We start from the raw sequence: 144179 nt of genomic DNA, 5'->3' as shown, positions 1-144179 counted from the left end.
AGGTCTCAGCTTTGCTGGGATCGTCGAGCAGCATCAGAGATGTCTGGAAGTCCATGCCCTGTGTCACAGAGTCTTCGGGATCCGGCAGGAACCTCAACAATGCAGACCCGCAAAGAACCTTGAAGTGAGTACCAAACAAGTCTGACCTCAGCTTCTTCAGTGTCCAAACCACAGCAAAGGCCTCCCTCTCAATAGCTGACCAACGTTTCTCTGTAGGGGTCAGCCTTCTGCTAACAAAAGCTACTGGCTGGTCTTGACCATCTTTATTCAATTGTGAAAGCACAGCCCCCACTCCCAACTCAGAAGCATCTGTTTGAACAATGAATTCTTTGGAATAGTCTGGACTTTGCAGAATTGGTGCAGTGCACATGGCCTGCTTCAGGTCATCAAATGCCTTTTGACAGCTGACTGTCCACTGAACCTTCTTATGCATTTTCTTGGAAGTTAAGTCATTAAGGTGTGTCAAATTTCCTGTAGTACCCAGACAGGCCCAATAAAGCTCTGACCTGAGTCTGGATGGTTAGAGCAGTCCAGTCCATTATGGTCTGGACCTTGCTCTGCAATGGTTGAACCTGGCCTCCACCTACAAGGTGGCCCAGGTATACAACCTGACTCTGCCCTATCTGGCACTTAGTAGCCTTGATAGTTAGGCCTGCCTTTTGCAGGGCCTCCAAAACATTGGTGGATCAGGTGATCTTCCCAAGTGGAGCTAAATACAGCAATATCATCAAGATAAGCTGCACAGCAGTCATCTAGGCTTGAGAGGACTTGGTTCACCAACCTTTGAAATGTGACAGGTGCATTTTTCAGACCAAATGGGCATTACCACAAACTGATATGGTCCACCAGGGGTTGAAAATGCTGTCTTTGGCTTTGCATCATCAGCTGGTCTGATCTGCCAGTAGCCAGCTGTCAGGTCAAATGTGCTCAAAAACTTGGCAGATGCCAATCTGTCAATGAGTTCATCTGCCCTAGGTATTGGATGGGCATCTGTCCTAGTGACAGCATTGATACCTCTGTAGTCCACGCAAAACCTCATCTCTCTCTTATCATCTTGGGTGTGAGGTTTAGGCACAAGGACTACTGGACTGGCCCAAGCGCTCTCTGATGGTTCAATGACTCCCAACTCCAACATATTTTGGACCTCTGTCCTGATACAGTCCCTGACATGATCAGGTTGCCTGTAGATCTTACTTTTAACAGGCAGACTGTCCTCAGTGTCCACTTCATGAGTGCACCAGGTAGTCTGACTTGGAGTCAGAGAAAACGTATGTCTGTAGGTCTGCAGAACTTGTCTGCAGTCATTCTGCTTTTGGTCAGTGAGGCTGCCTGCCAAGGCTACACCATCAACTGAACCATCATCAGGGGTTTGAGAAAGCAGGTCTGGGAGAGGGTCACTGTTGGACTTGGCCCTCTTGGCAGGGTCATCCCTGAACTTTTTGCCTTCCTCCAATATTCTCTCTGACCTGTTTTTGTTGGTTTAATGACTATGGGCACTTCACCACTGCTGACCAGTGCTAAAGGGCATATGCTCTCCCAATATAAAGTGTACCTGTAATTGATTTCCATGATTGGCTCATTTGTCCTACTGTCAGTACCCAGTAAAGTGCACCAGGAGTGCCAGGGTTTGTAAATACAAATACTGCTAGTGGGCCTGCAGCGCTGGTTGCACCACCCACAGAAGCAGCCTTTTAAAATGTGTCTAAGGTCTGCCATTGCAGAACCGGCGTGCAGTCTGGTACTGTCATGCTGGCGGGGCAAGTGCACACACTTGCCAGCCTCTAAACCTTCCCTTTACTTCATGTGAGTCACCCCAATGGTAGGCCCTAGGGCAGGGTGCATTGTAAGCATAAGGTAGGACCATCCCTGATGTGTGTGGCATGTCCTAATAGTGAATTACAGCCATTTTCGTTTTTTAACTATTGAAGGCTATCTACTCTCCATAGGCCAGAATGGGCTGCTGGAATTATTACACTATATAATCCCAACAGACTCAGGGAGCATGGTGGAAAGTCAAGTTTAGTTACCTGAACTCAGAATATTAAAATACTTCTTTTAGTAAAGTTTATTTTAATATCCTGTGTTTGCAAATGCTACTTTTAGAGAGTTAGCCTTTGCTTGCCTAACCATTTCAGCCCGCCTCTGCCAGGATGTGTATCTGCTGTCTGGGTTGTGTGAGTGACAGGGCTGGGGATGACAGGTGGGGAATGGAGGGATTACACCAGAGTGGGTGGTGGGAGTGCCCCTTGACTCTGAATAGGGCTGTGCTTTGCCACCACAATGCTGGCTCCACCTCCTGGGGAGCGACTGATGACTGCCCGACACCTGGCCCAGGAAGAGGGGGGACTGTCAACAGAGTGCTCCTGACTGTACTTGTCATTTCAATGCTGGCTTCCCCTCCTGCGGAGCGTCTGCTGTCCCTGCCCCTCACACTGAAAGGCGAAGCCAGGAACAGCAAAACAGAGTGCTCCAAAACTGAAAAGGACAATGCAAAGGCCCCCCTGGCCTGAAAGAACAAAAGAAACTGACTATAAATGTAGGAGCCCAGCTCCTAACAAATCAGATCCTGTTTTCCCACAACGAACCTCTGCCCAACTAGAAGGACCAAAGAAGAAGCTGAAGGACTGGCCTGCAGTTTGCCTTGCTGAGGAAGGAGAGGAGAAGACCTAAGAGGACTTTGCTTTATTGTGCTCTAACCTATCTCCAAGGGCTTGACTGAGCTTGCCCCCTGAACGGAACCCCAGGACCAGTGGGTTCCTTGTGTCTTCGCTCGTCTTGTGAATTGAGCCGCGTGTTCCTCCCGCTAAAGCTGAGACTGCGCCCCTCGCCCCCTCCTAGGGCCGTGGTACTCTGTAGCTTGCCTGCCTTTCTGCCCGTTGAGAGCCGCGCTCGTGTAGTGCCGCTCTCTGTCCCTCGGGTCAGGCTGCCTGCTCCTCTGCAACCCCGCGCGCTATTGGAGCGCGCCAAATTGCTCTCTCGCCCCTCCCGCCGGAATTCCCCTTTGGAGAGCGATCTACGCCTAGACGGCTGCCCATATGCCTGAACGTACCCGGCCCCCCCGCTTTGCCTCCCAAATCACGATACAGGTCGCGCCGCCCTCCTGAGGTGACCCCCAGTACCGTCCGTACTGGAGGTCGTGGTCCGCGCCTGCCTGTGAGAATACACCCGCTGATTGAAAGAGACCCGGAGATACGCTAGTGCCACGAAGCGCACTAACAGCGTACGACTCGTCCCCTACCCAGGAGGATGACTGAAGACTGTGAGCTGGGCCCTCAAGGTACCGCACTGTATCAACTTGCAGCAATGGGCTCGGGCCCTCAACGTTCTGATTCCCCTGTGAATCTTGTGCACCTTCATTGGTGTCAATACGCTTTCGCCTGACCGGCCCAGTACGCCACACGTACTCTTGAGATTACTACGGCAACATTTTTGCTTCCAGTGTCCTCCTTCTCCAAGGTGATGACAGCTTATCAGTGGCCAGTGGAAAAACAAACTTGTGTTTCCCTTTTTAAGAGCTTGCAGATCTGGGACTTTTTCAAGGCTGTTTAGAGTTACTATGTATGTATGTAGGTGTGTATCTATGCATGCATGTATCAATCAATCAATCAAACATTTATAGAGCGCAGCCAATCACTCATGATGGTCTCGAGGTGCTTGAGCTGTTGGCTGCTGTGCGGTGAGTTGTTCATTCACACATCCAGGTCCCTTCTGAATTGCTGGAGCGATGGAGCGGTCCTGAGGTGCAGGGGGAGGTTGTTCCAAGTCTTGGCCGCCAGGTGTAAGAGGAAGCGCCCTCCGCGGTTGGGAAGGTTGTTGCAAGCCTTGGCCGCCAGGTGTGAGAAGGAGCGCCCTCAGTGGTTGGGGGAGGTTGTTCCAAGTCTTGGCCGCCAGGTGTAAGAAGGAGCGCCCTCCGCAGTTGGGGGAGGGTTTTTCCAAGTCTTGGCCGCCAGGAGTGAGAAGGAGCGCCCTCCGCGGTTGGGGGATGTTGTTCCAAGCCTTGGCCGCCAGGTGTAAGAAGGAGCGCCTTCTAAGCCTTGGCCGCCAGGTGTGAGAAGGAGCGCCCTCCGCGGTTGAGGGAGGGTTGTTCCAAGTCTTGGCCGCCAGGTGTGAGAAGGAGCGCCCTCCGCGGTTGGGGGAGGTTGTTCCAAGTCTTGGCCGCCAGGTGTAAGAAGGAGCCCCCTCCGTGGTTGGGGGAGATTGTTCCAAGCCTTGGCCGCCAGGTGTAAGAAGGAGCGCCCTCCGCAGTTGGGGGAGGTTGTTCCAAGTCTTGGCCGCCAGGTGTAAGAAGGAGCGCCCTCCGCGGTTGGGGGAGGTTGTTCCAAGTCTTGGCCGCCAGGTGTAAGAAGGAGCCCCCTCCGTGGTTGGGGGAGATTGTTCCAAGCCTTGGCCGCCAGGTGTAAGAAGGAGCGCCCTCCGCAGTTGGGGGAGGTTGTTCCAAGTCTTGGCCGCCAGGTGTGAGAAGGAGCACCCTCCGTGGTTGGGGGAGGTTGTTCCAAGCCTTGGCCGCCAGGTGTGAGAAGAAGCGCCCTCCGCGGTTGGTGGAGGTTGTTCCAAGCCTTGGCCGCCAGGTGTGAGAAGGAGCGCCCTCCGTGGTTGGGGGAGGTTGTTCCAAGTCTTGGCCGCCAGGTGTGAGAAGGAGCGCCCTCCGCGGTTGAGGGAGGGTTGTTCCAAGTCTTGGCCGCCAGGTGTAAGAAGGAGCCCCCTCCGTGGTTGGGGGAGATTGTTCCAAGCCTTGGCCGCCAGGTGTAAGAAGGAGCGCCCTCCGCAGTTGGGGGAGGTTGTTCCAAGTCTTGGCCGCCAGGTGTGAGAAGGAGCACCCTCCGTGGTTGGGGGAGGTTGTTCCAAGCCTTGGCCGCCAGGTGTGAGAAGGAGCTCCCTCTGCGGTTGGGGAGGGTTGTTCCAAGTCTTGGCCGCCAGGTGTGAGAAGAAGCGCCCTCCGTGGTTGGGGGAGGTTGTTCCAAGTCTTGGCCGCCAGGTGTAAGAAGGAGCACCCTCCGTGGTTGGGGGAGGTTGTTCCAAGCCTTGGCCGCCAGGTGTAAGAAGGAGCACCCTCCGTGGTTGGGGGAGGTTGCTCCAAGCCTTGGCCGCCAGGTGTAAGAAGGAGCACCCTCCGCGGTTGGTGGAGGTTGTTCCAAGCCTTGGCCACCAGGTGTGAGAAGGAGCGCCCTCCGTGGTTGGGGGAGGTTGTTCCAAGTCTTGGCCGCCAGGTGTAAGAAGGAGTGCCCTCCGCGGTTGGGGGAGGTTGTTCCAAGCCTTGGCCACCAGGTGTGAGAAGGAGCACCCTCCGTGGTTGGGGGAGGTTGTTCCTAGTCTTGGCCGCCAGGTGTGAGAAGGAGCGCCCTCCGTGGTTGGGGGAGGTTGTTCCAAGTCTTGGCCGCCAGGTGTAAGAAGGAACGCCCTCCGCGGTTGTGGGAGGACCGTTCCAAGTCTTGGCCGCCAGGTGTGAGAAGGAGCGCCCTCCGTGGTTGGGGGAGGTTGTTCCAAGTCTTGGCCGCCAGGTGTAAGAAGGAACGCCCTCCGCGGTTGTGGGAGGACCGTTCCAAGTCTTGGCCGCCAGGTGTAAGAAGGAGCGCCCTCCGTGGTTGGGGGAGGTTGTTCCAAGCCTTGGCCACCAGGTGTGAGAAGGAGCACCCTCCGTGGTTGGGGGAGGTTGTTCCTAGTCTTGGCCGCCAGGTGTGAGAAGGAGCGCCCTCCGTGGTTGGGGGAGGTTGTTCCAAGTCTTGGCCGCCAGGTGTAAGAAGGAACGCCCTCCGCGGTTGTGGGAGGACCGTTCCAAGTCTTGGCCGCCAGGTGTGAGAAGGAGCGCCCTCCGTGGTTGGGGGAGGTTGTTCCAAGTCTTGGCCGCCAGGTGTAAGAAGGAACGCCCTCCGCGGTTGTGGGAGGACCGTTCCAAGTCTTGGCCGCCAGGTGTAAGAAGGAACGCCCTCCGCGGTTGTGGGAGGACCGTTCCAAGTCTTGGCCGCCAGGTGTGAGAAGGAGCGCCCTCCGTGGTTGGGGGAGGTTGTTCCAAGTCTTGGCCGCCAGGTGTGAGAAGGAGCGCCCTCCGTGGTTGGGGGAGGTTGTTCCAAGTCTTGGCCGCCAGGTGTAAGAAGGAACGCCCTCCGCGGTTGTGGGAGGACCGTTCCAAGTCTTGGCCGCCAGGTGTAAGAAGGAGCGCCCTCCGCGGTTGGTGGAGGTTGTTCCAAGCCTTGGCCGCCAGGTGTAAGAAGGAGTGCCCTCCGCGGTTGGGGGAGGTTGTTCCAAGCCTTGGCCACCAGGTGTGAGAAGGAGGGCCCTCTGCGGTTGGCTTGGCGGACCCGCGGGTTGTATGTATGTACAGACATATGTATAAGCCACCACTAAGAGATGCCCCAGCAGCTTCAACCTGTTGATTCACAGTTCAATGGCGGGACTGGTCCGACCTCAGGGGATGGGCAGGGACCGCACGTGCATGGATGCGGGGTATAAAGGCCGCATCCATGGGGGTGGGGTCTCTGCCCAACCTATGGCATCAGGCCAGGCCCCTCCATTGAAATGTGAACCCACAGTTTGAGATGCTGGCTCATCCTCCAGTACTGGCCTGTGCACCTATTGCCGGCATGAGTCTGTGCCTTCGCCAGGCACGCAACACCCATTGGGGTCATGGGCTTCAGCCCCCCCCCCCCCCACCCTAAATGAGGCTTTTGTTGTGTTTTCATCCCTTTTTACAGCCGCTCTGGTTACGGCTGGAAGAATTAGCCCCTCCAAGTCTTTTTCAGCCCCCCCCGAAATTTGGCTCTAGTTGCCCGCCTGGCCTGCGCTGTGGACAGCACCGCGCAGTGAGCGCGACAGGTTCAGCCAACTACGGTGCAGCGGGCCCGTGCGCACTATTCATGTAATAAGGTCTCGCGCCGCGGGGGTACTTTTGTCTCTTTTTGTCCAGAAACAAAGATGTCCGAGCCAGGAGGAGTACCGGTGCTCCCTGCCCCGCAGCCTCTTCCCACCCGAGGTCCAGCCTTCCTGGGAGGCTCCTGGGCAGGTGACCCTCACCGCAACCGCTGCTCAAAGGATGCTTTGACGTGACGTCATGCTCAGGTATCAGCTGCTCAGAGGATGCTTTGACGTGACGTCATGTACAGGTATCAGCTGCTGAAAGGATGCTTTGACGTGACGTCATGCACAGGTATCAGCTGCTGAAAGGATGCCTTGACGTGACGTCATGCACAGGTATCAGCTGCTCAGAGGATGCTTTGACATGACGTCATGTACAGGTATCAGCTGCTGAAAGGATGCTTTGACGTGACGTCATGCACAGGTGCGACAGGAGGCCACCTGACCTTCAGATGGTTCGCGCCTACACCTCTCTGAAAGCTGCCTGGCCTGTGGTCTGGAAGGAATGAATGGTAAGCCTCAAGACCCCTCGTTCTTCCCGCCCTCAGAGGACGCCAACAATCACTGACTAAAGAGACCTCGGTGGGACCAGCCGAGCCCCGCGAGGAGCTGGAATTGGTTTTGAAATGAAAATTAAATTGCAGCCACTTGTGGTCTGACCTTTCAATCTTTACGTCAGTTCTTATTTTTTTCAGGGAAAATCGTTACAGGGGTATAATTAAAGATTTGAACTCATTGAAAAATCCAGCAGGGCCAGGAAAGGATCGAAAGAACTGAACGTTACGGTAAATTGATGAATTCCCTGCGACCTCTTAAATCTGCGCCTCCGGTGTGAGGATGAAAAGGTCACCCACCCCCGAGTGACCCCCCCTCCTGTCGGCACTGCCCTCCTCACAATGACCCCCTGCGCCTCCAGTGTGAGGATGAACAGGGTACCCACCCCCGCGACACCCCCCTCCTCACGACGCCCCTCGTTCCACCAGGAGCAGACGTCACTACCAACTAGTTCATCGTAAAATAACACCGACCGCGCCCAGTGTGAAACCAGCTCGAAACCAGCGTCAAAGAGCGCGCCTCGAGACCCCCACGGTGATTTTACGCGCTTTACAAATCCGGATTGATTGATGGAGCGCTGAAACAAAGCATGCATGTGCAGTGCTTAATTTGAGCAGGTGCTTTCAGGTGCTTAGCAACGGCACTTCTTTCACAGGGCCGGGGCTACGATTTCTGGTCCTGCAGGTTGTGGTCTCAATATTATTTGCCCAATTTAAAATGAAAGAACCACATACCTATCATGGTGACAGGCTGGTATGTTTTTATAAGCAGGCATACATCTGTTCAGGCAGGCACGATTGTGTACCATTACTTTAGTGATGATGTCGTCACGCCTGTCATGAATCCAAGAAGTCATCAACAAACTATGTCTTGCATTCTATTCCCCGTATCTGCTGCACCATGCCACTGCCTAGCCTAAGCCTCCCTTTGGATAATTGTAGTGGGGGCCTGCTGCCCTCCATTGCTATTATCCTCAACGTGCTTGATGTGGCTGTGGCCCACTCCAACATTTGTGCGCTATGGAGTCACCTGCAGTTTCCGTGCGCTGCCTCCAAGTATGCTAATTGCTGAGTGTGCTTGAGCCCAGTAGGTGCAACAGCCATACTCACATCTCACAGGCATTGCAGCATTGCGGCTGGGGGCAATGCTTGTGCTGTGGCAGGCAGGGTCACAGCAAGCTGAGCAGTGGATGCCTATGCCGTCATCATAACTGAACTAAAATACTTACGGGCAGCACTAGCAGTGACATGACCTGCTGTGCTCAAGCAGCCTCATGACCTGCAACAAACCCAGTCAGACTGCACTGATTAAAATGTTCAAAAAAAGCATTTTCATTTGGTGTACATTTTGTTTTCGCACTCATCTGTCGGTGTAGGTAAAGGAGTAAAAGGAATGTCTTAGGGGACAAACAGCAGAGCATGGTTATAGGATAGAGACTATGTGGGTGTTGAAAGTTAGGCACACCGGAGGTAGAAGTAGTCTGTAGCCTCCTTGGCAGCATTTTCAGCCCAGCACTTAATTTTTTACAAATTAAGCACTGCGCATGCGCCAGGTGCCCCAAGACCAAACATCTGATGCGGACCAAGAACCCTAGGAAAGACACCCACCACACACACAAGCGCTTTAGAGACATCCAATGACCGCCGTGAATGACGCCTGTGAGAAACTGGATTATTAACTGGGAACAGCAACGTGTTAGCTCCCTTCATAGCTAAGTAATTAAGCACTAGAAGTAACAAGCATTTGAAATGCAATCAGTCTCGCATATGTAAGAGTTAGAGCTATCGCCATTAAGAATAACAATGGGGCATATTATCAAGGAACAGCGTTATAATTATCGCTGCTTTAGCGGCAGAAAACTGCTGCTAAAGCGGCGATAATGGGCTTGATAATAAGCCCTTGTGAATTCACATAGAAGCCCATGTTCTGGTGTGAACATGGGCTTCTATGGGAATTCTCTACGGCATATTATGAAGCCCATTATCGCCGCTTTAGCTGCAGTTTTGTGCCGCTAAAGCGGCGATAATTATAACGCCATGCTTGATAATATGCCCCAATGTTTTTTACATTTTTTTGCATGCAGTGGAGTGATGATATTTGCATAGCGCTATTGCCATTCGTATGACTTTGCAGCGCTGTAGAACCAGAGCTTGGAATCTACGTTGTGAGGGAGGGGAGACCAGAGTAATATTCTGGCTGAACAAAAAATTAGTAACATTCTAGAAATAGCAAACACTCACAGGGAATACAAGAGTAAGGAAAGCATGGGAAATGTTAGCAGGAACAACATGGTTAACCTAATGTATTCACAGTTATTATTCAGAAATCATTGTTTTTTTGCCTAAAAAGTTAAGCACATGACTACAGGGCCGGAAGGGACCAGTTTCAATGTCCATTGCTTAAATTCATACAAAACTTAAACAGTATGGATTCAAAAACCACATCCCTGAATACAGAGCTCTGGTACACATTTTATAAACTAAAATCAGGAAAACAGATGATAAGGATCACATTAAATGTTTTCCACTTTGCCCATCAACCAGGTATTGCTGTACCTCCAGGATTTGAAGAGAGGATGAAGCCTAACGGCTTGAGCAGTCAACCTCAAACCTGGGGAACCTGGTTCGAGTCTCAACAATGACACTCTGCATTTTGTGATTCTGGGCAAATCACGTATTCTCCCCGTGCCTAATAAAAACGAATGTGTGTTCATGTAACGCAACTGGTGGTCATGTAAAACGCCCGGACACACTGATTTGGGTCAAGTTCTCACTACATAAAACTTCAGAAAAAAAACTTGTGCACCCCACCTGGGGAAGGAATGTTGTTCAAAGAAAGAGGTGAAAACGAAAGTAGTGCTTCACTGGAAAACTTTGTAAAATGGTGCTAATGTGTGCGGTTGTGAATAAACCCAATCTGCCTATTTTGCGACCACTTTGTCTTGCTTTATTTATGTTTTTTTGTTTCGTACTTTGAACCTATTTTTTCGTCCATCCTGAGGCTGCTTTTTGGAATAAAAAATTTCAGAAAAAGACATTTGCAGCCAAGGTGTTTCTTTCTTTTTAAAATACATTTCACAGGGGAACACATAAAGGAAAGGAGAGGAGAGGAAAAAGAGGGTAAGAGCTATTTGTTGAAGTCATGGTGTTTTGCAAGAGAGGGGAGCGAGATAGAGACAGAAAGAGGGACTAAGAAGAGGAAGAGAGAGAGAGAGGGAGAGAGGGGGGGGGTAGCTGCCAGCATCCAAGCAGAAGTGAACACTGTAGGAAGGTGGGCAGTGTGAGATGAGAATGGTGAGGGGAGGGGGAAGGTGAGGGGCTCATCATATTTAGAAAGGGGACCCTACACTGTTGTTAAGCAGATACATCCATGCAATTGGTTGGTTTTACTGCGATGAGCAGAGGAGCAAACTTCTCACGGTATTACAGTACCTCCAGAAATGGTGCACTTCCCCACCCAGGAAAAACAATTTTGTTCAAAGAAAGACGAGAAAACGAAAGTAGCGCTGCACTGGCAAACTCTGTAAAGTGGTGCTAATGTGTTTGGTTAGGAATAAAACCAAGCAAACACAAGATGATGGACGGAGCGCTGAAACTTTTCAGACACTCACCCCCAGTCACAGATCTGGGTTGAATCCATCATCGTTTTTTAGCTCACTTCGCCACCCCAGTTCAGACACAGCTTTTTGCAAATCAGTTGTGGTGTCTTGCTAATCTCCTGGAATCTGGAATACGTTCCGTGTTCCAGATTGTACTGCAGGCGGTTTGGCCCAGGCTTGTTAGATGAAGCTGACCTCTTTCTCTCCTTAATGAATAAACCCACTTACCTTCATTCCTGAGTGCTGTGATCCTTTGGAGTGAACAACTTTACACTGGCAACGACTGGAAAATGAACCTTCACGCCTGGAACCCTGTGGTTAGCAGATCCTGAGTCCGTTCACCGTCAGAAGCGACGGAGCCTCTCCTGAATCGGTCTGGTGAAGACTTTGTGGGTCATTCTTCACATTTCAGAAAATCGCTTCAAAATGGAAGTTTGTGGTGATATTCCTCTCATTTTTATGCACTTTTCCCTTTTCCTCTACATCTCATACTTCAACTGTGGTTCTCGTGAAGCCTGCATGTGCTGTCTTTACGCGTGCATTGTTTCACGAACATGTGGAACCTACATGCGCTGTCTCTTGAACTTGCTAAACTTTCCCTCGCGGTCAACGTAAAGCCGGCACGCTCTGACTCTTGTGCATTGTCACAAACACGCTAACCTTTGCGCGTGTCATGGAGCCGTTAACTTGGAAGGTGTATTCTCCTGCCAAACTTTGGAAGTCTTATCGAATGCGCATATGTTCATAGCTCAATAGAGACTAGTGTGCTGACTTCCTTTTGGATATAGACGCTTTGTGAAATTGTGAATCAGCGTGAAGACTAGAGTGCTGGCCTCTTCAATTATTGTGGTCCAGTGTGTTGCTTCGTTTAGGCGACACGCACGCCAAAGATACTTTCTATCACTTTAAGCAAGCGTGCTGTCATCTCAGTACCTCGACGACACGCACACCTGTAATTGATGAAATGTCTAATTAAACACTCTTCTCTAGTGTTGTGCCATTCTCATACTTTGCCTCACAATTTCTTCATCATCACAAGTTATGACCTTATTTCCAATTAATTTTCATTACAGACATGTTCTGTTCATAGTTATTTTGAACCCATTCTAGAGTGGAAACAATGGAAAGAAGGTTTAGAGGCATACATTGAAGCCATTGGTGTGATGATTATATGCACAAGAAGAAACTGCTATCTTAAAACATTGTCTAGGTGCAGAAGGCAGGCGTATTTTAAGTCATGTACCTCCAAGGACTGTGCATCATGCATCGTCATCAGATGACAATATTGATGTACTCGGTGAGGCTATTAAACAATTAGACAAGCTGTATGTTAAAAAAAATCAACAAGGTTGTTGCACGTCACAAATTTCTTAGCAGATGTCAATTAGTAAATGAATCCATAGGCGTTTTTGTCAATGATTTGAGAATCTTGGCATCGAAATGTAATTACTCTACATTTCATGACCTGGTGATACGTGACCAACTGGTACACAAAGTTGCTGATGTCGAGCTACAAGAAAAGTTATTAGCTGCTGAAGATCTTATGTTAAACAAAGCCATTGACATTGCTCATCTCTTCGAGGATATGAAACTTGCCTCGAAGGAACTTGCTGAACAGAAGGTGTCCGAGGTTCAGTTAGTTAAAAAGTCTAATGCTGATGGGGGCACTTCTAACAAATCCAAGTCTAAAACTCATCTCAACCAAGAAAGAAAAGTATATGTTTGTTTCAAGTGTGGCATTCCCGGTCATTTGGCCAATGACAAAAGGATTCCTGCTATTGGTCAAGTATGCAGATATTGTAAATTAAAGGGGCATTACACTAGGATGTGTAGGAATGAAACAAATTCATGAATACAATTATTGACTATAAGAACCAACTTGCTGAGCAAGTGAAAGAGGTTGACTGTGATATGGAAGATGAAGAATTCCTTGTAGCTAGTTATGGAATTAACAGTAATGCGATAGATGCTCCTTTTTGCACTATTGTAATTGGAGATAAAGATGTAAGAGTCATGGCAGACTCTGAGGCTAGACATACTCTTATTGTGCATGAATGGTTAAAGGAGTTTCCTAATATATGTTTATCTCTTCCAGACATCAAACTAGTTGGTTACGGGAGAAAACCCATAGATGTATTGGGATTTTTCACAACTACTATTAATTTCAAAGGGAAGACCATTTCTTCAAAATTATATGTTGCAAGGGAGGGTTCATGCCTTTTAGGTTGGCCTCAGCAAAGAGACCTTATGATCACTCTTGACCCCAACCATCCTGATCAGGTACTTGGGTACTCGGATTTGATTTTTCATGTTGGGATTTGTCCTGCATCCGAGTGGGGAAAACGGTTTCCCAGTGTATTCTCCTCTTCTCAATTAGATCTCCTTAAAAATGTTGTCCACAAAATAATACTGAAACATGATGCCGTACCCAGAGTACACAAGGTTAGAAATGTACCATTACATTTAAGGTAAGCTGTCAAGAAAGAACTAGTGAGACTATGTCATCTCAATCGATGTTATTGAGGAGATCAAATCTTCAGAGCGGTTGTCACCCGTTGTTGTCACACACAAACCTAATGGCCAAGTCAGATTGTGTGTTGACTTAAGAGATCTCAACAACAGTGTATAGGTGGACAGGCATCCCCTGCCCAATATTGGTGAGATGTTTGCTAAAGTCAAAGGTGCCTCAATATTTTCAACCTTGATTTGTCTAAAGCCTATCATCAGATAGCCCTCCATGATGATAGCAAACATCTCACCTCATTTATCACATCTGAGGATGATTTTAGATACAAGAGAATGCCTTTTGGGTTAATATCTGTATCCTCCATTTTTCAAAGGTTAATGCATAAGTTGTTAACAGACATCAATAATGTATTATACTTTCAAGACGATATTCTAGTTTTTGCTTGTAATTCTCATGAACATACAGATACTCCACAAAGTTTTGTGTATTTTACAGGACAATGGTTTAACTTTAACAAAGGACAAATGTAAGTTTGGAGTGACATCTGTCGATTATTTGGGTCATTCCATAAACAAGCATGGCATTTCTCCCAAGCAAAACCTCATCAGAGCTATTGAACAAGCACCATAACCTCAGAATAAGGACCAACTTAGATATTTTCATGGTCTTGCAGAGTATTACGCTAAGTTTATTTTGTGTTTTCTGACAAAACTGTACATATGCAAACACTGATGAAGAACCAGTCATTTTTGTGCCAGTAAATTTTAACAATTGAAGAAATGTATCTCATCTGCACCTACTTTAGCCACTTCCAATACTGCTTATTACTCGGTAATTGTCTCTGATGTCAGCAATAATGGTTTAGGTGCTGTCCTTATGCAGAATCAAAATGGTCATTTAGTGACAGTTGCCCTTGCATCCAGACCGTTAAGATGTGCTGAATGCAAATACTCCACTCTAGAAAAGGAAACTCTTGCATGTTGGTGGGGTATTGAGTATTTTCGAAAGTATGTTTATGGTACTGTTTGCAATGTGAGGACTGACCACCGTCCTCTTGTGGATTATTTACAACAAAAGGTTGTGGTAGTGCCACATCTTGAGTAGCCAGATGGCAATACAAGTTACAGGATTTTCATTTCAAAGTTGAGTATATTCCTTGGGTAAAAAACATTCATGCAGATTGTTTATCAAGACTACCTGTGGCTGACGACAATGTGGTTAAAGAGGATGATGATTTAGAGAATGTTATTTTGATATGTGAGGTATCCAAGGGATGTATACAAGAGAATCAGTGGAGCGAGGTGTGTGACAAGGATGTGGTTCTAAAAGAGGTTATAAGTTACATCAATTCTTCATGGCCTAGGAAGGCTGACATTTCAGAAAGTCTTCTTGCTTTCTTTCTTGTAGCCCATGAATTATCATTGCAAAATTACGTTTTACCGAGAGGTTTACAACTTGTTGTGCTGTAGACTTACAAAAAAACATTCTTGATATGGTGCATGAAGGGCATCCCGGTATGACCAGTATAAAAAGAAGGATTAGAAGCGAGTTTTGGTGGCCAGCAATGGATAAGTGCGTGGAGCACAAGGTCAGATGTTGTATTGAATGCTGCATTAGTGATAAATCTAAAAAAACTGTTTCTTATGAGCGCCTTCCTATCTCTTGACCGTCTCGTGTATGGCAATGTGTATCTCTTGATATTGCGGGTCCAATGAGTTTTGGCCATAATCCTGTGTATGCCATAGTTCTTATTGATCAGCTATCTCAGTGGCCTGATATTAGATTGGTTCCCAATATTACCCTGAAAGTTGTGATTCAATTTTTAAATGATATATTTGAAAGAGAAGGGTTTCCTGAACCGCTTCATACCGACAATGTGGTGAAATTAACATCCACCAAGATTAAAGGTTTTCTTGACAGTCATGGAATTGTTCATAAACGCTCATCTGTTTATTATCCCCAGAGCAAAAGCATTGTGGACAGGTGGATCGGGGTGTTCAAGGAAGGGTTACAACTGTCCGTTTCTAATGGAAAAAATTGTACTCAAGCTATCTAAGAAATACTTTGGGGTTACAGAAATACTCCTAGATGTAACAGGGATGCATCTCCTTTTGAAAAAATGAGGGGAAGAAAGAGTGTGTGTAACATGAGTCAGGCATGGGTGAGAAATGTATTATCTAGGAAAAACGACAAGGTGGGTCTGATCGAGATCAGCATGGTGGAGATGTAATTTCTCCTGTGAAGATAAATGATTGGGTACGTGTGAAGAAAGGTAGAAATATTAAATCTGGTGAGTCCTGGTTTTCTCTCCCTTTGAAAGTGGTAAGAGTGGATCGCCAAGTTGTAGAACTCTCTAATGGGAATGTTTGGAGACTGCTGATTCCACTGTTGCATTATCTCCCAAGCTCTCATGAAATAGAATAACAATCTGGTGTTCCAGATAGGTATTGTGTGCAAAGACAATGTCATCATCCAGTCTGGTGAAAAGATTATCATTTGGATAAATGAAATTTCATTACATTTTATTATTATTGATATGTTATTCTGATATTGTCATTCTTGTATATGTTATACTGTTTTCTTTCTGCATCTTCTTTCGTTTAACTCTTTTGTTCTTGCTCTGATAACGAAGGAGGATGTGTGGTGTCTTGCTGATCTCCTGAAATCTGGAATACGTTCCGTGTTCCAGATTCCTCAGCAGACGGTTTGTCCAAAGCTTGTTAGGTTTTGCTGACCCATTTCTCTCCTCGATGAATAAACCCACTTACCTTAATTCCTGAGTGCTGGGATCCTTTGAAGTGAACAACTTTACATCAGTCTTGACCCTGTGCCTCAAGGAACAGTCCAGCTCGAACTGCCAAGCCATGTCTTCCATGGACCGGAAACGAGCATCCTGGGACCGGGTTCGGGCTAACAGCCCTCATCAGTTAGGCTAACTTGAATCCAGTGACAAAGTGAGCAAGGGACCAGCGTCTGGGCATACCCTGCCAACTTAGAGCAAACAAAGCAAACACAAGGAGATGATGGACGGAGCACTGAAACTTTTCAGACACTCACTCCCAGTCACAGATCTGGGTTGAATCCTTCATTGTTTTTAGCTCACTTTGCCACCCCAATTCAGACAAAGCTATATGCAAATCAGTCTTGACCCTGTGCCTCATGGGAACAGTCCAGCCCGAACTGCCAAGCCAGGTCCTCCCTGGACCGGAAACAAGCTTCCTAGCACCATTTTCGGGGTAACACCCCTCATCAGCCAGGCTACCTTGAATCCAGTAGCAAAGTGAGCAAGTGAGCAAGGGACCCACAACTGGGCATACCCTGTCAACTTAGGGCAAACATACCAAACACAAGGAGATGATGGACGGAGCACTGAAACTTTACAGACATTCCCCCCAGTCTCAGATCTGGATTGAATCAATTATCGTTCTTTGGCTCATTTCGCCACTCCAGTTCAGACCCAGCCATATGCAAGTCAGTCTTGACCCTGTGAATAAAATCAATCTGACCACTTTGTGACCACTCTGTCTTTCTTCATTAAGTGTTTAAGTTTTATTTTTCGTATTTTGAACCTTCTTTGTTCCCTCCATTCCGAGGCTGCACTTCGAATAGAAAAATGTATGACAAAGACATTTGCAGCAAAAGTGTTCTTTTTTGTTTTCTTTGGATCCATTTCATAGGGGAACAAATAAAGGAAAGGAGAGGAAAGAGAGGGCAAAAGCCATTTGTTGAAGTCATTGCTTTCAGCAAGTGAGGAGAGTGAGACAGAGACAGAAAGAGAGGAAATAAGAGGAAGAGGAAGAAAGAGAGAGGTGGGAGGGGCAGTGGCAGAGCAGGAGCAGTGAACACTGTTGTTCAAAGACAGAAGAGAAAACAAAAGTAGTGCTTCTCTGGCATTCTTTGTAAAGCGGCGCTAATGTGTTTGGTTTTGAATGACTTTTATGACTTTATTCAAATCAAAAAAAAATATCCTCCTGACTATGACATCTGTAGTGGTTACTTTGAAGACAAACCAGATAGTGAAAATGACAGAAAAATAAAGATGATTGCAACATTATAACAGTAACTTAGATTTGTTATGCATTGATTCTCAAACCCTCCATCCCATTCTCTAACTAAGCTCTTCTTAGACCCAGAACGAGCCTCTGCTAACCTCTTAGATGGACTTGTCTCACCCCCATACCTCAGTGGAACGACAGAAGAATTCTGTAAGAAGATAGCGGTGGTTTGTGGCTGGTCAGCCTGTCTGAGGACTCCATAAGCCTCCTTTAGCTTTCAGAAAGGGAAAGGTGCTTGCAGCTTTCACCTGTACATCTCTCAGCTTGTATTCCTTTGGAAATAAAGATTCCTTTCTCCCATGATGCTCTAATCTAGCTTGTAATCACTTATGTTCTCATGAAATGTTGTTTACTGTTTAGAAAAAAAACGAAAATCAAGATATCAAATTATGCAGAAACAAACATTAAAACAATATATTCGACTAAGCTAATTTACCACGCTGCAATGAAAAACTAGTTAAATGATACTGATCATTGTAAATGTATCTTGAACAAAGCATACATTTGAATAAATTAATATATCAAATGCAATAGGGGGTACCTAAGAAAGAAAAGTATGAAGTTTATATCCGAACCACACCGAGGGATCTAATTTCTCGCTCCAAGTAATCACTGCTCATCAAACTCCAGCTTAACCCCTTGTCCGGGGCGCAAATTTTGCCACGGCGTGGAGGGTTGGGGGGGCGGACACGGCGCTTCGGTGCTCGTGACTGAACCATGCTGTCATGAGCCACGGGCGGCGTGTGCTCATGACGGTGTGGTTCCGTCATGGCCCCGCCCGCTCAATAATTCGCCCGCGCACCCAGGGAATTAATGCCGCATGGGTGGAGCGGCCACAACATGACAGAACCACGCCGTCATGAGCACACGCCGCCTGTGGCTCATGAAAGCGTGCTTCCATCATAAGCAGGTAAGGGGTTTCTACGCCTAGATCATTGTGAGGAGGGGTTTCTGACTCATTTACCGCCCTCCGACCCCCCAACCCGTTGTTTTCATGTAGACTTCATTTAAAGGAGTGTTGCCCGCTGTAAGCTTCCTTCAAAGTGGTTTTGAGCTGTAACAAGGTTTGCTGCTGCACCGCTGGGGTGCGATTCTCTGCACTAGTTACAAGCAAACATGAGCACACACTACCCCTGGGCGGAATGTAAATGATGCTGGTGTTAGACGCGTAATTTCCCAGACTTCATGTTACAATTGTTCTGTGATATTCCTGAAATTACGCCATTACACCACTTTGCGTAATTTAGCACCAATCACTGTAAAAGTCTACCACGAAGCGCTCTGTTTGCTCTAATAATTTACCACAAATGCCCACAAACAACAGAACATGAGTGCCTGTTGTACAGAGTGCTTTTAATTTTTTTTGTGACAGGATTACTCGCATTTTAACACACTTTAAGGGTTCTTCCTAATCATTTTTAGATCACACTTCTCGCCAATCTACATACATTACACCCTCTCCCTTTGCATCTTCTGTTTAAAGATCTCCAGCACAGAGTCCCGTTGGGCATTGCAGCGCCGGCCCAACGAGGAGGTGCCCGATGATGAAGCATGACATCCCTCAGGGTGTGTGGGATCTTCCTTCCGTTCATTCGTATCCCCCGATCCGAATAGATCAGCCCTTTCCGACTGACAGCCTCCCCTTCCTTACCTCTATAGGACCTGCATACCTTCTGTGTAACTTTGCCCTCCTTGTTTTGTTTCCCTTCTGGAGGGGGCCTCGTCTTTTCCCATGCGGAGCGGGGTCCTACTAATTTGCATAAGGAGGGCATTTGTCTAGAGTGGCGCAGTGGGTGAAAACCAATGAGTTGAAATGCCACTCCAAGCAATTGTGTGATTTGTGTTGTGGGTACAGAAATGCAGAGAATTATCAGTGCACAATGGAAAATCCAAATGATATCTCTTGAGAACCCCAGTCATTGCGTTCATGTACTCCGAGGTAGGCAATATGGTAGATTTCTGGGTGACTCTGCACCCCCGGAGGGCTCTAAACAGGGAGAAACTCGTTTCGCCAGGTGAATCCTGTTTCCAGGAAGCCTGCCCTCATCCCTAACTCACTGACACAGAGCCTTGGGTTGTATGTCAGTACAACGCATGCTTTTACCCCGCATGCCATTACAACGCTTGGATTACAACGCAAGTCGTTACAACAACTTGCGTTGGGGGCGCTGGATAGTGGAATAGTTTAATTTTCTATTCCAACTCCAGTCCCAGTGGATAGTAGGGATGGTGTTGGATAGAAAATTAAACTATTCCCTATCCAACAGCGCCCTCCAGCGAAAGTCGTTGTAACGACTTTCGTAGTAATCCCCGCGTTGTAATGGTAGAACGGGGTAATAGTTGCGTCGTAAAGGATGTTCCCCGCCCCTTGTCACCCCAAAAAGATGCTCTCTTTGCTGCCTGTTTTGCCTCCTTGGTAATAGGCCCTAAGTGCTGCTAAGGGTGCTCTGTCACCCCCACCTCCCCCTCCAGCTGTTGCCACCCTGGACCTGCCCTGAAGTACCCCAGCCAGAGCTTATGAAAGGGTGTCTGGCTGCAGAACCATCTCTGTGCCATAATGAGGTGGAATTGATTCTGAAATGGAGATTAAATTAAAGCACCTCGTGGGCTGACCCCTCTTTCTTTACAAGTGTTTTGTCCTTCAAGGGAAAAGCATTACAGGGACTGTAATTAATGAGTTGACCTCAATGAGGAAACCAGTGGGGCTGGGGAAGCAGGAAACCCCACCAGAGGCAGGAAAATTAAAGTACCCAGGAAAGGCTATTTAATTACATCTTAAACCACTGAACCAGAGAGCAGCAGACGGAGGCGCCAGGAGTGAGGGCTCCTACAGAGGGGGAGCCCTGGTCACTGGAGGAATAAAATAGAAATAAATTGGCAGATCCTTAAATAGATAAATATCAGTCCAGTGGCAGAACTTCAAAGGGAGGATCCTGTGTCTTCCTGTTTTGGGAGGCAGCTCGAGGCCGGGTGGTATTTCCTGGGAGTTGTATTTCTCTTCTCAGAAAGTGAGATAATGTGGTAACATTGCAAGTTTATCCTTTTTGAGGCACTGAACTCTCAAGATGGCATTTCTCCTGCTCTTATTCTATTCTATTCTATTCTATTCACACGTCTTATAGAGTGCATGGCTCACCAAAATAGGCTTCCAGAGTTAATCTATTAGATTTTGCTTGATGAAATTTTAGCTCTGAGAACATTATGAAGGTGTGAGAAATGCTTGTGTGCTCAAAGTTAAAACTGTGGGGGCGACAAAATGCTGGACAATGGGCCTCCCACAGTGTCTGTGAATGGTCTCCTTGCAAGGGGCCACTTATCTACATTAGAGGGGCCTCGCACATTCCCTTTCAGACCAGGGCCTCGTAAATCCTAGAACCGGCCCTGACCGGAACTTATCCTATTACAAATTAAGCACTGTTTGTGAGGTCATCATCAGGAATACGGTCAATCTGCGCCCAAGTAGTGAAGAATAGCAGCGTCATGTAGCAACGATAATGATGCTGGAGCGTCTAGAAGCAGAAGGTGGGCGCTAGACTGAAATGGGTGAGTCTTTGGAAACACAGATACTGCAATGGCGGTGAAGCCAGGGAATCAGTATTCACTCAGTGGGGTTTGGGCCTAGGTTTTTTTTTTTTTTTTGCAGTTTTAAATAGTGTGAACTCGACCGGAGGTATTGGAGCACCGGTTACATTACACAATGACATTAATTTTCGGCTTCTCTTTGACCCCGACGTTGTGGGTAGGTGTAAAGGCGCGATCCGTCCTACGGACAGGGTACCAACTACTGGTGCCAGATTTACCAGACAAGACCGGAGATGCCATTGTCGGTCTCAATAGGGTCCCATTTGGACTGAGCAGGACCATCAGGCCTGTAGTCCCACTTCCAGAGGAAGGTAATATTCCTCTTCTCAACCGTGTAGAACTCATTTCTATTTTTAAATGTAGGTCCTGACGAATTGCTTCATTAGCATGAAACATGTCCATGTCGACCTTTAGGTAAGATAGACACCACTGGATCTTCGCACCAGCGTGCTCTGTCACCTCACTGTTTTTATCAAGGTAGTGTACCACACCAATAAAATTGTCGTGGACTCACCAACCTTTTTTAATTTTTCACTACTTCACGTCTACACTCCACCTAAAGCCCTCATACCCACATACACCAACTGGCAGGAACAAAAGATCTCCGATAAAGAGCCCCTTCGCGGGTGCCCGTCAGACATTGCAGCGCCAGTCTGACGAGGAGCAGAACCCAGATGATGAAGCATGACACCTAGCTTGCTGGGTGTGTGAGGCTTTTAGTTCCGAAAGGGGGATTTCCCCCCTTCTTTTTCTTCTCCGCTTGGTTACGCCGATTTCTTGTCCTTTCTGGGGAACAGTGTATCTTTTTTGTTTGTAATTAATTTTTGGTAGTCACAGGGAGATTAAGTGATCTGCCCAGAATCACTGGATGTTGAGCCACCGCTGAGACTCGAAACTGGTTCCTCAGCTCCAAAGTCAGCAGCTCGGGCCCTTACCCAGGGCTTTGAGTGGGCCGTGTCTCACCGGTGCTGAGCACCGGCAGTTTTTTAAAGGGGCATCCAAAGGGGTCTCTACTGGGCTTTGTTTTGTGCCCCGTCCCAGGCGGCCCGTTTTTTTCTGACTGCAGTAACAGCAGACAGATCGATGTGTACTGCTCACACTGCTCACTTCTCACAAGTGGAGAAGTTACGGCATGACGTCACGCCAAGTGAGCCTTGTAGGGGAAGGGAAATCCTCTAAAGTGAGTCCTTTCCTCTCTGGATTTCCCTTCTCTTTTTGAAACTCAGGAGCAGCAGCATTGTCCTGGTGTCACCAGGGCTTTAAGTGGAAGCTTTGTCAATATTATATACCACGAGCCATAGTTGCTGCTTATTTATCTTATACAACTAACAACCATTGACAAAGCCAATAGTCCTGACTTGTTGTAGGTATGCTGTTACTTGCTGTATCATATATCTGGAAGCAATGACAGAAACAGCAACACACAAGGCGGGTGGCATACTATGCTAAGCACAGATTTTTAGTTTACATGTTTTTAAGCCACACCCTTAAGTAAATTGGTCACGCCCCTTTATGAGACCCCCATTTTTTGATTCCACTAAAAGCCCTGCCCTTACCCCACATCCTCTCTCTAAGTTAAATCCTGCCAGAGCCAATGATTTCTGGAGACGCTGCCGCTCCATTTCCTGAGAGCCGGCGTCTGTCATCACCACACAGGCACAGAACAACGGATCCCATCTCTGTCGCTGCAACGGACCCCATTATGGGTCTCCTAGCTCCACTTTCTATGACATGTTATTGTAATAACGTTAGCATCCAATTCTGTGAAGGCCCCTTATCTGTAAATTGTGTTTCACAAGCTTTTCTTTAAGGATCACAAAGATGTGGATTTCCCTTTTTTCAATTTCCCCTCGTCCTAAAGCCCCCCCCCCCCCCCCCCCCAGCACCTCGACGCCTGCTGCAGAGTTCACACCTGTTGTTTTTATTTCTCTTCTTTAGGTGAGCGAGCCTTCTAATCCCTGCCTTGTTTCCACCCCTTTTCTACCTCCTCTACTCCTTATACCCTCCTCTCCTCCCCTCCATATTTTTTCCTCTTCTTTTGTATTTATTTAGGGGATGTACCCACCTCTACACCACCACCCACTAAGCGATATGTTCTTTTTCTTTCCATATACCCTAGTGATTACCCATGTTTATCTCACGTTCTCTATTTTGCTAAACTAAAAGAAACTCCTTACCCCAAAATGTACTTGTTGTTGTCTTCTTTCCACACTCCCCTGACACTTTTTTCCCTGCCCACTGTTCCTGGCATCTCTTTGCATTTTTTTTTCTTTTTCTGGGGCTTGGCATACGTGCTCCCTCTGTGTTCAGAGCTCTGGCACAAATTGGAAAAGGACTGCCTCCACCCTACACTATTTGCATATGTTTTTTGTAATTATTTCATTGTTTTCAAGTGCACAGTCTTACAATGCCCTCTCATATTTATTTTTTGTAGACATTTTTTGGACCTTTCCTATGCGTTTTTACAAAATGTCATCATCTTCCAGACTTGGGATTTGATACAGAGTGCATTTATTATTTTTGGACGTTCTTATAAATTCTTCAGAGTATTTTGTGATGTATTAGATGCGAATATTTTGTAGTCTTACAATTGTTTTTTTTTTGCCGCTTACAGCAATCTCTTCTATCGCAAACACAGCATAGTAGTGCCATATCATGGACGTCTTACATATGGTCTGGACAATGGAATTGTGCGGCAGGGGAGGACAAAATTATGCTGCAGACTGCGACTTCGTTATGCGGCTGGCTTGACTACACTGCCGAGAGCATGGTGCGAGTACCCTTCTGTCAGACCTGGTTAGAATGATCGAACCCCATACCTCGGTGTAATGTCTCAGGAAGCCGGCCGCAGTGCATTAACAAATGCAATCCATCTCGGTATGCAGGCCTGCGCGCCTCTACCAGAGCAGCTATCGTCCTTGTTAGGATGTATGTCGGGCCTGCAGACCAGCATCTCATTCCCAGTTCTCCGCAGCATCCGTGATAACTCGGGCGTAAAGCGCCTCTCCGCTGAATTCAAAATGGGCGCTGTTTAAATAATAAAACACCGGCCTTATCTCATTCTGCAAGAGACACAGAAAAACAGCTTTACTTCAGCTGTGGAAAAGAGTTGTCCCCTATCAGCAAAAAAACAAAGCAAGGACACCGCGTTCTAGTTTGTGTCCCTGAAACCAACAGCGCAGACTGCAGCGCAACAATGTCTTACTGTAGTAAAAGCGTGCGCGGCGCTTTGTCTTGTGAGCAAAAACATATGTTCAAACCACCATCTTGGAAAGATGCAAATTGTAAAGGTAAACTAAAATGAAAACAAATTGTAATCCCTATTGCAAGTTGGAATAATATATGACTCGGCGTCTTCTCTTCTTTTCAGGGCGCTGCTTTGAAATACATTCCCTCGGTGCTGGAAGACATGTCCGGGCTGTTTGACCGAGTCCTGCTCAGGTGAGGACATGATTCACTCATGTAATACTGAGTGAGGCGTTAGTCATTAATCATATTTACTGAGTGAGTGATATAGCAGTAACTTATTGTGAAGGTAAATGAACAAACAAGCAATTATTCACATGCTGGTGAGTGTTCAAGCTAGCGCCTACCCGGATGATAGTGAATGTGAGAGCTTAGAAAGATTTTCAGCTTCTTAATAATTGCAGCTCACGTTCATCAATGATTAAAAGGGATTCCTTTATTTACGTATTTTATAACTCACATTTTCAATTAATATTGAAGTTGATGTTATTGTCTATATGGTATTGGGTAACTCACATATTCCCCCAGATTTCTGATTATTTTGAGAATCATCTTTGTTTCTACCGCAATGCATATCAGCCATTAGGGCTTTCTTCAGCGATCACTGCTATGCTGGTGAGAGAGCAAGCTATCGATTACTCATAAGGTAGAAAGCGAGCTCCTGGGCAATCCATGGTGGTGAATGAAGAAACTAAGATTTGCACAAATATCGGAGTTACAAAGATTTAAATCTATGAAGACTAGATGTATATGCTAGGGGTGGGCGGAATTTGCGTAGTCGCGCTATGCAAAGCTCCGCAAAACGGTAAAAAATCTTTGCGAGCACACAGAGTTCTGCGAACATGCGGAATTGCTTGTTCCACCCATTTGCAATGCCTTTTTCCTGTTCGCGAACGCTGTTTGCGTGCTCGGGGGGAAATATCTCATGAACACGCATTTTGAAAATGCGAACAAGCAAAACATTCTGCGAAGCCGTGGATCGTGGACTTTTTGCCAATTCTGCATTCTTTGCGGAACACAAAATTACCCAAATTCCGCTAGCGGAACAGAAATTACCGCCCAGGCCTAGTATATGCAGACTCCTACTTGACACTTGTGTAGATCACAAAGTTGAAACTAGATCTGCTGTGAAACCGACTCAATGCGTTACCAGGTTTATCCTGTATTTTAGAATTAGTTGAATATTAATGAGCAATAGGATGCTGGCCAGCTGGAGGATCTTCCCCCAGGGGTTTCTTTGAAATGCTGTGATTGGTGGGCCTCGATTTGTCTACCCATAATGCTCTCCTCGTTCCTCTTCCAGTAAGCTGATGCGAGAGTTCATTGGAAACCTCCCACCGCAGCGCCTCCTGAAGCAAAAGCTTCACTCTATGATCGCCATCGTCGACACAAAGTTCTTCAAGATCCACGGTAAGCGGTGGGGTGGGAGGGTGTGTAACTCATGGACCTCTACAGAGATGTGCCTTAAGCAAAGACAGGGTGCAGTCATCAATTACACCGGATACAACTTCAGTGAAATATGTCTTCACAAAATGTGTTCATGTAGGTGGCCTCAGATGGACACAAAACCCCAGAGTCAGACATAAAGCGATGGCCCGTTGTGTACTTTTTCATTCATCTCCAACCAGAACCCTTCAATCTCATCAAATGTAATCATTACACAAGCTAATATCTAAATCCTAGGGCCTCTGTTACGCGTTCAGTAATAAAAATGGACCCGATAAATAAAGATTGACTCTGGATCATCATTTAAGGCCTGTGATACATAACGCCACTTACTAACTGCTATGTGCAAAGGCTGAATTGTTGCTCACCGCACCAGAATGCGCATGTTTTGATATTCAGGTTGCCTTCGTCACCTGATATATTTCAGCTGCTTTTACCTCTGGAGGGTGGGTTGGTTAATCTGACATTTGTTTTTCAAAGACACAAATTTCGGACACCCATGCTAAAAGGGGCTTCCAAGGGAGTCATAATTTAATGAGGCACACCTAATCAAGGTCCAAATAGTATATTATAGACAGAAATGTAAACAAGAATTAGGAAGCTAGCAATACTAAGTGTTCCCAAAGCACCTAGTAGTTGTCAGTGGGCGTGGCCATAACAGGCCAAACAGGACATGCTCTTATCTATGGTTAGACATTGGCCTGAATTAGAAGTCAGTGGAGGGGATTACTCCATCCTAAACATGACGGATATTACTATCCCATTATATCCTATGGAGATCGTAAAACAGCGGACGGGGTATCCATCACGTTTGTGACGAAGTATTACATCTTCCGCGATCTAAATAAGGCCAATAGTTTCAAACTTTTCCCATTTGTATTTGTACAGTACATTATGGCAAATATGCAGTTAGAAATGTTTTGAGAAAAGAAACCTTTTCTCATATGTTGTGTCTGGATTAAGGAGGCAGACATTTCGTCTGAAAACCTTCTCGCACTTTCTTAGTATAAGAATCTGTGATTGGTTGCATGGCGATGCCCATATACAACTCTTTGGACTCCCCCCTCATATGAAGTAGCTCAAAGCGCTATTTTACATTATGCCAGGGCTGCTTTCCAGCGCAAATCAAGATTCAACAATATGCAGTTCATTCACAAATGTACGTGAAAGGCTTCTCTGCTTCAGACATCCAATGTCTCAAACACTGCTGGCACATCGCCCAGTCCGGGATGTCCAGCACCTCCCTGAACCTCAGACATGATTCCTGGTATTTATCATCTGTATTTGTGTGCTGCATATGGTGTGTGTGTGTTTTTTGTGTGCTGCATATGGCGTGTTTGTGTTTTTTGTGTGCTGCATAGGGTGTGTTAGTGTTTTTGTGTGTGTGTGTGTGCATGTGTGGGTGTGTGTCAGACTCAGTCGTGGGTGACCACCTCACCAGTCTGTCAGTCTCCTCCTCTCTCTTCCAAGATCCATGGGGCCACATGATGGACGAGCCATCACTGGAATAAACAGTGGTCCCTCAGTAGTCTGATACTGTATGTCGGCATGCTGAATACAAAAGCTGTGTAGGTTTAAATAGAGGAGAAGGAACTTGTGCAGTTTTGTTTTGCGGTATTCCGTGGAATTACAGAAAAACTCTGCGAGATTCAGTGGAATTCCACCAGCGGGTGGAAAATATGCAGCTTGCGCTGCAATTCAGTACCAGCAGCATGAGCAGCGCTGAAAATCAGCAGGACCGGCACCATGCATTGCACAAGAGCGTGCAACCATTTGAATTTATTTTCCTGCAACTCGAGTACAGAATATACTCAGGTGACAGCAAATCTACTCAAACATCAGCCCTCTGACTGCTCGCGAGCCGCGGTGACTGCCCGCGTTATTAAATTGTGCTCGAGGATGTCAAATCTCCTCACACTTGCTAGTTTGCACATTTTGGAGCCTCACGGGATAAAAATTCTGCAGAATTTGCAGGATTTCAACAGAACTCCACGCTAAAGAGTAACACACAGTGGACACAATTTTGCCAATTCCGCAGGCGTAATGTCTTATTACTTACCGGTAATCTTCATTACCCTGATTAGGGTCCTCCAGTCCCAGTCCTCTTCCCACCCTTCCTCCCGCTGTGTTTGTGTCGGAGTCTTGTTGATAACAGGCATGGCGGAAGGTGGGCGGGGCTTAAGTAGCTTGGAAATAGTGGCGTTGTGATTGGCTGAGTGCAGGCAGGCCCGCTTCACGTAGTGAGGACTGGGACGGGGAGGACCCATGAGGGGGTAATGAAACATTCTGCCCACCCCTGGTTTTAAATTCACCCGGTGCCTCATTATTCCACTTCCAGCCACTTCCCCTCCTTCATCCCACTCTGGCAGGTTCCTGCTTTCTCCCGTTGTGATCTTTTTTCCGTGTTTCTCTCCCACATCCTTTCCTTTTGTGTGTTTGTCTCTCTTGTTCTTCTAAAACACCTGATGAGGAAGAATAAGTGCCGGTCCCCAAAAAGGAGTGCCGGTGGCGCTAGATGTCAGAATATCATCTACAGAAACGCCATCTAACAAAAATATTGTGTCTTCATTCTCAAAAGTGATCGTGCGATTGTGTGTAGATTTTCTGTCATTAACTGCCAGGGAGTGATTTTCTGTAGACAATATTTAGGACATGATGTTCCTGCCAGACAAGTTCTCTGCCAAAGATGATGCTTTGGTGCCACAACGTTCCAGCCTATACAATGTATACCTTGCTCTTCTTCCCTGGCCTCACCCCCCCCCCTAGGTGCGTGGTCTTGAGGTCCAGTTTCGGGTCTCTCCTTTATGCAGTTCTGGTTTGTCTCCATGGTTACCCTCGCCCCAAACTAAACACGGTGGTAGTTAGCGCTGTGGTTGGCCGGATATGCAGGTAGGCGCTGCCTGAGCCCCTTGTATGTGTCTCTGGTCCTAGTGAAACTGGACCCATCAGCTTGGGGAGCGAGGCCCAGCTCACGCTGTGTGATGTCACGCACGAGTGCACAGGTCTGCTCGTGAGATGGGGACACATGTCCGTGTCAGAGGCCGAGGCGCGCGCTCAATCACACGAAATAATGATGTGTTTGCATGTTGGAGGCCGCTCGAGCCAGAGGACGCACCTAGGCCGGCTGGAGGAATACATGCGGCTGAAGGGGAGTCACAGCAGAGCACCCAACTCACCCTACAGGATAGACAGCACAAGGAGCCTTTCTCCCCACACCTACCTTACAGGATAAACTCTGTGTGCAGAAACATTAACAGAACATACCCATTTGTAAAGCGCACGTTTATCCAGAAGGGTATCTTATTGCTGAATAGCATATGTTTATTGTTATCCAATGTACTCATTTTATCGACCTTAGAAGGATGAAAGGCTGAGTGGGCCCACTGGCATTTGAACCTGTGTCTAAGAGGTCAAACACAGCCCCCTGCAGTGGATGCATTAGTCCACTGAGCCACCAGACCGGGCATGTACATTGGGAGTACAGGTAGTCCAAATCCTCCGAAAAATATGTTACAATCTAGGGCAAATTTTTCAAATGTCTGCACATGAAAAAAGGTCGAATCTGTAGTGAAGACCAGAGAAATCTACAGAAACGACCTGAACATATTTATCCATGTTTTTTAATTTACAGTTAAAATATCAACCTGCACCCGGCTGTCGCTCTCCTCCCCGTCATTCTGCAGCACATACAACATGTATTATTGGCACCAGGTGACACCCTCGCTGGCATGTCTGCCATTTAACCCGCAGCGCTGCCGCGTAGCTCACGCATTGCCCCCTCTCGCTCAGTTCATGGGACAAGCTGGACGGTGCTCTCCATGTGACCGTAAGAGCACAGGAGAGAGTGATCAGGGATGAGTGATACAGATGAAGGGAGGTCCCAACTACAAACCCTAGAGCACATCATAAGGGTCCTAACCTCCTCTCCTTTCTGATAGAAACTTCTAGCTGCAGATTCCTCACCCTTTGAATATTCTCCAGGCATCAGACTGGATCTGGAAACTTTTTTCGTAGTACCTCAAACGCGTAGCCGGGGCCGGCTGCCTCGATCATGCTTTCGACTTTGGCTGAATTTGGAGCCGATTTTGCAGCTGGTTCTGGCACAACCCTGGTTTCTGGGGCCTTCACCATGCCACGCCAGCTTTAAGAGTTCTTTGCAGCTATGCCCCAGCAGTTCGGATCCCTACCGACTCCCTCTGGGTGCCTCCGGGCCCCAAAGAGCAGAGAGACCTTCGAGCTGGGAGACCGCCAGCGGGTTCGCCCTCGGCGACAGTTGCTCCCTCTGAGCAAATCTTGGTCTGCCTCCCCCAGTGCCTAAAACCACACCAGACTTGGGTACATCACTGGCGATGACGACCTCTCCACCCGAAGATGTGGCTGATTGTCTTCTCTGATGCAGATTCGATTCCAGTCCGACTACAACCAACATCATGCCGGAATCCATCCGATGCATCCATTCCTGCGCTCGACTTACTACAGGGCAGGCAACATTCTTTCTGCTCCTTTTTTGGTACTGAGGAGATAACAATTATGGCCCCGGTGATCAATTTTCTCAGCCTTTTCAGGAAGACGACTGGTATGGGGACTTGCAGGAGGCCTGTAAGCTAGACACCTCCCAAGAGACAGCTCTTTTATCTCCTCCCGGCTAAGCTATAGATAAATCTGCCTCCTTAACATGGTCAAGCGGAGGGTGGCTGTTAGAATTGGGGGTCTCTGGTTGGCACAGATAGGCACTTGTGACAGGCAGTAACCCTCTCTTCTAGTCAGGGCAAGGGAATTACTCTCTTAAAATAACCCCTGCTCACCCTCTAGGCGGCGTGGCGTGAGCAGTTAAGGCTAATTCAGAGGTGATGTAAGTTAAGCATTTGTGACCACATACAGTAGCCCAATGACAACACTACAAATGGACACCACACAAGGTTTTATCACAAATAGTTAGTTTTTATATAAAGGCTTAGCACAAGATCAAATAACGCTACAAAAGAATCCACAATCCACAATACTGTTAGCAATTAAGAGTTCTTGTTAAAAGTGTATCCTTAAAGTTCTGTGCGATTCGTATTCCTTGGTTCGGCTCTCCCAGTGATGACAATACCCAAAAGAGTCTAACAAGCGCAGCGGATGCTCCGGTCTGATGCGCGCAAAAATGCACTGTGAGCCGTACACAGTACCTCAGCTTGATATGTCCGGCACGGACGGGGCGATGAAAAAGAAAGCGTTGTACGCGGCGATGTCCTCCTGTCACGGTGCGAGCTACGGCTCGTTGACTTCATTGCTACGAGTCGCTGGGCACAGAGTCGCATTGTTTGAGGCGGACGGCTTGGCACGGGGCTTCCCAGAGTACGGGAACAGTGCTTGATGCGGTGCGATCTATTTATGTTGCGGCGTACGAGCCGCACCCTGGGAGCTGGCACCTTTCAGTCTTTAAGCGTGGTGCGAGGCGGGCAGTACGACGCGGATGTGCGAAGGCGCAATTGCAGACTTGACACTGGCGGCAGTGTGCGCGTTGATCAGTGCGGCTTGAAGGGGGTGAAGCGATGTGCGGTGCATGGTCCCCCTGTCACGGTGTGAGCTTTGGCTCGTTGACTTCGTTGCTACAAGTCATTGGGTGCAGAGTCGCATTGTTTGAGTGGGCAGCTTGGCACGGGGCTTGCCAGAGTACGAGTTGATCCTACGAGGCGCACACAGCTCCCTGCTTCGGTGCTACTGGAAAAACAGCGTTTCCAGAAGCTCTCCTCAAGGCGAGTGAAGTCCACTGATCCGGGGAGTTCGTTCAGAGGGCAAGCTCACTCACAAGCCGTTGGAGATCTTTTGGCACAAGTTGAAAATAAAGTCTTTTTAGTCTCTCTCCTCTCCTTTAGCAGCAAGGCAACCACTGCAGGCCAATCCACCAGGTCAGGTCAGGGACAGTATTCCTCCTTCAGCTTTCCCAGTTCCTTCTCGTCGAGCAGAGGTTTCTTCTTGTCAAAACAGGATCTAATTTCTCGGGAGCAGGGTCCCAATACTTATACCCCTAAATCCTTTGTTTCTCTGGGATAGAGGGGCCTTTGAGGGGCCTTTGCCCAGCCAAAACCAGTTCTTGAGCACTTTGTTGATATGACTCTGACTTCAGGGATCAGACTAGAGACATCAGACACTCCACAGGAGGTGGAGCCAGTATTGTGGTGGAGAGGCACGGTGCTATTCAGAGCCCAGGTGCACTCCTCCCACCCATCTGGATGTAAATCTCTCTATTCACCACCAGCTACCTAGCCCTGCCCCCTGGAATTCCCCAGCCCTGTCACTCACAGAAACCAGACAGCAGATACACATCCTAGCAGAGGCGGGCTGAAATGGTTAGGCAAGCAAATACCTACTTTCTAAAAGTTGTATTTGCAAACACAGAATATTAATAACCTTTACTAAAAGATGTATTTTAATATTCTGAGTTCAGGCATACTAAACTCGAATTTCTACCATGTTCCCTGAGTCTGTTAGGATTATAGAATGTAACAATTCTAACAGCCCATTCTGGCCTATGAGAACAGGTAGCATTGCAACAGTGAAAAACAAAAATGGCTGTAATTCACTATTAGGACATGCCACACACATCAGGGCTTGTCCTACCTTATACGGACAATGCACCCTGCCCTTGGGCCTACCATAGGGGTGACTAATATGAAGTTAAGGGAAGGTTTAGGGACTGGCAAGTGGGTGCACTTGCCCAGTCAGCATGACAGTACCAGACTACACACAGACTCTGCAATGGCAGACCTTAAGCATATTTTACAAGGCTGCTTTTGTGGGTGGCACAACCAGTGCTGCAAGCCCACTAGCAGCATTTGGAGTTACAAGCCCTGGGCACTCCTGGTGCACTGTACTAGGGGCTGACAGTAAACCAAATAAGCCAATCATGGAATTCAATCAATATATACATTTTCTACAGGGAGCACTTGCACTGTGGCGCTGATTGGCAGTGGCACAGTGCTCTGAGCTGCTAACAGCAGCGAAAACATATGAGGCACAGCAACAAAAAGTGGAAGGGAGACCCACGCCAAGGTGCCAGGTCTAACAGTGGACAAAGTCCTTGGCCTCCAGCTTCTCACCCTCGAGGTGAAAACTAATGTTCTTGCTGAGGTCCTGCAGTTGGGCCAGACTTCCTCTGAGCCCCTCCTGCCGTCCAATGAGGCCACCTTTTGGGTAGCTGGACCAAGTCTTGCTCTAGTCCAACAGTCAATCGACAGATCACCAAGTGCCTTCGCCCTCCTATCAGCACGGCTTCCCTGTCACACACCCTTCACCAGAAATTCTTGTGGTGTAAGCCTCTACAAGTCATTCCAGTCTGAACACTTTTCCTACGACTCCCCCTGATCGGGAGTCGAAGAGAGAGGGAACATTTGTAAAATACCTTTTCATCCACAAGGTTGGCTCTGCGCTCTGCTAGCACCTGTTAGTTGGCCCGTTACACTCACGCCCTTTGGGATTAGGTGGCACAAGTCATCCCTGGTGTGCTGGAGGTCCTTCGCTCTTTACTCTCTCAGTTGATTCAAGATAGTCCTGATGAGGTCAAGTTTATTATTCGTTATGGCTTGGTCACCATTGACTCCTTCGGGCGGGCCACAGTAGCCAGCATTAGCATTCACCATCATGTGTGGTTGCGCTCAGCTGGGTACTTTGTCAATGTCCAGTCTTTCCAATTAGACAAGTCCTTTGTTGGGACTGACCTGTTTATCAGGACAAGACTGACTCGGTTCTCAATTATTTCAAAGAGAGTAGGGCTACCACTCCCTCTTTGGACCTTTACGTCCCATCAACTGCAATGTTTCCATCGCTCCTCGTGTGACATAGGCAGATGCATCCCTTACTGTAAACCTATCCAGCCCCAACAAGAACCCAGTAGTTTGGCCAGAGAAGCTGAGGTACCCACTACCCGAGTGGCCAAGGTCAGCATGCAGCCCAGTCCACTGCCCCCCACCCTACAGCTCTGGCAAACCTCTTTAGTGCACTCTTAAAGAGCACAGCCACCCAGTGAGAGGTAGAAACCCCCAGATCTCAGATGCTCCCCTTCATCAGAGTCATTCTGGGCATGGTTCGGGTTTGTGCCTTTCCCCCGAGGCAGAGAGTCCAGGACACTCAAACTATAATCTCGATCTTTCAGTTTTGGTCCGGGATTTCAGTGAGGTCACCTTTGAGCCTGCTGGACTAATGGCCTCCTGCATCCTGCTAGCCGAGCGGGCCTGGTGGCATATGAAGGCTCTGCAATGGGATCTCAAGCGCTGATGGGCTCAAGATGAAGGAAACCTCTCCAACCTGGTCCTGATGTTGGAGGAGATTGCAAACGATCTGAAGTGGTGGTTACTGAATGGCAAGTGGGTTCGCAGCAGACTCTTGTCCATTCCCCATCCACAGCTGACTGTAGTGACTGATGATTGACTTTTAAGCTGGGGCCATCAACTTGGAAAGGTGGAGATCAGGAGCCTCTGGTCACCGACAGTCTCGGCTCCATATCAGCCTTCTGGAGCTGACGGTCGTCTGCTTGAAGCTGAAGGTTTTCTGACATCCATCAAGGTGAGGCTGGCACATGTGCTCTCAGACAACACCACTGCTATGTAGTACTGCAACAAACAGGTTGGGGTGAAGTCACTGACCCTGTGCCTGGAGACCTTGCACCCCAGGAACTGGCTGGGCTGCCAAGGAATCTTCCTGGTGATGAACCACCAAGCAGGCTCATTGAATGCCAGGAAATAAGAACTCTGTTGTCAGCGCCTCGTGGATCCTGAGTGTCAGCTACACCCAGAGGTGGAGAAAGGCCTCTTCTGTGAATGGGGAGAACCTTGGCTTGATCTATTAGCTATGAGAATGCACAACATCAGCACATCTGCACGTTTGAGTTTCAAGGGTCCTCACTCATGAGACGTGTTCCATCTGGAGTGGAACGAGAGACTACTGTATGTCTTTCCATTGAGACGAGTTCTGCCCTGAGTTCTCAAGAAGATCAGGAGTGACTGGACCCAAGTCATCTTAGTGGCTTGATTGAGCACGGAAAGTATGGTATACAGAACTCCTGGGCAGGAGGATCTGTCCTCCGATGAGGCTGCACCTGTCAGAGGATCTGCTGTCACGTCAGTAGGGTTGCTTTCTTCACCCAGGCCTTCTCATTATACGCCTTCATGCATGAAGCCTGAGCAGTGACAGCTGAACACCTTCAACCTTCCTCTGGAGGTGGTTGACGTCATCTTGGCATCCAGGCATCCCTTGAGGAAAACTATATATGCTTGCCGGAAAAAGTTTGTGGTGTAGTGTGGCACCCACCAGATTGTTTTCCTCCAGGCCAAACTGTTTGGGGTCTTGTTTGTTTTATCGCTTGCTCGGCAAGGTCTTGCATTGGGAATGGTTAAGAATTATCTTTCAGCCCTTTCGACCTATGTATGGTTGCCTGATCATCCCTCATTGTTTTAGTCAGCAGTTGTGATGGAATTTTTTAAAGGGCTACAGCGTCTGTTTCCCCCTTTTCCTGTTGTGATTCCCCAATGGGACCACATCTTCATCCCTACTTATCTGACATGCGCACTTCATTTGAGCCAATACAGATCTGCTCCTTATGGCTCCACGCCATTGAGAATGTGCTCTTTGTTGCCATTATCTTGGCACAGCATGTGGTGGAGTTAGAGGCTCCGTGTGGTAATCCACATTACAAAATGTCTTCCCCATCAAGATGGTCCTAGGGCATCCTTCCTGCTGAAGGTTGTGATGCTGTTCCACGTCGGTCAGTCTATCATTCTGCTGGTGTTCTATGCTCCGTCTCATCCCTCTAAAGAGGAGCAGAGGCATCACCGCTTTCACCGTAGGAGGGCTGAGTTCCTACATAGATTGTACTGAAGAACACTGGGCGGATAAGCACCTCTTTATGGGGTTTGCTGGAGCTAAAAAGGCACAGCTGTGCAGATGTGCAGCATCTCCTACTGGACTGGGCTCTGCCTCAAGATCTGCTCTGCACTGGCGAAGTAGCAGCCTTCAAAAGGACTGCGGGCCATTCTACCAGGGCCAGAGCTGCTGCCACTACATCAGCATGTGCAGTCCCTGTCCTAGACCTATGCCAGGAAGCCACCTGGGCGTCCCTCCATTAGATGATGAAGCACTTTTGTCTGGATAGCCAGGTTAATTGAGAGGGACACTTTGCCCACTCATTCTTGCAGGACATGGTTGGAGTCCATTCAGAAGACAATATACAAAACGTGAGGAACCTGCGGCTAAAGAGTTTCTTCTGGAAATAGCGTCACAAAAGGTGAGTAATTTATTCTTCAACTTCAACCGTATCCTAAGGATTAAAAAACTGAGAGAGGGAGCACACTGCCCGGTATACTGGCGCACAGATCGCCAAGATACATGGAGGTAGAGGCAGTGCATGACAACACTCACTTCAGTTGAAAGTCTTCGGTATCGACAAATACTCGTCGTGATGCGTCATCCTTAACCCTAAGGAGAGCTGGGTGGAATGATGCTTCTACTGAGGGAGTAAGTGATAGAGCGCGCAGGTCACTTAGTCAGTTTTACCGTACTCACCTCAGCCCATAAACAATACTCACTTTAACCAGGTAACCATCACTCTAACGATTAAAATGAGAATATGCAAAAATGTTATTAGTCTGTCTTAAAGCATTTGACAATAGGAAGGGTAGAAAAAGGGAAACAAAACAATGACATACCCACACGGAATTATAATTACCTAGAATGGTGTGAAGACCAACCCTGGCCACGGGTCAGTTAAAGGACAGAACCCCGGGCCATGGGTCAGTTAAAGGACAGAACCCCGAAAGTGCAGGTGCCAGCAAGACAACAGGTGCAGACCAGAAAAAAGCCAGCGCTACAACCCCCTCTGCAGCTAACAGCCAAACCCCGATTGGGTTATCAAATACGCCGACAGAGTGCTCCGCCAGCACCCTTGCTCCCGAATCCCACTTGGGTTTTTCAAATCTTCTGACAGAGGACTCCGCCAGCACCTCTGTTCTCGATCATCTATTGAGTGCTTTGGGTCAGTGATAGGTCAGTTATTCGGACAAGTCGGACAAATTAACTAGCTAACCCTACTCTTGTTATACCATTTTCCAGGGCAGTGTACTACCCCCCAATGTTGCAAGTCTAAGAATCCCCAATTTTGATTGAACAAAAAGACGGGGAGAGGTCATCACTGTCAGGTTCCGCTGTGATGTATCCCCAGGATTGTACCAATGCTATAAAGGGGCCCACCTCTGGATCATCCCAAGTCTGACACTATTAGTACACAGACTGTTGGGCTGCTGGAACCGGAAATCTGAAATGTACAAAGCACGGAATAAGTGGTGTTGGGCTTACTAGATTGAACAATAACTAACCATGTTACTCTTTCCTCACCTGTATTTATCATTCAGGAGTGTTGATATAAGAGGTAAGGAAATGGACAACTCCTCATCCCCCAAGGTTACTGTAAGGAGAAATAACAACCTCTATGTAACTAGATTCCCCCACAACAAGTATCACTTCTTGGTATTGTCTAAACAAGAAAATACACCTACCCCTTAAGGGATAAAGAATACCCAACGATCCTCTGGAAACCGAAGACCACCAATTCTATACCTCTAGACTCCTTAAGTATTGATTATTATGAAATAGAGCGTGCATTAACTCATGCACAAAGTAGTGTCATATAGGTGTACATAACTCTGTCACCTAGCGTTTCACTATCGCACTTGGTTCCCTCAACAAAGAAAATGAGAACGTAAGTTCTAACAAACAAATAATATCAGCAGCTCAGGAAAAAGGAAGATCCAAAAGTATTGTTTTTTCCCAAAAACAACGATCCACAATAGTCAGGGAAATCAATCTGATAAGTAGTCACTACTAGCGTTCAATACTTTCACAGATCCACAAAGTAATTATGATTCAAAAGTGTGCAGGGAACGAACAGGACACCGGAACCCTGAACCAAGTATGCACCACCTTGAACCCAGAAAAAGAAGACCTGAAAACTGTTGGCGTACGATGTAGGCGCTTCCTAAGCCCCAGCCATTAATCCAGGGGACTCCAGACTCTCACACCCTCGAAGCAAGCCCCACCTGTACCTGTAGATAGGCGCTTCCTAAGCCTCCGCCAAAATATCCAAAGTGGAGCGTACCCACACTCGGGAACGTTCCTTCCAGCCAATCCAGGTAGGCGCTTCCTAAGCCTCTGCCAAGTAATCCACACCACAACGTGATTTGGAAATCACCGATCCTCCAGACAAGTACGAACTCCGCAATAACAAATAATCGGCAGCGCGTTCTGCCTGAATGCACGCTAAATGCTCTTTTCCCTGGCGCAACGCGTCATTACAGCGCACCGCCCCAAGGATCATGGGATTTGTAGTTTCTAGTCCCTTGAGCGAGTCTTAGTGCAGGCAGTGTCTACCAGCGGTCGGGGAAGCGTGACAATCACACCATATCAAAATGAAACTTTTCTCTTTAATATTGAAATTAGCGTTCCTGCCCATCAATTTTATTTTCCCATGCATCTTTATTCCACCAAACAATGGATGTTTTAATACCAAATACAATGTATAACATTTGTACAGGTGGTCTTTCTCTTGAGAGGTTGAAGGGTGAGTTTCCCAGGTGCGTCTTCTAATAAGTCAAGACTTGGCTTCCATTCAATGTCATGAGACGAAGGTTTTTGTACTTTTGTGCGTAGGTGCGGTGAGGGTTTCAAAATGGAGTTACAGATACATCTCAGGCCCAAACATGAGCTAATAGCTAAGTAGAAGAGAAACAGTTTTAGAACAAAGAATAAATGAATGCACTGTATACCACTTATCTCTACTCTATTCCCATTTCTTTATTTTAACTATTGCATTAGAGATTAGGCAGAAGGAACAGCTTAGCAAAAGCAGCGATGCAAGCTTCTTGCACGTTAGGACACAGAACAGCCATCTTAGTTCTTGTGCGCAGAAGCAAATGTTTTCCCTCCAAGCGAAAGGTACGTCATGTCACGTAAGTGTGACAGACGCATGCGGAGTAGAAAATCCAGCGTTGCAGCAGCCATTTTAATGCAAGCGGATTACGGTTAGTAAAAGCACATAGTCAAGCTTCCCCTAGATGTTCTTAATGGCGTGTGATGCATTATTAGTAAAACAAAACAAGTTAGTTAATACATTAACTATTATTTGAGAGGGTTGAGTACAAGCAAGTCACTTTACATGCGAAACCTTGCTCCATCATAAGGATCAATGTGAAATGAAAATCCTGCCTAGAGCCAGCAATAAGTCAACAGTGCGACTTCTAATACATACTACTCTCACTTCAGTGAAACAATTTATTCTAGGCACTAAACGTTCACTCGCTTGTCTCCTCCATCACTTCAGTGATACTTTGTATTATACACTCTAAAGCACCACTGCCCTCTCTCCTCCATCACTTCTGGGACACATTGTGGTGTTCGCAGTAAAGGTGCGCTTCCCTCTCTCCTCCGTCACTGCAGCGATGCATTGTATTGTACCCACTAAAGATGCACTGCCCTCTCTCCTCCATCACTTCAGTGATACGTTGCATTGTATGCACTAAAAATGCACTCCCCTCTCTCCTCCGTCACTTCAGTGATACGTTGCGTTGTATGCACTAAGTGGCACTTTTTTCTGTATAGCAGATGCTGGTGGTGATGTAATCAGCTCCAGAGTGTGGACAAAGTGAAATATTCCATTGGTGCCGCCGGCTGTGCTAGAGTCAGTGCTTGTTTTAAGACCTTGTTGCGCTCTTGCGCCCTCTTGTGGTGATGTTGTAATCTAACTGCCACAGTGAGCGCACAATAGGTAACACTGACCTTTAACACAGTCACTGCTGATGGTAGTGCATTGATTTACTCTCAGTGGTAACCCAGAATAGATTTTGCTGATGATCGATATTTCTTCCTTCAGTAGCAGTCTGTCACTACTAAGGGCCCAATTCACAGAACTAACTTAAGACAAAATCCTAAACTTACCACCATTTTGGTATTCACAGACGGCACTTACTCATTTTGATATTCACAGAAGGCATTTAGGAGTCCTAACTTCTGTGAATACTGAAATGAGTAAGTGCCTTCTGTGAATACCAAAATGAGTAAGTGCCTTCTGTGAATACCAAAATGGTAGTAAGTTTAGGATTTTGTCTTAAGTTAGTTCTGTGAATCGGGCCCTAAGTACTTAGAGGCTGATTACGATGGTGGTGAACCTGCCATCGTGCATCCATTTTCCACCTACCAGATTGTGATGGCGGGTGGTGTGCTGGTGGGCGGAAATCATTCCGATTGCCTGAAAAACTGCCCCACCTAGCAGGCAGTGCCCGCCTGATTTGGATGCAGTATCCCCACCAGCCTTTCCATGGCAGTTCAACCACCATGGAAAGTCTGACGGGGATGGACTTGGGGGACCATAGTGGGCTCCCCTTGCCCCGGGCACATTGAATTTCCACTTCCCCCTACATTTTCTTGTACCATGTGACAGGCACTGCATGGTGTCTGCCACGTAGTGCAGGGAAATGTACCAGGTGCATTTTTCACATTGCGGTGGGTGCTGCCCGCCACAATGTTAAATATTGCAGATGTGATCGCAGTGGTGGCGGACACATTTTAATTCTATGTGTGGGACTGCTGCCTCATAGGCTAGCGGTCCCCATCCCCAACACAATGGTGGATGGACTGAAGTCCGTCCGCCATTGTAATGAGCCCCATAGTACTGAGTAAGACAACTGATTCCACATGTAGCCTTCCTACCGCCTCTCCATAGAAACATCATTTATAATTTAAAACGAAAAGGAATTAGGCAGTGGTCAGTGTCCAGCAGTTACTGACCTTTCCTCCATATCTAGGAGTTACTGTGTTGATTCTGGCCTGTGGTTGCCCCTAGCTGACATCATCCTCCCAGCATCCTTCAGAACGGCTCTACGCGCACCCGCCTTTGGAAGGTAGGTGAGAGCAGCAGCCGCTATGCCTGCCCAGGAGATTGCCTGGGAGTGTACTCATTAAATGCATTGCCACAGCATCTGTTTCTCGGCTCACGGTCTGGCAGCAGACAGAAGGAGCAGACCCTTTGCCGCCTTGGTTTCTAGTTCACGGAATGTTATTGCGCGGAATACTAAACGGTCTGCCTGGAACAGGTCCCAAGCAATTAGCCTTGCTCTCCCTAACCTGGAGCACAGGCAGCCTCTCTGTATTGTGTCTGCTGTGGGGTACCTCAGGTAATGGATGGGCTGGCTACCTCTTGAAGATCAGAGGAGTGGAAGCAACACTGTACTTTTCACACCCAGACCCAAACGCCTATCTTGTCCCTGGGCTTTGAGTCCACGGTTTGCTTGCTGGTCAGACCTTCAGAGCAGTCTAGCTGAGTCATCTTTTTCACCAGAGCCATGATCGGTTGACGTGCAAAGGAGACTAGCTGAATCATCTTTTTCACCAACGCCATGATCGTTTGAGCCATGATGATTTGACTCACAGTGGACTCTAGCTGAGTCTTTTTTTTCACCAGAGCCATGATCGTTTGACCTGCAAAGGAGTCTAGCTGAGTCATCTTTTCATGAGAAAAGAGAGGTCTGGTCAGTCATCAGGCTGCCAGGAATATGGAGCAAGGAGATAAATGGGTTTTTGTTTGTACACAGTCACTCCGATTGAGTAGGAAAGCCCTCACACACCGACCTGGTCAGTGTCATGCTTCATCATCGGGCCCCACCGAAGAGACCGAGTGCCTCTTCGGTGTGCTACGACGCCAGAAAGACTGCGGAGCTGGTCGTGTGGGGAGGACGTGATGTGAAAATTAGAAAATTAAAAGTCCCTAACAGGGTATCAAAAAAACTTTTTTAATGAGTGATCCCTAAGACACGTGTGGGTGGTTTTATGTGTCTGAATTTACGTGCCAAGGTTATTACGAGTTGGGATAAATTCAGCTAAATACCACGCATTTAAAATTAATCAGTCAACATGTTTCTGCCGTACTTGTGGTATGTATTCACCAAGGCATTCTTCAGGACTATACCCCGGCGGTATGGACACTCTAATAGTCCACCCTGACCTGGGGGCGTGAAAGTGAAAAAGAAAAAGGGGTGAAAAAGTGCTTAAAAATTAGAAGAGCAATTGCTCATTCTAAAAAAGCCCCAAATTCAGGGGTGTGTCAGCACTTTAAAATGGAGCGCTACTAGCACCATGGGTCTTCATCGTCGGGGTCCGGTTTAGAGGCTTCTTGCAGGTTTAGAAGCGGATTGCGAACGCTGAGGGCGATGTGCCAGGCGCGCTCCAATCCTCCTCCCGAGACCCATGGTGCTAGTAGCGCCCCATTTTAAAGTGCTGACACACCCCTGAATTTGGGGCTTTTTTAGAATGAGCAATTGCTCTTCTAATTTTTAAGCACTTTTTCACCCCTTTTTCTTTTTCACTTTCACGCCCCCAGGTCAGGGTGGACTATTAGAGTGTCCATACCGCCGGGGTATAGTCCTGAAGAATGCCTTGGTGAATACATACCACAAGTACGGCAGAAACATGTTGACTGATTAATTTTAAATGCGTGGTATTTAGCTGAATTTATCCCAACTCGTAATAACCTTGGCACGTAAATTCAGACACATAAAACCACCCACACGTGTCTTAGGGATCACTCATTAAAAAAGTTTTTTTGATACCCTGTTAGGCACTTTTAATTTTCTAATTTTCACATCACGTCCTCCCCACACGACCAGCTCCGCAGTCTTTCTGGCGTCGTAGCACACCGAAGAGGCACTCGGTCTCTTCGGTGGGGCCCGATGATGAAGCATGACACTGACCAGGTCGGTGTGTGAGGGCTTTCCTACTCAATCGGAGTGACTGTGTACAAACAAAAACCCACTTATCTCCTTGCTCCATATTCCTGGCAGCCTGATGACTGACCAGACCTCTCTTTTCTTGTTGTTTGATACTTAACCGGGGACTAAGAGAGTGTCCTTGATTTCCCTACCTCTCTCTTTGTTGACATATATTTTTTCATGAGAGCCATGACAGTTTGACCCGCAGAGGAGTCTCGCTGAGTCATCTTTTCACCAGAACCATGATGGTTTGAACCACACAAGAGTCTAGCTGAGTCATCTTTTCACCAGAGCCATGACAGTTTGACCTGCAGAGGAATCTAGCTGAGTCATCTTTTCACCAGAGCCATGAAGGTTTGACTTGCAGAGGAGTCTAGCTGAGTGATGGTTTTCACCAGAGACATGATGGTCTAACCTGCAGATGAGTCTAGCTGAGTCAACTTTTTCACCAGTGCCATGATGGTCTAGCCTGCAGACGAGTCTTGCTGAGTCATGCTTATTACCAGAAACTACAATGGCCTGACCAACTTATTTTTTATTATTATATATTGATCTAAAAGGTCAGCTCAGATCAAATACTGCAAACACAGAACTGCAAAAACAGATCCCTAAAAGTATTAATTCTGTAAAAATATAGGACAAAACTAGTTCTTGAACTGTAATGTTTAGATCCTCCCTAAAGGCAAATAGGATATTTTTATACATATATTTAGAAAGGAACAGATCTTTCGACCTATTACGGGAAATCGTCAGAATCCCTTCCATCGACCTTCATTCTATGGACGCTGTTAGGCATGTCAGCCTTAGGGGGATTTTCCCATACATGTTTTGCCTTAATCTTCCAGTTTTTTGCCGTTATTAGTTCACTTTACCACTGGTGACAAGTTCTAAAGTGCATGTGCTCACACCCTGAAACATGGTATAGTTGGCTTAAACGCAATTACACATTTAATTTGCTTGTAAGTCCCTAGTAAAGTGGTACTACCTGCACCCAGAGCCTGTAAATTAAATGCTACTAGTGGGCCTGCAGCAATGATTCTACAACCCACTTAAGTAGCCCTTTAAACATGTCTCAGACTTGCCACTGCACCCTGAGTGTGCATTTTTAAATTGCCATTTCAACTTGCCATTTCAACTTGCAAAATAGGATTTTGCAAGGCCTAAACTTTCTTTTCATTATTTATAAGTCCACCCTAGGATAGGTCATACACAGCCCATAGGGAAGGGTACAATGTAGTAAAAATATTGGGCAACTGCATTCAAGTTTTACATGTCCTGGCAGTGAAAACTCTTAAATTACTTTTCACTTCATCAAGGCCTACCTCACCCATAGGATAACATTGTATTACCTTATTACATTTAATAAGTGATAACTTACAATTGGGAGAAGGTAGGAATGTCCAGTTTGATGTCCAAATTATTATAATTCAAAACCCTCTTTAATGGTAAAGTTGGATTTTAAGTCACAACTTTTACAAGGTTTTAAATGAAACTGTGGGTAGTGATCTTGTTAGGGAAATAGACGGTGGGATCCATACAAATTAACAATACAGTGAGAAACATCTACACCAAAAATTATTCAATAGTTTCAAAGGCCACATAATTACTCTGAGCCTACACTTTCAAAAACTCATTTGGTATTCTTTAAAGATTTATTTTGATTTTATTAAAACACCTGTACAAGGAACAGAAATGTACTGAAGATATTCATGTGTAGACCAAACAAATTGACAAATTAGAAACAAAAACATTATGAACATTTATAGGTAAAATATATTACTTAGACTTGTTTTTAGGCCTACAGCAAATGCACACAATACTTAATCCTGACATATTATCACAAAATGACTTTTTTTGATCACAGAATGGTTATAATGCTTTCACATAAAATACTCAAAATAGTCAGGAAAAAAGAACATTTAACATGAATCTGCAAAACTTACATGTATGTTATAAGCATATACCGAGGTAACAAAAATAAGTGTCCAACACAAATTGCATCAGCATCGGAGATACACGCTTGGCCTCCTGACGTTTGTCACAAGTCCAGAAAGTGCTCCCTGGGGCACAATGTTCCACCTTTAGCCGCAAATTTAAGAGGCTTCAATTGTCATAAATCCAGTCCTCTGGCATCTATTAGCCTTTATGTGCTTTTGCCCTCGACCTCACTGAATTACACCAACTTGTTTCGACCTTCTGTTGCCCCAGCAATTATTTATGAAGTTGCTTTAAAACCAAAAGGAAATACGCAGTGGTCCGTGTCCAGCAGTTACTGACCTTTCCTCCATATCTAGGAGTTACTGTGTTGATTCTGGCCTGTGGTTGCCCCTAGCTGATAGCTTCCTCCCAGCATCCTTCAGGACGGTTCTACGCGAACCCGCCTTTGGAAGGTAGGTGAGAGCAGCAGCCGCTATGCCTGCCCAGGAGATTGCCTGGGAGTGTACTCATTAAATGCATTGCCACAGCATCTGTTTCTCGGCTCACGGTCTGGCAGCAGACAGAAGGAGCAGACCCTTTGCCGCCTTGGTTTCCAGTTCACGGAATGTTATTGCGCGAAATACTAAATGGTCTGCCTGGAACAGGTCCCAAGCAATCAGCCTTACTCTCCTCAACCTGGAGCACAGGCAGCCTTTCTGTATTGTATCTGCTGTGATGGACACCCCAGGCAAAGCATGGGCTGGCTACCTCTTGAAGATCAGAGGAGTGGAAGCAACACTGTACTTTTCACACTCAGACCCAAACGCCTATCTGGTACCCTGGTCTTTGAGTCCGCTGTTTGCACGCTGGTCTGACCAGCAGAGCAGTCTATCTGAGTCGTCTTTTTCACTAGAGCCATGATCGGTTGACGTGCAGAGGAGTTTAGCTGAGTCATCTTTTTCACCAAAGCCATGATCATTTCAGCCATGATGGTTTGACCCACAGAGGAGTCTAGCTGAGTCTTCTTTTTCACCAGAACCATGATCGTTTGACCTGCAGAGGAGTCTAGCTGAGTCATCTTTTCATTAGAGCCATGATAGTTTGACCCGCAGAGGAGTCTCGCTGAGTCCTCTTTTCACCAGAGCCATGATGGATTGAACCACACAAGAGTCTAGCTGAGTCATCTTTTCACCAGAGCCATGACAGTTTGACCTGCAGAGAAATCTAGCTGAGTCATCTTTTCACCAGAGCCACGATGGTCTAACCTGCAGATGAGTTTAGCTGAGTCAACATTTTACCCAGTGCCATGATGGTCTAGCCTGCAGAGTAGTCTTGCTGAGTCATGCTTATTACCAGAAACCACAATGGTCTGACCTACTTATTATCTATTTATCTGAAAGGTGCCCACCACAATGTTATCTCTGGTAGACCATTCAGATATAATACTGCAAACACAGAACTGCAAAAACAGATCCCTAAAAGTATTAATTGTGTAAAAGTATAAAGCAAAACTAGTTCTTGAACTGTAATTTTTAGATTCTCCCTAAAGGCTAATAGGGTATTTTAATACATATATTTAGAAAGGAACAGATCTTTTGACCTATTATGGCAAATCTTCCGAATCCCTTGCATCGACCTTCATTCTATGGACAATGTTAGATATGTTAGCCTTAGAGTAGTTTTCCCATATACGTTTTGCCTTACTCCTCCAGTTTTTTGCTGTTATTGTTTTTGTTAGCCCTAGGACCCGGTGCACTATACCACTGCTGACCAGTTCTAAAGTGCATGTGCTCACACCCTGAAACGTGGCATAGTTGGCTTAAACCCAATTGCACATTTAATTTGCTTGTAAGTCCCTAGTAAAGTGGTACTACCTGCACCCAGAACCCGTAATAAATGCTACTAGTGGGCCTGCAGGACTGATTCTGCCACCCACTTAAGTAACCCTTTAAACATGTCTCAGACCTGCCACTGCATCCTGAGTGTGCAGTTTTAAATTGCCATTTCAACTTACAAAATAGACTGTTGCCAGGCCCAAATTTTTTTTTTTATTATGTATGAGTCCACCCTAGGATAAGTCATACACAGCCCATAGGGAAGGGTGCAATGTAGTTAAAATATTGGGCAACTGCTTCCAAGTTTTACAATTCCTGGCAGTGAAAAACTCTTACGTTACTTTTCACTTCAGCAAGGCCTACCTCACCCATAGGATAACATTGTATTACCTTATTACATTTAATAAATGATAACTTACAATTGGGAGCAGTTAAGAATATTAAGTTTGGTGTCTAAATAATTATAATTTGAAACCTTCTTTAATGGTAACGTTGGATTTTAAGTCACAACTTTTAGACGGTTTTAAATGAAAATGAGTAGTGATCCTGTTAGGGAAATAGAGGGTGGGGTCCATACAAATTAACAATACAGTGAGAAACCCCCTCCACCATAAATTCTTCAATAGTTTCAAAGGCCACATAATTACTCCGAGCCTACACTTTCAAAAACTCATTTGGTATTCTTTAAAGATTTATTTTGATTTTATTAAACACCTGTACAAGGAACAGAAATGTACTGAAGATATTCATTTGTGGACCAAACAAATTGACAAATTAGAAAAAAAACCATTATGAACAACTATAGGTAAAATACATTACTTAGACTTGTTTTCAGGCCTACAGCAAATGCACACAATTCTTAATCCTGGAATATTATCACAAAAGGACTTTTTTTTATCACAGAATGGTTATAATGCTTTCCCATAAAATACTTAACATAGTCATGTAAAAAGAACATTCAACATGAATCCGCAAAACTTACATGTATATTATAAACATATACCGAGGTAACAAAAATAAGTGTCCAACATGAATTGCATCAGCATCGGAGATACAAGCTTGGCCTCCTTACCTTTTTCACAAGTCCAGAAAGTGGTCCCTGGGGCACAATGTTCCACCTTTAGCCGCAACTTTAAGAGGCTTAAATTGTCATAAATCCAGTCCTCTGGATTCTATTAGCCTTTATGTGGTTTTGCCCTTGACCTCACTGAAATGCACCAACGTGTTTCGACCTTCTGTGGGCCCAGCAATTATTCATGAAGGTGCTTGTCAGGGCTCTCAACATTGCATAGGGGACAACGTGTAAACAAAAATAAAACTGTATGTCATATTTCCTGAGGACAAGCCTCATTGTTTAAAACATTCAATGAAGTCAGGAGGAGCCCTACAATCCTTGGATTTTACATTGCGGTTCCTCCCTTGTGTAAAGGGTGTGCGCCGCGAGGTAATTGTTGAAGTGTGGCAACTGATTGGTCTCTTCCCATGATGGTGTGTTCAGCCTGAAGTGATAATCATAGGTCAATTCAACATGGCACTTCCAAGCACAACATGTAAATCAGTTTTTCAGGTAGTCCAATTGCTGAAGTTTCACAAAGAGGTTCTCAGCATTCCTGAAATAGTTTTACGTCTTCCTGCAATTTCTTCTTATGCGGAGCAACTGAGTATATGTTATATTATCCCTCAGGCTCCTCTGGTGGAAGCTGGAGTTGTGTAAAAAAGTTTTTCTCAATCATTGGTATGCAACAAGGTTACACTCTGTTATTTTCATGGTGTATTGTGATATCCAGGGTTTGGTTCTCCTTCTTATTAGAAGCAATTGAGAAATGTGCATCTGGACTTCTTGAGTTTAGCCCATTCACAAAGTTTGTGATCTCAGTATTCAGACAAAATATCTAAACCAAAATATTGTCATACCAAATATATTTTCTAAAACATCTTGATATAGAAATATCATTTGCAAGAATATCGCTGTCAAGAATATCGATATTAAATTCAGTAATATCGATTTTGAAACTATCAAAATCATCAATATTTTTTACAAAAATGCTGTTGTGTATAATATTGTTTTTCAATTATTGTTGTGTATTTTAGTTTAACAGGAAACTTAACAATAAGTCTGCAGTCCGCCCCGCCTGACCTTAAAATGGCGGCCAATGCGGACATTTAACATGGATCAAATATTTTTGAGGATCTGGCACAAATATCCACACGTGTGTGAAAAGCGGAATCTCTACAAGGTCACAGCAATATGACTAACTAAAGGAGAGCCAGGGAAGCGGGACCAATCGACGACTGAAGCTGGACTGGAGTAAGAAGGGGAAAGAGAGAAAGGTCTCACTGCCTGTATAAAAACGAATACAACGGCAGCCATCTTTCAAGGTTCTTACTAGGATTAGCTTTTACACCCAACACAGAGCAGAGCAAAGGTCAGCCGGCTAATAATTAATTAATTATTAAGCACTCTGAAACTACAACTACCAGAGGTAAATGTGGAATAATCATGGAATAAGAGAAGCTATATCCAGTACTACCCAGCAAAGCTATAACCACACACTTCTAGATCGGGGAATAAATCCAGCAACAAATAACACCAGCAGTGGAGCTACCTGGAATAAAACGGAGCAAGAATCACCATAATACGTGCAGTTCGGAGCAAAAATGACTGAAAGATACCTTGAGTCTGCTGGCTTAAGTGTTCAGAGTATAAAATACCCCCATAATTTATCTAAAAATGCAGCTAAGAAGTTTAAACATGACTCCCTGAGAAAAAACCCGGACATACTTTTCGCAGACCTATACTTCAATATAACTAATGGTACGAAAATGAATTACCTCATATTCTACACATACAGAACAGCCAAATGGCACAATGCCTTCTCTAGGATGCTTACCATAAAAACCACGAAAAACATCCCTCATGGCTTAAAAATGTCAACCTCACCGTCAGAAAGATGCAGAGCCGAACTTCGCATCACGATATATAAATCGGGAATGGTGCTGATACAAGCAGCAAATCGAGATCTAGAGAGATTTGCCAAGATTTTCCAATCGGTAAAAGACTCAATGGACGACCTGAGTAATCTACGTCTCCTAACCCCACCAGTAGACACTCCAGATATTCACGATGTCACCTTCAGAGGCGCAAATAGAATCCTAACCCCACCAGTAGACACTCTAGATATTCACGATGTCACCATCAGAGGCGCAAATAGAACTAGGAACGATCGTGCGCAAAGAGACTACTGGTCTAGTAATGCCAGTACCGGAGAACACGACTGTAAGAACTGAGAAGTCTACCTATCAGACAAACAAAGAACACTACCAGTGCCAAAGAGAAGAGTCGCCCCTACTCCTGAACCACGAGACCCCTCTCGTAGAGCATACACTGGTTGAGACAGAAGTCACCAGCCTTCCTACATCCCACACCCTCTCCAGCACAATTCCAACGTCGTTCACACCTCCACCATCAAACGAACTACCAACTACACAGGATTTATCTAACTACATCAACCTCCCGATACCGCTCGCTATTACAACACCAGCGACATGCAGACCTTCACCCACAAACATGCCCCTAGTAACTCGGAACATATCCAGCACCAATCCAGCACCAACGTCACACCTCATAGAATTGGAACCGACAATCAAAAAGAGGAGATAAAGGAAATAGCAGCACAACTAAGAACCGAGCCAAAAAGGAGAAGAGTAGAAGGGAGGTACAGATCGGCCGCCCTTAAGAAATCTCATCAGAACAAGCTTCAGAAACTAGTGAGTAAGCTAGCAAAAGCCACTATTAATACCGTGCAGACGATTGAAAAAATTGGAGAGATGACGGTGAACATTCATTCTAAAGTCACGGATATCCAAAACCTTGCTCATTCTTCACTTAGAGAGCGTAACGAGGCGGACATGCGTTTAAAACAGAGAGACAACAGACCATACAGGACTAAACCACTATCTAAAGAGGAAACGCTGACCTTAATCCGAACATATGATCGATCGGACCACATCGAAGGGGAGAGAATCAAAACATTACCACCTGATGCTAACAGAACATTGAGAAAAAACAATAGAACATCCAAACCCCACAACTTACAGCACATACAGATAACTCCAAACGAAGCCGAAAATGTGAACACTAGTACAAAGGAAAAACATCTGACCTGTCTACTACTCAACTGTCGATCAGCAACCAAACATGCATCGGACATAGCGGACCTCATCCTCAACAAGGACATTGACCTGGCAATCCTTACTGAAACATGGCTTACGGAATCTTCATCCCCAACCATGGATCTGTTAGTACCACCGCAATTCAACATTTTGAGACTTGATACACCCATAAAGCTAGGGGGAGGGATAGCCTGTATTCATCGATCTGACATAGAGGTTAAACAAATTCAGGCCGACCCGCTAGAATCCTGTGAGTATCTTGGTCTTAACATAAGATCAACCAACATTCAACAATGCAACTTGCATATATTTTTCCACCCACCAGGAGATAACGAAAAGTTTATAGTAGAGTTAATGGAGATCATAACAGCCAACTCTAACAACGCTGCCAATAACATATTTCTAGGCGACTTCAATCTTCACTGGGAGAACTGCAATGACAAACTGGTCAACATGCTGAAAGGCTTCCTCACTGAACTAAACCTCACTCAAGCGTGCACACAACCCACACACTCTAAAGGAGCGATGTTAGACTGGATTATCTCAAGAAACAAAGATGCAACAATCCACTCCATAACACCATGTGACTGGTCTGATCATCATGCCATAACTTTCATGATACCCACATTGAGAAAAGGTAGGACCAGGCAACCTTTCAAAGCCAAAAAATGGACCCGGGACACAAAAGAAGCAAATATGAAACTACTGGTCGAAAGCTGCGAAAGAGACTTAAAGCCACCCAACAACCTGGAAAAAGTTAACGAGCTGACGGATCACTACATAGCAGCTGTTGAAAATATCGTTAATAACACCATGCCATTAAAATTGAAAATAATCTCAGAGAAGACAAAAAACCCATGGTTTAACGAAGCACTAAACGAAGATAGACGCAAATTGAGAATGGCCGAAAGAAAATGGAGGCAACACCCATCATCTCCTGAACTGGAAGCCCTCAGAAAAATAAGGAACCAATATAACAAAAAGATCATCAACTCAAAAAAGGAATTTATAAGAGCAGAACTGGATAATGCCAAAAACAGACCACGAAAACTATTTGAAATCCTAAAGGAGCAATCAAACAAACTAGCCAAATCAGTGCTAGAAAATTCAAAAACACCTCTAAACTGTGATGAATTTTCCACATTTTCACGGAAAAGGCCAAAACACTCGAAGTAGAGCTTAGAAACTCGGCGTCGAACCTTCCCAACGAACCTCCGTTTACTAACGATGCTGACTCTACAACGGATTGCACAACGAATTGCACCATCGCAAAAAACAAGGCGAGCTGGGAATCATTCGAACTATATGACCAACACACGATTGCTAAGACGCTCGCAGGAATCAAACCTAACAACCACTACCAAGACCCTCTGCCTGCAAAATGCGTAAAAGAAATTAATCACATCCTGATTCCAATATGGACCGAAATAATAAATGCGTCACTTTCACAAGGGATCCTTCCCGACTGCCTAAAAACAGGTCAAGTCGTTCCCATAATCAAAAAACCCACAGCGGATGCATCAGATCCAAATAACTTTCGCCCAGTGACCAACATCCCTCTACTGGCCAAGCTGACTGAGAAATGTGTGCAGAACCAACTGAGCCAACACATCACCAAATTCTCCTTGCTAGACGAATGTCAATCGGGATTCAGAGCAGGGCACAGCACGGAAACAGCGATTCTCCATATTATTGATAACGCGCTGCAGGCCCTTGACCAAAATCAAGCATGCTTACTGATTCTCCTAGACCTGTCATCGGCATTTGATACGGTAAATCATGAGGCATTACTGGCCAGGCTACGGGACAGGATGGGACTATCGGGAATTGTGCTGAACTGGTTTGAGTCCTTTTTATAGAACAGAACGCAACGCTTCCTGGATAACCAATCAACTTCACCTCCGTGCCCTATCTCAATTGGAGTCCCGCAAGGTTCGACATTATCCCCTGATCTGTTTAACCTATACGTTGAACCACTCACAGAAATTCTCCAAAAATCTCAAATATCTTATCACATGTATGCTGACGACACGCAAATATACTTAAAGATCGCATCCCTAAAAGATTTGGAATTAATGAATGAGACACTAAAAATGGCACTTCAATGGTTAACCACAAACCACCTGAAGCTGAATGCACATAAAACAGAGTTCTTACTAATTTCCCCACCAAGGAGCCATACAGAAATAAAGGATTGGACGAAAGTCGTGACTGCGCTAAACTGCACCCCAACCCTTGTCAACTCAGCTAAATCTCTAGGAATCACCCTAGACGAGAATCTAGACATGAAAGCCCATATTAATTCAATGGCGAAAAGTGCCCGCTTTCACTTGAACTACTTAAGAAAATTGAAACCATACATCACAGAGTCTGACCTCAAAGTGGCAATCCAATCCTTAGTTATCTCGAGGATTGAATATGGTTGCACTACCTTGGCTGGATTACCAAAAACGTCCACAGCACCATTGAAAGCCTGCCTTAACGCTGCGGCAAGACTTATCACCGGAACCAGGAAATATGATCATATATCCCCGCACCTGAAAGTATTGAACTGGCTACCGTATGAAGCAAGAATCCAAATGAAGATAGCATGCATCACACACAAAGCATTACACGAGAACACCCCAAGATATCTAGCCAAGAAAATTCAGTTGTCCGGTGGCAACAGACCAGCTAGGAGTGCTAAGGAGTTGCTTCTACGGCCAGCCTTCTTCCGAAAGAAAAAAACCTATGACAGAGCGTTCTCAGGAGCTGCCCCCAGAATCTGGAACTCACTCCCTCCAAACATCAGGAAGATCCAGAATCTGGTAACATTCAAGCGTGAAGTGAAGAGCCTGCTGATGAATAGATACATTACTTAGTACACTGTTCTTGGTTCGGATTTACTACTGCCCAGTACTGATTTGTACGCCATTAGAAAGGGAGACATAGGTAATTCTATAATGGAATACGTATCCTATGATATGAGAACAACCGAAAGGCCATTAGTAATGGCTACTTTGAGTGAACTGGAGAACAGCATCTTGCATGAACATATACCGAGCTACCTCATATCTGTTATATACACATGCTTTTGTTAGTAATTTTGTCATATCTGTTATATATACATGCCTTTGTTAGTAATTTTGTCATAGCATATTTATGTACGCTAACGTCCACAGGTGTTACGAATATATATATCATCTACCTCACAGCGGTTGCTTGCTAACTGTTTATATATATGTTTACACTTTTTCTCTCTCATGTTAAGCGCTCTGATACCCACGGGTCTTGTTCGCGCTATACAAAACTTTATAATAAATAAATAAATAAATAAATTAAATACTGCATCTTTTAATATTTATGTTAACAGAGTAATAAAAGAAAATCAGACTTTTAAATTTCAGGTGCAGGTTGTGGGTTCTGTAGGGGTGTAGGGTGAGAATTAAATTAATTTAAATGTAAGTAATATTTAATTCTAAATTAATTTTAAGTAAGTAATTGATTATTAATAATGCTAATTGCGTTATACATTTTTATGAATGTTACATTTTAGGTGCAGGTTATATGTTTTGTAGGGGCATAGGGATTCCGTGGAGTAGGAATAGTAAATTATTCCCCTTCGCTATCCAACACTTTCCCTATTGTTGCACTGACTGGAGTGGGAACAGTACATTTTATCCCTCGCCAATCCAACACTTTCCCTACTGTTTCACTGACTGGAGTGGGAATAGTAATTGTTACCCCTACACTACCCAACACTTTCCCTAGTGTTGCACTCACTGTAGTGGGAATAGTAATTGTTACCCCTACACTATCCAACACTTTCCCTACTGTTGCACTGACTGGAGTATGAATAGTAAGCGTTACCTCTTGCAATCCATACTTTCCTTACTGTTGTATTGACTGGAGTGGGAATAGTACATTTCACCCCTCCACAATCTATCACTTTCCCTACTGTTGCACCTGCTGAATAGTAAAGTTTTTCGCTGAGCAATCCAACACTTTCCCTACGGTTGCACTCATTAAGTGGGAAAAGTACATTTTACCCCTCCGCTTTTCAACACTTTCCCTAATGTTATATTGACTTGAGTGGGAACAGTACATTTTACCCCTACGTAAACCAACACTTTCCTCACTGTTGCTTAGACTGTAGTGGGAATAGGAAATGTTACCCTTACTGTTGTATAAATTGTAGTGGGGATAGTCTGTGTATTATTTATAGAATGCTATTGTTTAGTTTACTTTATTTAAAATTAAATTATTATGTTTTGTGTATGTTAAAATATAATATTTACCATTAATAATACGTTTTATATTTATTATTATTATTACTAATAATAATAATATTAGTTACTTGTAATAGTTTGATAGTTGTTATGTTTACTTTGTTTAATCATAATTACATTGGTATTTGTTTAATGTATTATGTCATTGGTATATGCAAAAAGAATTGTTTATTTATTAAATTATTAAATTTAAAATATTTTGTAAATTAAAATATATATTGAAAATATTAGTTTAATAATATTTTCATTTATATATATCTAACTAAATATATAGATTAACATATAAGTGTGTTTTTTAATATAATAGTTATCTTTTTTCAAAATACATTAAATATTTTTTATTTGTATTATATTAGTGTTACTTTTATTATATTTAATGTTTAATATTTAAATTTATATCTTTTTTTAACTCTATTTTGTACAATGGTATTAATGACAATGATATTTTAATTCGATTTGTTTGTCATAAAATTATAAATACAGGATGATGATATTTTTGACAACGATATTTATGTGATGATATTTTGGGATGGCGATATTTCCAGAGGCGATATTTTGTCAGTGAACTATGATCTGTTCTTCGGGACCCTCCCGTATCATTAATATATTGTTGATATATCGCTTCCACACGGTGATCTGCTGTCTGAATGGGCTGTTGTTCAGAATCCATGTCTCTTCAACTATAGCCATGAACGTAATGGCCATTTCATGCCCGAAGAGACAGCCCAGGGCTGTCCCTCTGGTTTGTAGGTAATATAACTTGTTAAAATGAAAGAAAATGTATTTCAGGCATATCTTGGCAAATTCCAGTATGTAATTCATGGGAACCTCATGGGGCCTATGCTGTTTGCATTGAAAATATTCCAGAGCCGCTAACACTCAATCTTGTTGTATGTTAGTATATAAACCAACAATGTCTAAAGTGACAAAGGCATCGTGGATTTAATCAAATTCCATCCCCTCTTCAGTATTAATGGTATCCATGGTATCCATGGTATCCATCAGGTAGCTGGGGATGTCAACAAAGAAAGTTTCAGAAATACATCCACATATTTGGCAGGGTTCAAGTTTTGAATTCCCCCCTGATTAACCGGGTGACCTGGGGGAGGGGGGGGGGGTCATGGGATCTTTGTGGATTTTTGGCATGGTGTCTATTTGTGCGGCCATTTTAGGTTGAGTGAATATCCTTCTATTTTTTACAGCCACCCTTTGTTCCTGCCTTTGTTGATTAGTTCAATGATCTTCCTTATGATCATACAGATGGGGGTCATCCAACATTTTTTTATAATGATCCTCATGGTGGAGTTGCCGCAATATTTCCTTCTTGTATGTTAGTCTATCATCCATAACAATTGCACCGCCTTTATCAGCTGGCTTGATGATTATTACCTGGCTTGATTTTTAATCTGAGTTGAGCATTGTGTTCCTCTTTGGATATATAATTTTTTATGTGTTTGCCCGTTTGTTAGATGGAATCTATGTCCCTTAGTGCAGTTTTCTCAAGGTTTTTGCAAATCTATGGGCATATTTAGGGTCAGTGGATAGAAAATGGATGATCTCTTCAGCCCAGAAAAAGTTCTCTCTGGCTGTGTAGTTGGAATGAAGGACAATCTTGCTCAAATGGCTGGTTTCTTCATGGCCCAGTGATCTTTATTCATAGATTATATTTATGGGTTAATTCTGGTACCCCCCATCTGAAGGTTTGTCTTGATGTAGGGATTTCCCATGTGTTTTTGTTCGGGTTGAACGATTGACTTCCTCGGTTTCTTCCATGCCCCGTTCCACAGCCTTGGACTAAGAAAGTACCCAATTGGTTTGAGGCAGCACTCGTAGATGGTTTTCAGTCACTCGAACTGTCAGAGTAGGCTGAGGTGTCTGAAAAAGTGATGAAAATAATTTTACTCCGACCTTGAAACTGGTTCCCTCGCACCTAAGACCGCCGTTCGAGCGAGTCAAAAGGCTGCTGATACCAGGAAGGCACGAGAGCCAGTGAGCTCTTTCAAGACGTTAATCTGTGTAACATTCCCTTATGGTCATTTTATCAGTGTATTTGATTACCGTACATTAGAGACTGCCAACACACAGCAGTGGAAATATTTCAAAGCCACAAACTGAATCAATAAATGAGCGCATATATGAGCTAATACACAAGGAGGCTACTTAATGTGTATAGATGGTGTTGAGTTAACCCATGATTATCACTTCAGGTTGAACACAACATTCTGGGGACAGACCAAGCAGTACCACATTACAATAATTACCACACTGCTCACACAATCTACACCACAGCAAGACTGATATGTAAATCCAAGGTTTTAAGGGCTTCTCTTGACTCCATTAAGCGTTTTAAATTACGAGGCTTGTCCTCAGAAATGTGACATATAGGGGCCGATTCTGATTTGGGTTGGAAAGCACTCCGACTGAGCCGGATCCAGGGTGTTTTCCGACCAATCTGGACTCCTGCAGTCCGACCGAGCGAGTACGATGCGGTCGTATGCTGTCGGACTCGGTTCGGTCGGACTCCCATAGAAGTCAATGGGAGCCGGTCGTACAACGCGCACATGGGCTCCCATTGACTGAATGGGCACGTCGCAGACAAGTGCGCCCCCTACCGTGTGTACGCGTCGGTGCCATCTGCACCATACATGCCTGTGTTGGGGAGACCCATGGGTCTCCCCCTGTGTCCGAGTCGTAAGGCTACGTGTAACTGGGGGTCCGGCGCGGACACCCAAAGTTCTCCTCTGGGAGAATTTGCGAGCCACACGCTCTGACTCAATCCGGCTGTCCGAATCAAGGATCGTACTGGCTCGGTCGTGAAACGTCTCCATTTTGTGCCACGGTTAGCTTACGGCCGAGATGTATGGAGCGGTTCGTACCCGGAAACGATTCGGACTGAGATTCTGCGTTTCTTCGCATCGTACTTCGTAGTTCGGACCCGTGTATGAACCGAACGGAAATTCAGCCTCCGAATCAGATCCGCTGATGCCGAACCCGATTCAGTGCCCTGCCGACCGAGATCGGAATCGGCCCCATAATATATTCTTTATTTACACGTAATTTTCACTTTGTCAACTTGAAAGCCTAGAGGGAGACCTTCATAAATAATTGCTAGGCCCACAGAAAGTCGAAACGCATCGGTGAGGTCGAGGATACACCACATAAATTTTCACTTTGTCAACTTGAAAGCCTAGAGGGAGACCTTCATAAATAATTGCTAGGCCCACAGAAAGTCGAAACGCTTCAGTGAGGTCGAGGATACACACACATAAAGGCTAATAGAAGCTAGAGGACTGAATTTATGGAAATGTAAGCCTCTTAAAGTCACAGCTAAAGAAGGAACAGTATCCCGCAACCACACAGGGCCACTTTTTGGACTTACGACATGGGGCAGTAGTGCATATATCTTACTCGAACCAGTCTCCTGCGACTATCTCATGTAGATTTTGAACATGAACTGTGCCCTGCAAGCACTTTTCATGCAACATGCCAAGACGCTTTCTACTTCTCCCCAGCAAAACCCACCAGGTCCCCCAAACCACTTCCCAGGGACATGTTCGCCTCCATGGAAGCTTTCCTGCCTGGGCTTCCTTTATTCCTTGACAGATCTTGGGGTGATCCGTACCCTTCATTCCTCCTTCTTTGCAGGAGCTCTAGCCAACTGCCCATGTATCTTTCCTAGAAGGAATAGTCACTGATTTTATGGATATTTTACCAGCCACCTGTAAGATGACTGTGGCCTGAAGCAGCCATCAGGGACTGGATGTATGCTCGGCTGAGCCTGCCTCTGGTACAGTTATCCCACCTGGCTAACTACTCTTTCTATGGTCACTCAAGTTCTTCTCTTTTTTAGAGGAAGTGAAATGTAGACACCAACTTTTACTTTGAAAATTTATTTTTGAGGCTATTGAGCCCAACCACAGCTCTCCCAGCCTTCTATTCCTGCCTCTGGTGCAGTTACCCCAGCTGGCTACCTACTCTCTCTATGTTCATTCAAGTACTACTCTTTGTAAGAGGAAGTTCAATACTGGCAACAACTTATACTTTAAAGATTGATTTTCAAGGTTCTTACACCCATGGATTTTGATGATGTCCCAGAATTACAAAATCGTGTAAACTTCAGAAAGCGCCCCCGCCCCCCATTTTATATTCATGTATCAGGCCTCTGTGGAGGCAAATGAACTGCCTCTGACACGTTGCGTGGCATTTATTATTACCATACTTAAGACAGGTAAACCCACAAGTCAATGCAATTCGTAAAGGCCATTATCTAAATGTGGACAACAAAACTGGCCTAACTTATCGATAACTGCCTTGTGCCACTTCTTCTAAACATGGTCTCTGTGTCCATCCCGCAGATCTGGAATGATTTGCCGGAGTACTTACCTAGGGAACCGGCTCTGCTCACCTTCAGAAAACTTTTTAAAACGTTCTTGTTTAGAGAGGCGCTAACCTCCGTATAATTTCCGTTACCGGTGGCTGCTATCAGATCTCTGCCCAGTGACTTGCTCACTCTTCTCATGAAGCGCTTAGAGACCTGTAGGTGATTTGCGCTATATAAAAGTCATATAACATAACAAAACATCACTCTGGCTTTGTGGCCAACCGGTTTACCGCACACAACCTCCTACATTGTTTGCGGTCATGCATGGTGTGGAGCAGCGATCGCCACCCTCCGGGCACCATTAAGGCAATTGATTCTTTGGAATGGCCTTTCTTGTTCGCTCGTCTTCGACATCTGGGCCTAAGCCCACGTTTTGTGAACTTCATTCAGCTATTGTACACCTCCCCAACTGCTAGATTACGTGTGAATGGAATGTTATCTAATCCGTTCCCGATCACACATGGCACCCGACAGTGGGGCCCTTGATCCCTGATTTTGTTCACCGTAGCCATGGAACCCCTGGCGGCTGGTCTGCATCAGCATCATGCTTACATGGGGCTCAAATTACCAGCAAGGGCAATATTAATGTCTATGGATGTGGGCGATATTTCGATATACTTTAGAAATCCTCAAGACGATCTCAAGCCCATCATTCGGGGGGTCTTTTTGTTTGGGGGTATGACTGGTATAACATTAAATTGGGCCAAATCTGTTATCTCCCCCCTCACAGACAGCACAACGTGATTCAACTCTGAGTTCTCACTGGAATGGGCAACGAAACCGGTGCGATATCTAGGCACATGGCTCAGCCGCTATATGGTCAAACAATGGCCACCAGCCGACTGGATTACGGAAACACCCTTTACAACGGAACCACAGCCAAACTACAGAAAAAACTTCAACGCATCCAAAACGCATCAGCCAGACTCATATTGGACATCCCTCGTCAAGCTCACATTTCCGGTCACCTGAAAAATCTCCACTGGCTCCCCGTCAACAAGAGAATAACGTTCCGTCTCCTCACCCACGCACACATAGCCCTCTATGACCTAGGACCCGAATGCCTCAACACAAGACTATCCTTCTACACCCCCACCCGCCAACTACGGTCATCCTATCAAGCCCTCGACGCAATTCCACACATCCACAGATCCACCATGGGGGGAAGATCCTTCTCCTACTTAGCGCCCAAGACCTGGAATTCTCTCCCCACCCACCTCCGCCTTACTCAGAACCACCTCTCCTTCAGAAAGCAACTAAAAACTTAGATATTCGATAAGTAAATGTACCCGCCTCCCCAAGCGCCTTGAGACCCTCTGGGTGAGTAGTGCGCTATATAAATTTCTGAACTTAAACTTTCTGAACTTGGCAGGCCAATTATGGTAGGGCGATTACCTGGGTGGAAGAAAGGTTCCCAGCATGGAATCTGCTCCCCCATTTGCTATCTGGATGATTAGATATTGCCTACATGGTGGTGTTGCCTAAATTCCTATACCTTTTCCTGGCATTATACGCATGTTGTGCCCAGGTCCAATACTGACATTGTTGGCTATATTCTGTTAAATTTCAGCCACACGTAGTGGTAGAGGCTGACTTGACCTTTCTGATCCCGCTCCCCGCTGCGCTGTATCAAACATATAAATTCACATGTACTGGAACCAACACTGTTGACTGTGTTAGATGGGAGCGGGGCAGTTTGCGAAGACGTGCAAATTTAAATTGGATATATGCTCCGTCCATCTCCTTAGCACGCAAACCTATGGTGCAAGCACTACAGCATGATGGCATGCAATCATGTGCGCATAATAGACGCCAGTTCACCTTTGCTGATTTATACCCAGATGGCCAATTAATTCATTCCACCACCAGCACCGAAAGACACTCTGTGTCCTACTATGATGGATATACTTGTATATCATCAACTCTGTGCCACCTGTCGAGCGCGTCATGACACCTTGCCCGACCCCCTACCAATCCTACATACCCAAAAATACATACTGAAAAACACTTCACATCGCAAGCATGTCACTAGACTCTATATTACTATGCATAATAAGGCACCCATGTGCACCCCTAAAGCGCACGCCAAATGGATGCTGGACAAGGATCCACCTATATCCTCTGCGCAATGGACATAATGCTTGGAACTAACTGCGCCCTTTCACCCAACTATAGACTGCGCCTCATACACTTTAGATTATACCGTACGCCCATCCAACATCACCGTATGGGGTTTAGGGAAGAGGCGCGCTGCGAAAGATGTTCATCACTTTAGGCCTCATTTTCACATTTATCCTGGAAATGTCCAAGAATTGCGGACTATTGACGTGATCTACATTCCACACTTCAACCAATCACTGGTCACCATATTCCTCAAGCACCGATAGTTAGCCTCCTTGGCTATGTTAAAGACCTGCCGCTTAACTGCTATGCCCCTAATATTGGATAAGCGCCAACTGGCTGAATATTGGGGGAAGAAAGCTGCAGCCAAGGTCGCACTATGGCTGCAAGATGCAACATATTTATTATTATAAATATTTATAATTGGCCAATTACAGGGAACCGATGCCTATACCGGCTCAACATTTGAGAACCATTTTTTTTTATACGTTTTTCAGCAAAGGGAACAAACCATGTGCATAAACAATATCAAGTCTATCTTACATTATACATGATTCAGACAATACCTGCATCCAGCACAGCACTTAGTGGTATTTAGCATAGAAATGATACTTCTCAGCAACGACACAGAATATCAACACATGTAACTATTAGGCGATAGGTTTAAGTAGGTCCGGAGGGTCACGTAAGTAGTGGTAAGAGGCTCCCAGAAATGAGAAGGTTTGGCAGTTGTGGGCAGCTCTTCTGCATATAACAAAAAGTTGTCTTTACAATAGATAGAGCCCAGTATCCAACGAGCTAGAGTATGTGCCTTCCTCCTGTCCCAAGGCACGGCCACTCTTCGTTTTGCCATGAGTAACATTATGGCGGACAATTTTTTCTTGGTAGATTTTAAATGCGTCAAAAGACCCAGCAAACATAATTGTGGCGTGCAATGTATTTCACAATTCAGGGTTACATTTAGCAGCTGGACCACCTACTCCCAGTAGAGTTTCACTTTACCACAAGACCACGCTAGATGTCCAAAATCAGCCTGGTCTGTCCTACATCGTTTACATTTTGCGTCTCTACGCAGCCCATGTGTGTGTAAGTGGAATGGAGTGTGGTAAGTTTGGTGCAAATATTTATAATGAATGATACGTAAATTCCCATTGGGTGTGAGAAGCTCAGTGAGTGCACAGCGGGCTTGCCACTCCTCCACTGCTAGAGGCATTTCTAGTAACAGATTCCTTTTGTCGTGTGCTTTTCACACCTGCTGCTATATCTGACATTACCCCCAGGTCCCTTATGTCCTCGGCCCATTCAGAACTTATGGAGATAACCATCTTCCAGACAGAAAATAAAAACAAGAGGAATGCTGGGATATCCCTACTGCCCCTCCCCCCGGGAGTACAAAGGTAGGATCTACCCAGCAGCCCCCCTGTTCTTTTTTTCTGTCTTCGACAGAATGGCTGATGGATGCTGTTGATGTTAGGGGCTGCACCCGCTCCTGCTGGGCTTGAGTGGCGTGCAGTCCTCTTCTTGCTCCTCCTGCCCGGCTGCCTGGCTTCACGGGCAGGGGTGAGGTTCCTGATGTGTCTCCCCCCCGGCCTGCCGGGCTTGCTGGGGGGGATTGACTTCTTTACTGCCGTTGTTCCGGTTTTCCGGCCCTTTGCGGCTGGTGCGCCGCCTCCCGGTTCCTTCCGGGTCGCTGTGCGCGTCTCTCTGAGCCTGGCCGGGTGGGAGACGCGCTGCGCTGGATGGTCGATCCCGGATCCGGCTGTTGGTGTGTGGGGGCCTTGCTGGTGCTGCTCAGGCCCCCGCTCCGGGTGAGTCCCGCTTTTGCTGTGTTTTTCCTCTGTTCTGCTGTTTGTTGAGGATCGTTGCTTGCCTGGAGCACTTGTGTTAATACCTCCTGCCTCGGATGTCTCGAGGCTGCCGCTGCTGCTGGAGCCTGCTTGGGAGCGTGGTGCTCGGTCTCCGGCTGCAGTTCCCTGGCTTCCCCCGGAGGGTGCTCGGAGGCGGCATTTCTTGTTCCGGTATTTCCATGTGGTGACTGTGATTGTGGCGTTACAGCACTTGCTGCCAACTTTGGTGCTGGGGCATTGGTTCTACATCCTGTGCTTTCCTGTTTGCCATGTGATGTTTTTTCCCTCAGTCGAGCGTTTTTGGCAATTTGACAGGGTTACTGTGTACTGTCACTCTCTGCTCCCGACGTCAGTGTGATGTTGGCCTGTGGCTTTCTGTCCAGGGTGCGCACTGTACAGATGATATGCTTTGTACTGCCTCACTTATGTGGCTCTGCACTGTTGGGAGCGCGTTTGCTGCTACAGTTGCGTGACAGCTGGGCCGGTGGTCTGTCCCTTACTCTCATCTGGGAGGGGGGGGGGTGTGCTACCTACCTCTGTGGTGGGGCTGCTCTGTCCCTGACGCTCTGCCTGTCGTGTCCTTTCGGTTTGGTCGGACGACTTGGCGGTGGGTGGTCCAGGTTCTGGCGGGGGCGCTCTTCCTCCGGTGTTTCTCAGCGGATCTCCTTTTCTCGGGGTTCCTTCCGACTTGGCGGGGTTCCTCGGAGTCTGGGAGTGGTTGTGTTCTGTGGGCTGCCTCTGCCGTCTTTGGTGCTGCCACCCTTGGTTCGTGCCTCCCTTCGACTCGCCACGCTTCTTGGTGGGGCGCTGGGCTTTGGGTCTCGGTTTCTGGGGTGCTTTCCTGGGCCCGGGTCTGGAGGGGTGTGTGCGCTGCTGCCTGCCGTGTCCTCTTTCCTTCTGGGTGTGCGGTTTCCTTTGGCCTTCCTGTGCACTTGTTGTGCGGGGGTCTGTGTGAGTAGCTGTGCGGGGTGCTTTCCTTGTTCTCATTGCTGCCTGTTCCGCTGCGGCTGGGTGTGGGTGCCTTTCTCCTTGTTGTGGGCTCCTCACTGCCGTGATGCTGCTGGTCCGCCTCCTGGGTTGCCTTGGCTGGCGCTTCCTTTTGCTGTGTTGGTTGGCGCTTTGCCCTCTGTCGGTCCTCCGGTCCCCTGTGCGGCGTTTGGTTGGCCTCCGCTCTGGCGGTTTTGCGCCTCTGTTTGGTGTGGGACTTGCTTGTAGACTCTGTGCTGCCTTCCCTTTTGGGGTTTCCTGCTGCTGCTGTTTCTGGGGTCCGCGCTACCTTCGGCTGGCCCCGGTTCTCCGGTGGTGGACGTTCCGTGGGTCTGTTCCCTTGGTTCTCTTCTTCGGGGGTTCCCCTGCTCTTGGCGCCTCTGGGGGTGTTTGCCCTTTCTGTTTCTGGCTTGGGTTCCGGTCGCCTCTGTGGTGGCTGGTTCTTTTTGCTGCTCCTGCCTTTGCTTGCTCGTGGGTTCCCGGTGTGGTTGGGGTTTCCCTGCCTGCTGGTTTGCGCCTTGCCCTCTGGTGCTCTGGTGCCGGTGTCTCTTCTTTTTATGCTTCGGCGGCCTGTTTGGGTTGCCTTCTGCTCCGGCTATCTGCCCCGTCTGGTGGTGGGTCGTTGTTCCTGCTTCTTGGGCCACTGCGCGGTGGGTCCTGTGGGCTCCCCTCGTTCAGGTTGGCCTGCTGTCCTGTTCTTCCTCGGTGGTCTTGCCTCCTCTGCGGGCTGGCTGTTGTGGCCTCTGCCCTGCTTGGGGATCCTGGTTCTTCCCTTCCGGGTTCCTGGTCCTATCCCTCCTTTCCCTTGGCTGCGCCTGGTTCCTCTCGTGGGTGCCGTTGGTTCTTTGGGGTGCTCTCTCCCCTCTGCCTCTGCTTCGGTGGCTTATGCTGCCTTGGGTCCGGCTGTTCTGTTCCTCCCGGCCTGCACCTGTTGTCGGGCGTGGTGCGTGGTGGGGGCCTGCTTGGTCCTTCTGGTGCTGTGGCCTTCCCTTTGCTGGGTTCTGCTGTTTCCTGGCATCCCCTCCTGTGTCTGCTGTGCTGTCTGCCAGGGGCCTCCTGGCGGCTGCAGGGTCCTGTCATGCCTCCTATTCTCGGGGTTGGTGTGTTGTTCCCACGCTCCGCTGTCTGCTCTGTAGCTTGGTCTGGCCTGGTGGGTTTCTGCCTGGCCTCCTGGAGCTGCGGGGTGCGCTTGGCTTCTTCCTTTGGTTTTCTTCCCTGCCTCTTCTGGTTTTGGTGATGGTGCGGGGTGGCCGTTGTTGTTGCCTCTCCTGGGCCTGTGGGTTTTTAGCTCGCTGGATGTCTGCTGGGTCTGCCTCCCAGCCTGCCGGGCTTGCTGGGCGGCGTGGCTTCCTCCTGGCCGGTGTTCCGGTTTCTCGGCCCTTTGGGGCGGGGGCGCCACCTCCCCGTTTCTTCCGGGTCGCTCTGCGCGTCTCCCCGTTGCTTGGCCGTGTGGGAGGCGCGCTGCGCTGGTTGCTGTGGCCTGCATTTGCTTCTGCTTGGCTTTCGGACGTGGCTTTCTGTGGTGGCCTGTTGCCTTGGGCTTCCTCCCTGTTGGCTCCTGTTCTGGGCTGGTCTGCCTTCTGTTTGTGCGTCCTGCTCTGGGTTGCCTGGTTGTGCTCTTTCTGCGGTCCTGGGCTGCCTGGTGGAGTCTCTTCTGGGAGTTTCATGGGTGGCTTGGCGCTTCTTTGCGGGTGTCCTGTCTGCCTGTGGGGTGGCTGGTCCCTGTGTCGTGGGGTTCCGGTTGCTTGTGGGTGTGGTGTGTTCCCGTCTGGTTCTTGTTTCTGGCCGTCACGCTGTTGCCTTCTTGTTTTCCCTTCTTGCCTCTTCTGGGGTTCGTTGGGGCTTCGGCTGGGCTGTTGGCTCTCGGGCCTGTGCTCTGTTGGGGTCTTGCCCTCTTTGTCCTTCCCTTGTTTTGGGTTGGTTCTGCGGGTTGCTTTGGCTTCGGCTTTGGCTTCCTGTCTGTATCCTTGGTTGCGGCTTTTCGCCGTGCGGGGTTCGTCCCCTGTGCTTGCCCTGCCTTGGGTCTTGCCGGGCTGTGGGATGTGGTTTGCTTGTGCTTTCCTCCTTGGCTGCGGTTGCTTCTGTGATGTCCTCTGGGGTGGTTTTGCCTCTGTCTCTCTGGCCTCTGGGTTTCTGCCCCGGTCCTTTGCTTGGGCTGTTTGGGGTCTTTGTGCCTGGCCTTTTTCTGGTTTGGCTTGGCTTGGCTGTGGTTGTTGTGTCCTTCGTGGTTCCCTTGCTGTTGTCTTGGGTCCTCCGGGTCCTTGGCCCGTCCGGTTGCACTCCTGCTTTGGTGTTCGGGTTTGCCTTCTTCGGGCTGTTGATTCCTGCTCCTGTTTCCTCCGCTTTGGCTGGAGTTCTGTTTTGGGGTTCCTGGGGTTCCTTCGGTTCCCTTTCCTCTTTTCCGGGTCTCTTTGTCCTGGTTGGTTACCCTTGTTGGTTCTTCCTGCTCGGGTTTCCTGGAGGTGCTGGTTCCCTTTGCCTTGTGTCCTCGTCTTGCGGGACCTGGTGGCTGGGCTTCATGGGGTTTGCTCTTCGTTCCCTGGTGTCTGGGGTTTCTCTCTTTCCCTGGCCTTGGGCTCGGTCTTGCCTTCCGGGTCGGGTTCTGGTGGGCTTCCGCTGTTCTTCTTTGTTGGGCCTTTGGTTCCTCTGGTCCGCTTGTCTCCTGCCTGTTCTGGCGTGGGTTGTCTTCTTCTGCCCGTTTCTGGCTTTTTGGCCTGGTGGCTCTTGGCCTTTCTCTTTGTTTGGCCTCTCTTCTGCTGTTGTCCCCTTGCCTGTGGTGGCTTGGGTGTCTGTGCTCTCCCTGTCGCTGGTTGGCTGTTGGGTGTTCCTGCGGTGGGCTTGTTGGCCTCTGTGGTGGCCGGTCTGGTCGTCTGGCTGTGCGCCCTTGCTCTTGTTGGGGGTCTGGTGGGGGTCCCTCTTGTCTGGGGCTCTGCCTGGGGTTTCCCCGGTTCTTCCTTTTTCCTTCTGCGGTTGCTGCCTTGGTGTGGTTTCCTGGGTTGGCTTCTGTTGGATTGGGAAGGCCGGCTTTTTCTGCTTTGGTATTTCTCCATAAGTTCTGAATGGGCCGAGGACATAAGGGACCTGGGGTTAATGCTCTATTACTTACTGGTAATCTTCATTACTCCTGGTCCCGTTGTCCTCGGCCCATTCATACGCCCCTCCCTCCCTCCCGGGCGGCCGGCCTTCCTGTCTGGGCTTGTTTGTACAGGAGGGCTGCTGGGTAGATCCTACCTTTGTACTCCCGGGGGGAGGGGCAGTAGGGATATCCCAGCATTCCTCTTGTTTTTATTTTCTGTCTGGAAGATGGTTATCGCCATAAGTTCTGAATGGGCCGAGGACAACGGGACCAGGAGTAATGAAGATTACCGGTAAGTAATAGAGCATTCCCGCTTGAAGTTCGTAGATGTGCTGCTAATGTACAACTTCAATTACTCAGCTCAGTGCGGTATATTTATGCTATACGTATGCGCTGAATATGCCTTATCCCTCTTCCCACCCTCCCCCGCCTACTGGTAATTTTTGGAATAATGTTGTTCAATGTAAGGTTGCACTAAATGTCAATAAATAAAATTGTTTAAAAAAAAAACTTGAGGAAGAGCCAAACCCTTACACCTCCCGAAGAGAGGCATAATGAAGAGAAATATCTTTATTTCTCCTCATTTCTTCATCTTTCTATATGCGTTCTGCAGCACACAGAGAAAAAGGAAAATGCCTTTCAGGATTTTTTTTGTGCAGGAAGGTGCCCCTTCCTGCACAAAAACAATCCTACTGACAACACAGGCACTCTTGCACCATGGTGAAAAGGACGTGCGTAGGCGCTAGGCTGCCGAAACAGCGCCAGCGCAGGATAAAAGGACAGGGATGCGCTGTATTCCATAAATACAGTGCGTTCCTGCCCTTTCACTTTAGCGTAGGGCACCGCAGCAGGGTGACTCAGTGTGCTGCCTTATGCCAATATCCCGTAAAAGAGGGCCGGATGTAGCGCCCATTGTTGCTGCCCGTATTCCACTGAGTGCCCCGTTGTTCTACGTTAACCACCCTGCAAATGTCGTAAATGCGCCTGAAGAAGGAAGCCGCTCACGGTCTCTTCTCTCCCCAGAGTGTCGCGACGTCCTCCTCCATCTGATGTTGGACATTATGAAGGAGCTGATGGAGAAAGGCGAGGAGGAGGAGGCCTGCGTCGAGCTGCTCAGCCACATCCTGGAGGTCCTCTACAAGGCTGAGAAGGTACCGCCTTTCATTCAAACCGACCAATCATAAACCAACCTTTTAACAATGTGTGTTTCTATTGGTCTAGCTGATAGTGTAGTTTTTAACCCAGGTTGTTTGTTTGTTCATAGCTTATTAACAGTAGTTATTAGATATATTTTTTGGGGTGTTTAAGTGTATCCAGTATGTGGAAAACCCATCTTTGCAGCCTGAGTCTATACAAGGACATACCAGCACAGTTTCTTCGTCATTGAGTTGTAGAAAACAGGCCTCAGCCTCCTGCAGAGTTCGGCTCTGCTGTCTCCGACCTGTGGCTAGTAGTTTACTGGTCCAAGGTGTGCTGAAGACTAGACCTGGGTGGCAAATTCCGTTCTGCTCGCGGAATTTGGGTAATTTTGTGTTCCACGGAGAACGCAGAATCGACAAAAATACCACGATCCGTGGCTTTGCGGAATTTTTTGCTTGTTCATGGTTTCAAAGTGCGAGTTTGTTATGTTATTAATGGTTTGTTTGCAAGATATTCCCCCCGAGCACGCAATCAACATTCGCGTACAGGAAAGAAGCATCGCGAACGGACGGAACAAGCAATTTAGTGTGTTTGCAGACATTTTGCATGCTCGCTGAGGTTTTTTACGTTTCGTGGAGCTTTGCGTAGCGTGATTACACAAATTCCGCCCATTTCCTGAACCTGTTCTGCTGCTCCTCGGCTGTGTGGACCTCCAGGTTGACTCTGTGTGGGGGGCGGGGGTGTTAAACAGGGCTCGAGTCGGGGTACCACGCGGGTGGACAGCGTCCCCCCACTTATTTTAACGGGTGGACGCCGTCCCCCCTGCCAAACAGTGTCACTCTTTGGCCCCTCTGGGAGGAGATCGGATCTCACAGCACGCTGCTCACGCGCTGGCTTCTCAGATGCAATCGCATCTAAGGGGTGAGAGAAGGGAGGCAATGAGCCCGATGGTGCAAGGCACCTTTTGTGACGTCACTTCCGGTTGTGACGTCACCTTTGGTGACGGCGTCCCCCCACTTCTTTTTTCAGGACTCGTGCGCGGGTGTTGAATCTCCTCCGGTCTGTTCACCCCAGGATTCCCTCTAGTCTGTGTCCGCTAGGGATGCTGGGATCAGACATGTCATGTGGAAGATCCTGGCTTCTGGAAACCCTCACTACAGCTTGGCATGCCTTTGTAAAGGTGCAGCATGAAGGTCACGTGTCACCTGTCTCTGGGTTGTTAAGGATGCTGACACTAAGCCTTGGCTGCTTGGCCTCTCTGTTCCCTGGGGGTTACAGTCCTGCTGGGGGTTCCTTGGCCTCTCAGGGCACAGTGCAACGGTACCTAGACCTGGGGACCCAGGAGGAAGGGGCAGGCCTCTTCACACAAGCACTCCCTGCCCCCCTGGATGTGAAGCACTTTCATAATAACTTGTCACTTTCTTGTTCTTTCCTCATTAATGGCCCCTTGGGTCTGTGCACTCTTCTTTCTCTGCCCCCCCCCCCCCCTCCCTCTCTGATCTCCCTCCATACAGATGCGTGTCCCCGTGCGGCCCCTCAGATCTCTCGTGCAGATGTTTCAGAGTCTTCGGGGGTCCTCGCCACCTCCTTTTGATAAATCTCCCCCCTCTTCCGAGCTGCGGCTCAGACACCGCACAGAAGGCGAGCCCGGCTGATTTATACCGCGATAAAAACATTCTCTCCTCCGCATGGATTCAGGGAAGTAAAAATTGAGTTTCTAATGAAATTTCACTTTAAAGCTTCTCTTTAGCAGGCTCGGCGAGGACTGGTGCATAATGCAGGCGGCCGCTGCCGCTCAGTATGCAGGGCTCGCGAGACCCAAGGCTAACAAAAGGAAGGCTTTTGTTAAACAATAAAAAACACACACACACACAGCACACGTTCCCCAAAGACCCCGGGCCCTAGCTATCTCGGCAAATAAATCACGAGTGTGCCGTGATCAGAAATGCGCTCCTCGATACACAACCTACATTGTGAGCAAGTCTGCATGAATGCTCAGTGCGCCTTAGCACCATCGCCCACCGCTCAAGGCGCTACAAGTAACACATGTCTGTTGTGTGACCCTCGTCAGTGCGCCCCTCTGGAAGAGTGCGCGTGACTCCCTTTTGTGGTTGTACAAACAGAGCAAGTCGTGGTAGGATCCTTTGACAAGCGGCGATCAGACCCCCTGTCGAGTGACGATCAATCCCAATCAAATTCTTTATTCAGTTTGTGTTAGAAAAACATAAAAAGACAACAGCAATATGTGAAAAACAGTACATAAAAGCTAAATTCATAAAAACCAGTACATAAAAATATTACACCGAAAGAAAGTGGCTGTACAGCTTCTAAAAATGCATAATTACTCAACTTGAATGACCGTATAGAGACTACAGCTCTTAAAAAACACACAACATTTGCAACCACAAACTCATCCGGTAGCGTCTGTATATATAACATAAAAAGCCGGGCGAACTTGTAAAAAACCTCTTCCTTTTAGTATTGGTGCAATAAAGGTTCTCATGGGTTCCCTATAAAAAGTGCGAATCATCATAAAGTGCACGGTATCCCGCGGGGATTGTTTGTCACTTCCTGGGGGCCCGGGGATTTTAACAGCCTTCTGGTGAAGCAGCTTCAATCTGAGTCTTGCAAGCAGATATATCCCTCTTGTTGTTTTTTTACAAAGGTTAGATGTGGCTCCATATCCAGCGTAGCTGTTGCTGAGACATGTTTCCTAAATGATGGTTTCGATCATCTCTTCTTTAAGTAATGTTGTCCTTTCCATAAAGAGGTCCCTCACCCATTCATGAACCCATCTACAAATGTCCTCGGGGTTAAGAAACATCTCCCTCCTCACAAGTTTGGGGAGAGAGTCTCTTACATACCCAAGCCATGAAACTTTTAGGGGCCGGTCGAGTGACACTCGTAATTAACCGATTCAAAGCACGCTCCTCCTTCGACCTTATACCAAATCATAGCCCAGCCCAGCAAAGAAGGATGTTCCAGGTGTTTGCTGTGATGTACACGAAGGAGCGTCCTCCACTTCTGCCTCGACAGATGCGGGGAGTATGGGCAAGTGAGAGGGACATGGAGAGTACCTTTCTCGATGGTTGGTGGAAGTTCAGGCAGTGGTTAATGTAGGCGGGTCCTTGGTTGTGTAGAGCCTTGTGTGCATGGGTCAGCAGCTTGAATTGGCATCTCTTCTGTACGGGAGCCAGTGGAGTTTCCTGAGGTGGGTGTGATGTGAGTTTATCTGAGAAGTGTGAGGATGACTCCGGCTGCAGCGTTCTGCATGGTCTGAAGTCTATGAAGGTGTGCTGCGATTCCTATGTAGAGGGCTTTGCCATAGTCCAGTCGGCTGGTGATGAGGGCTTGCGTCCTGATACGTCTTGTGTGTAGGGGTAGCCCCTTGAAGATCCTACGTAGCCTGTGTAGAGTGAGAAAGCAGGCGGAGGAGACGGCGTTGATCTGTGGTTTCATGGTGAGCTTGATGTCAATGGTGATTCCGAGGTTTCTGGCGTGGTCGGAGGGAGTGGGTGCGGGTCCTAGGTCTGATGGCCACTAAGAATCGTTCCATGTGTTGCTGCTGTTGCCAAAGATCTGTACTTCTGTCTTGCCTGTGTTCAGCTGCAGGCAGTTGTTCTTCATCCACTCTGCAATGTTTATCATGCATCTGTGGGAGTTGGTTCTGGTGGTTGTGGGTCGTCAGTGAGGGAGAGAATGAGTTGGGTGTCGTCTGCATATGAAATTATGTTGACACCGTGGGATCTGACCATGTTAGTCAGGGGGGTTATATATATATATATTGAGGAGCGTGGGGCTGATGGATGAGCCCTGGGGGACACCACAGGTGATCTCTTGGGGTTCAGAGGTGAAAGGTGAGAGGTGGATCTTCTGAGTTCCTCTGGTGAGAAAGGAGGTGATCCATCTGAGGGCGACCCCTGAATGTCAATGTGGTGGAGTCTTTCGATCAGTGTGTGATGGGATACAGCAGTCGCTGCGATGAGGGCAGTTCTGGTGCTTTGATTATAGCTGGTTCTGCTCCAAGTGTGTCATGAGTTGATTGTTTATGATCTTTTCCAGTACCTTCATGTCTTCAGTGAGTTTTCTTTGAGCTGCAGCCTTGGTTGTTCTTTAAGTGGTCTTGGTGTGTATTGTAAAATACAGAGTCATTGTTTCTATGTTATGGATTAAAAAAAATAGCTCCCATAGGCTGGAGGATATGAGATGTCATCACTGATTTAGCAGGGCTCTCTTTGGGTATTATCATTTACATGAAAAAGCAAAAACACACCCTTCTAACTATAAGCTGGGCAGATGATTGAGAGCACCTTAGCATGTAGGCAGCCAGCTTGCCTCTCTGTGTGTCACTGGGGTATCCCAGACCGGCTGGTATCCAGAAGGAGACGTTTACAAAGCCCACAGCGGATGCTTAACTTCATTGAAGTTTCTTGACTTCCATAAAAGTGGAATGACTCCCAAGTTTTCCAGCGTGTCATAGTGTCATCAAAAATAGTTTTAGTCAGCCTTCCAGCTACGCCTAGGCTTGTTCGAATTAGTTCAAACAGAGCTCTACTCCCATGACCTTTGAGCCCACCTTACTCCACCACTGTCAGGCTGCAAGGGGGTGTCGCCTGGCAATAGTCTCTCTAATTGCAATGTTCCTTTTATGTTTATTGTAGGGCAAGGAGATGCCCTTGGGCACAACAAGCGCGACCACGCTATTTAACAGCACGCCGCCAAGCGCACGTGCGAGCTATGACAACAAAATCTCGTGGGACTGTCCACTGTCCCACGGACACGTGCATGCTGTCTGCTATGGAAAGATGGCGAGAGCAGCCATCTTTGTCCATGCAGACGCATGCATGCAAGCGTTGGGGAGAATTGATTCCAAAAGGTGCTCTCCATGGCGAGGGCAGCGCATGCGCTGCTTTCGCCAGGTGAGACCTAAGAATATTAAATCGAAAAAATATGTGGAATTTACACTGCAACTTCAGAACTGCTTACTGGAGCTCTGGATGTGACGTTCTGGCTGTAATAACCCTCCTGTAAACTCCTTGTATTTATTCTTTCTAGGGCAGTATGCACTGGAATCAACAGTGATATAACCTTCAGTTTGTATCATAAGATTTCAGTATTTTATCAGAAACAAATTCTGTTTTCCTCCTCTACTCAGTGCCGGACAGCATCTGCCCATTTAAAGCACTAAGGGCACTCTGCCACAAAATGATGGAGGACCATGCCTTCCCAATCATCGCTTCTCCCACTCTATCTGAAGTTTTCTGACAGTGATGTCCCCACTGGCTCTGCCAACTGGAAACTTACTCCGGCGGCCCGGTGGGGTAGAGGTTATAGGAGTAACGGCATCAGACCTCCCGCCCTATTTAGAGCGGACGCTCTGATGTCTTGTTTCCTGTACTTCGCAAACACACAAAAAATGACTCCCACACAATGGCGGAACACTCTCAGGCTATGGGACACAATGTATTTTTGCTTTTCTCAAATAAATTCTCATTTTTGGAATTAATTTCCGAAAATTAAAAACATTTTGTGGATAGCTACCTGAAAGATGATGGCAATGCACCGAACACCAGTCTCTGCGCAGGAGTCGCCATGGCGACGGCGCGTGTGAATGCACAGAGATCACCAACTGGCCAGCGACTCAAAAGAGAGTTGTCTTCTGTCCTGCCGGACACAGTGAAAACCAGTTGGGCTAAAAAGGCCCCTTTGTTTTTACTTAAACTACTTAGATTGGGAACAAAATCGGCGATACATGTGAAGTAAAATCTGCATAAACCTATAAGAAGGGTTTGGCTTCAGTACATCACCACACTCACTTCCAGAAGGCAGTGTTGTAGCTAAAAGTGCTTTGAGCAGCAGAGAATGCTCCCTTGATGAAGAGGGAGGTACCGAGACTCTGCGCAGAGATTGAGACACCCTCAAAAGTAGACCGACCTGAGTCTTCCAGGCACATAGGTCCAAAAACACCAGGCAGAGAGAGGGGTGTGGCAGGCTGCAGAGGTATACAGTTGTTGAAAAAACTGTAGTGATCAAGTCTTAGTACAACAAACAATAAGGTATATGTATAATCTGAAATGTTCATAACTATATTTTTACTGGAGGATAAAAATATTGCATACTTGTAGAACAAGGACATACCTGGGCATCCATATCTACTCGTCCCTTCCTGGCTGGGCGAACCTTCGTGGAATATTTCACCAGCCCTTTGCTGGACAATTACTCTGTTAACTACCCAAGAGGGTAATTGTTTGTCCTTACTGAGACCACAGTGCCTCTCCTGACTCCATACCTAGGTAGGAGCCCGATGTCCTTTCTGATGGATCAATGGCTCCTGTGATAGACCAATGGCTTCTGTGGTGGACCAATGGCTTCTGTGATGGACCAATGGCTCCTGTGATGGACCAATGGCTCCTGTGATGGACCAATGGCTCCTGTGATGGACCTATGGCTCATGCGATGGACCAATGGATCCTGTGAATGACCAATGGATCCTGTGATATAACAATGGCTCCTCTGTTGGACCAATGGCTCCTCTAATAGACCAATGGCTCTTGTGTTGGACCAATGGCTCCTGTGATGGACCAATGGCTTCTGTGATGAACAAGTCGCTCCTCTGAAGGACCAATGACTCCTGTTATGGACCAATGGCTCCTGTGATATATCAATGACTCCTCTGTTGGGCCACTGGCTCATCTGATAGACCAAGGGTACTTATGTTGGACCAATAGCTCCTGTGATGGACCAATGGCGCCTGTGATGGACCAACGGTGCCTGTGATGAACAAGTTGTTCCTCTGATGGACCAATGGCTCCTGTGATATAACAATGGCTCCTGTGATGGATCAATGGCTTCTGTGATGGACCAATGGCTCCTGTGATGGACCAATGGCTCCTGTGATGAACCAGTTGCTCCTGTGATAAACCTGAGGCTCCTGTGATGACCCGTGGCTTCTCTGATGGACTAATAGCTTCTGTGATGGACCTATGGCTTCTGTGATGGACCAATGGATTCTGTGATGGACCAATGGCTCCTGTGATGGACCAGTGGCTCCTGTGATGAACCAGTTGCTCCTGTGATGAACCAGTGGTTCCTGTGATGGACCCGTGGCTTCTCTGATGGACCAATGGCTCCTGCGATGGACCAATGGATCCTGTGATGGACCAATGGATCCTGTGATATAACAATGGCTCCTCTGTTGGACCAATGGCTCCTCTAGTAGACCAATGTCTCTTGTGTTGGGCCAATGGCTCCTGTGATGGACTAATGGCTTCTGTGATGAACAAGTTGTTCCTTTGATGGACCAATGACTCCTGTGATGGACCAATGGCTCCTGTGATGAACAAGTTGTTCCTCTGATGGACCAATGACTCCTGTGATGGACCAATGGCTCCTGTGATATAACAATGGCTCCTCTATTGGGCCACTGGCTCATCTGATAGACCAATGGTTCTTATGCTGGACCAATAACTCCTGTGATAGACAAATGGCTCCTGTGATGGACCAATGGCCCCTGTGATGGACCAATGGCTCCTGTGATGGACCAATGGCTCCTGTGATGGACCAGTGGCTCCTGTGAAGAACCAGTTGCTCCTGTGATGAACCAGCTGCTCCTGTGAAGGACCTGTGGCTCCTCTGATGGACTAATGGTTCCTGTGATGGACCAATGGCTCCTGTGATGGACCAATGGCTCCTGTGATGGACCAATGGCTCTTGTGATGGACCAATGGCTCATGCGATGGACCAGTGGCTCCTGTGATGAACCAGTTGCTCCTGTGATGAACCAGTTGCTCCTGTGATGGGCCGGTGGCTTCTCTTATGGACTACTGGCTTTTGTGATGGACCAATGGCTCCCGTGAAGCAGAGGGAATGGGAGAACAATGACAAGATGAACCTTTACTCCTAAGCAGAGAATTCAACCAGTTCGGAATAGCATGTAGCAGCCTACCTGGTCTGGCCTGCGCTAAAGAAGCACTAAAGACATTTGTGTTATCATAAAACTAGAAATGTGTACAGGGATCAATTTAGGGAAAGCCTGTGATCAGTTAGGTTCAGACTTAAGACTTGCGCCAATACTTTCAGACCTTTCCCCTTTGACTGCCAAGACGGGACCGTTAACCTTTGTGCAAGACTTAGAAAAAGAAGAAATCCAAACTGTTCTGTGAAGGAAATGAAAACAGATGCCTAACATGATGCCCACCAGGACCAAATCATATTTTTACGAGGACTGGACCGGTCAGTTCCTTGACTGAATTCTGGACATGCTGGGAGCTAAGTGGCACTGAGCTCTGCTCATCTGCTTTTTGGTGGGCTCGGTGCCATGTTGCCTGAAGACAGAATCTGCAAGGACCCTTAAAACATTGAGATGTGTGCCGTTCACCTTCATCTTGAAGCCAGTCTAGGAAGACGTCTAGAACCAGTATTTATAGGCAGTGGTCACTGACTGGAAGCTGTGCATACCTGCAGCAATTTCCATACATGCTGCCCTGAAGCCTTCTGAAACTTGTTAAGGTGACCTTCTCCACCCAAAAGATTTTGTCTTGAAGTTTGCCTTCTTCTGAAACTTTATGAAGGTGACCTTCTCCATCCCAAAGTTCTTGTCATCATGTTTTTCTTCGTCAGTTTGAGCTCCTGCCAAGAGTTTCTTGAGCTGTGGAGGCCGCGTCAGACAGCGCCTTCATGCAGCAGCGCAGCAGGCAGCTGCACAGAATCCTAATGAAGTCAAGGACATCTTCTGTAACCACCAATGTACACGGGTGACCCCTGACTCTGGTGCAAGTGCTCCATTAGACTGTAGATGTGGGAAGAGCTCCAGAAAGCTGTAAAGAAAATATTATTTAAGGAAACCACATAAAAAGGAGACAAAATGGACCCATCATGAAGCAGACCCATTAGTCTGGTACGTGTTGGAGTCACCCTGAATGCTAAATATCCACTCTGCCTGTGCACAATTGTACCAAAAGGCAAAACGTTATGAAGGATTCATGGGCAAGGCTCAGGCTGCCATAATGCAGGCCATCGCTTGTATGGAAATACGTGATACATGGGGCACTGCGGTGCCCAGTTCCTCTTTGATGCCACTTTTCAAACTTCAGTTTTTTCACACTTTAAATACTGTTCCTCATATATACTTCTAGGGCTCACCTAAGACTATTCAAAATTCCGGTGTTTGCCTTCCGTAAACTACCGCCCTCAAATTCATACTTCTCCATATCTTTCCTAACTTTACTGGTTACCTTTATCATTTCAGTTTAGGTTCCACCTTTTGTGTATTAGTGTTTGTGCTTTCACTATTCAGCTCCACCATGCCTGTGTTCACTTATGTTTTTTGTGAGTACTCTGCTGGGCTTGGCCCTTTTTGCAGGGTCATCCCAAAACTTTTTGAATACATCTTCCTATTTTGGTTTTTGAGCCGCTGAGCATGTTACCACTGTTAACAGGTGCTAAAGTGTTTGTGCTCTCTACTTCAAACATGGTGAAACTGACTTACACCAATTGACACATTTCATTTACTTTTAAATGCCCAATAATGTTGTACTGCATGTACACTTACCGTGCTACCCACTTAAAAGGCCTTTTAAACATGTCTCAGGCCTGCCATTGCAGCCTCTGTGTGCAGTTTGAAACAGCCATTTTTGCCAGGGCAAACAAAATGCCTTTTTTTCTGAGCCTAAACCTTCCTTTATAATTCATATAAGTCATCGCTAGGGAAGGCCCTAAACAGCCTATGGGGTAGAGTGCAGTGTATATAAAAAGTTGAACACATACTTTTAACTTTTACTTGTCCTGGAAGTGAAACACTCTTTCATTCGTTTTTCACTATTGGAAGGCCTGCCTCTCCAATAGCATAACCTTGGGTTAACTTATTAAATTTAGTAAAGGATAACTTTCAATTAGGAGCAGGTGGGAATATCAAGTTTGGTGTCTAAATATTTGAGATCTAAAATCGTCTTAAATGGCAAAGGCGTATTTTAAGTCATGATTCCGGAAATGCCACATTTATAAAGTTGACATTTTCTTTCCCTAACCCTTTGGTGACTGCAGCCCATATCCTGGGTCACATGACTAGATGTAGCTTGCAGTTGGTCTTTGTGTATTTGCTCCCAGGCAGTGAGACAAAAGGCAAATAGATGAAAGCAGAATGGACCATCTCCGACTTCATGGGGAGAGGAGTTGTTACCTAGTACACTTGCACATCACAAAGCCGCTGCTTTAGCACACTCACAAACGGTTTGACACTAGTCTTTTGTGATCCCAGACAAGATGGAACCAGGGCAGGGAGGAAAGAAATTCCAAACACTTCCAGGGGCTCCAGAACTTCTCCTTCTTGAAAGCTGGCACCAGATATTCATTTTTACTCTTCAGTCCCAAGTCTTTAGTACACCTCTGGACCTGTGATATATTCAGAAGGAATGCAGTGCTGCTCTTCAAGAAGGACTACCACTCGGTTGCCCTGCTGCCTGAGTGAAAAGGACTGAACCTGAATCTTGAACTCCGGATCACCAGGGTGACTCTAAGGGCTTGTTGTCTGGCCTCCTGATCAGATCCTCAGGAACAGAGAAGTCTTCAACCTCCTTGAACCCAGCACCCGGACTCTATCTGCGGTGAGTCTAATCCCCCAAGTGGTGCAACCCCAGGCACTGCCAGGCCTGAAGGTGCTTTGCCAGACGAGCTGAGATCCTGTGGGCAGAACGACTAGGCGTGATGCATCTACTCGCAGCTCTGCTTCAAAACCAATGCAGCATAAGGCATCTCCTCACTGCACCACTTCCGAACTGCCACTGTGTGATGCATCCTCGATGTAGAAACTCAAATAGATAGATAATTATGAAACCGTTTCAATCGTCATTTTATGAGTTTTCTGAGAAAAGTAAGCCCGAGTGACTGAGCGAAAGATACAGTATTGTTTCCACTATACCTGAGGAATCAGGGTTGTCATGTTCAGTGGTTGCCAGAAACTACCTACCACACTGTATAGTACAGGGGGGTTGTAGGAGCACTGTAGAGCTAGCTGGTCTAACAGCTGACTCATCCTTTAGGGGTGTCCAAACTCTGTAAGCACATGGGCCCTGACTGTGTATAGTTAGAATGCGTGTTGCGCGTGGGAGTATACACGCGGCACTGGGGGACAACGAGACCTACAGATCCCTCTTGAGGGCCAGGTGAGGAGGCACACCTGTGTCTATGAAGGCAGCAAGAGCTACATCGGTCTATCTGAGAATAAAAAATGTGCTAGCATTCGCGCCAAGAATTTTCAATTCTATTACAAACACGGAGGCAAAATAAACGGCAGCCAATAAGAAAATTTTACATTATAAACTAACATTCCCAGAATGCTTAGCATGTGTTTCACAACAACCATAGAGACTAGCCCTATATATGAGTCTTGCCCCCGGAGCACTTCCTCTTTCTTTGCCCAACGAGCAGTGTCCAAACTTAAAGTGTTCATCATCCACAAAAGATTTTGAAAACAGAACATCAATTGGAACCTTGGAACAAGTAAGTCCTTCGTGATACTGGAAACAGTAGAACAAGTCCTCCTTTCAGCTCCAAATGAAAGGTCATTCGCCTTTCAGGTCAGCACCTGAAATAGAGGTGAGACTCGTAATAACTGCCATAAACCTTTGTCATAGAGAGGGTGAAATATGACACTAACAATATTAATTGCAATGTGGGCGGGATAATCTTCGCCGCCGTGTCCTTAATAGAATTGAAAATTCTTGGCGTGAATGCTAGCAAATTTTTTATTCTATTACAGGACCGAGGCTTCGGATTATGCTAGTTTAGCGCTTATCTAAAATTACAAAAGCAACATCGCCCACAGGTTTATAGTAAAACTGTTTAAATGTAGAACTAGATGACCAATCAGTCGCTTTCATGATATCATGAATACTGGTACCAAGCATAAAAGACTTTGAAGGCATGGTGCCTTTGACTGAGTGCGCCCCAAACAACTCTGTGTCAATGCCCGCCTCTGACATAACGTATCTAAGCCACCTGGCATTCGTAGCAAAGGTAACAGGCTTGAATGGCTTCTGCAAAGCTATTAACAGTCTTGAACAACCTACCGGCCTGATGGACCGGGTACATTCCTCATATGCTTTGAGGCAATTCCGCAACACACAACTTAGCATTCAAGGGGAAAGCATTGTAATCAATCGATTTAGAAAAGGTTTTAGTACGTGCCGTAATCACAAAAGACACTCCTTCAGGAAAAAAAATCCTACCCTCTAAATCCAAAACTCTAATATCAGAAACACGTCTACAAGCTGATAAACAGAGGAGCAAAGCCGGCTTAGCGGACAATTGTTTTCTTGATAAACTTACATTATCAGGTCATGTATCAAACAGATTTAATACTTTAGAAATATCCCATAAAGAAGAATAGTTAGCCTTAGGTGGATTCGCTACATGTATTCCCTTCAGGAGTTTACAAATGACCGGATGCATACCTACTGGTCTGCCGTCTATTTGCATATGTATTGCCGAGATGGCTGATCGGAAGTTATTGACCGAGCTGTATGATAAACCATCTGCCGCCTTTTTGGAAAGAAAATTTACAATTTGGTAGAGTTCTGCCTCCACGGGATCCAAGTGCCTCTCCAGGCACCAACCATACCATGCTCTCCACGTAGAAGAATAACGTTTTCTGGTGGAAGGAGCCCAGGCCTGATGGATGAACTCTGAAGCTTCCTTTGAAAGTCCTGGCAATGACCACTGTTGCCTGAAAGCCTCCAGGCTTTCAGGCCATCAGGTGTAGTTGCTCCTTGAGAACTAGAGGATGCAACTCCCCCTGAGGGCCCTGGAGCATCGTCGGAAAACACAGTAGAAGGAGAGGGAAGTCGCACGTTAGTTCCAGAAATACTGGGAACCCAGGTTGCGACTTCCAGATCGGAGTTATCAACACAACCTCCTCCAATTACAGAGCAATCTGATTGGCCACCCTGGGGATCAGGACAAAAGGAGGAAATGCATAATTGAGGGGCATTGACCAATCCTGTGTGAAAGCATCCAAGGCTGTCGCCAACGGATCCGGTCTCCAACTGAAGAATATCTTCAACTGACGATTCAGTCTGAATGCAAGCAGATCTACGTGGAACAGACCCCAAATTGATTGAGTCATTTGGAAGAGCGACGGATGAAGTTTCCATTAGCTGTAATCCATCAAATGTCGAGAGTTCCAATCTACTATTGCATTGTCTCGGCCCAGAAGATATTCCGCTATCACCGTTCTTTGATGAACTAGGCAATAATGCCAGAAGTCTTTGTTAATCTCCGCCAACATCGGGGATCTGGTGCCCCCCAACTTGTTTATGTATCTCACTGCTGAGATGTTGGTTTGCTAACTCCTTGGATGGAGCCATGATTAGGATATTGTTGAGATAAATTATTAGGCAAATACCCTGCTCCCGAAGGAGCGCGGTCACTGGTTTCATCAGCTTGGTAAAACACCAAGGAGCCGAGGAAAGACCGATCGTCAGGACCAAGTATTCTAGCCGTCTGCCTCGCCATAGGAACTGTAAAAATCTCTGAGGTGGAGGAAAATTTGGAATCGTCAGATAACATCTTTGAGGTCTAGGCAGACCAACCAGTCCCCTTACCTCAAAATGTCTGCCAAAAGATGTATTCCTTCCATCTTGAAATGCCTGTACAGGACAAAACAGTGGAATTCTTTCAGATTGAGAACTAGCCGGTAACCTCCGCCTCTCTTTTGGACTAAGAAGACGTTGCGGCAGAAACCCCCCGGTTTGTCCTCGCCGTAGGCCACAGTGTGTTATTGCAGCAATTCTTCGATTTCTTGATCTATAAAAGTCATCTCTTGTTGGGAAAAATACTGAGGGGGAGGAAAAATACTTTGGAATGGTGTTTGGTAGAAGTCTATGCGGAAACCCTGCACCGTCAGTAGTGCATAGGAGTCCTGAGTTATTTGTGACCAATTGTGCAGAAAATGTCGAGCCCGTCCCCCCAAAGGACATAATAATAGAGACATTGGGCTTACCTGCTGTGTCTGGGGTTGGAAGTTCCCCCTTTGTCTGCCACAATGGAATCTGCGCCAGTTTTGGCATCTGGAGGGGTAAAAGGTACCACTTCTGGTGGAGTCTTGGAAGTCCCTCGACCGCCGCCTTATCCTCATCTGGTAGGGCCTTGATAGTAAGGATGGCCTGGCGAGCGGCAAGTTTGAAATACCCTCTTAATGCTGGTCTGGGCTTTATCCAGGGAGGTGAAGGTCCCCACATATTTAAAGACTTATTTTACAAATGTATCTCCGAATAGCATCCCTACCGCCAGAGGACCTGGTTCTGCTGCCGCAAGTTCGGTCAGGTTCTTATCCATTCGCATGAGTAACGTTTTTTTCCGTTTGGCAGAGATGGCACAGTTAGTGTTTCCTAAGAAACAGATAACGCGCTGTGTCCATCCCACTAGAATGTCTGAATTGATAGACGCCCCAGTTTCCTTGGCTACCAATGCCAGTTCCTGGATTTTTGCTAGAGAAACAGCGGTGTCCAAGAGCTTGTCTTGGCATCCGCACCAGGCTCTATCAATGCCTTTTTTAGGATCTTTGGCAAATTTCTTTAGAAATGCCGGCATGTTGAGGTCTATATCTGGCATTTCCGCCACCTTGTCCGGCACGTCAGTGCATGGGCATTCAGATCTTATCCTGTTTCGAACCTCTCTATCAAAGCTGTATCTGAGGTTTTGCTGCAGATAATCGGAGACCTCCGGAGGACGGGCCCAGTCTGACGATTCAGGGTGGATTATGTCCAGTGGGTTAAAATCAAAGGGGGTCACAGACTGGTACATGGAAGCCGACTGGGATTCGCAAGAGCACCTCTTAGCTTTCTTCTTTTTAGGGGAAGTGGTCTTCCCTGTTGAATCAGTGTCTGTATCCTTATCTGTCGTAGTGTTATAAACCCTGCTGGATGAAGAATCACCAGGTTCTGCCACCTCCGAGTACTGATGGTCACTTGCGGAAGGCTGGGGTAACTTAGTTAAAGCCTGGGTGTGCTGCCAACTCAGTGCCGTGGTCAAAGATTTTGGTTTTGCGCCGGAGGGACCTGCAGCCGGTTCTTGGGAAAGCATTCCGTGCTTTTTAGCGAATTTTTCAAGCTGTTCTGTAATCGGCTTGAGGGCAACAGCAAGGGCTTTATTGACGGTTTGGGGCCCGCTACTTCAAATGCTTTACATGGAGATTGTTGTATGGGCATCCATGGCATCCACAAGGTTGTCTTCCAGGAGGGGTGCATGCTCCTCCTCATAGGACCAGTATTCATCTTCCTCAAAATAGGCCCAGTCTTCCAACGCAATAACAATAATAACTAAATGCGAGGTAGATCAAAAGAGATTTTATATGCTTAATCCCAAAGGGATCTGTCTAGGGGAGCCACCCTGCGTGCAAAGGTAAGTAAAAATACAAATATGCTCCTCAGCAAAGCTGTAGTCACTTTTATGCAGACCACTAGAGGCGTCACCAGCCAAAATTATATGTGTAAAAGCCTGCACACGGCTTGGGCCCTCCAAATTCTCACTAGCCCTGGATAGGTGTCAGCAACGGGACCGTGGAATAAACCAGCGCTCACTAATAGCTTTAAAAAGAGCGCGAAAGGAGGAAAATTGGAGCTTGGGCATCACTGGGCCCAAAAGGAGTCCAAAAGGAGCCCAAAGAGAGCCCAATTGGGCTTTGAGTGCCCGGCTGGATAAAGGAAACGTGGGCACGAATGAGGGAAGGCGCTGCTGCGGCAAAGGAAGCTTGTAGTGGATTTGGACCAGGGAACAAAAAAAGGCATTCGAGTGGGGACGAGCGGCGGAAAGGCAGCGCTCATCATCGTTCGACTCCCCGAGACGCGAGCGCTGCAGCGCCGATTCCATGAGGTAGAGATCTCCTCTAAGGCACATTAATCACAAGACAAAGTTAAATACATGCACGTATATAACAGCGTTTGACAAAAAAACAATTTATCTAGCGAAAAAATACGTAGGTACAATGAGAAATAAAGGCATAAGCAAATGAGGCACTTAACTCAGCTGCGAGCAGAAAAGAAAGAGGAGGTGCTCACGGAGCAAGACTCATATATAGGACTAGTCTCTATGGTTGTTGTGGAACACATGCGAAGTATTCTGGGAATGTGAGTTTATGATGTAAAAAATGTTCTTATTGGCTGCTGTTTATTTTGCAGTAAAGAGAGAGATAGCATAATCCGAAGCCTCCGGTCCTGTAATAGAATTTATTGGAACTGTTCTACTTGGGGATGAAATGAAAGATAAGAGATGTAAAGACAGACTGGCGAACAAAGGGTTAATTAAGTGAAGTGCCCAACATGTCAGTTACCTGCTCACACTTGTAAGTGTGGTTTGTGGTAGCATGGGATGGAACAAGGCTTGTGCAACATAGGCACACGTCTTGCCCACCCTCCACATGTAGAATAGGTTCCAGTAGTTTAGCTCTGCGTCTAACCCTTCACAGGGCATTGTTGACAATCACATCTTTTTATTTTTATTTTAGGGCGTCGACGAAATTCCTCCCTATAAAGAAAATGATGCCTCTGCAGAAAAGGAATCGGTAAGAGGGTGACACTTTTGTTTGGAGGGTCTCAACGGGAATGCCACATGCGAGGCCGCATAGGGTCCGCCTGGGTGTCGCTCAGCAGAGAGCCGCTTCCAAGGCCACCTGTACCCAGCCTCCTCTGTGGGGTGCAGTGAGTCCTAAATATCAGGTTCTCTAGGAAGAGGACGGCTAGGGGCCTTGAGCAGGTTCATAACCTAAAGCACAGCAGCTTTGCGCCTGACTATGTAAATCTGCTCACCTCCAGCGCCTATGAGTGGTGTGGCTCACTGGTTAGAGGTGGCAGACCCGGAAGCAGAGGTCGACCCGGGACCAGGGTTCGATTCCCAATGCGCCAGGGTCTTGGACCAGGGTCAGCGGACTCGATAATTCTCGCCTCGGTGCCTACTCCAACCATGGGTCCCACTCAGCAACTCTGGGCAATAGCTTGCTTAATTTCTACTAATGGCCCCATCAGCGCCGGGGATGCTTGTCTTCACCTTGGAGATGCCCAGGAGGGACCATCTCACAGGGAAAGCCAGGATGGGTTCCCCAGCGGTATACAGCGCCGGGACGCCCCTTTGCTGGGGCAGCTGTGCGCTTTACAAGTATACAACATTTAACATATGGATCACTAGACTGCTCCACCCGCTAGGCTTCAGCACTGTACACAGAAAAACAATGGGGTACTGCAGCACGTAATCTCACAACACATTACTGTTATTGATGTTTAGACAAATGCAATCAACTAATGTTCAAAACTCACTTTAAGGAGGTTGTGTTTACTACTCTGTTTGGTTCCGTAACCACCTCAAATCGTTCCTATCTTCTCATAATGTTATGTAGAGTGCCCTCTCCCCACACCCCAGCATTACTTACTGTGCCTCGTCTAGTATTTACACAGGAGTTACTCTCTTCACCGACAGAACTCGCTTACGCACCCGAAGTAACGAAATCCCTCTGAACATGGCCGTCGTTACCCAGATACCGCTAGAAGAAAGTACTTCCTGGGCGTCACTTCCTGTTGTTATTAAACCTAGGATCTAGAGTGGATAGTCAATAATTACATTATCAATCAGAATAGGGGAGTAAGCGGTGGAGGGAGGGTTTCATGGTTGTTGCAGGAATGATCAGGACTGGAGTAATGAAAGTTACTGTTAAGTTATCTGGTCATTTCATGAGGTGGAGAAAGCAACAAAATAATGAATGAGGCAGAGGGTACTTCCTGCACGGTATCGATTAGCGGTTGGGTAGGGTCCTGAAGCAACGGTGAGAGGTAATCCAAGGCACACATTTCTTAAACTCTAAAACATTTAATTTAACTACAGCATCCTAACCACAAATTCTCTTTCTTCACTTTCCCTACCTTCTCCTCTCACCATTCCATTCCTCATCCTACAAAATCATTACTTATATGCATTTTATTCCATGCATTATATTCTATTCAGTTTGAACATGGATGCTATAGGTCCTCATCTTCAATTTGGGACCCTCAACGCACACCTCCTGTCCACCACCAAGTAGCCCTGAAATAATGACACGAGTAATGTTACTTGAACTTTATCAAGGAGTGTTCCTAGTATAGGACGTCTTTCTTTTTGTCCCTCACTCTTTCATGTACCGCTCGTACAGACAAAACGAAACGCGCCATTTTTAACCCACTTCTGTGTTAAATGCTCACTTTTATCCATCGAGTGGTTGAAACCCAGTTGTACCAGCAGCGAGGTCACATTTTATAGAGGAGGGCGTTACTGTCTATTGCACTGACAACAGTGTTCAGCTCCTGGTAAATACAGGGTGCCGGGCACAAGCCCACTTAAGGCATTACAGCAGGACCCTGTATTAGCGCCTCCATTGTCTGTAATTATATCCCTGTGAGCTGATGGCCGCGGTCAGCGCAGCTACCTGTCACCGCGAGGCGCTGCCTTACACCGTAATGCGTCTCCAGCAGCAAATCTGAGCTCCATTAACCCTGATTCATGGCAATCTTTTAACTTCATTAGAACACTTTTACTTCTGAGTGACAAAGCCTAAAAGACTCTGGTAGGTGCTTACAAGCGAAAAACGTTGTTATATATTATTACGCTTTATATAGGATCATTACAACTCTCATTGTGAGTCAGAATGCATCCAAGGCTATTTATTTCAAGAGGTTCATAACCTCTATTCATTCTTTGAAAACACGTGTTGTTTTTTTCCTTTGAATAGCCGCCGCTCACCAGTAGATTCACTGTCCCATTTCACCCGAGGAGCCCAGCCAGCAGTTACTGCATTTTAATTTTATGTTCTTTGGAATCAAACCACTTACGCAAATCAAGGGTAGAGGCCTCCCTGTGTAAAATATAGGGACATTTAAAAATGCCAATAAACCTGGAAAAAAATATTTGTTTGATAAATATAAATGTAAATATTTTAATATATTTCTTTTAACTGCAGAATATATTTCTTTTAACTGCAGTTAAAATAAATATATTAAAATATTTACATTTATATTTATCAAACAAATATTTTTTTCCAGGTTTATTAGCATTTTTAAATGTCCCTATATTTTACACAGGGAGGCCTCTACCGTTGATTTGCGTAAGTGGTTTGATTAAATAAAAAATGGCACAGCCCTATTTACTCAATGTTGAATTAAATGCATAAGTGATTTAAATATATTATATTGCTTTATAGTCTAAAATAATAAATTAATCACACATCAATTCACACACACACACACCAGGTCTCCTGAAACGCACCACATCTGCCTTCCAAAGAACTCAGATAATGCAACAGCTCATCCAGTTACTCAAGAGGTCACAGACAAACATGCAAATCATTCAAAGCAAACACGTTGGACTTATACTCAAATACTTAAAACAGAGACAAATCATCAGCACTAACTCTTCTACAAAGCTACAGTCTAAGAATACCCTAACCCAGCCTCTTTGTTCAAGTTCAAGTTTGACATTTGTATAGCGCACTACTCACCCAGAGGTCTCAAGGCGCTTGAGGGAGGGGGGTACTTACTTATCGAATATCCAGGAATATTTGTTCCTTCCAACACATTTCACACAATGGATTTATGGACCTGGTCAAAGAAAGCAGGCCTGCCGGCAGCCCTTCTGACCCATGTCCACCGCAAAACTTCAAGACAATTCTTCTAACAACCTCTGCATTCACTCCAGCAAGGAGAATCATCAACAATTTCTTAACAACCGTAATATTTCCAAAAGAACTCAAAATGTCAAACATACACTCTTTACTCAAGAAAACAAACTTGGACCCCCTAAACCCCGACAACTACAGACCCATTACAAATGGACCTTTCCCGGACAAACTTATAGAAAGAGCAGAGTTCGCCCAGATGTCACAATTCATTGAAGAGAATGCCATACGTTCAGACTTCCGAACCGGATTCCATCCAGGAAAAGGCACAGAATCTGCCCTCGTTGCTATCTGGGATGACTGTAACGCATTTGCTGCGCAACTTCTCTTGGACCTCTCGGCTGCCTTTGACACGGTTGACCATGACACTCTGATAAAAAGACTCTATGAAGCCAGCATAGCGGAGACTGCTCTAGACTGGATCTCGTCCTACCTTCGAAACAGAACTAATGTCATCCGCACCCCACCTTTCTCGTCCTCTCTTTGAGGCTTTGGAGACTTGTAAGCCTACACTTTTGAGTAACATTACAGTCGTAAATGGTGAATAGCGAGAAGTAGTAAAGTTATTCAAAAGTGTAAGAGTAAACTTATACATGTAACTTACTCACACATCATCTTTGTGAACACCCCTGCGTGTCTTTAGTAGAAAATACCTTGGACTCTGAAGAAGACACTGTTGATGGTAGATGCCCGCAGACTGCGCTGCTGATTCTGCTAGACCTGTCCGCGGCCTATGACACTATCTCCTCGACAAGGTTGATTGACCGCCTTCAGGAATTTGGCGTGGCAGCCTCTGCCTTGGAGCTTTAGATCTTATTCCTGACAGATAGGTCACAGAAGTATATGCCTCTTCACTCCGAATACCATTAACCCACATGCTGTCACAACGCGCATTGTGACAACGCAAAATATTACCTCGCAAGTCGTTACAACGACTGGCGGAGGGGAGGTGCAGGATGTTGGAATAGTAAAATGTACTATTCCAACTCCAGTCTGTGCGGACTGTAGGGAAGGTGTTGGATTTTAAATCCAACACCTTCTCCCCCTCCACAAGACGTTGTAACGACTTGCCGGGTAATGGTATGCGTTGGTTTGGAACACTCTCCCTATACCAATCTCCTGCCTTGAGTCATACCCTTCCTTTCGTAAGTCTTTAAAGACCTGGCTTTTTGTCCTTTATGTTTTACGTTTATGTTTATTTTTTTCTTGTAAAGCGCATAAATACCGAAGTGTCTTGGCACTGAAAGTGAGAGGATGAAAGGCACAGTGAGAAAGCTTATGACCTCTGCGGCTGTAAAGATCCAGGCTCTCAAATTCTTCCTGAAAAGCTGGAGATTTGGCTGGCATCTCAAGGATATCTGTAGTTTATTCCAGAGCATAGTTGCACAGTGTGTTATGGCTCGGCAGCCCCATCTAGCTTTTCTAAATTTTACAGTTTTTATTAATCCTTGCGTAGCCGATCTCAGTGTTCGTGTTGGAGCATAAGTTATAAAAAGCTAATGAAAATCAACTGGACTCCCCCTGTTTACTGCTTTGTACTCCAAAGTTTAAGTTTGCATAAAAAGTTTATCTTTTTCCTGAGGGTTGAGGCTCCCATCATCCTGGCAGTGGATCCTCTTTTTAAAGCCTTGACGCCTCCGGACAATTGTTGGCGCTCTATAAGTTGGTCATTCATTAATTCATTCTGTCTGTAAACTGTGGCCTTTTATTCGCTAAGGTCAATGACATTGGGCATTACGTTGCAAACCATCCACTCTTATTTCCTGCCCCTGGAATCTGTGATAAGCACTCGCCTTGGGAATCTCTCTCCCCCAGATTCTGCATGCACTCTTCACCTGCACATGCACATGGCCTCTGTCACAATCACTTATCCAGGGATTCATAAACAAATATCTATAAACAACTTGGGGCAGATTTACTAGCCCCTTGTGCTGCCAGTAAGTCACTTTTTGAACCAGACACATTTCCAGATTTATGAGGAATCGTAAACCTGGAAATGCGTCCGTATGCTATGACACCCTAGGGGTGGCGTAGCGAGGCGCAACGCGGAGAAATGTTTTCATTTCTCCTCGTTTTTTTCCACTTTCAATGCGTGCTGCATTCTACAGCACACATTGAAAGAGGAAAATGCCTGTAGTAATTGTTTTCATGCAGGAAGGTGCCCCTTGGTGCACGGGTGCAAGCTCCGGCGCTTGGCAGCTGTTTCTGCGCCAGCGCAGGGGAGAGCACAGGAATGCGACATATCAATGTAAATATGTCGCATTCCTGTGCTCTGAAAGTGCCGCAGCATGGCGCAGCCAAAGGGCTTGCGGTACCGCGCTGCAGCACTTTCTTGTAAATCTGCCCCCTTATGACCCACGTTGACTTCAAGCAGACACAGCTGTGGCTGTTTACAGACTCTTTTTGGACTTTACAGTTGAAGTAGGGCAGAGTACCAGTGTGTCAGATCTCAGGTGTCGTAGGGCAGAGTACCAGTGTGTCGGATCTCAGGTGCCATAGGGCAGAGTACCAGTGTGTCGGATCTCAGGTGCCATAGGGCAGAGTACCAGTGTGTCAGATCTCAGGTGTCGTAGGGCAGAGTACCAGTGTGTCGGATCTCAGGTGCCATAGGGCAGAGTACCAATGTGTCAGATCTCAGGTGTCGTAGGGCAGAGTACCAGTGTGTCGGATCTCAGGTGCCATAGGGCAGAGTACCAGTGTGTCGGATCTCAGGTGCCATAGGGCAGAGTACCAGTGTGTCAGATCTCAGGTGTCGTAGGGCAGAGTACCAGTGTGTCGGATCTCAGGTGCCATAGGGCAGAGTACCAATGTGTCAGATCTCAGGTGTCGTAGGGCAGAATACCAGTGTGTCGGATCTCAGGTGCCATAGGGCAGAGTACCAGTGTGTCGGATCTCAGGTGCCATAGGGCAGAGTTCCAGTGTGTCGGATCTCAGGTGCCATAGGGCAGAGTACCAGTGTGTCAGATCTCAGGTGTCGTAGGGCAGAGTACCAGTGTGTCGGATCTCAGGTGCCATAGGGCAGAGTACCAGTGTGTCAGATCTCAGGTGTCGTAGGGCAGAGTACCAGTGTGTCGGATCTCAGGTGCCATAGGGCAGAGTACCAGTGTGTCGGATCTCAGGTGCCATAGGGCAGAGTACCAGTGTGTCAGATCTCAGGTGTCGTAGGGCAGAGTACCAGTGTGTCGGATCTCAGGTGCCATAGGGCAGAGTACCAATGTGTCAGATCTCAGGTGTCGTAGGGCAGAGTACCAGTGTGTCGGATCTCAGGTGCCATAGGGCAGAGTACCAATGTGTCAGATCTCAGGTGTCGTAGGGCAGAGTACCAGTGTGTCGGATCTCAGGTGCCATAGGGCAGAGTACCAGTGTGTCGGATCTCAGGTGCCATAGGGCAGAGTACCAGTGTGTCAGATCTCAGGTGTCGTAGGGCAGAGTACCAGTGTGTCGGATCTCAGGTGCCATAGGGCAGAGTACCAATGTGTCAGATCTCAGGTGTCGTAGGGCAGAGTACCAGTGTGTCGGATCTCAGGTGCCATAGGGCAGAGTACCAGTGTGTCGGATCTCAGGTGCCATAGGGCAGAGTACCAGTGTGTCAGATCTCAGGTGTCGTAGGGCAGAGTACCAGTGTGTCGGATCTCAGGTGCCATAGGGCAGAGTACCAGTGTGTCAGATCTCAGGTGTCGTAGGGCAGAGTACCAGTGTGTCGGATCTCAGGTGCCATAGGGCAGAGTACCAGTGTGTCGGATCTCAGGTGCCATAGGGCAGAGTACCAGTGTGTCAGATCTCAGGTGTCGTAGGGCAGAGTACCAGTGTGTCGGATCTCAGGTGCCATAGGGCAGAGTACCAATGTGTCAGATCTCAGGTGTCGTAGGGCAGAGTACCAGTGTGTCGGATCTCAGGTGCCATAGGGCAGAGTACCAGTGTGTCAGATCTCAGGTGTCGTAGGGCAGAGTACCAGTGTGTCGGATCTCAGGTGCCATAGGGCAGAGTACCAGTGTGTCGGATCTCAGGTGCCATAGGGCAGAGTACCAGTGTGTCAGATCTCAGGTGTCGTAGGGCAGAGTACCAGTGTGTCGGATCTCAGGTGCCATAGGGCAGAGTACCAATGTGTCAGATCTCAGGTGTCGTAGGGCAGAGTACCAGTGTGTCGGATCTCAGGTGCCATAGGGCAGAGTACCAGTGTGTCGGATCTCAGGTGCCATAGGGCAGAGTACCAGTGTGTCAGATCTCAGGTGTCGTAGGGCAGAGTACCAGTGTGTCGGATCTCAGGTGCCATAGGGCAGAGTACCAGTGTGTCAGATCTCAGGTGTCGTAGGGCAGAGTACCAGTGTGTGGGATCTCAGGTGCCATAGGGCAGAGTACCAGTGTGTCGGATCTCAGGTGCCATAGGGCAGAGTACCAGTGTGTCAGATCTCAGGTGTCGTAGGGCAGAGTACCAGTGTGTCGGATCTCAGGTGCCATAGGGCAGAGTACCAGTGTGTCGGATCTCAGGTGCCATAGGGCAGAGTACCAGTGTGTCAGATCTTAGGTGCCAGAGGGCAGAGTACCAGTGTGTCGGATCTCAGGTGCCATAGGGCAGAGTACCAGTGTGTCGGATCTCAGGTGCCATAGGGCAGAGTACCAGTGTGTCAGATCTTAGGTGCCAGAGGGCAGAGTACCAGTGTGTCAGATCTCAGGTGCCATAGGGCAGAGTAACAATGTGTCAAATCTCTGGTGCCAGTGGGCAGAGTACCAATGTGTCAGATCTCAGGTGCCGTAGGGCAGAGTACCAATGTGTCAGATCTCAGGTGCCGTAGGGCAGAGTACCAATGTGTCAGATCTCAGGTGCCGTAGGGCAGAGTACCAGTGTGTCAGATCTCAGGTGCCGTAGGGCAGAGTACCAATGTGTCAGATCTCAGGTGCCGTAGGGCAGAGTACCAATGTGTCAGATCTCAGGTGCCGTAGGGCAGAGTACCAGTGTGTCAGATCTCAGGTGCCGTAGGGCAGAGTACCAGTGTGTCCGATCTCAGGTCCCATTGAACAGAGTTCCAGTGTGGTGGATCTCAGGGCCTAGTGGGCAAAGTTCCTGTATTTTGGATCTCAGGTCCAATAGGATAAAGCTCCAAAGTGGTGGTTCTCAGGTCTTTTAGGGCAGAGTACCAGTGTGTCAGATCTTAGGTGTCGTAGGGCAGAGTACCAGTGTGTCAGATCTCAGGTGTCGTAGGGCAGAGTACCAGTGTGTCGGATCTCAGGTGCCATAGGGCAGAGTACCAATGTGTCAGATCTCTGGTGCCAGAGAGCAGAGTACCAATGTGTCAGATCTCAGGTGCCGTAGGGCAGAGTACCAATGTGTCAGATCTCAGGTGCCGTAGGGCAGAGTACCAATGTGTCAGATCTCAGGTGCCGTAAGGCAGAGTACCAGTGTGTCAGATCTCAGGTGCCGTAGGGCAGAGTACCAGTGTGTCCGATCTCAGGTCCCATTGAACAGAGTTCCAGTGTGGTGGATCTCAGGGCCTAGTGGGCAAAGTTCCTGTATTTTGGATCTAAGGTCCAATAGGATAAAGCTCCAAAGTGGTGGTTCTCAGGTCTTTTAGGGCAGAGTATCAGTGTGTCAGATCTCAGGTGCCGTAGGGCACAGTTCCAGTGTGGTGGAGCTCAGGGCCTGCTGGCCAAAGTTTCTGTATGGTGGATCTCAGGTCTAACAGGGCAAAGCTTCAAAGTAGGGGAACTCAGGTCCTTTAGGGCTGATTTCCAGTGTGGTGGATCTCAGACCCCCTAGGGTAGAGTTCCAGTGCGATAGATGTCAGGCCCCGTAGGACAGAGTTCTGGTATGGTGGATCTCAAGTACAGAAGGCCAGAGTTCCCGTGTGGTGGATCTCAGGTCCTGTGGGGGAGAGTTCCAATGTGGTGGATCTCAGATCCCATAGGGCAGAGTTCCAGTGTGGTGGATCTCAGGTTCCGTAGGGCAGAGTTCCAGTGTGGTGGATCTCAGGTTCCGTAGGGCAGAGTTCCAGTGTGGGGGATCTCAGGTCCTGTAGGGCAGAGTTCCAGTGTGGTGGATCTCAGGTCGCATAGGACAGAGATCCAGTGTGGTGGATCTCAGGTCCCGTAGGACAGAGATCCAGTGTGGTGGATCTCAGGTCCCGTAGGACAGAGATCCAGTGTGATGGATCTCAAGTACAGAAGGCCATAGTTCCAGTGTGGTGGATCTCAGATCCCATAGGGCAGAGTTCCAATGTGGTGGATGTGGATCTCAGGTTCCGTAGGGTAGAGTTCCAGCATGGTGGATCCCAGGTCCTGTAGGGTAGAGTTACAGTATGATAGATGTCAGCCCCTCTAGGGCAGAGTTCCAGTGTGGAGGATCTCAGGTCCCGTAGTGCAGAATTCCAGTGGGGTGGATCTCAGGTCCTGTAGGGTAGAGTTTCAGTGTGGTGGATCTCAGGTCCTCTAGGGCAGAGTTTCAGTGGGGTGGATCTCAGGTCCCGTATTGCAGAGTTCCAGTGGGGTGGGCATCAGGTCCTGTAGGGCAGAGTTCCAGTGTGGTGGATCTCAGATCCTCTAGGGTAGAGTTCCAGTGTGGTAGATCTCAGGTCCCGTAGGACAGAGATCCAGTGTGGTGGATCTCAGGTCCTGTAGGACAGAGTTCCAGTGTGGTGGATCTCAGGTCCCGTAGGGCAGAGTTCCAGTGTGGTGGTTCTCAGGTCCTGTAGGGCAGAGTTCCCGTGTGGTGGATCTCAGGTCCTGTAGGTCAGAGTTCCCGTGTGGTGGATCTCAGGTCCTGTAGGGCAGAGTTCCCGTGTGGTGGATCTCAGGTCCTGTAGGTCAGAGTTCCCGTGTGGTGGATCTCAGGTCCTGTAGGGCAGAGTTCCAGTTCGGTGGATCTCAGGTTCTGTAGGGCAGAGTTCCCGTGTGGTGGATCTCAGTTCCTCTAGGGTAGAGTTCCCGTGCGTTGGATCTCCGGTCCTCTAGGGCAGAGTTCCCGTGTGGTGGATCTCAGGTCCTGTAGGGCAGAGTTCCCGTGTGGTGGATCTCCGGTCCTCTAGGGCAGAGTTCCTGTGTGGTGGATCTCAGGTTCTGTAGGGCAGAGTTCCCGTGTGGTGGATCTCAGTTCCTCTAGGGCAGAGTTCCCTTGGGTTGGATCTTAGGTCCCGTATGGCAGGGCCCTCCTGAAATGGATCTAGAGTGGAAGCTGTTGGAATAGTTTTTAGTTTTCCCAGAATCTTGATGAAGTTTTTATCCACAGAAGGCTCGAATACATCTCACCTGCCTCAGTATCTCTCAGTTTCAGGACAGCCGCCCCCCTTCACAGACTCTGCAGGTGGCTTTAAATGTGACTGGTATTTTAAAGTATTTCCGAGATTTCATAATGTTTGCCTTTATTTTGTGCTGCCGCTCCCTGGGGAGGACGGATGGTTTGGCGGATGTCATTATGCACAAACTTCTAATCTCGCGCTCTCGGTCTGTGCTATATTTATTTAGTTAGTGACTTCGCTCAGCTTTAGGCCTCTCTCTTTGCGAGTCACTAAAATTCAGATTTCTGCTTCACTCCTGGGAAATCAAGAAAGTGTATCTTAAAAATGTGACAGGCCGGGTAAAACCGAGCGCCGCAGCCATCCAGCCGGTCTCATTATGCGCCCACTTATCAGGAAATAGACAAGTATCAGCCCACGTGAACGGCTGCCTCTCCGCGTGGGGGGGGGGGGGAGGGGGGGCGGGGCACAGTGACGTGTCAAGGACACACAGCGCCTCGGGTCTGCCTGGGGTGTCGAGGCGCAAATCCTGGGCATTGTGGCTCTGAGTGCTGCGGCCAGCGGGGGACATACGAAGTTGTATTTGCCAGGCTGGTTTGTAAAAATACATGCATGTTAGCGTGTGTGCAAAGGATGACCCTTGGTCTCCTGCGTCTCTCTGTCTCGCTCTCTTACAGAGCCTTTCATCTCAACTCAGGCCTGACTGGTAGCATGCATCTCCCCCCACCCCCATGAGATAGATGTATACATGTGGACATGAATTAATGCACCCAGGGGGGCTTTAAGTGGGATGAAAAAACTGTGGGGTCTCTCGATGGGGCGTGGCAATGTAATTAAGGGTGTGGTTTCAAACACGTAAGCTAAAAACCTGCGCTTAGCGTAGTGTAACGCACAACTTGTATGTTTCTGTTTCTGTCATTGCTTTCAGCTATATGGTACAACAAGAAACATGATACCTACAAGAAGTCAGGACTATTGGCTTTGGCTTTGTCAATGGTTGTTTGTTGCAAAAAATAAATAAATAGCAACTATGACTTGTCTATAATATTAAAAAAGCTTCCACTTAAAGCCCTGGTGATACCACAACAATTTTGCAGCTCTTGAGTTACAAAAGGAGAAGGGAAATCCAGAGAGAAAATGACTCTCTTTAAAGGATTTCCCTTCCCCTACAACGCTCACCTGATATGACGTCATGCCGTAACTTCTCCACTAATGAGAAGTGAGCAGTATGAGCTGCACACATTGATGTGCCTGCTGTTGCTGCAGTCTGGAAAAAAACTGACTACACTGCCAGCAGGCACAAAACAGAGCCCAATAGAGGCCCGTTTCGATGCCTCCTTTAAAAACTGCAGGTACTCAGACCCGGTGAGACCCGGCCCACTTAAGGCCCTGAATGCACCACTCTGGACTGTGTTTCCAGGAAATGGGCATCCAGCTTCCATCCACCTTGAGCTCCTTTTTAACTCAAAAGAAAGGGAACTGCTATATCTTCATCGCCTGCTTCCTTCCCGTGTGCAGGTACTGGCGGGTGGCATTTGACCCCTACAGACCTGTGTTTTATAAACCTTTGGGTCATGCACTATAAGCATTTATTAGGCGTCCCTGGTGCCAGATCTGATCTAACTTAGAATTGAAAGATATGGGGCAGCTTGGATTAAAGTTCTATTTTTAAAATGATCTTGACTATATTGATGCCAGTGGACAGACACTGGTATTCAGGCAGCTCCAATACACAATTCATATGTTTCTTGGTTACAGCTTCTTAGGAGACATATCAGGGACAGCGCCATTTTCTCAGACACCTGCGTACATGGAGAAAAGGCATGTCTCTAGTATTCACACTCAGTAGAAGGTTTGGTGTCTTCTGCTGCTCTGCTATGTGAGCGTTTGCCTTACCTCAACCAAGGCTGTGAGGAGGGCTCCTTCATGGGTGTGAATCCTGGGCCGCTCTGTGAGCATCAGCCCTACCAGAGCAGAGGCTTGGATCGAGGAGGGCTGCTCTATGGGCCTTGAGCCATGGGCCGCTCTGCAAGTATCAGCCTTACCACAACTGAGAATGAGTGGAGGATGCTCCATGGGCTGTGTTAGACCTGGCACCATCGGCGTGGGTCTCCCTTCCATTTTTTTGCTGTTGCCTCCTATGTTTTTGCCTTGTTTTGCTGGTCTAGATGCTTTGGGCACTTTGCCACTGCTATTCAGTGCCAAAGTGCAAGTGCTCCATATTGTAAATTGTTGTAATGGATTAGTGACCCCATGATTGGCCTATTTGATTTACTTGTCATACCGTAGTACAGTGCACCATGTGTACCCAGGACCTGTAAATAAAATGCTGCTGGTGGACTTGCAGCCCTGATTGTGCCACCCACAGAAGCAGATCGTAAAATATGGCTCAGGCCTGCCATTGCAGAGCCTGTGTGCAGTCTGGAACTGTCATGTCGACTTGGCAAGTGCACACACTTGCCAGTCCCTAAGCCTTCCCTTTTCCGCTTGTTAGTCACCCCTAAGGTAGGCCCAAGGTACCCCTTTGGGCAGGGTGCATTGTATGTGAAAGGTAGGACTTACCCTGATGTGTGTGGCATGTCTTGAATTACAGCCAATTTCGTTTTTCACTATTGTAAGGATATCTGTTCCCATAGGCCACAATAGGCAGTTTGATTATAACATCTTATACTCCTAACTGATCCAGGGAACAAGGTAGAAACGCTAGTTTAGTATGCCTGAACTCAGAATGTGAAAATACATCTGTTAGGGAGGGCGATTTTTACATTCTCTGTTTGAAAATACCACTTTTAGAAAGTATGTATTTTCTTACCTAACCATCCAGTAGGGTTTGTGTATTGCATGTCTGGTTTCCGAGTGACAGGGGGCTGGAGAGGGCTGTGGCTCCAGCAGTCTGATGAGTCAGGGCTGGGCTAAATAGGAACTGGGTTGAATAGTGAGCAGGGGGAGGAGATTTCCTTTCACTTGCCTGAGCCTGCATTGCATAGAGAGTAGGGGGAGGACATTTCTTTTCAGCTACCTGGGCCAGGTCTGCTTTCAACAATGCTGTCTCCACCTCCTGCCAGGAAGCTGCAACAGGGAGGACAGCATTGGTTTGGGCTGGGCACAGACACTCTCTGCCTCCAGAGACCAAAGGATTTAGTACTATAAATATTGGGGCCCAGACCCCAGAACTTTAGATCACTTCTCGGAATCAAGACAAACCTTTGCCAAGGAGAAGAACCAAGGAAGCTGAAGGATGAGACTGCCCCTGTGATCGTGACTGTTTGGGGTTGGCCTGCAGTGGTTACTTTATTGCCAAGGAAAGGAGAAAAGGTACTTTGTTTGTACTTTAATCATCTTGAGGAAGACTTCCAAGGGCTTCAAGCTGAGCTTGCCTCCTGTTCTGAAGTCTCAGGACCACAAAGGCTTCACCACCAGCTCCCCCCTGAATTACCTGGCTGGGAGTTCTACCTGCAGAGAGGTGCCTGCTGTGATTTGGACCTTCTGAGAAGACTGCGTGTTGCTGGAAGCTGGAAGCGCAAACCAACGAGAAGCGTGTCACCGCTTCAGCAGTTGCTGTTGCATCGCTGAAGAAGCGTGCCGCCCCCGCAGCTGTTCGCTGTCGCATCGCAGACGAAGCGTGTCGCATCACCGGAGAAGCGGGCTGCCGCCACAGAGGGCACTGTTGCATTACCGGAGAAGCATGTTGCAGGGCCTGTCGCGGCTCAAAAGTTCATCGATTTCACTGCACGGCCGTTGGGCGTGCACGCATCGCATTCACATTATGGCATCAAAGATGCCATTTAGTCGCATCGCACCGGATCGTCGCAACGCATCAAGGCACCATATTGTCGCATCGCACTGGATCAAAGTAAGAAACCGACGCATCACCTCCTCTCTGGTAAGGAACCAACGCCTCACCTCCCCTGTGCTGCAGTAGGGAACCGACGCATCACCTCCCCCAAAGCAACGAACTGACGCATCACCTTACCTGCAACCCTTTTCTTTGTTTTGCGTGACACATCCAAGGTACTTTGAGAGTAAAGTGCTGCATTTACCATCTACATTGAACTAAGATATTTCTACCATTTTAAAGTCTTAGTTTTGATTACAGTATTGTGGATTTTTGTTGTTTGGTCTTGTGTGAAATCTAGTAAAGATTACTTATTTTTCTAAACTGGTGTGGTGTCCATTTGTAGTGTTTTTACTGTATTACTGTATGTATTCACAAATGCTTTATACACTGCCTCTGAGATAAGCCTGTCTGATCGTGCCAAGCTACCGAGGGGGTGAGCAGGGGTTATATAGGAGTGTATCCTCCTTATCCTGACTGGAAGCAAGGGTCCCTATTCGGACAAAGGTGCAAACCATTGCCATCTAGAGACCCACATTTCTAACAGGCTGTGAGCCATGGGCCATTCTGTGAGTATCAGCCTTACCACAACAAAGGCTGGGAGAAGGGCTCCTCCTTGCGTCGTCAGCCATGGGCCGCTGTGTGAACCTCAGCCTTGCCACAATGGAGGCTGGGTGGAGGACTGCTCCGTGGGCTTTGAGCCCTTGGATGCTCTGTGACTGTCAGCCTTACCACAGCAGAGGCTGGGAGGAGGACTGCTCCTTGGGTCATGAGCCACTCTGTGAGCGTCAGCCTTACCACGGCAGAGGCTGGGCGGAGGGCTGCTCCATGGGTCATGAGCCACTCTGTGAGCATCAGCCTTACCACAACTGTGGCAGGTTGGAGGGCTGATCCATGGGCCATGAGCCATGGGCTGCTATGTGAGCGTCAGCCTTGCTACAACCAAGACAGGATGGAGGGCTGCTCCATGGGCTGCTATGTGAGCGTCAGCCTTACCACAACCGTGGCAGGGTGGAGGGCTGATCCATGGGCCATGAGCCATGGGCCGCTCTTTGAGCGTTAGTATTACCACAACCAAGGCTGGGAGGAGAACTGCTTCATGGGCAGTGACTCATGTGCTGCTCTGTGAGCGTCAGCTTTACCACAACCGAATCTGAGAGGAGGGTTGTTCCATGTGTCGAGAGCCATGGGATGCTCTGTGAGCGTCTGGCACACCACAAGCGAGGCTGGGAGGAGGAGTACTCATTGGCTGTGAGCCATGGGCCGCTCTGTGAGCATCAACCTCACCACAAGCGAGGCTGGGAGGAGGGCTGCTACCTAAGTTGTAAACCATAGTACACTCTGCAAGGGTTAGCCTTACCACAACCAAGGTTAGGAGGAAGGCTGCTCCATGAGTTGTGAGCCATGGGCCACTATATGAGCTCCAGCCTTACCAAAGCCGAGGCTGGGAGGAGGGCTGCTCCATGGGCCATGAGCCACCCTGTGAGCGTCAGCCTTACCACAACCGTGGCTGGGTGGATGGCTCCTCCATGGGTCGTAAGCCATGGGCCGCTCTGTGAGCATTAGTAATATCGTACCAAGACTGGGTGGAGGGCTGCTTCATGGGCTGCTCTGTGAGCGTCAGCCTTACCAAAGACATGGCTGTAAGGAGGGCTGCTCCATGGTCCGTGAGCCACTCTGTGAGCATCCGCATTACCACAACCGAGACTGGGTGGAGGGCTGCTCCATGGTCCGTGAGCCACTCTGTGAGCGTCCGCATTACCACAACCGAGACTGGGTGGATGGCTGCTCCATGGTCCGTGAGCCACTCTGTGAGCGTCCGCATTACCACAACCGAGACTGGGTGGATGGCTCCTCCATGGGTCGTAAGCCATGGGCCGCTCTGTGAGCATTAGTAATATCGTACCAAGACTGGGTGGAGGGCTGCTTCATGGGCTGCTCTGTGAGCGTCAGCCTTACCAAAGACATGGCTGTAAGGAGGGCTGCTCCATGGTCCGTGAGCCACTCTGTGAGCATCCGCATTACCACAACCGAGACTGGGTGGAGGGCTGCTCCATGGTCCGTGAGCCACTCTGTGAGCATCCGCATTACCACAACCGAGACTGGGTGGAGGGCTGCTCCATGGTCCGTGAGCCACTCTGTGAGCGTCCGCATTACCACAACCGAGACTGGGTGGAGGGCTGCTCCATGCGTCATGAGCCACTCTGCGAGCGTCAGCCTTACCACAACCGAGACTGGGTGGAGGGCTGCTCCATGGGCCATGAGCCGCTCTGTCAGTGGCAGCCGTACCACAGCTGAGGCTGGAAGGAGGGCTGCTCCATGTGTCGCGAGCCATAGGATGCTATGCGTGCATCTGACACACCACAGGCGAGGCTAGGAGGAAGGCTGCTGCATGGTTCGTGAGCCACTCTGTGAGCGTCAGCCTTACCACAATCGAGGCTGAGTGGAGGGCTGCTCCTTAGGTCGTGAGCCATGGGCTGCTCGGTGAGCATCAGCCTTACCACAACCAAGGCTGGGAGGAGAAGTCCTTCATTTGCCGTAACCCCTGTGATGCTCTGTGATCATCAGCCTTATCACAAAGGAGGGTGAGTGTAGTAATATGGAAAGAGGAGGGATGTATAACATAGGTTCATCTTCTCATGCCTGGAAGATGCCATGCTCCTTTAGAAGAAGGTGTGGCTTGTCATACATTTTTTCCTATTAAGATGTAGTGTGCGTTACCTTAACTTCCCAATTGAGATGGTATATATATATAACCTACTGGCGATAGCCAGAAGGTATATATAGTTAGGACCTAGCTACCATAGGAAATCCGCAACATTCTATTGGGAATAACTTTGGCGCCGGTTGAGGAATTTGCGTGTAATTTTCCCAAATTTAGGTCAGCTCCGCTCCGCTCCTTCCCTGGAACTTTTGGGGGGATTCATCATGGGGGGGCCGAGAAAAAAAGGGGGGTCCCAAAACGAGTTTTCCCCATGTTAATTTCCATAGGATGATTAGACACGGCTACAGCCCGAACGGCTGAACGGAATTACACCAAACTTTGCAAAATTGTAGGGACTGGTACGCAGATGTGCCTTTTATATATTTGGTGAAAATTGCTCCAGTGGTTTTTACGAAAATTAACTTCAAATACACATATATATCTATATGCGCGCTTCGAGCGCTTACAGGTACGCGTACCGGGGAGCGCACCCGGCGTGACACGGAAGTGCGCGAGCGGAAAGCTGATTGGCTCTCGGGTCTCTGTGAACATTCCAAACGGTCCGGAGAGCCCGCCATCTTGTGTTTCGGTAGAACCGAGATACAAGAGGTGAAAAACAAAAGGGGAAAACTATAAAAGGGGGCAGGGTGGAGACCCCCTGACCCCCTAGGTTTTATCAGGGGGGTCTAGGAGGACCCCGAAGGTCAAAAAAATAAATATTTGTTTTTTTTAAATTTCACGGAGTACGCGCTGGGTGCGATGCCATGTACGCGTACCCTGAGCGTACCACGGGGAAAACAAAAAAATATATTTTTTTGGACCTGGGGGGTCCTTGCGGGACCCCCTGAGCAGGCCTAGGCTGTCAGGGTGCTTCTACCCTGCCCCCTTTACGTGTTTTGCACCTTTGTTTCACTGCTTTCTTGTGCCTTGATGGCTGCCAACACTTCCTGGTTAGGAGTGTTGACAGACAGTGGCAGCCAATCAGCATGCCTTTCTCAGGAAAGCAGCATGCTCATTGGCTGTCAACACTTCTAACCAGGAATTGTTGCCATTCATCTTGTGCTAGGTAGACCGAGGCACAAAAGAAGCAGAAAAACAAACGTGTAGAATGCAAAAAGGGGGAAGGGTAGAAACAACCTGACCTCCTAGGGCTGCTCAGGTGGTCCCACAAGGATATTAACATATTTAAACGTTATCCGCTAATAGAATTAGCATTTAAAAAACCTTTCAAATTCACTGAAAAACCATAGGTTTCAAGCCTTATATAGTTAGGAATTAGCTTTAAAAAACCCTTGCAAATTCACTGAAAAAACCATAGGGTTCAGGCCTTATATAGTTAGGAATTAGCATATAAAAACCTTTGAAATTCACTGAAAAAAACATAGGTTTCAGGCCTTATATAGTTAGGAATCAGCATTTAAAAAACCTTGCAAATTCACTTAAAAAACTATAGGTTTCAGGCCTTATATAGTTTGGAATTAGCATTAAAAATACCTTGCAAATTCACTGAAAAAACCATAGGTTCTAACTCTGTGAATATTACACGTGGTACACGTCAGGGGTGCCTGTGCTCCCCTCTTTTATTTGCTTTATATATTAATTCTTTTTTAGAACAATTAACTGGCAATATCCTGATCCCACCATATCAAGTGTTTGAGTATTATTTTTCTGTGTTCGCTTACGCGGATGATATTGCGGTGACAACGGTAAACCCTGGTACCGCCATCAAAGAAATTGAGAGGTTGGAGAAGGAGTTTGGGCGAGTAGCAGGATATAAATTAAATGTGTTAAAAACACAGATCTTGTGCTCGGAGTCTGTAGTATGGCAAGATAGTAGAGTGGTGAAGTAGGCTACATATCTTGGTATTCAACTGCGGTCTAACATGACAGAATTAGTTGAGGTTAGTTGGATCACATTGATGACTAAAATCAGGAACTCCTTGGGTAGGTGGGACGACTATATTTAACTATTATCGGACGGTCGAATGTTATAAAAATGAATGTGTTACCAAAAGTCTTATATCTATTTAGGTCAATACCCTTAGAAATTGCAAAAGATAGGATACAGGCTCTGCAGTCGAGATGTGGTAAATTTATTTGGAGTCCAGGGAGACCTAGCGGGCAATGAAGTTTATGGCTTTACCAATTGCTAGGGGAGGGATGGGGGTGCCAGATTTTTTTTTGTGTTATGTAACTTGTTTTTTACTGAAGATGAGGTTCCTGATAACAGGGGAGACTGAGCAGGACAAGGCTTCTGCCCCTTCTATTTTTGAAATGCAGCTAGGGTCTGTAGCAAAACAATCACTATTCAAGGAGATCGATGGGAGTTTTTACAAACTGACTCGTTTTAAGGTAATGTTGGGCGCGTTTAAGGTATGGAAGTGGGTTGCTAAGACAACAGCGATAGGGAAAATATCTTATTATATGCCCTTGAACTCTTATAGACTTCTACCTGGCATATTTTCTGACGACATGGCAATAAGATGGCAGCAGAAAGGGGTTAGATGGCTAGGAGACTTGTATAAGGATGAAGGGATTTGTAAATCTTTTGATGAGCTAAAAGACCAGTTTTTCTTTCCTAGAAATCTTTTCTTTAAATTTTTGCAAATACAAGATTACTTATTCCATCGAACAGCTGAGCTTCAGCCAAATAAAGTTGTGGAAGGAATTAGGAGACTAGTAAAAATTGGAACGCTTTACCAACTGCTACTTAGTGATCGGAGTGACAATTTAGAAAAAGTAAGGATAAAATGGGTGGGCGCATTAGAAGATCAAAAATTAGATATAGATGACTGTAGGAAGGGGGAGTCTCTAGTTGGCGCAGTGTAGCACTAGCGACAAGCAGGGACTCTCTCTTCCTCGTCAGGGCTGAGGGTTACCTTCCAGACAACCTCTGCTTACCCTCTAGGTAGTGTGGCTTAAGCAGTCTTAGGCTAATCTTTGGGGCACATAGGGTTAAACATTTGCAATATCACACCATCACAACCAACCCACCACACAATGACACCAAACTGTATTTGTGAAAATATATATCTTTATATAGATTTCAAGCAGGTTTGTAAATACAGTTGTCAAACTTTCAATAGCGGTTCCAGTTTACTTAAGTTCAGGTTGCCACAGTTCTTTCTTAGCAATAAGCAATCTTTTGGGCCTTCTGCCCAGGTTTAGTAAGGTTCAGTGTCTTGTAGCGCCTCAATGCGCTTTCCGCTGTCTCTGCTCGTTTCGGAGAGGAGATCGGGCCTCGAGGACCAGGAGCTGTGCGAGCCTCGGTTTCAGAGGCGGCTCGCGTTGGGAGCAGATAGCGCGGTGCGAGCTCGAGTTGCAGGACGCTCGCACCGTGAGGATACAACACAGTACCTTTCAAATTCTTGTGGAGCGGGTGGCTTCCAGGGGAGCTGTCCCACGTCGCGTTGCTTTTCCGGGGTCGCTGTTCGCTGCGGCTCTCAGCCGGGCAGGTCACGGGTCATCAGGGGCGGCGGTGTTCAGTGGCGGCAGGGTCCTCCCTTCGTCATTCACTCCGACCCTGGAGGCGGCGGCTGTGTGGTGGCGGCAAGTGGCAGTACGGTCCCCAAGTGCAGGCCGTACCCAGCCAAAGTGCCGGTTGCAGCTGTGCGTTCACAGCTGAGCTGTCGGGCAGGCTACCGACCAGAGGGGGGTTATCACAGGGCGGCTGTCCGTCTTCGCAGGTGGATTGACGGCTCGAAGCGCAGTCAATTCGGGAGCTTGGACCGGACGGGTCCTCCTTCACTTTGCTCTCGGGCTCCCGGTGCAGATGCGGTCACGGTGTTCGGGCCAGCGGCGGCTGGACCTCACGTTGCTCTCGCTGGTGCTTTGGGCCCCGGTCACGATGCTTGGGGGGATGTCGATGCCTTGGATTACGGGGAGCGTGGCAGGCTTGCCCAGCGCTCCCAGACCCCTCGGTCAGTACTGCAGCGATAAGCAGCAAACACAGTCGCTTTCTTCAGGATGTAGCGCCCACTGGTCCTGGGGCGCTGGTCAGGGGGCAAGTTCAGCAGCAAGCCCTTGGAGATCTTTCAGCAGAGTTTGGCACAAAGTTTCACAAAGCAAAAGTCTTTTTGTAGTCTTTCCTTTTCCTCTCCTTCTGCAGCAAGGCACCAGACACAGGCAAGAGTCAGCACCCTTCCTTGTCCTTCCAGGTCCTTCTCGTCCGGCAGAGTTCCTTCTGTAGCACAAACAGGATCTAATTTACAAGGAGCAAGGCTCCTTCTTTTATACTGCATTTCTTTTGTTCTTACAGGCCAGGGGGGCCTTTGCATAGCCACTTTCAGTCCTTGAGCACCTTGTTGGGTGCAATCCGGCTTCTGCTTTCAGTGTGAGGGGCAGGCACATCAGACGCCCCACAGGAGGTGGAGCCAGCATTGTGCGGACAGGGGCAGCCAGAAGTACCTTGTTGATGGGGCTTCGCCCTTCTTGGGCCAGGTGTCGGCTGAGTCATCAGTCGCTCCCCAGGAGGGTGGAGCCAGCATTGTGGTGGCAGAGCACAGCAAGATTCAGAGTCAAGAGCCACTCCTACCTCCCACTAAGGTGTAATCTGCGCATTCACCACCTGTCATCCCCCAGCCCTGTCACTCACACATCCCAGACAGTCAGATACACATACTAGCAGAGGCGGGCTGAAATGGTTAGGCAAGCAAATGCTAACTTTCTAAAAGTAAGAGCCAATACTGGAGTATCAATTCATCAACTGATCAATTTCAAAGAAAGCTGCTTTGATTGAAGCAAAAACAACCTGTTTTTCTTTTACACCAAACAAGTTTATTCTATTTTAGTAAACGTTCTTTTTTTCTTTTTTTGGCACACTATTCGTCGTGCATGGAATATACAAAATACAAAATGCAATAGGTTTTATATACAATAGGTACAAACATATGAATAAACAATTTCAAACACACTTGGCCATACATTCACACACAGACCATTCAAAACAGAAGAAAGTAAGAAAACAGTGCGTCCAGGCATCGGTAAATAAATCAGTGGAAAATATGTCTTTTCATATTTTTGCAATCTATTATAGTTGTAGTTGTCACAAGATCTCTCATGAACCCAAATGAATGCAACGACTGTTCCAAAGTGATAATAGTGACCAGATGCGGGACAAAAAACTGGTCGACGCGTTTCAAACCCCTTAAATTTGGTGGGGTTCTCCTCAGGACCGGATTGGTTCTGAAACAATAAAAATAACTAGCTTGAGCACATTTGTTCAGAACATGAACGAGTAAATAAAAGAAGGGATCGACTACCAGTGTCCAACTGATGCTCCCTACCTTAATCCAATTGTCAAAAAAACACAATCAATGGCGGGCTTCCGAAGTGGAATTGTATTTCCCAATAGATGTAGTCACAGCAGCTGTGTGTGGAAAAACAATACAAGCGACAACATTCAATATTTTGTCACACCTTCCCAAATCATTCATTCAGACTGTGTGTGATATAAGGGGGGGGCACGGGGAACGTAATGACTTACCCGCTGGCGAACAGCTTCAGACTCGCTGCTCTGTCTTAGTTTCATGGGCGACCGCTCCTTTGCTGCAAAACGGAGCGAAATGGTTGTTAGCTGTCTGGCGGTTCAAACGCGAGCAGGTTGATTCTCAGTAAAACAGGATTTCTTTGAAATTGATCAGTTGATGAATTGATACTCCAGTATTGGCTCTTGTTTTGTTTAATAGTAATAGTTGGACTCAGCCATTCTGAGTAACGAGTCAAGGCCCTTTTTGATTCTTTAACTTTCTAAAAGTAGCATTTGCAAACACAGGACATTAAAATAAACTTTACTAAAAGAAATATTTTATTATCCTGAGTTCAGGCATACTAAACATGACTCTCTACCATGCTCCCTGAGCCTGCTGGGATTATAGAGTGTAATAATTCCAGCAGCCCATTCTGGCCTAACGGAAGCAGGTAGCCTTACAATAGTGAGATACGACTTTAGCTGTAAGTCACTTCTAGGACATGCCACACACATCAGGGCTTGTCCTACCTTACACCTACAATGCACCCTGCCCGCAGGCCTACCATAGGGGTGACTAATATGAAGTTAAGGGAAGGTTTAGGGGCTGGCAAGTGGGTGCACTTGCCCAGCCAGCATGACAGTACGAGACTGCACGCAGGGTCTGCAATGGCGGACCCTCGACACATCTTAAGGCTGCTTCTGTGGGTGGCGCAACCAGCGCTGCAGGCCCACTAGCAGTATTGGCATCTACAAGCCCTGGCACTCCTGGTGCGCTTTACTAGGGACTAATAGTAAATCCAATGCACCAATCATGGACATCAATCACATGTACAATTTACAGTAGGGAGCACTTGCACTGCGGGACGGGTCGGCCGTGGCGCAGTGCCCTGAGTATCGGAAAACCAGCAAAACATCGGAGGCACACCAGCAAAAAGTGGAAGGGAAACTCACGCCAAGGTGCCAGGTCTAACAATGACCTACTTTTATTATCCAAGGAGGCACTAATGTTGGCTAATTTAAAAGCCCAATTTTTTAAGACTCTGTTTGACTTATACTGCACCCCGATTCGAATGGCAAAAAGGGGTGGAGGGAATGAAGGCAAGTGTTTTCAGTGTAGTACTGATGATGCGGAAAGTGTCCATATCTTTTATAGTTGTGTCAAACTTCAATGTTTTATTATTGATCTTGAAAAGTTCTTATCCCTTGTAATTGGAATGCCTTTAGTTATCACTCCGGCTATGCTGTTACATGGGGAAAATACCAAAGGACAGAGTAGCTGAGCCTTTATATCAACATCGGTATTTCATTTTCTTTGCAATGACTGTAGCACATTTATGCATAGCCACTGGGTGGCTTCAGGAACAACCACCTGTTTTTCATCAATGGCGTCCTAAAATGCTTAGTATGTATAATTTGGAGTGGGGACTCTTATCTATCAAGGGTGTTAGGAAAAAAAGATTGGGCATAAAAATATGGAGTGCGTTTCGTGAATATTGCGAGGATTAAGAATGGAAGATGACATTTTATGAATTTTGATGGAAAAACAGAAATTGGTCTGCTTTTTTTCTCTTTTTTTCTTTATATATAAAATTGCTGTAATGTATTGGTAATGTATTTGTATCTTGAACCTGTCAATTTTGATTTGCAATCTTGCTGGGAACGCTTAAATAAAATTTAAAAAAAATAAAAAAAATAAAAAACCATAGGTTTCAGGCCTTATATAGTTAGGAATTAGCATTTAAAAAACCTTTGAAATTCACTGAAAAAAACCATAGGTTTCTAGCCTTATATAGATAGGAATTAGCTTTTAAAAAACCTTTGAAATTCACTCAAAAAACTATAAGTTTTAGGGGTGTTATAGTTAGATGGACATTTCACTCATACAAAACCATTGAATTTGCTCCTATACAGTTAGTTGTACTAACTATGTTTCGCGCACCAGCAATGCACTGCTGATGATGTCACATATTAGATCATTCATGACATGGTCAGTGACATCACTGATGACATCTCAAATGACATCACTGATGACATCACTGATGACATCATCCACGAGACAATCACATACACCTTTTCATACACTAGTAAAATTTTTCATCACTCTTTGTAAAATAGAGAGTATCATATTTGAATCCATTGTCACAGCAATACAAGTATCTAAAAACCCACTCAGTGATTCATAGATGTATACACACATCTAATCACTTACCTGTAGATTCACTCATACATGCAGTCAATGAACAATAGAACACTATCAAAAATACTTATACACCTATATCGACATTAAACAACAGCACACATCCTATTCACATATGAAGTCATCCTACTCACTTATTGTAACGCCCTGAACGCCTCAGGATCGTTTAACAGACACGATAATGAGGACGCAACCACTTGTGAAGGGTTAGTTATTTTAATGAAGGCAAAAATAATACAAAGAGTAAACAAAAGTTATAGTCACTGGAATCCTCCAGGCTAAGTACGTTACCAGCCCACAGCACGGATGGTCCTAACAGTCCTCTGCATATACGCCGATCCCGGCGTATGCCAACAGAGGGCAGAAATGAAATGGCCGACAATGCCAATCGGTAGGCTGTGAGGGGCACGAAGAGTGTTGGGGAGAATCGAGGAGTCAGGGAAACACCCAGCCGGGGTCTCTACCTGAAGGGAGCAGCCGCTCAACCTCTTCCTCAGACTGCACCGGGACGCGGAGTCACCTCCTGGTGATGCGTCACCGATACCCCAATCAAAAGCAAGAAGACTGAACCGAGAGCAGCCGCTCGATCGATCCTGTTGACTTCCGAGTCTGTAACGCGGCAAACACCTCCTGGTGTGCGTTACAGCTGGCAGTCCCTGTATCTCTGGTCGGGCTGGGAGTTACGACTCCAACCAGAAAAAGCGCCACTGCGCTTTGACTCAGCCGAGTCAAAAAGCGAAGCTCAATGGTTGACCGGTAGAGCTTCTGGGTCCTTCACAGGTGACGATGGGGCAAGACACGGCCCAGGGAGTAACGACTCGACCTACCTCCGTTCTTGCCTTACTGGAGCACCACTCCGGAACACTGCTCTTCACGAAGCAGGTACGTCGGTGTAAACACAATATCCGACAGCATTGTACCTCCCGGTTCCTCCCTTTATAGGGCGTGTTTTCCTTGAGTTATGTAACAGCTCTCCTGTTTACATAAGGGCGTGTTTTCCTTGAGTTATGTAACAGCTCTCCTGTTTACATAAGGGCGTGTTTTCCTTGAGTTATGTAACAGCTCTCCTGTTTACATAAGGGCGTGTTTTCCTTGAGTTATGTAACAGCTCCCCTGTTTACATAACCTCTCAACCGCTAAGCATCCTGGGAGATGTAGTCCGTTTTCGCTGGCTACCATTTTCCTCCCCTCGCATGACAGGAATTCTTGACAGTACATCCTCCCTCTCAGCGGCTCCCCACTGGGCCAGCGCTGGCAGGAAAACGCCGATGGAACAAGGAGACCAAGCGCGGAGCATGAACCCCTTCAGCCGGTTCCCATGATTGCTCCTCCGGGCCATAGCCTTTCCACGCAACCAGGTACCACAGCTTCCCCCTGCGCCATTTGAACGCCCGTATGCCCGACACTTCATACTCCACCTCCGACTCCACGCATACCGGCCTAGGTGTCCCAGACGGCTTGGAGGGTGCTGGTTTGAGCAATGCTACATGAAAGACAGGGTGTATCCGCAATGACTGGGGCAAGCACACCTTCACGTTCACGGGACCCATACACTTGGTAATTCGATAGGGGCCCATGTATTTGGGATGGAACACACTGTTCTTTCGAAACCTCATGTTTCTTGTGGATATCCAGACGTAGTCTCCAGTGCGGTACAGTGGCCCGGGCCTTCTCTTCCTGTCTACCGCAGCCTTGTATCTTCTCTTGGCCTCTATTAGGACAGTCCTTGAGCGCATCAACGTGTCTTTTATGTGTGCCACCCTGTCCGCTGTGGCGGGAATCCTGTCCTCTCTGAACGGATGTAGAAATGGCAAGAACCTGGGATGTTGGCCATAGTTGCTATAGAACAGAGATGACTGTGTGGAGCTGTGAGTGGCGTTGTTGTAGGCTATCTCTGCAACCCATAGCAAGTCGACCCATTCTTCCCTGCCCTGGTCCACAAAACATCGCAGATACTGTTTGAGCGTTTGGTTCAGGCGCTCGGTTTGGCCGTCCGTTTGAGGGTGGTAGCTGGTGGACAGGGCGGTCTTAACATGCAAACGCAGTGCACCAAGTCTTCCAGGATTGCGCAGTAAACTGCGACCCCCGGTCCGACACGATCACCCCAGGTAATCCATGCAGTCGTACCACATTCTTTAGGAGTAGTGACGCCAATTCCACGGCCGTAGGGACTCTCTTGCAGGGGATGAAGTGCCCCATTTTCGTCAAGTAATCCACCACCACCAGTATTGCCGTCATCCCCTGGACTACCGGTAGGCCCACCACGAAGTCCAGTGATATGCTATCCCATGGTCTATCCGGGGTTGGAAGTGGATGTAAGAGCCCTTGGGTTCGGCCATGGTCGGCCTTCATGGTAGCACACGTAGGACACTCCTGTCCCCACCTCCTGACATCCACTCTCATGGTTGGCCACCAGAAATGCCGTCCCATGCTAGCCACCGTTTTTTCAAAGCCCAAATGACCTGCGCATGGAGAGTCATGGCACCAGATGAATGCTTGTTTCCTTAGCCTAGGCGTTGGTATCAATAGGCACCTGCCCTTCAGGGGTATCCCGTCCTTCAGCTGCCATTCTCTGTGACTGAGGAGCCACCTCCGCCATGCGAATGACCTGATCCCTCTCTTTATTCCCCTCAGGAAAGTATCCGGTTGGATAACCCCCAATACCATCCTCGGGGAAATGATGGAATGCTCGGTCGCAGGCAATGGTTCCTTAACTGCAGATTGACGGGACAGGGCGTCCGCCTTCCGGTTTTCCGTCCCCGGCCGATATGTGATGCGGAAGTTGAACCCCGCAAAGAAGATCATCCACCGCAGCTGCCTGGGAGAAAGGTGTCTTGTGGCCGTCATGAACTGTAGGTTACGATGGTCCGTGTACACCGATACCACATGTCTTGCCCCCATCAACCAATGCCTCCATTCGGTGAAGGCGTCCTTGATTGTGAGAAGCTCCTTCTCCGCAATATGGTAGTTGCGTTCGGCGTCGTTGAGTTTGCGGGACATGTACGCAACGGGATGAAGCACCCCTGTGTCGTGGTTGCGTTGGGACAAGATAGCCCCCAGCGCCACATCCGATGCGTCCGCTTCCACCACGTAGGGGAGATCCGGATCGGGGTGAGCCAACACCGGCGCCTTACCAAAGGCGCTTTTCAGGGCCTCAAAGGCTGTGTTCGCTTCAGGGGACCAGACAAACTCCTTGGACTTCCTCAGTAGCTGTGTGATTGGTGCCACCAATCCTGAAAATCCATCTATAAACCACCTGTAAAAGTTGGCGAAGCCAATGAAACTTTGGACGTCCTTCACGCTTTGGGGCACCGGCCATTCTTTCACCGCCTTGATCTTTCGTTCTGCCATCTCCTGTCCCTCTGGACTCAGCATCACTCCGAGGAATTCCACGGATGTGACGTGGAAGTCACACTTGCTGAGTTTACAAAACAGCATGTTTTCCCTCAGCTTTTGGAGCACAGCTTTCACGTGGTGTACGTGCTCCTCCACACTGGACGAATAGATGAGGATGTCGTCGATATATACGACCACGTAGATATCCAACTCCTCTCTGAATACCTCATTCAGAAAGTACTGAAAGGCTGCCGGGGCGTTGCACAGACCGAACGGCATGACGAGGTACTCAAAAAGGCCGAACCTGGTCTTAAAGGCGGTCTTCCACTCGTCTCCGTCCCTCATGCGTACCAGATGGTATGCCCCTTTCAAATCCAACTTGGTGTAGATACGAGCTTTCTTGACCTGTTCCAGAAGTACACTGATGAGAGGCAAGGGGTACCGATTTTTTATGGTTATCGCATTCAATGCCCTAAAGTCCACACAGGCTCTCAGCTCCCCATTAGCCTTCGGGATGAAGAAGAGTGGCGAGGCGGCCGGAGACTTGGACGGGCGGATGAATCCTAGCTTGAGGAGTTTATCCAGGTACCCCCGGAGATGCACGTTTTCAGGCTCCATCAGGGCATACAGCCTGCCGCTGGGAACGCTGGCCCCTGGCACCAGGTCGATCTGGCAGTCAAACTGTCTATGTGGTGGTAGCACTTCCGCCTTCACCTCATCAAATACATCCTCAAAACTGTGATAAGCCTGGGGGAGAGCCACATCTTTTTCTGCCGCTGTAGCCACCGTCTGACTCCCGCTCTCATCTGCGTCAAGGGATTCCGTTCGTATTCCACAATGCAGGGTGCAATACAGTGACGTCATTTCGATGCGATGTGTTGGCCAATCCACAGAGGGGTTGTGTTTCTGTAGCCATGGCAATCCCAATATGACGCCATATTGGGGCGCTCGGATGATGTTAAAATCGATTTGTTCCAAATGGTTCCTCCCATATCTCATCGGAAGGACCCCCGTGTGCTGCCCGATGGGCCCCGTCCCCAATCCCTTTCCGTCTACAGCATAGACGTCTTCGGTTACAGCTTTGGGAAGAAGCACTAGCCCTAGCCTGCATGCCTCGTTGTGGTCCATAAACATGCCAGTGGCCCCTGAATCCACCATGGCCACAACGGGTATCCACTGGTCATGCACTCCCACGTGCACCGTGAGAAACAGGTGTCGTTGTCCCTTAGTGACCGAGTTGGAAAGTGAAGGGATGGATGAGTGACTCCGAGATGCCCCTTCTTTGGTCTGGGAGTCCTCTAGTTTTCCGCCGGTATGTCCACCACGGCTGTTACCGACCGGTTGGCCCGATAATGTGACGTCTTCGGTTTGGCAGGGCATTCACGTACGTAGTGGCCTTTTTTGCCACAATATAGGCACAATCCTTGTTTACGGCGTGACTCTTTCTCCGTGGCTGTGAGGCTCGCTCGTATTGCGCCGATGTCCATGGGTTCTCCCTTGGATGCGGTGGAAGTTTCAGGACTTCCCACCGTCACATAGGATGGAAGGGATTTTCCTTTTCTCCCATGATCCCCCTTTCTTTCACTTAGCCTATGTTCCAGCCGTAATACCAGGTTGATAAGGCCCTCACATGTCTTGGGTTGAGGGTCAATATGAGCCACGGCGTCCTTGAGCTCATCGCACAGCCCTTGATGGAAGAGCGCCGTCTGTTTAGCAACAGGCCACTTGGTTTCCGCAACCAGCCTTCGGAACGCGTTGAGATACTGCACCAGGTCGTTGGATCCCTGTCTCAACTCAAGCATTTCACGGTCCGCCGGTACGAGTCAGCCCTTCTGTCGAATACCTTCAGGAATTCCTCGCGAAAAGCACCCCAATCACATAAGATGGGGTCGTCCCTGCTCACCAGAGGTACGGCCCATTGTGCCGCGTTTCCAGCCAAATAGGAAATAAGGAAAGCCACACAAGCCTGACTCGTGGGGAACGCCTTTGGTTTGCACGATAAATGTAGCGCCACTTGTGTGAGGAATACCTGCACTGTGTTAGGATCCCCACTGTACCTCTCTGGTGTTGCCAAGGGGATGGCTACCGGCATTTCCACTACTACCGCAGGGGTCTGGTTCGTGAGGGAGGTGCTGGGCGTGAGCGGGTCCAATTGGATAGCATCCAGTCTGGCTTTTACATCGGCTGTTTCTTGCCTAGAGGCAGCCAATTCAACCTGCGCGGTCGCTAAAGCAGCCAGCACATCATCAAGTGTTGCCATGTCTGTTATCGACCGGGAGACAGTTAGCGTTATTAAGGTCGGATATTTTGTAACGCCCTGAACGTCTCAGGATCGTTTAACAGACACGATAATGAGGACGCAACCACTTGTGAAGGGTTAGTTATTTTATTGAAGGCAAAAATAATACAAAGAGTAAACAAAAGTTATAGTCACTGGAATCCTCCAGGCTAAGTACGTTACCAGCCCACAGCACGGATGGTCCTAACCGTCCTCTGCATATACGCCGATCCCGGCGTATGCCAACAGAGGGCAGAAATGAAATGGCCGACATTGCCAATCGGTAGGCTGTGAGGGGCCCGAAGAGTTTTGGGGAGAATCGAGGAGTCAGGGAAACACCCAGCCGGGGTCTCTACCTGAAGGGAGCAGCCGCTCAACCTCTTCCTCAGACTGCACCGGGACGCGGAGTCACCTCCTGGTGATGCGTCACCGATACCCCAATCAAAAGCAAGAAGACTGAACCGAGAGCAGCCGCTCGATCGATCCTGTGGACTTCCGAGTCTGTAACGCGGCAAACACCTCCTGGTGTGCGTTACAGCTGGCAGTCCCTGTATCTCTGGTCGGGCTGGGAGTTACGACTCCAACCAGAAAAAGCGCCACTGCGCTTTGACTCAGCCGAGTCAAAAAGCGAAGCTCAATGGTTGACCAGTAGAGCTTCCGGGTCCTTCACAGGTGACGATGGGGCAAGACACGGCCCAGGGAGTAACGACTCGACCTACCTCCGTTCTTGCCTTACTGGAGCACCACTCCGGAACACTACTCTTCACGAAGCAGGTACGTCGGTGTAAACACAATATCCGACAGCATTGTACCTCCCGGTTCCTCCCTTTATAGGGCGTGTTTTCCTTGAGTTATGTAACAGCTCTCCTGTTTACAATAGGGCGTGTTTTCCTTGAGTTATGTAACAGCTCTCCTGTTTACATAAGGGCGTGTTTTCCTTGAGTTATGTAACAGCTCTCCTGTTTACATAACCTCTCAACCGCTAAGCATCCTGGGAGATGTAGTCCGTTTCGCTGGTTACCGTTTTCCTCCCATCGCATGACAGGAATTCTTGACACTTATGCAAACAATGGATCATACTTACATTTTTACTTAACTACACACTTAAACAAACACCACGTCATCTATTCATTTAGATAGTAAGTCATACTTAGTGAATTAGAAAATCACTAGCAACCCGTCCCGACGTTGTCCGGGTATGAATTGCTGCCGGCCAGTAGTATATTGTTTTGTAGGATTTCGTTTAGATCGCATTTCTTATCTGTGACAGGCCTGTGAAACGCTCTGATTCACAGTGCACTGCTGATGCACTTAAGAGTGCGCGTTCAGTAGTGTGTGAACTCGAGTTTCCCTACTTTATTTTTCCTTGCAATATTATATAGCACGAACTCGACAACATGGCATGAGCACAATTTATTTTACAGAAGAACACATTCATTTGTGGTAGGCACAGGGAGACAAAGCGATTTGCCTGGAATCACAGGATGTTGAGCTGATGCTGAGATTCGAACATAGCTCCCCAGCTCTAAAGTTTGCAATTCTAGAACTTGTGGCGAGAGGTGTGTCTAAAAGTGTATGTTGGTGCTGGCCATCAATGAGAGAGACCTGTGCATTTTTCAAATGAGTGGTGAAAAAATATGAGTATATTGCTGGAGATGTGGGCCGCCGTGCCACCAATGTACTTACCGGGGGAGGGTAAACACTCATTAATCCGCAACTTTCTTTCCGCATACCATCACTCCGCATACTTTCATTAGGAAAGTACCATGGCTCCGCAATGCCATTATAACGCATGGCATTACATTTTATATGCTTTTACCACGCATACATTTACAACGAAATTCGTTGTAAATGCATGAATGGTAAAAGCATTATTAGGTATATGTTTTGGGGCGTTTGGGTATTTTAAGGGTTCAGATATAGTTTTGGGTTATAGGGTACAGGGGTCGTTTTGGGGTTTAGGGCTAGGTTTGGGTTTTGGGGTACAGGGGTATTTTAGGGTTCAGAGGTAGGTGTGGGTTTTGGGGTACAGGGGTATTTATAGGGTTCAGGGTTAGGTTTGGGTTTTGGGGTACAGGGGTATTTTTTGGATTTATGGATAGGTTGGGGTTTTGGGGTACAGGGTATATTTATAGAGTTAAGATGGGTTAGTCTTTAAGGGTGTTGGGGTATTTTAAGGAGTAAGGGTGGGTTATGATTATGGGGTGCAGGGGTATTTAAAGGGAGCAGGGTAGGATTAGCACACAATAAAAGACATGGCATGAAGGGCGGAACGTACCACACGCCCCCAGCGTTTGTCACGCCCCCAGCACAGGCCCACAGCACAACGCAGACACGCCCACAAGGGACTACTTTGCTGTCACGGTTCTTTTACCTTTTAAATGTATATGGTGGGCGTCTTCATAGCCTATGTCCTTCTGCTGCAACTGCCCTTTCCAACGCTGTATTGGGTGTTGTGATTGGTGCTGTGGTTCCTGAGATTACCCGCCTCAAATGTTTGGGCTCTCTCTTTATTATATTAGTATAGATAATTACAAGTATATAGTTATCCATACAGTAACTCAAACAATGATTGAGTCTTATGTATACTTATTTATATACAACAACTGACACATACACTGTCTTTTATTTTTCTAGCTTGTTGGACATGTACCATTGAGAAATATATTTGCTCATCACCACACCCATAAAGAGATTCACTCACCCAAACTGTTAGAACATGTAATTTTAACTTCATATATCTGCTGAATCAACTATTCACACATCTTTGGACAGTCACACACCCCCCATCGAACCACACACACTTTCACTCTCCCATACAAATACTCAGTATTCTAATCAATAACTAATATAGACTTTCACATAGCTAGTAACCAACTGTAGAAACAGTTTACACAACAATTGACAAAGTGATACAGATATTCACACAGTTTAGTCCCTATCCACTATATTTAGTGAGACACTATAAATTGGTCAAGTAAACAGTCAATTACACTTCTACTAAATCCTCCATCCAAATATTTATTTATATATATCCACTCATTCTTCAATGCAAATTGCTATATTTATAATGCATATTTAGGAGGAGGAGCTACGCCGCGAACTAAGATGGCCGCATAGGCTCCCGGCTCCACCGACCTCCGCCGGCGACCCGTCTATCCTATCGTTTATCCTCTACCCACGCCCTGTGCCTGGATGTATGAAGGTTGCCTGATGCCAACGGTGCTGTGCCGGATTTCCTACCTTATTCAGCGACAAAGTTATGTCGTGTCCCATTTCTGGCCTACTCCCGGGGCCTGCGGGACCTCGATTTCTGAAACACCCGAGAGGGACCTGATCAACATCGGCTGTGGGACCGCGATTGTAGTCGGTCTTCCAGGTCTGACTAATTCTTTCCGCTCTTGACTCTTGTCCTCGTTGATGGATGGTGCCGGAGAGGAGACACTGTGACGTGCTGCGATCCTCCTGCACCGCGGCTGTGGGTTGTGTGCCTGACCCTCGTTTCCCGATCCGGGGACTGACGGGCTGCACCCACGGCCGGTGTCTGTCCTGAGTGTGCCAGTTCAGGGCGCCCTTGTTGTTGCGTTCGCCAAATGTGTGCCCGGAGCCCGGCGATGTGGGCTGGAGATTGTGTCCCCCTCCGTCCTCTGGACCCCGGGATGGAGGGGATGGATGGCGCACATTCATTGAGATCCGTAATGGCGGTGATTGGGGCGCTCCGCTCGCAATTCACCGGCGCATGTGTCTCCCTGGCGGCGAAACTGGATGATGTCTGCTCGCGACTGGCCACGTATGCTGCAGCGCCTGTACAGAAATCTGCGATCCAGACGAGCGATTTGACCCTCCATCTGCAGGGGCCCAAGCGGAAGCCCGACTTTGCTCCTTTGAGAGTCGGCCTCACTTTTCCTTCATCTGCTACAGTACATGGTCTTCCCTCTACGTCTCCTCTCCGATGGTGTGTTGTTGCTGGATGTCCTGTTCTTCATTGCCGAGTCTCAGGGTCCCGTCGAAGGGGATCGTCATTTTCCTTTGTTCCGGCCCGTCTGCATAACGGATGCTGCCATTTTGAGACCGGCCTTTGCTCCACCTTCACTGCCTTGCTCCGCCATGGACGCTTTGACTACCTCTGGTCGGATGTGGCTTGGTCGGGATGTGCTCCGGAACGGATTCGCACTGGTCAGGGCAGACTTTGACTTTGAGGTTTTCTTGCTCCTCGCCACTGCTTTGGACCATCTGAGACGCTCACTTGGTTTGCAACTGTTATGACTTTGGCGATAGAACTCCTTGTGAGGCTTGCAGGGTTGACTTCTATTTCCCTGGGGTTGCTCCGTTTATTTTTGCTGGGACTGCACCGAATACCTTACCGGGCCGGGGGTAGGAGGGGGGGGGGTGGTTTCCTGGTGACTGTCCTCCCCGTGATACTGCTGACTGTTTTTGCTTTACTGATGATGATTGTGCTATGGGGGGTCATCGCCGGCGGGGGGTATCGAGTGTCCGGGGGCTTGTTTGATTTTCTCCTCCTCCACTTTTTATATTTTCCCTTCTGTGGGGGAGTTCCGGGGCGACAGGCACGCTGTTAGTGGGTTAGGCCGTAGCCATTACAGGGGTGCAGGGTGGCGGGTGTGGGGGCGGTTGTTATTTTAGTTTGTTTTGTTCTATGGTCCCTATCGCTCTTTTCCGGCTTTGGGAGGGTTCTTTCCTCTTTCGCAGGGTTGGCTGTCTCTTGGTCTTGCACCTTTCTTTTTTCTTTTTTCGGCTTCTCGACAAGCCTCTGTTTTTCTGTTCTTGGGGGGTAGGCTCTCTGGGGTGATTTTTAGAAATGTGGAATATTGTAATGTGGTTTACTGTCCAGTACTATCGCCGTGGCTGCCCGGATTGCATAGTCGCTTTAGTTATAGCCTATCTCCGACTGTAATTGGGGTAAGTCCCAATCGTCTCCTTTGTGCTCCTATCCTGTGAGGTGCGATGTCCTAGTTGTTGCAGCCCCTGCTCTTTTTCTAAAATTTAAAAATGAAAACCTCATATCCTGTTTGCGAGCCCCACAACCGCATCTGGTATATCTTGATATATCCTGTTTACTGATTGGCCTCAGTTTCTCCTGTTTTCATTGATTGTCTTTGCGGCCGGCCATGATGGTTGTGGGCCTGCGCATGTATCTCCTTCTTTTTTGAATAAAGGTTTTAAAAAAATATATATATATAATGCATATTTAAATAACGAAGCAAACCACATTCACTGGATGATGTCATCAGTGATGTCATAAGTGATGTCATTTGAGATGTCATCAGTGATGTCACTGACCATGTCATGAATGATCTAATATGTGACATCATCAGCAGTGCATTGTGGGTGCACGAAATATAGTTAGTACAACTAACTATATAGGAGCAATTTCTATGGTTTTGTATGAGTGAAATGTCCAGCTAACTAAAACACCCTTAAACTTATAGTTTTTTGAGTGAATTTCAAAGTTTTTTTAAAAGCTAATTCCTATCTATATAAGGCCTGAAACCTATGGTTTTTTCAGTGAATTTCAAAGGTTTTTTAAATGCTAATTCCTAACTATATAAGGCCTGAAACCTATGGTTTTTTCAGCGAATATATATATATATATATTAGGCATACAAACGTCTCAGCAGTCACGCAGAAAAATGACGAGGCGAACCCAGGAATTGGTGCTGGTTATTTTATTCTGCTCTCCACCACACCACCATTACGCATTTCGGCCGACCATGGCCATGATCACATGACAACGTGTAGGGGCGTATGTGCTCAATTTAAAGTGCTAGTGCCAATGAAAAAACCTTGCTACTAGTAGACATAACCAACATACTGTCTTGACTTGTTAATGCTTGAATAAAATTAACCACGAGCCTGTCAATTCTGGAAATAGCTCATGAGAACCCGAAAGGCATTGCTGTATGAATACAGTGGTAAACAATGGCGGTCACTCATATAAATACATTTATAAATATATAAATAAATAATTATAAATATAAATATTAAAATAAATATGAATTTTGAGCATAAATATAAATATAGTTATAAATATAGCAGCAATCATAAGAATAACAACATTCCTATACGGATTCATAATAAAATCAATGTTGCTCCACCATTTCTGATATAAACTCAGATTTTACCTCCTTTCAGTTGCCCCAAGTAATGAGACAACAACTGACATATCATGAGCTAAAACAGGCATATGTGCATAAATTAGCAATAAATATTGGCATAAAAGATAAGTGCTACCAAGTGTAAACTAGTGCAACTGGCTAAAAAATGTGTGTTTAAAAACAATGCTGTTTGATAGAAAATTTAGGAATAAAAATGGGCTATAAGTATGTTTACAATTTACAATTAATTTGAAAAAATCATGTTAACATATAAGTGTGACAGTCTTCCCCTGCGTTCAGACCATTGGGGGTCTTGGTGTCTAGTAAGATAATGTGTCTAGTCTCCAATCTGCGCAACATGGCTTCACGGTCTCCTCCCCTCCTCTGAGGGGGCACCGTTTCAATTACAAAATATCTTAGTTCTGAGGGATTCTTGCTGTGCACCTCTTCAAAATGCCTAGTCACAAGGTAAGCAGTGTCACCATTAGTTATGGCCCGGAGGTGCTGCAGAATGCGTTTGTATACGTGCGGTCTCGTACTGCCAACATATCGCAGACCGCACGGGCATTCCAGCACGTACACCGCATATTCTGTACGACATGTTAATTGGCATTTGATGGCAGTAGGCTGGTCACTAAATGGAGTAAAATATTCCTTCCTACTGACTCCATTTTTTCAAGCTTTACAAGAGGCACACTTGCGGAAACCCCTACTAGAATCTAGCCATGATGTTGTGGTTCTGATTTCTGGGCTACTAGAGACTAGGCAATCATCCATACTTCTGGCTCGTTTATAGGTGATATTGGGACTTTCCTTAACTTGACTACCTAACACCGGGTCACTAGAAATTAGTGTCCAGTTGTGTTTAATTATGCTTCTAATGACCAAGTGTTGGTTATTGAATGTTAGGAAAAGTCGGGTCTCATTGTTGGCAATTAGAGAAGGTATGGTTCTGTTCTGAGTCACACTAGACACCAATGATGTTCTGTCTCTGGAATTTGCTCTACTGATGGCCTTGTCTATGCAATCATTTGTGTATCCTCTTTTCAAAGATCTAGCTTTGCAGGCTAGTTGAGCTGACCTACAATCGCTTTCTGCACTGCATATCCTTCCTATACGGAGCATTTCCCCATAAGGGATGCTCCTGATGAGATGAGCAGGATGATGGCTACCTGCATGGAGGATACTGTTGCCAGCAGTTGGTTTCCGGTACAGCTTAGTTTCTAGTTTCCCCCCTCTGGGAAAAACCTCTACATCCAGGAAACACATGGTTGTCTCGCTTATCTGTGCAGTGAACTTTAGGTTTAAATATTTACATTGAGCTGTGAAATGAAAGCATTGGCCTCATTTGCTGACCCATCCCAAATTATAAAGAGGTCATCAATGTACCTTAACCACCTTACAACTTTAGTGTGCATAATTGCAGTGTAACTTGGCATGAGGACCTGCTCCTCCCAGTAACCCATATGCAAACAGGCATAACTGGGAAAGAAGCAGGCCCCCTTTGCGACACCCCTCATCTGTTGGAATAATTGCTTGCCGAATAAGAAAAAGTGGTTCTCCAAACACATGGTAATCATTGAAATAATCATGCGTGTATGCTCAGCTAAGCCACTTGGTCTTGAGTCTAGAAAGTGTTGGACTGCTCTCAAGCCATCCCTGTGAAAAATTATGGTGTATAGGGAGGTTACATCATGTGAAATTAACAAGTAGCTCTGTTTCCATTCATCATCTTTTATCTTACTCAGAAAGTCCCCTGTATCAAGTACAAATGAGGGTAAGGCCCTAACAAACTCCTGCAAAAAAAAGTCAACGTATTTGCTCACGTTTTCTAAAATACTATTGCATGCAGAGATGATAGGCCGACCAGGTGGAAGTACACCGTTTTTGTGGATCTTGGGAATGAAATACACAACAGGTGTTACAGGGTTTTCCTTTTTCATGAACTTGTATCCGTCCATTGAAATAATACCTGTGCTGCGCCATGCCATCAATTTGGAATAAATATCTCCCTTAGCTTGTTGAACTTGGTTGGCATCTGTTCGTTGATAGCATGCTCGATCATTCAGTTGTTCCAGTGCAACTTCCATGTACATTTTGAGGGGCCAAAGAACAACGTTTCCTCCTTTATCGGATTGCCGAATTACAATTTTCGGATTTTTGTGCAATTTTTTCATGAATTGATGGTACTCAAGATCCTGATAATAATGTTTTTGGGAAAAAGTACCTCTTTTCAAAAACAATGTTTTCAATTCCTGGGAAACTTTTTCCTGAAAGAGGTCAACATTGTCTTTAAGCATCATGGGACAAAATTTAGACTTGGGTTTAAAGGTGGTTGCTACTGATGCGGTATTCGTGCCCACAACAGGGCTCAATAAAGGTAGATCTGAGTCATTACCTATATCAATCAATTCCTGTAGAAAGACAGACTCATCAGAGGTTGAAATTGCAGATTGGGTGGACTCCACATTATCATTGGTCAGTTGCGTCCTTTTATGCCAGGTATGATATTTCTGCAATTTGAGCTTGCGCACGTATTTGTAAAGGTCTATCTTGGTTCCTGCATAGTCAAAGTTAGATTTTGCGCTGTGGGATAGGCCCAAGGAGAGTATGGACATTTCTTTGGGAGTCAGCTGTGTGTCTGTGAGATTCACTACTGTTTGTGACTCGTCAGATCCCTTTCTCATCTGCGATTCCACTGTTTTCGTGGTTTCTTTGCTTTGTTTGTTCCTCCTCCGGCGCCGGTTGCACCGCCTCCTTGCTGCCCGCTTTGTGGTGGCGTTCTGTTTGCTTTCGCACCCTGAGCACTTGAACGGAGGGTCTCCCTGCGGTCCCGCTGGACTACCTCGATTTCCTGTGCCGGGGTGAACTTGCGAAACCCCACTCTCCGGGTTCGGGTTTGCTCATTGTCGGACTCACTGTCTATATTTGAGCTACCTTCTGACATAGATGTTATTTCATTCGCTGCTGCCTGTGGTGCTTGTATTGTTGGCTGTGCATTACTGGCTGGTGTAACTTGCGAGGATTTTTTAATGCGGTCATACTTTTTGGCAAACGTAAAAATTTGTCCGTGCTCATAATCAAGGCGATCCCTTTGAAATGTGTACGCCTTGCGCTGCTTAATTACATCCTCCTCCCTTTTCAAACGGACCACCATATCTTCACGGTACTTGGATATTGAAGGTGAATTCGGCAGTTTATCAATTTCATCATTAAATCTGTTAATTTCCACCTGTAATTTGGCCCTGTCAGTCTCTGCATATTGTACAAGTATAATCATTCATTTCTTCGAGGATTCCAGGTTACACTCTGCCCAGTCTGCAAGCATGCGGGGGACGGGGTTTTCGTAGGACGGCCCAAGCATGATTCTTAAGCCGCGCGGAACTCTACCGACCTCTAAATATCGAGTGAGTGAACAATGTTCCCACCATTTGGATTGTTCGGCCTTACTGGCCTTTTCCAGCGCTTTAAACAAATCTTTCACATTGCCATGCGGATCTTGTGTCGGGTTGCCGTTGTACTGGCAGCCAGCTCCCCAGCCGGGGAGTCAGTAAGCATACTTTTCGCCGCTTCTATTCGCCCCTGCAACGTGTCAGCGGACATGGTGTCAAGATGTGAGCTTCTGAATTATAACTCCTATGTATATCCGTTAAATAAGCTGTGTCTTGTTACGGATATACAAAGCACTCTCAACACGGGACTTCCTGTGGAGCTCCGTTTGGCAGACAGGTACTCGCAGATGCAGCCTGTGTCCTCAGCCAGCGGATGCCGACCTCTGACCCGGAACAACTCCCACGGTCTCCCCTGCTGATACGTCCGAAGCTTCCACTCTCCCGGGGCACTCAGGTCACTCCTCACGGAGTCTGGAAAGAAATTTTTTCTTTTTCGATCCCGGCAGGAATCACAGCTTCTCGCCCAAGCGTGGAGGGGTTCGCCAAATCCGGGGAAGCATTCCCGAAGGTATTTTAGGCATACAAACGTCTCAGCAGTCACGCAGAAAAATGACGAGGTGAACCCAGGAATTGGTGCTGGTTATTTTATTCTGCTCTCCATCACACCACCATTACGCGTTTCGGCCGACCGCGGCCTTGATCACATGACAATGTGTAGGGGCGTATGTGTTCAATTTAAAGTGCTAGTGCCAATGAAAAAACCTTGCTAATAGTAGACATAAACAACATACTGTCTTGACTTGTTAATATATATATATATATCCAAACGACTTTCTGTCTCTCCAAATGGCACCACAGAAATAACGGACCACCAGGCAGCATAGAATGTTTGGGTAGGTTTATTATCCCTTCTTTTCACTCGGCATGACGCGTTTCGGGTAACACGTACCCTTGTTCACATAGCAGGCATACAGTACATATCGACATATATGTAGTTGTTTTTTTATGTTTCAAATACCACGTGATCATAGAAAGTGACAAAATACTTATGTGCAAAAACGGCAATGTTTGTGGAATCAACTTCTTGTCTAAGCATGAATCTTCTACATTTTTAGACAGTGTATAACCATATTAGTTTTACTCTTTTCGGGTTCTAGCAGCATAAATGCAAAACATATACGTGCAACATCCGCAATAAATATTGTTTATAAAATTTGATAATAAACAAATTCACAATTTTAACACATATTTTTATGAATTCCATAAAAGATTCCTCTAAACTTCATTAAAAAAATCCCTTCTATAATTACTGTGTGCAAAATGACTGCTTCAATGTGGTCATGCTGTGCAAATCATGCTATTCTTATTTTTTTATTTATTGTCACCCTAGATGTTATTATTACAGGGCCCAATAAATAGGTGCAAAATTCCTGCCTCAATGCAGTCGCGTTTGTGGAAAAAACAAGCTAGTATTATTGATAGCTGCTAAGAATTTCTCCGATATATTCAATTGTTTCTGCTTTAACTCAGTCGAAAATGACCCCCTATTTAGTCTTATTGATACTTGATCCCAAGTATCAAAAGTACTCCAGAATAGTTCCTTTAAAGCTTGCCTAAAGTGCTCAGTGCTGATCATTAGTGCAAGTGAATAATACCAAAAAACTGTAAAAATAAATAAATAGTGAATAGCAGTATGGACTTTATATGGGGACCGTATAACACTTTCCTTCCATATAAAATACCATTGGCCAGTATCGATTCTTATCAGAGACACAATTCTCTACAAGCCTGTAGGAGCTGTCTCAAATTAAAAATGTTAAAGACAAATACTTTTCTTGAGTTCATTGCACATGATAACATCAAATTGAATATTCTAAAGGAATATATCTAAGTCTTCGGTATTATTGAGACCGTGAGAGTATTTGCTGTTCAGATTCAAGATGTACCTTGTCTCCAGTTGTCTTAATAATGTTTCCCTATTGCCACCTCTCCGTGGCAAAGGGACAGAATCAATGACATAATATGAAAGACAATTAATGTCTCTATTATGTACAGATTTAAAATGTCTCGCGACTGGATAAGCCGGATCGCAATTTATGATAGCTCGAATGTGTCGTAGAATTCTCACGTGAACCTGGAGCTTTGTGCTTCCCACATATTTTAGCCCGCAGGTGCACGTAAGAACATAAACTTCAAAATCCGTACGACAGTTGAAATTGCCCCTGATGTCAAGTTCTTTTTCTCTAAAAGGTGTACTATATTTCGTAGTGTTAACACCAAATATACATGCACACGATGTGCTGCACTTGAAGAAGCCATGCTGACTGGTAACCACGCGCTTGTAGACGCCCCTTCCACTGTAGATCTAGATAAGTGAGCCGCCATGGATTTGCATTTTTTCAAAGTTAAAAACGGTTTATCCGGTAATCTTTCAGTCAACATGCTATCTGTCAACACTGTAGGCCAGTTTCTATTCAAAATGGCTCTGATTTTACGTTCTTGCATACTATAGGTTGTAATCAGCCTAGGGGTTTCATCTCTCTCACTGGTTTCTTTCTCCCCTTCTCTCTCAATAGGCAATAAGGATCTTCTAGGTGTTTCACTGGCTTTTAAAACTGCATTCGTCAGGAATTTTTCTGTCTACCCTCTCCTTTTCATTCTCGCTAGGGTTTCTTCCTGACATTTTTCAAACTCTTCAGATGTACTGCAGATACGTTTTAATCCCAAGATCTCCCCATAGGGGATACTCGCGATTAGATGTTTTGGATGCGCACTAGAGGCGTGCAATGTCGCATCTCCCATTGTTGGTTTTCTGTAGGCGCTGGTTACCAAAATATTGTTCTTTACATCTTTGCGCACATCTAGGAATTCAATTGTGGTTGGACTACTCTGTGATGTGAAGTGCAAATTAAAATTATTAACATTAATCTTATCAATAAAATCCTTTGCACTTTCACTGTCCCCTCTCCAAATTATAGAAACATCATCTATAAAACGTAGCCAGTGACTAATCCTATGCTCCATGATGTCCTTATATTGTACCCTGAGGACCTGCTTCTCCCAGAACCCAACGTGTAAACACGCGTAGCTCGGGGAATAACAGGCCCCCATGGCGACAACCTGCTTTTGTGTGAACATATCCTTGCCAAAAGAAAAGAAATTATTGTTCAAACACCATGTGATTAAAGACAGTAACATCTTATTGTTCAACACATATTCCGCAGGTCTTGTTTTAAAAAGTGTTCAATACCCTTCAGGCCACAGTCGTGTTCAATGCTCATGTCAGCAAAATCAGATCCTCAGTCCATGTGATATTATCATTTTTTCTTAAAAAGTCTCCTGTATCTTTCAAGTAGGACTGCAACGTTTTCACCAAATCCTGTAAGTAATAGTCAATATATTGGCCCACTTGCTCCGTCATGCTATTGATAGCAGATATAATTGGACGGCCTGGGATTGGAAATGTTCCTTTGTGAATCTTGGGTAAAAGATATAGAAAGGGCACCTCTGGATATTGATTAAACATGAAATTGTATTCGTCAGTAGTGATTAGCCCCTCTCGTTTCCAATTCTGTATGTATATATTTATAAGGAGAGTTTACTTTGAGATTGATGTGTCTCTACACACTCGTTCTCCTATTTTCAGTCATTTGTATTACCCAACTTGAAGCATTTTTCCCTAAGTGTTTGTCTCTTTTTCTGAAGACCTTATGCTGGGCTCTTTCTCCACCCTAGTTCTGAATAGTTTTGCTCATCAACCCTCTTATGATCCCTCGTCTACAAACAGCAAATACTTAGAGTCCCATAGAGGTTTTTTATCCTTTGTGTAGTTTCCTCCTAAATAGGGACCTCTGAAGGAGACATTTGACACCTTTCACATGAATTCTACATGCGGGTGGCACCGTGGCTATTGAGAAGAGTTGCTCTTTCCTCTGGCAATCAAAAGCAAACTCGAGAGATGTTCACAGCATCCAGGCCTTGAGCCCCTTCCCAAGAGAGGATTCATGGAACTTTTCACCCAGCCTTGCCTAGGATGGTCAGCTACCCATTAAATTAGCTATGCGTGCAATTATTTGTCCTTACCGATATTGCAATAATGCTTGTGTCTTCAACCTTAGCTTAGAGCCCCCTCGCTCATCTCTGATGGACCAAACACTCTTCTGAAGTAGAGGGCAGGGGAGAGAAGGGACAAGAAGAACATCGGGCCCAGAGAAGAGGTGTGGTGCAGCGGCCAAGGCGACTGACGCCGGGCGCTGGGGATCACGGTTCGATTCCCGGCACCGGCGGCAGGGGTCTGCCCAGCACCATGCAACTCTGGGCAATAGCTCGCTTAATCTTCCCGACGGCCCCCAGCGCCGGGAAACCCACTACGGATACCTGTGCGCTTTACAAATGCAGGATTATTATTTATTAATATAGAAGAGAAAAACCCACTTTGGAAATCACGTGAAGCAAGGTGACATGTCTGACCTTCCTAAAAAAGGTGTCAAGGCAGTTTGTGATGTAATACTTTTATTTAAGTGAACGTTGGAACATCTCAGAGGAAATCTATATATAGTTCAGTTTAGGTTTAACATGTCCAATGATATGTTTAGAACTTAACCCTATTTATTACTTGGATGAGCCCACTAACCTTTGTACTAGCCTTGGAGAAAGAACAAGTCCTGACCACTCTGTAAGGAGATTTTCTCACTCATCATGATGACCCCTGGACTAAAGACCATGAAGATCATCCACTCCGGAGCACCCTCTGACCCCTGCCTTCTGCACATCTTCCACAGGGCCGCCACTGCCATCGCACCTGAGCTATGTTGAACTATCAACAGCTCCCTCAAGACAGCCACATTCCCTGACAACTGGAAGCGCGCCGAAGTCAACCCCCTCCTAAAAAACATCTGCAGACCCAACCTCAAGATCTTCAGGCCCATCTCACTGCTTTCATTTGTAGCCAAAGGCATTGAAAAGACTGTCAAAACCCAGCTAACACACTCCATAGAAACCCACAACAACCTAGACACCTCTCAATCGAGATTACGCAGCAGCCACAGAACCAAGACCCCCCACCTCGCCACCACAGACAACATCCGTGCACGCTCTCCTCGAACAAAGCCATATAGCACCCCTTATACTCCTGGACCTATCAGCAGTCTTCGATACTGTCTCCCACCGCACACTAGCCACCAGGCTTCATGACGCCGGCATCCAAGGAAAGGCCTTAGACTGGCTACGATCATTCCTCTCAAGCAGAACACAGAGAATAAGACTCCTGCCCTTCCTCTCAGAACCAACAGAGATCAAATGTGGAGTACCGCAAGGATCAATCCTCAGCCCCACACACTTTAACATTTACATGGCCTCCCTCACAGCCATGTTCAGAAACCAAGGGCTCAACATTGTCTCCTATGCTGATGGCACTCAGCTCATCTTCTCCCTCACCAAGGAACCCAACATCACCAGGCACAATTTCCAAGCATGGATGAAAGGCGTCGTGCCCTGGATGAGGAACAGTTGCCTGAAACTCAACTTGGAGAAAACAGAAGTCCTCATTCTCCGCTCCAACCCCCTCTGCATGGGACAAGACCTGGTGGTCCCCCGCCCTCAGAAACCAACCCATAACTACGGACCATGCACGCAACCTCTGCATCATTCAGGAGTCATCACTCACCATGAATCGCTAGATCAACGCTGTCTCCTCCGCATGCTTCAACACCCTCTGCATACTATGCAAGACTTTCAAGAGGATCCCCTTCCCTCAACTCCAGGGAAACCGTCACTCACACACTTATCACCAGCAGACTGGACTACGGCACTGCCCTCTACACCGGAATCAACAAAAAACTCCTCCGCAAACTCTAGTCCATCCGGAATGCTGCAGCCAGGCTGGTCATCGATATTCCATGCCATCACCACATCACTCAACACCTCTGAGACCTCCACTGGATTTCCATCGAAAGAAGAATAACTTTCGAGCTGCTCAGTCACACCTACAAGGCCCTCCACAACACTGGACCCCAACAGCTCAACAACCGAATCTCCTTCCATGCCCCTAAGAGAAACCTCTGGTCAGCCGTCCTCCTCCTGCCCACTGTCCCGCACTTCTACAGGAACAGAGCAGGTGGAGGGTCCTTCTCCCACCTCGCAGCCCAGACCAGGAATGAACTCCCCCCTCACCTCCGACAGAGCCGACAGTAGCACCAATTCAGGAAGCACCTCAAGGCCTGGCGCTTCGAATTTCCACAACGGAGGTGCTCACACCCACCCCCTGCGCCTTGAGACCCTCAAGGTGAGTAGGGCGCTCTACAAAACCATGATTGATTGATTGATTGATTGATTAATTGATTGATGGGGTATTATTATCCTGCCCCACAGCATTGGATTACACATTGGGTATTCTTATTCTTCCCCACAGCATCGGATCACACATGGGGTATTCTTATCCTGTTCTACAGCATCGGATCACACATGGGGAACTTTTATCCTGTTCTACAGCATCGGATCACACATGGAGTATTCTTATCCTCCCCCACAGCATTGGATTACACATGGGGTATTCTTATCCTCCCCCACAGCATTGGATTACACATGGGGTATTCTTATCCTCCCCCACAGCATTGGATTACACATGGGGTATTCTTCTCCTGCCCCTCAACACTGGCTCACACATGGGATATTATTATCCTGCCCCACAGCATTGGATCACATATGGGTATTCTTATCCTGCCCCACAGCATTGAATCACACATGGAGTATTCATATTCTGTCCTACAGCATTGGATCACCCATGGGGTATTCTCATCCTTCCCCACAGCACTGGATCACACAAGGGGTATTCTTGTCCTGTGCCACAGCATTGGATTATACATGGGGGATTCTTATCCTGCACATCAGCATAATCTCGGACATGCAGTATTATTATCCTGTCCCACAGCATTCTTTCACACATGAGTATTCTAGCCCTGCCCCACAGCATCAGCTCACACATTGGGTATGCTTAAACTGCCCCACAGCATCGGATACCACATGGGGTATTCTTATCCTTCCCCAGAGTATCTGATCACACAAGTGGTATTCTTATCCTGCCCCACAGCACTGGATCTCACATGGGGTATTTTTATCCTGTCCCACAGCATCGGATACCACATGGGGTATTCTTATCCTTCCCCAGAGTATCTGATCACACAAGTGGTATTCTTATCCTGCCCCACAGCACTGGATCACACAAGGGGTATTCTTGTCCTGCGCCACAGCATTGGATTATACATGGGGGATTCTTATCCTGCACATCAGCATAATCTCGGACATGCAGTATTATTATCCTGTCCCACAGCATTCTTTCACACATGAGTATTCTAGCCCTGCCCCACAGCATCAGCTCACACATTGGGTATTCTTAAACTGCCCCACAGCATCGGATACCACATGGGGTATTCTTATCCTGCCCCTCAGCATTGGATGACACATGGGGTATTCTGATCCTGCCACAGCATTGGATCTCACATGGGTTATTCTTCTGCTGTCCAACAACATCAGACAACACATGGGGTATTATTATCCTGCCCCAGAGCATTAGATCAAACATGGGGTATTCATATCCTGTCCCACAGCATTGAATGACACATGGGGTATTTGTATCCTGCCCACAGCACTGGAGCCCACATGGGGTCCACAGCATCAGATCAAACATGGGGTATTCTTGTCCTACCCCACAGCATTGGATCACACATGGGGTATTATTATCCTGCCCCAGAGCATTAGATCATACATGTGGTATTCTTATCCTGCTCAACAACATTGAGTCACACATTGGGTACTCTTGTCCTCCCCCACAGTGGTGGATCACACAAGGGGTATTCTTATCCTGCCCCGCAACGGTGGATCACACCTGAGGAATTCTTATCCTGCACCACAGCATCAGCTCGCACATGGGGTATTCCTATTCTGCCCCACAGCATCGAATGACATGTGGGGTATTCTTATCCTGCCCCACATCATTTGATCGCATATTTAATGGGTATTCTTATCCTGCCCCACATCATTTGATCATGCATGTGGTATTCTTGTCCTGCTCCACAGCATTGTATCAAACATGGGATATTCTTATCCTGCTCCACAGCATTGGATCACACATGGGGTACTCTTGTCCTACCCCACAGCATTGGATCTCACATGGGGTATTCTTGTCCTACCCCACAGCATTGGATCTCACATGGGGTATTCTTATCCTGCTCCACAGCATTGGATCTCACATGGGGTATTCTTGTCCTGCTCCACAGCATTGTATCAAACATGGGATATTCTTATCCTGTCCCACAGCATTGGATCACACAAGGGGTATTCTTATCATGCATTGGATCAAACATGGGATATTCTCATCCTGCCCCACATCATTTGATCCCATATTTAATGGGTATTCTTATCCTGCTCCACAGCATTGGATCTCACATGGGGTATTCTTATCCTGCTCCACAGCATTGGATCTCACATGGGGTATTCTTGTCCTGCTCCACAGCATTGTATCAAACATGGGATATTCTCATCCAGTCCCACAGCATTGGATCACACAAGGGGTATTCTTATCATGCATTGGATCAAACATGGGATATTCTCATCCTGCCCCACATCATTTGATCCCATATTTAATGGGTATTCTTATCCTGCTCCACAGTATTGGATCACACATGGGGTATTCTTATCCTGCTCCACAGCATTGGATCTCACATGGGGTATTCTTATCCTGCCCCACAGCACTGGATCTCACATGGGGTATTTTTATCCTGTCCCACAGCATCGGATACCACATGGGGTATTCTTATCCTTCACCAGAGTATCTGATCACACAAGTGGTATTCTTATCCTGCCCCACAACACTGGATCACACAAGGGGTATTCTTGTCCTGCGCCACAGCATTGGATTATACATGGGGGATTCTTATCCTGCCCATCAGCATATTCTCGGACATGCAGTATTATTATCCTGTCCTACAGCATTCTTTCACACATGAGTATTCTAGCCCTGCCCCACAGCATCAGCTCACACATTGGGTATTCTTAAACTGCCCCAGAGCATCGGATACCACATGGGGTATTCTTATCCTGCCCCTCAGCATTGGATGACACATGGGGTATTCTGATCCTGCCACAGCATTGGATCTTACATGGGTTATTCTTCTGCTGTCCAACAACATCAGACAACACATGGGGTATTATTATCCTGCCCCAGAGCATTAGATCAAACATGGGGTATTCATATCCTGTCCCACAGCATTGAATGACACATGGGGTATGTGTATCCTGCCCACAGCACTGGAGCCCACATGGGGTCCACAGCATCAGATCAAACATGGGGTATTCTTGTCCTACCCCACAGCATTGGGTCACACATTGGGTACTCTTGTCCTCCCCCACAGTGGTGGATCACACAAGGGGTATTCTTATCCTGCCCCGCAACGGTGGATCACACCTGAGGAATTCTTATCCTGCACCACAGCATCAGCTCGCACATGGGGTATTCCTATTCTGCCCCACAGCATCGAATGACATGTGGGGTACTTTTATCCTGCCCCACATCATTTGATCATGCATGTGGTATTCTTGTCCTGCTCCACAGCATTGTATCAAACATGGGATATTCTTATCCTGCTCCACAGCATTGGATCACACATGGGGTTTTCTTGTCCTACCCCACAGCATTGGATCTCACATGGGGTATTCTTATCCTGCTCCACAGCATTGGATCTCACATGGGGTATTCTTGTCCTGCTCCACAGCATTGTATCAAACATGGGATATTCTTATCCTGTCCCACAGCATTGGATCACACAAGGGGTATTCTTATCATGCATTGGATCAAACATGGGATATTCTCATCCTGCCCCACATCATTTGATCCCATATTTAATGGGTATTCTTATCCTGCTCCACAGTATTGGATCACACATGGGGTATTCTTGTCCTACTCCACAGCATTGGATCTCACATGGGGTATTCTTATCCTGCCCCACAGCATTGTATCAAACATAGGGTGTTCTTATCCTGCCCCACAGAATCAGCTCACACATGGGGTATTCTTGTCCTGCTCCACAGCATTGGATCTCACATGGGTCACATATTGGGTATTATGGTTGCCTAGTGTATCAAGCTCCCACCCCTACTCCAGTGGGTCCATCTCAAGGGGGGTCGGGGGGTTTCCGCTGGGAGCTGAATTGCTTCACTCCTTTTCTGCTCTATGATGAATGGATGACTTAAGGAGTGAATGGACGGATGGAGATCTTTTGTACTCCAGAAGCACTTTCCTTCGCAGATGGAGAGATGCAACTAATGGGTTTTAAGACCCTTCCTAAAAAGTATGTGATTTGCTAGTTGTAGTCCCACGGCGAGCTCCCTGAAGTGCTCAGTAGCGCCCACCTCTAGATTAGCTGAGGCTTCAAGGAGCGCGCAGTCCGTTCTGGTTGGCAGTATTTAGGGAACGGACGGTGAGATCAACGTCCTGTGTCTGATCTCAAAAAGAACACTTCTTTCTTGCAAAACCTGACGGGTTGTATACATGAAATACCTTGATTTTTGTTCCCCTTTCTTAGTGACCTCCTCCCAGCGCCGAGCTTTCATCTCTGTATTGTCCTCTCCATCAGCGCTCCTCATCAGGCCTTTCCTGATTTATCGCCCTTTAATGAACCCGTCGCTGCTTCCTTTATTGCCCTTGAATGACTTTCACCTTTCATATTTCATCGCCTCCATTCCATGAAATGATGCCCTTTAAACCAGCCATTACCTCAGTTCCAATTTCAATTTTGTTATTCTGTATAACATTTCCATAATTCCCTCATATTTCAGTATTGGCACTTGAGAGCCAGCTTATTTGCATTTTTATTTTTTACTTCATATTTAGCAGGATTTTTAGTTAAGCCACTCTGGCCTCGGAGGGCTGGCACACTATACACATTGTTGAAGTGGTGGCCACAGAAGTAACAGGGTTGCCAGGGCGCTGAATCTTTTCTTGTCACAGAGAAAGAACTAAGGTCTAATGTTTATTAGGGCTGCTCAAAGCAACAGCTTTACATGACTCTTGTTCTTATGTGAAAGTGAAAAAAAAACCTAGTGAGATCTGTGAACCATCGTTATTGACTCCCTGACATCAAGGATAGCTCATATGCGCATTATGGCCCATTAATGACACCTTGGGGTTGTCCTGCACCAATAAAGTATGAAGCTGCAGGACTAGAAGTTTCTAAATGTGTGGGAAGTCAGAACCTTAGATGCCTTTAAACTGGGATGCACTATCTTTAAAGCCCTTTACAATCTTGCACCTGCTTTTATCTCTTCCAGCTTGAAGCGGTACATACCAACACGCAACCTACGCTCTTCTGCCGATAACCTCCTGCTCATCCCTCAAATCCATCGCAAGAAACATAGTGGCCTTCGTTTTTCTTTTTTAGCCCCTACATTTTGGAACTCCCTCCCTTCCCCCTTCCGTCACTGCCCTTCTTATGAATGTTTCCGCAGGACATTGAAGACGTTCCTCTTCAAATCTGCATTTGAGTAAACTTCTGCCCTCGCCCTCCGCATCTGTTATGAGCGCCAAGAAACCGTTTCGGTGAACGTGCGCGGTATAAGAATTTTTAACATAACATGTCTTTGTTGAACCACAGTACTTATGATGCACTGTGTATTCTTGATTTTGTTGCAGTTGGCATGGAAAATACTTATAAAAAACGTCTATTCGAAACCTTTAGTTAAATACCGGAACTTACTGTTTGTTTGTTTGAAAAGACAAGACAAGAACGTTTTAATGATGTTTTTCAGGATGTGCATTATTACAGCAGGTGAGAGGTCTGTAAAGCTGCAGACTGCAAGGGTCAGCTAACAAAGGACCCTGATTGCGGGGACTTTGCCTTTAATGAAGGGGGCGCAGAATTAAATCAGCCTTAGGTGAGATAGGACCCATTGTTCATAGGAATGATATGAACGCTGACAATTATAGAAAATAATGCACAGGAAAGGCATCCTATCTGGAAATGCGGCCTTTGAAACCACTGCTTTTGTGTAATAACAATGGCTTACTTTGTGCCACTAGATCATTTATTGGAGCACCTTGTCTCTAGTTTTGAGACATCAAACTCTCTTACTGAGTCTTGTGAAGGACCCCAGTCCAGCTGTCTCTGTCACATCAGAAGACAAGAAGAAACACTGAGCCCTCTAAACATGGAGAGACGCCACAGGGAGAAAACTTGCAAGAAATGTGGGGAGGAAATGAGACATTGCTAAGCTGGGGAGTTTCACAAATGATCATCGGGAATAAATGCTAATAAAATGATGTCAGATAAGGATACTACAAGAAATATGTTAATTAATCCACATTCTTTAAACATTTAACGAGTAGCCAGCTAATAAAGGGGCACATTATCAAGGGGGGCGATAGGCAATTTTCGCCGCTTTAGCGGCCGTTTTTGGCCGCTAAGTGGCGATAATACTATTGCCCTATTAGCAAGCTGTCGCTAACAGCAGTTATCGACAGCTTGCAGGCGATAGCGAGCGGTTTGGGGCCCGCTTTGCATGTTAGCGATATATATCGCTAATGACATGCAAAGTGGGCGTACCCAACCTGTTAGTGACTGAAAGCAGTCGCTAACATCGCTATCGCCTATTAGCAACACAGGCGTAGCGATGGAAATATTCGCGCTAAGCGCGAATGTCTCCAAAAACTAACGCCTGCTCAGACCAGTTCTTAGCCATTATATCCAATGGGAGGTGGATATAATGGCTAAGACCCTGTTAACGATAATGCGTAAATATCGCTGTATTCTCAGCGATATTCACGGATTTTGCCACTATCGCCGGGAATTTTATCGCTTTTGAGATAAACGTTGCTAATAGCACGTTATCTCAGCGATAAAATCCCGTGATGCACGGCAATAAAAAAATTGCCGCTAATCCTACTTAGCGATAAATATCGCTATTTGTTGATAATATGCCCCAAAGTTCCCACTAACTAATGCACTCTGGGGTCATTTGTGCATTAAGACTCATTAACAGACGAAGGAACGTAAACTTCCAAACATGTCCAGGTATCAGGCGACCGAGGACAAACAGAAGCTATTTAAGCAAACCCAAAGGGATTCTTACACCCTGAGTATCTGTAGCTGAGAGTATATGTAACTCAGGGTATCTGTAGTTCAGAGTATTTCTAGCTGAGAGTATCTGTAGCTGAGTGTATATGTAGTTCAGAGTATCTGTAGCTCATGGTATCTGTAGCTCAGAGTATTTCTAGCTCTGAGTATCTTTAGCTGAGAGTATCTGTAGCTGAGTGTCTATGTAGCTGAGAGTATATGTGGCTAAGGGTATCTGTAGTTCAGAGTATCTTTAGCTGCGAGTATCTGTAGCTCAGGGTATCTGTAGCTCAGAGTATTTCTAGCTCTGAGTATCTGTAGCTGAGAGTATATGTAGCTGAGAGTATATGTAGTTCAGAGTATCATTAGATCTGAGTATTTGTAGCTCAGGGTATTTGTAGTTCAGAGTATCTGTAGCTCATGGTATCTGTAACTCAGAATATTTCTAGCTCTGAGTATCTGTAGCTGAGAGTATATGTAGTTCAGAGTATCTGTAGTTCAGAGTATCTTTAGCTGAGAGTATCTGTAGCTCAGGGTATCTGTAGCTCAGAGTATTTCTAGCTCTGAGTATCTGTAGCTGAGAGTATATGTAGCTGAGAGTATATGTAGTTCAGAGTAATATTAGATCAGAGTATTTGTAGCTCAGAGTATTTGTAGTTCAGAGTATCTGTAGCTCATGGTATCTGTAACTCAGAGTATTTCTACCTCTGAGTATCTGTAGCTGAGAGTATATGTAGTTCAGAGTATCTGTAGTTCAGAGTATCTTTAGCTGAGAGTATCTGTAGCTCGGGGTATCTGTAGCTCAGAGTATTTCTAGCTCTGAGTATCTGTAGCTAAGAGTATATGTAGCTGAGAGGATATGTAGTTCAAAGTATCATTAGATCAGAGTATTTGTAGCTCAGAGTATTTGTAGTTCAGAGTATCTGTAGCTTCAAGTATGTGAAGTTCAGAGTATCTCTAGCTGCGATATCTGTAGTTCAGAGTATCTATAGTTGAGTGTATCTGTAGCTTAGAGTATCTATACTTCATAGTATCTAAACCTCAGAGTGTCTGTATCTCAAAGTATCTGCATTTCAGACTATCTATAGCTCAGAGTATCTGCAGCTGAGAGTATCTGTAGCTCAGGGTATCTGTAGTTCAGAGTATATCTCAGACTATCAGTAGCTGATAGTCTGAGTATCCGTAGCTGAACGTATGTGTCGTACAGAGGATCTATAGCTGCGAGTGTATCTAGCCCGATATCTGTAGTTGAGAGTATCTGTAGCTGAGAGTATCTGTACTTCATAGTATCTAAATCTCAGAGTATCTGTATCTCAGAGTATCTGCATTTCAGATTATCTATAACTCAGAGTATCTGTAGCAGTAAGTATATGTAGTTCAGAGAATCTATAGTTGAGAGTATCTGTACTTCATAGTATCTAAACTTCTAAGCATCTGTTTCTCAAACTATCTGCATTTCAAAATATCTGTAGCTCAGGGTATCTGTAGTTCATCGTGTAGCTCAGACTATCAGTAGCTGATAGTCTGAGTATCTGTAGCTGAACGTATGTGTAGTACACAGCTGTGAGTGTCTCTAGCTCGATATCTGTAGTTAAGAGTATCTATAGTTGAGAGTATCTGTAGCTGAGAGTATCTGTACTTCATAGTATCTAAACTACAGAGTATGTGTATCTCAGAGTATCTGCATTTCAGACTATCTATAACTCAGAGTATCTGCAGCTGAGAGTGTCTGTAGTTCAGAGTATCTCCAGCTCTGTGTATCTGTAGCTCAGACTATAAGTAGCTCAGAGTGGTTCACTGAAATATTGATGTTAAAAATATTGAGTAAAAAATATAGACAAAAAAAAATCGACTGCTATACTTAAACAGGTAAGTAAAAATATATTGACTAAAAATATTGATGTAAAAAATTTAGATGTATAAAATATCGACTTTTATATAAATATAAAATAAAATAATATATATTAAAAATATGAAATATAATATTAACAAACTAAAAACAAATGTATATACATTTTAATAAAATATAACAAATAAACGTAATAAAAAATAAACACAAACAATAACTTAAACATATATATTTATTTTAAAACAATTAAAAAAAAAATATTTTCAATTTACGTCAAAAGTTTAAAATTATTAAACAAATAATATATATTAATTGTTTAAAATATAAAAAAACAAAAATTTGTAATGAACTAAAACATTAAACTATTAAAAAAAATTCAAACTTACGGTACATTTCACAACACATTCAGTGCAAAAGTAGGGAAAGTGTTGGATAGCAAAGGGATACAAATTGCTATTCCCACTCCAGTGAGTGCAACTGTAGGGAAAGTGTTTGATAGCGGAGGGGTAAAAATTACTTTTTCCCACTTCAGTGAGAACAACAGCAAGTAAAGTGTTAGATAGCGGAGGGGCAAATATTACTATTCCCACTCCAAAGAATGCACCAATAAGGAACTTGTTGGATAGACAAGGAGTAAAAATTACTATTCCCAATCCAGAAAATTCAACAGTAGTAAAAGTGTTGGATAGTGGAGGGGTAAAAATTACTATTCCCACTCCACTGAGTGCAACAGTAGGCTAAGTGTTGGATAGTGGAGGGGTAAAATTTACATTCCTACCCCACAGGTGCAACAGTAGGGAAAGTGCTGGATAGCGAAGGGGTAAAAATTACCATTCCCACTCCAGTGAGTGCAGCAGTAGGGAAAGTGCGGGACAGCGGAGAGGTAAAAATTACTATTCCTATCAAGTGAGTGCAACATTAGGGACAGTGTTGGATTGGGGAGAGACAAAAATTACTATTCACACTCAAACAATTATACACAAAAATATTACATTTTTAAAAAAATCATACATATAAATAAACAATATTTAAAAAAGTGAAAAATCAAATATATTAAATGTATAAAAAGAAAACATTATACTATTAATTACATATAACAAAAATCTACAAATATATAGAAAAAATAACAGATAAATACAAATAAATAATGAAACTAGAAAACATTTACAAACAAAAAAAATAATTAATACATAAATGTATTTATTTTATTTCCCACCCTATAACACCACACCAAAAACAAAACACTTCAACATTTTAAATTAAATGTACTTCCATGATTAACATAATTGATACATACACATACAGTGCAAGGCTGTTGAACAGTCTCCCATTGGTCAGAGTCAACATATTCCAGTGAGTCAGTCACAAAAACATGAGGGATGCAGCACAAAGATGCACTTTCCTACAAAGACCATGAGTGCCTTAACCAAGTAGCAATTCAGATCTCCAAATGAGAATCTACAGTATTCACATGAGGGCTGATTTAGAACCTTAATCGATGTGTTACTCTGTTGGCCAGATATCCCGTTCCTTAGAAATATAAATCTCATTATAACCTATGGAATTTATATGTCAATGGACTGTGTATCCGTCACCGTTGTGACAGAGCAACCTGTCCGCCAAGATCTAAATTAGACCCTTAGTCTTATTTCTCCGATATTTAGTGAACTTGTCAGTGAATTGGCCTGTACAGCCAATCGTCCCTTTGATTCTAGAATCAAACGAACTTTCTGCTGAAGGTTGGGGTGGGCATGCCAGTGGTCTGCCAATCTCAAAGCCCATTTGAAAATTCTCAAGTTCTTTATGATGAACATGCTTTCTTGAACAAGGTAGGTTCTTGAGGTTTAGATATTTCCATTTCTGTTACTGCCCATTTCTTCCTTCTAAAACCGGTTCCTTACTTTCTTGCAGGCAAAAGCCAAGGAGCATGTTCAAATCATCCTGGATAAATTGTTGCGTACCGTCAACCGGCGAGTGATGATCCTAGGGAGCGAGCACGAACTCACTGTGAGTCCTCTCTTTATTTGTGTTTTACTTGGTACTTGCTCTTGATATTTTAGAGACACGATGATTTTGTCAATTGCTTTCAATTTATTTGTTATTCTTCATGGGTTGTTTCATTTTTCATTTTCATTTCATTTTGTTAATTTGTCTAGTTGAGTTTTATTTAATTTGTTGGTGCTCTTTGATGCCTTCTTTTGTTTACTTATATTGTTTATGTAGTTTTCAGTGGTTCTTGCTAGTTAATGGTCGGAGTCTTTCTTTATAAATCAGTGCACGTTATTAGTATGGAGACATAAGTAAGACTTCTGTTCAATGCAACCAGAGCTGGAACTTTAGGAGTGACTTACAAGTCAAACCCTTTGCTGCAGACCTCACCTGACAATCAGATATGGAAACTCAACCACTGGATGCAAGACTAGTGATTAGATACATCAGTCAAAACATTTTCAAAGCTGCATTCAGATGAAACATGAAAAGAGCATACATCAACATTGCACAGCACATGTGTTAGAACACCTATTAATGGACCCTTCACATCAGAGGAACATTATAGTTGAGGGTTCTCATCAAATGTCAGTATTTCTGAAACAGATAATCAGTTTCAGAAATTGGGTTATTAATTTGGAAGGATGGTAGCCCTGCCGTCTTCATAAAAACGCCTGGTTAGGCTCAAAGACCATTCTTAGGACATCTCTGCTCAAGCCCTGGAACTAGCAGCAGGCAATTCCCAGAGAAGAGCATCTTATGATGAAGAAGTACATACAATTTTAAAGTTGAGAAAAAAACAGAATATTATTCCCAAAGCAAGTTAGAAAAATAAGTAATCTTTAATACGCAAAAGGCACTTGGGAAATACAACGTGCCAATGTAACATGCCCATTCTTGGTTGGCCCGGACTTAAGCATGAATTTAGGCCAACCACACAGACGTGGAGGTAAGCTAAGCCAAGCAGGTCAAACTGGTCAAAGTTTTTACCTTGGGACTTAGTCTACCTTTTTGAGTTCAATGTCTACCAGAGGGACAAGCTCCCAGGCTGAAGCTGGGGTGGGCCCCCTGAGGGGCATTACTTTGTCATCGTTGAGCTCGCACTGAAGCTGTTCATTTTGAAGCCAAAAGTTCCAAGCATACCAAAGCTGGATTTTGTAAGTGCCAAGGCCCCTAGGCCTCTAGGATAGGGTCTTCGAAGCAAAGACAAGAGCAAAATCAGATCTAAACAGATTATTTTCTCAGGCAGCATAAAGCACATTTTCTTTAAGTTAGTTTTCCAGTAAAGGTATTAAAATCTACTTTCCCCATTAATTTTGATTTGTTTAAAGTAAGTAAAAAATACCCTGTAGACAATGCTCTAGTATCTTCCCAGATGGAGATATTAATTAATACTTTAAGCCATAGCTAGGCTTGTTTATAAAAATACAACTTTACCTGCACAGTGAAAATAGTTTGTGGCCAGTTATTCACTGTGAGGGCATACTCTTCCCAATGTGCAGTATGATATATTTGTTTATTATTTATTTTATTTAATCGACCAATAACCTGATCATGTACAGCATAAAAAAAGTCCTACACAAATTTGCACAAAATCCATTGAGAACAAATTCGTAAAACATGATAAAACAGTGATAAAACGTAGTTAAAAAACACAAGTGCCAACTGCACTTAAGACCATTTGTGATTAGTTCACAGACTTTGAGACATAGATATAAGTTAAAAGACATACATATTAAAACCAATCTAACCCCCTGAGCTGATCATAATACAGCTTTCGATCTGTGCCACCAAGCATATAGCAGGTATCTGGTGTTTGCAAAAACAAGACACTTTGTAGTATCTGACCTGAATACTCGTAAAGCTTCAGAGGGGCGGGTGAAATAGAGCAGTCTGCAAGCTGGAATAATCCATGATTTCCTTAGAGTAACATTAACAGGACAGAAAAAAAAGAAATCACCCATGGTCTCAGCAGTAGAGCGACAGGACGGGGACATAGGTGATAAAGTAACATTTACCTAACCGCTTTTCCACGCATTAAGTGGCAGAGTCCCAGTCCTGAACTGTATGTAGAGTGATCGTGCCTCAGGGGTTCAATGTCGTCCATATACATGTCAAACTTAAAACAACTTTTAACATTTAAAAATTGGAGACTTAAAGTGCCTTGTGCCGCAGTTTCAATACAGGAAGAGTTTACAAATTCCCAGTATATCCTTTTTAGCAGGGGGGGGGGATTTTTTTATACTGTACTGTGGAGCTTTCCGCCTCTCTTCCAGGCCAAACCTAAAAAGCCACTCCCTGACCCCATTGAAGAAGGGTAACTGGCCTGTCTGTCTTTGAAGGGTTAACAATTCCACCACTGCATTCTTCACCGGGATCTGGGTAATATTACGCCATATTCTGATCCAAAACATTAAGAGCTTTAAGGACAGCAAATATTGTAATTGATTTGAGTGCTAGGTCAAGGCGTAGTGGCAGTATGGGTATGTTGGTTGGGAGATTGAGGATTACCCTTAATAACTTATTTTCCGCAACCTCTAGCTGTTTCACATTCTCCAGCCCCCACAGTTCAGCCCCATGGAGGGTCTTACCTAGACCTTTGGCCCTGTGTGTATTTCAAGTATGGGAGAGATTGGGCAGAAAGTAGAACGTTTTGCCCTCTTA

The 144179-nt window shown here is 46.4% G+C and overlaps 1 protein-coding gene and 1 pseudogene across 1 annotated transcript; one reads left to right on the top strand and one right to left on the bottom strand.

The window, feature by feature from the left end:
• The first annotated feature begins 24479 nt into the window (after positions 1-24479).
• Positions 24480-142308, top strand: LOC147662950 (dedicator of cytokinesis protein 1-like). The gene is made up of 5 exons (XM_086950770.1): positions 24480-24547; positions 25656-25762; positions 68217-68344; positions 84832-84888; positions 141438-142308. Exons 1-5 carry the CDS (start codon positions 24516-24518, stop codon positions 141576-141578), a joined length of 465 nt encoding a protein of 154 aa, XP_086806896.1. The 5' UTR covers positions 24480-24515; the 3' UTR covers positions 141579-142308.
• On the bottom strand, positions 75023-84797 carry LOC147662951 (uncharacterized; annotated as a pseudogene).
• Positions 142309-144179: the final 1871 nt, after the last annotated feature.

The sequence above is a fragment of the Lissotriton vulgaris genome, unplaced genomic scaffold (assembly GCF_964263255.1).
Source record: "Lissotriton vulgaris unplaced genomic scaffold, aLisVul1.2 SCAFFOLD_1434, whole genome shotgun sequence".
In the NCBI taxonomy this organism is placed as follows: Eukaryota; Metazoa; Chordata; class Amphibia; order Caudata; family Salamandridae; genus Lissotriton; species Lissotriton vulgaris.
Note: the sequence above shows the minus strand (reverse complement) of the source record. Positions and strands in the feature narration are given on the sequence as shown.

Excerpts from the sequence above, each read along its gene's own strand:
- LOC147662950 (XM_086950770.1), top strand. The coding sequence starts at position 24,516 with ATGTCCGGGCTGTTTGACCGAGTCCTGCTCAG. Across the intron at positions 25,763-68,216 it reads AAAGTTCTTCAAGATCCACG|AGTGTCGCGACGTCCTCCTC; the intron begins GTAAGCGGTGGG and ends TTCTCTCCCCAG. Across the intron at positions 68,345-84,831 it reads TCCTCTACAAGGCTGAGAAG|GGCGTCGACGAAATTCCTCC; the intron begins GTACCGCCTTTC and ends TTTTTATTTTAG.